We start from the raw sequence: 118,980 nt of genomic DNA, 5'->3' as shown, positions 1-118,980 counted from the left end.
CGGGTGAGATTGCTTTGAAACCAAAGAACTCTCTTTTCCTTTTTAATTTTGGACCTTGGCAGAAGCCTTCAGAGAAAGGTTCTTGCAGAGAAAACACTTTTCCTTTCCACAGGCGCTGTGGTCTGGGCGTGGGCGCTGGCACAACGACACATACGCAGATGAGATAACGCAAGTCCCTTTATTTCAAAAGCCCAGAATTCCCACTGGGTGTTTGGGGACATTTTGTACATGCACTCGGTTTGCTCAGGGCTTTAGGGCTTGTGCCCTAAATGTGAACAGAGTCGGTTGAAGGAAAGAATCATGTTGGAGGCAAAGCAAAAGTTCTGTCTTTGGTGTCAGGTCTCTCCAGGACCTATCAGACATGCAGGGCATCTCTTCACAAAGTTACAGGTGGGCATGTGTGAATGGGCTCACCCTCACAACTAATAACGTGTTAGTATGGAGAACGTAGCAAAATTTCCGAGTGCTGCCATGAAGCTACGTCATTAAAAGTCCTGAGAAGGGCCTTTTAACTTTATTGTATCTGTATAGTTTTATCTTAAAGTATCTCCTTTTATGAACAAGTGCCAATATTATGCTTTGACCCATGTATTTTTGTATTCTCTGCATGCCAATAAAGGAGATTGATCGACTGACAATAGCTTGTATGCAATATGCTTGCAATCGCATGCATGCCACATTTTTCTTAAGGGCTCAAAGCCCTTCTCACAACCCTTTCCCCAATAATTCAAAAACATCCTTGTATGACAGGCCAGTAGCCTTATGCCCATAATACAGACTGGAGCGGAATGAAGACTGAGGCTGAGAGAAACTGGGAGCCTGTGGACTTGGTGGCTGATGAGGATGGCAGAGCATTAAAAAATGCAGGATGAGTTGTGCAGGCCCAGAAAGAGTTCTCAATGTCGTCGTCCCCCACCCCCAAATGTCCTATTGCAGAGGTGGGGAATCTTTTCTAGCCTGAAGATTACATTCCTTTCTGGGCAACTTTTCAGGGGCCGCATGCAAGTAGTAGGCAGGGCCATATGCAAAATTGGGCTCCATGATGTTGGGGTGATGCTGCCCAATCCACCACAAACAGCATGTACCGGTATGGTATGCTCTTTGAGTGTTCGTGAATGTTATCTCAGCAATCTTTACTACACCAGTGTAGGTTAGGCAAATATCTATCTATCTATCTATCTATCTATCTATCTATCTATCTATCTATCTATCTATCTCTCACACACATATCTATCTATCTATCTATCTATCTATCTATCTATCTATCATCTATCATCTATATATCTAGTATCTGTGTGTCTAGTATCTGTGTGTCTATCTACACAAAAGTGGGATATAAGTTTGCAAAATCCCCAGAGCACCAAACAGGTAAAAACAGAGCAATTAGAAAATAAAGCCAACAGGCACTTTCAGACTGTTGCTATTTTCAGGTGCGATTCAATCACAGACTGGCAAATTCAGGTTCATTGGGTGGTCTTGCTTGACAAATCAACTTCCACAAATGAACAGACTATTTGCAATAAGGAAAGTTAGGGAGAAATGCCGTGGAAAGTGTGGAATAAGACTTTGAGGCAACGTCTAACCTAACCTCCCTGTAAAGCAAATCAGAGTGAACGCTCACTTAATAGCCAATGGCTTCTGGTCTCCGTGCAAAGAAATTTAATAAATAATAATAAACAAATGAAGATGAACGCTCAGTAAACAAATTATCTGGAAGCGCCAAATGATAGGTTAAATCAGAGGAACAATTAAAACAAACAAACAAACAAACAAACAAAGGTAGTTGAAACAGTGAAACTCACAAAATTGTTAGATTAAAACCAGCTTTGGTTACACAATAGTTGTGTCATCCTGGGACATTTGCCTGGCACCAGAAAGATGCCAAGGTCAGTGCCAGTCCCAGGGCAGGAATGCTAGAGTTGTGGGGCCACCAATGAGAAGGCCATCTTATTGGTCACCACTCACCTGACCTCAGGTGGCAGGAGACATAGAGGAGACATTGCCCTTTGGGTACCCAGTCTCTAAACTGTTTTAAGTCTTTAAGGTACATTGTATTCTGCTTGGAAACAGACCAGCAGCCAGTGCGGTTCTTTGAGTCCTGGCAATACAATACTGTTATGTATTCAGTGGTCTGTGTTTGCCTGATCTTGAGTCTGGATTAAGGATTCTGAGCTCATGTGTTCTGATTCGAAATATGATGTCCAATCACAGAACATTTTAGGATTTGGGCCTCTGCCATTGGCTCTGAGCTGTGATTTGCAGCTTGGAAGTTTAGATAGCCAATCACGTTGGGAGTGGGAGTGGCCCCGATTTTCAGGAATGTATATAAGCAGTTCCTTTGCCCTTGTTTCCCAGTTATGTAGTTCAATAAAGGTTCTTGCTGTTATCACTGTGTCTTGCCTCGTGGGAACCCACCTACACTTCACTGGCTGCCAGTAGGGTTGCCTGACTCAATAGAGGACAGGACTTCTGTGCCTTTAATTGCCCTGCTCTCTTTTGAGTCTGGAAACCTTAAAGAGAAACCAGCAGAGCCTTTGCTTGGAAATTAAACAAAGATGATGGGAGCTGTAGTCCAACAACATCTAGAGGGCACCAGGTTGGGGATCATAGAATTGTAGAAGGGACCCTGAGGATTGTCTAGTCCAACCCCCTGCAATGCAGGAATATGCAGCCGTCCCATGTGGAGCTTGAACCTGCAACCTTGGCATTATCAGCACCGCACTCTAGCCAACTGAGATGTTTGGTGTAGAGTCAGTAACTGCACTAGGTGGACTTAGGTGTGAGACTGTGTTCCTGGATTTTCATGACCTGGTGCAAAGTCTATGGGATTCACAATGGAAGTGGAGAAATGTGCCCATCATCTGTAGTTGAAGATCTTCAGTGCTGGTTGTTTGGTTTTTTAAAAAAGGAGAAAAATAAATAAATGTAAAGCCCAACTCCCTGCCCTCTGGACCTGGGATATGCTAGAGGTGAAGGAATAAAGTCCTGAGAGCTTATCTGATGGAGCGTGAGCCTTGCCAAAGCTGCTTGCTATCAGCTGGAGACACATGTGCAATTGGCAAGGCTTCTGGGAAGGAACAATACAAACAGTCTTCATTGTCGAGTCAACAATGATGGGAGAAGGAGCCCGTGAGCTGTGGGCGGTCTGCGAGGTACACCGCAGGCGATTCCAAGCCAGGAAGATGCTGTCAAAATCAAAAACGGGATGGCAGATTTCTGGAGCGTGGCTTTTTTTCCTTTTGGTGTGTGTGTGTGTGTGTGTGTGTGTGTGTGTGTGTGTGGTTTGTTCCCAAAGGAAAAAAGTCGTACTTTGGGAATGGTTCAGAGTCAATAGTACAAAAGCATCAGGCTTTTGTCTACATTAAAAAGAGTTTATAGCTGCTATCATTTGTGCGCTAAAAATAAACCTCTGTTGCTAGCCAGCTTTGGCAAGTAGCAGGACTAGCCAAGGTGCTAGTTCTCATTCAAATTGGCTTTGTGCATGTGGGTGTTAAAGAAGGAAAAGAAGGGTTTCTTGAAAGGGTACTGTAAATAATTGCAACTGAATTGGAATTCCTATGTTAGGAATCCATTCAATCTCCAAAATTTCTGGTACTTTGAAAATGTAATTTGATTCCAAACCAGCATTTGGGGACAGACGCTCAAGCTTTCCTAAACACATGCAGACTTCAAAGGATGAAATCTACCACAGACAATAAAAATCGACTCCAAACTCTAATAAATGTCAAGATGAACAAATATATAGATACACTCCCTACAGCAGATTCAGAATAATCATATTGTATGGCCATGGTAGAACTGCACTTCAGATAGTTGGGGGGATTACGGTATATTGTTGGACAGGAGAGGTTTAGTAGAGCCCAGAAGGGCTTCTTAAACTTAAAGTGGTTCAAGCTTGACTGCCGGGTCCGATTGCAGACGAAATGGCTCCTGGGTGCTTTCTGAATGGCTAGGAAAAACAAGCATTTGTCCTGATTTGTTTGCATGGTGTTTATAAGTTTTCCCGTTGATCAATTGTTTGCTCCCACTGGAGATAGTAATGGCCACCAATGTGGATGAAAAATAAAGAGATTCACAAAGGTTGGGTCTATCAATGGCTAATAACCATGATAGCTATGTTTTTCCTCCACTGTTGGAGGTGGTAATGAGTACCAATGGTTAGAGGAGTCGCAAGTTGGGAGAGCACAGTGGGTGTGGGCAAAATCATGCACCAGATCATATACTTATCAACTTCCCAGCTAGAAGGCCAACAGTCGCTCTTCCCATCATTCTTACCAAACGCCCTCCCCGCCCACCATCCCTCCAGACTCCCCGTTTTGCGGCTGCTGTGAGAAACCCCCAAAGGCCTCCCTTGTTCAGGACCACTGCAGGTTTCCTTTGCCATTCGGTGGAAGGGAGTTTTCTTTTGCAATGGTGCCGGCAAGGCCAGCTGGCTGGCATGCGCCTCCCAAGGGAGATGTTAGCAGGAGGCTGTGCATTTCTGGGAATTGTGTGGGTCAGGGAAGGAGGCCGTCATTGTTCAAGCTACAAGCGTGCATCAGGCTTCTTGAGATCCCTCCTTGGCTAGGAGCAGAGACGGAGATGTCTGGGCAGTCAGAGGGGGAAAACCTCTGACAGTTATAATAACAGTGGTCACAACTGGGTCTTCAGTGCTGGTTCAGTTTCAGATTTTTTGCTTCTAATGTGTTAAACAGCATGTGTGAATGCTATCGTCCCCCTTGGGATGAAAAAGGTTAGCCCCCCGCCAGTGCTTAGCCTGACCGGCCTCAGGGAACGTAAGGGCTTTTCACTAGCTTAATTTTCCTCCCATTCATAGTCTCTCCCTCAGGTGTTCAGTTGCTTGGCCGATCCAATATGTTTTGGCACCTGAGACAGACCCCAAAATTGTGTCCTCCTCCCCGCCAGGGAAGATCTACATCAGGAACAAAGGGGAAAGATAGATCTACATCGGAATCTCTTGCCATCTGAGGCAGTCGCCTCACCTTGCCTTGTGGGTCAGTCAGTCCTAAATAAAGATCCACGTTGCAAATCTAATCATGCCTACTCATTCATTGGGACTTACTCCCAGGTAAACGACATTAGGATTACAGCCACTCTTACTAGCTTGATTTCACAATTCAGTATGAAATTGTCATCTCATTTCCCTCACTTGAGCATCAGAGAGGGCAATTTAGTTATGTCAAGAAAGCTGGGGTTGGGGAGGAATTTTAAATTCATTGTTTCCTGTAAAACACATATATGTAGAGAGGTCAAAATGGGCACTCAAATCCAGATGGTTCTTCCCACTTTCACACAGAGGTTGAGATTTTAATGGAGTAGCACAGATAAAATCCATAGGTAACAAGTAGCACAGATAAAATCCTATGGTCCATGGGGTCACGAAGAGTCGGACACGACTAAACGACTAAACAACAACAACAAGAGAGATTATTATATTTCCATGTGAAAAGAACAATAATTAGTAATTATTTCCTTTTTTATATATATAATTCAGAATAGGAAGTACAGTAGATTAAGGCTGAAAATCTAAACCCACTTGTCTGTGAGTTAGCCTCATTGAATTCAATGTGATTTACTTCTGAGTAGACAAAGCTGGGATTGCAGTTTTAGTGCATATATGCTGCCTCTGGTAACAAGCAGCACTTCAGAAATAAGAAAAGAAAAAGAGGCACCTGATAGCCAAAAGCAAATACCTTATTTTTTTCACTTCTCTATGTGTTAGCTTTCCTGGTATATGAAGCAGCGAATGGCCCATCAATTAGCCATTTCCCCAGAGGTTCTAAACCTCTTTGCACTTCATGATAACAACATTAGGAAATGTCAAACAAAGGGATGCATCAAAAATATATAATTAAATACTGTACATATTTTTTGCAGTCTTAAAACAACTAACTGTGAATGAATGCAGATTGCATTCACTTCAAGGACACGCACAAAAAGGGAATTTCAGTATCTGCATCCACTTAGAGCTGAATTCTCCCACATCTAAAACTGTGGATTCTAATGAAGGTTTCTTTGTGAGCTGATTTCTTTTTAGTCTAAGCGATGCTTTGTCAAAATTTTCACATCAAACTCCTGTATGCCCATCACAACTTCCCTAGCATGACTCTGACAATGGATTCTGGGAATTAAGTGTTCATGCAACTCACACCTATGGGCTTCAAGAGGTTTAAAGTAGAGGTCCAGGATCTTAGAGAGGAGTGGAATAGAGAATCAGAATGTGTTATACAACCTAAACAATGGAAAATCACTATATAATCTATAAGGAACATTTTCTTAGACTTAAATTTTAGATTGATCAAGAAAAAAAAGGTTTCAAGTATATTGAACTCCAAAATGCCTTTACATAGATATGTGCAATGGGTGTAATCATAGAATTGAAGAGCTGGAAGGGACCCCCAAAGGTTCTCTAGTCCAACCCCCTGCAATGTAGGAATCTCAGCTAAAGCATCCATGACAGATGGCCTTCCAAACTCTGCTGGAAAACCTCCAAGGAAGAAGAGTCCACAACCTCCCGAGGGAGACCATTCCACTGTCAAACAGCTCTTACTGTCAGAAACTTTTTCCTGATTTGTAGTCAGAATCTCCTTTCTTGTAACTTGAAGCCATTGGCCTGAGCATAAGGGAAAAAAACTTGTTCCCTCTTCCATATGACAGACCTTGAGATATTTGAAGATGGCTATCATATCTCCTTTCACTTTCCTCTTTTCCAGGCTAAACATACCCAGCTCCTTCAACCATTCCTCATAAGACTTGACTTCTAGATGATTGATAATCTTAGCTGCCCACCTCTGTACACATGCCAGCTTGTCAACATCCTTCATAAATTGTGGCGTCCAGAACTGGACACAATATTCCAGGTGTGGTCTGACCAAGGCAGAATAGAGTGATACTATTACTTCCCTTGATCTGGACACTACATTTCTGTGGATGCAGCCTAGAATAGCATTAGTTCCCAAAGATGTCTCAGAGCCAATTTAGTGGTGGTGTGATGGTCAGGGGCAGAAGAGGGGAGGAAAGCCACATTGCCATTGCAGAAGTCCCACTAGCAGAAGGCTTTTGCTAGTCAGGTGATGCCTGGCATCTAAAAATTGATGAAGACTGCTTGTTCCACCACCAGAACCCTTGTGTTGGGTTTGGCGAATATATCTTAAGAAGTGTTCAAATACAGACAAAAGGATGGAGAGACAGATAGAGAGACAGATAAGCCATCTCCCAAAATGTATAGTAGATATATGCACACAGGTAAAAAATAAAGTCTCCCATGTTTACAGTTTCAAAAACCTGAAAGCCAAGGGCTTAGATGAATCTGAGACCACACTGACTGCCCGCTTCCTACTACTCTATTCCTGCTTTGCTGATGTCTCTGGGAAGTGTGTGTGTGTGTGTGTGTGTGTGTGTGTGTGTGTGTGGTGGTATAGGAAGCATTAAATGGGAAAGCCCTTTGTGAGAGTTCAGGAGCCCCCACCTTCCCACAGCCAGCTTTGCAGTGGCGCCGATGAAAGGAGGGTTTCGGCAGAGGCCCAAAGGGAAGTATATGAACGCCGGGCTTCTCTGGGTCAAGGACGCCAAACGGAGAGAGAAGAGAAAGGCTGCAGGGAGGGGAAGGGAGGGGCACAACCGATGAGGAACACAAATAGCAATGGCACGACCCACACTTTCTATGGGTGCAGCTAGGCAAAAGGAAGACGTCAGCTTTGCACAAAATAATAGCTGGGCTGATGCATAAATGTGGGGAGATGTTTTGTGCATGTACAGCCCTCTGCTGTGGGCCACAAGTTTGCAACCCACCCACTTCACCGAAAGTGTAGGGGGTGGTGGATAAATTTGATTCCGTTTGCACTTCAAGGCAATTTATCTAATTCATACCTTCCAAAACACAACCCTTGAAAATTCACACTTCTCTGAATTTTGCTGTGCAGTACTCCTAGCAAGTAATGTCTACAAATATGCATATTACTGGGGTATTAAGTGTGCATATATTAGTGATATTAACATACAAAAAAACCACAATAGCTTTGCAAAACTGTGAATATTAGGTAAAATTCCACAGAAAAATATGCATATTAGGAGAAATTAGCTCTAAAATGCTGGTGAATTTCCATGATATTTTTCAAAAATTGCTAACCAATCTGGAAATGTGGAGAACAGCACTTCAGTCTGGAAAAATGAGAAACTGAGGTTCCAATCAGGTTTAATGTGTTAGTTTTACTGCTTCCAATGCTAGTGGGGAAACCCAGCCAGAGGGATGGGCTATGTATGTATGTATGTATGTATGTATGTATGTATGTATGTATGTATGTATGTATGTGCTTCTGTTCCTATTTCTGATATTCCTTTTACATTGCAGTAGCCATTGCATTATGGAACTGGGGCTTTTTGATCAATATATCACCATGTTGTTTTAGACTGTAGGAAAGAAAAGTATACCAAGATACCACCCCAAATTTCGTCACGTGGCTGGCGGTGGTGTGATTGGGAAAACCACAGGCAAATTGCAACACCAAACTCCTGTGAATGCCATCTTCAGTGGCATAACATGGGTTGCCAGCACCCAGGGATGGGAGGGAGGGAAATGAATGGAGTATGCCTGCACATTCAATATCCTAATAGCATTCACGTCACCCAGGCGATCGCAGCCACAGAGGTAAGAAGAGAAGAGTTGTTCCATTGTCGGGAGAGGTCGCTTCCTGGTTGGCATGGAGAAGCCATTTTCAAAGGAGCCCAGCAACGGAAGCATGCGGCTGTATTGAGGCAGCACCAGGTGTTGAAATTTTGCTCTGCTAACAACTTTGCACCCAGGGCAATCACCCCTGTGCGCCCCCCCCCACGCTCTGCCACTGGACGTCTTTACCCTATAGAAAAGTGTTCACACCTTAGCTAAAGCTGAATTAAGAAGGGCTCAAGAACCCCAATTGGTATGAAGTTGGTTGAAGAGTAGAAGAAAAAGTTTGGATTTGATACCCCGCTATAATAATAATAATAATAATAATAATAATAATAATAATAATAATAATAATAATATATTTATACCCCGCCCATCTGGCTGGGTTTCCCCAGCCACTCTGGGTGGCTTCCAACAGAAATATTAAAATACACTAATTTCTAAAAGATTAAAAGCTTCCCTAAACAGGGCTGCCTTCAGATGTCCTCTAAAGGTCTGGTAGTTATTTTTCTTTTTGACATCTGGTGGGAGGCCGTTCCACAGGGCGGGTGCCACTAACTGAGAAGGCCCTCTGCCTGGTTCCCTGTAACTTGGCTTCTTGCAGCGAGGGAATCGCCAGAAGGCCCTCGGCACTGGACCTCTGAGCAATGGAGGTGGAGACGCTCCTTCAGGTATACTGGACCGAGACCATTTAGGGCTTTAAAGGTCAGCACCAACACTTTGAATTGTGCTCGGAAACGTAGTGGGAGCCAATGCAGGTCTTTCAAGACCGGTGTTATGTGGTTTCGGCGGCTGCTCCCAGTCACCAGTCTAGCTGCCGCATTCTGGATTAGTTGTAGTTTCCGGGTCACCTTCAAAGGTAGCCCCACGTAGAGCGCATTGCAGTAGTCCAAGTGAGAGATAACTAGAGCACGCACCACTCTAGCGAGACAGTCTATGGGCAGGTAGGGTCTCAGCCTGCGTACCAGATGGAGATGATAAACAGCTGCCCTGGATACAGAATTAACCTGTGCCTCCATGGACAGCTGTGAGTCCAAAATGACTCCCAGGCTGCGCACCTGGTCCTTCAGGGGCACAGTTACCCCATTCAGGACCAGGGAGTCCCCCACACCTGCCCGCCTCCTGTCCCCCACAAACAGTACTTCTGTCTTGTCAGGATTCAACCTCAATCTGTTAGCCGCCATCCATCCTCCAACTGCCTCCAGACACTCACACAGGACCTTCACCGCCTTCACTGGTTTTGATTTGAAAGAGAGGTAGAGCTGGGTATCATCCGCATACTGATGAACATCCAGCCCAAACCCCCTGATGATCTCTCCCAGCGGCTGCATATAGATGTTAAAAAGCATGGGGGAGAGGACAGAACCCTGAGGCACCCCACAAGTGAGAGCCCATCACTACCCGAAGGAGTCTCAGAGCAGCTAACAATCTCCTTTCCCTTTCTCCCCCACAACAGACACCCTGTGAGGTGGGTGGGGCTGAGAGACTTCAGAGAAGTGTGACTAGCCCAAGGTCACCCAGCAGCTGCATGTGGAGGAGCGGAGACACGAACCCAGTTCCCCAGATTACGAGTCTACCACTCTTAAACACTACACCACACTGGCTCTCAGTAGTATTTTATAGCAAAGTACAGTACAGGATACATACCCATTTCGGACATTGCTATGTGAATAAAGATTAAAAACTGAGCACTGAAAATGCAGTGTGTGCACAGTAAACAGGACTGTAAACACAGCTGTAATTCAAAACATCTGAGGGATACCAAGCTGAGGAAGGCCTGTTTAGACAAAACTGAACTAGACATCTTCCCGTGATCTAAGGGCTCTTTCAGATGATGTTTATTCATCATTCATCCTGCTTTACTTGCACAAAGCTTACACAGTAGTTAGACTATGTCCAGCCTTCACTGAGCATTTGTTCTGATTTGATTATGGGGCAGTTATATGACAATGAAACATTCTGATTTATTGGTGGGGTGTTTACACATCTTCCTCTTCTTTGTTACTTTTCAAACAGCAAAAGGTCCTTTTAAGTTAATTTGTTGCATTAGACTTCAACCCAATTGTGCAAAACCTTAACTTCCAGCAACATAAGAACATAATAAATTCCTGCTGGATCAGGCCGATGGTCCATCCAATCCTGCATCCTGTCGTCACAGTGGCCAACCAGTTGCCTTTGGGAAATGCAAGCTGGGACAGACCACAAGACCAATCTTTCCTCCTGTGGTTTCCAGCAACTGGTATTGTGAAGCATTATTGCCTCTGGCCCTGGAGGCAGTTACTATCATGGCTAGTAACCATTGTCCTTGAATAGCTCCCAGAAAATACTGACAGTGGGGAGGGACCCTAACATGGTCTGGGCTACACATCAGTCCTAAAGAGCCAATGCGGTGTAGTGGTGTTTGACTATGACCTGGGAGACCAGGATCCAAACTGCCACTGGACAATGAAGGTCGCTAGGTGAGCCTGGGCCAGTTACTGCCTCTCAGCCTAACCTACCTCGCAGAGTTGGTGTGAGGATAAAATGGGGAGCGGGAAACCATGCACACAACCTTAAGCTCCTTGGAGGAAGAGGTGGGATATAAACAAATGGATAAAGTAACATGTTCTAGCTCTAGCTCTTTCCCATGCACACATAGGATGCCAGGTTTGATAGAAGACAAAAGGTCCTTCCTGTCAAATGAGCGGGAACCTCTCTCTCATCTTCCTGGAAATAGCTGCTCCTCCTGCAACAGGTCAGCTCTTGTGGAGGTGGGGTTTCCTCTCCCTCTGCCTCCACCCAGATTTGCTGGCAGGGACCTTCTGTATTCAGGGGGCAGAGCCGGACGACGCCACGGCAGCTGATTCATGGTTGAGGGCATCCAAATGTTGCTGAACCTTCCAGACAGTCCTGGGTGAAGCTGACTCTCCCTAGCCTGGGAAGTCATTCTGTGTTGAAGGTCGGAAGGAAGGACCGTTTGGGGGGAACCTGGCAGCATGGAGTGGGGCAAGAGTATGAGCTGGGAGCTGGGAGATCTCTAGCCCATAGCTCCCCCTCCCCCTCGTCCAGCCATTGTCTCTTAGCCTTCCATGTGCAATATGTGGGAAAGAATATTATCACACTGCACAGGGCTGTTGTAAAGATTGCTGAGATCATTATGAAAAATCCTTTGAACCCTTGCAATACCTTATATATACGATGTAATATTAATTTTGAGGCGCAGCTTAGCTAGGGCTTGGACCAAGAGTTTGTTCAAAGTATCAGAACTACGTCATAAGAACTTAAGAAAAGCCCAAAAGCCCATTTGGCCTAGCATCCTGTTCTCACAGGGATCTACTAGATGCCTCTGGGAAGCCCACAACCAGGTCATGTGTGCAACAGCACTCTTCCCATTTGTGATTCCCAGCAGCTGGTTATTCAGAACCATGGTTTCTTTGACAGAAGAGGGAGAACACAGCCACCATGGTTAGCAGTCACTAATAGCCTTATCTTTCACGAATCTTTCTAACCCCCATTCAAAGCCATCTAAGTTGGAGGTTATAGCTACTGCCCATAGGAGCGAATTTCATAGCTCAACTAGGTGCTCCTTAAAGATATGTTCGGTCATTGGGGGGGGGGGGGTAGCTACACCTTGGAAGATGCACCAAGTTCCTATCCCTCATTGAGTAACTGCAGGCAGCTCCTGGTTTCTAGCTGCCTAGACTCTTGATCCTCGAAGTTGATGGCATCAAGAGACACATGCATAAGTGTTGCATTCAACATTCCAATGTCTTTTTATCATCCCCAAGAGCAGATAAATTATTTACTTTGCATTAACATTTTAATGTTTTGCTTATATGGGGTTTTTTTTTTTTTTGTTTTTTTACATTTTTATGCAAGATGCCCCAGGCAACACTCAAAATTAAAAGCACAAAACATTTCCTAAGAATGCTCAACACACAAAAATAAAGCCATTAAAATAGTGCATAGCAAGTAACCATCAGCAAGCCACAGCAGCATACATAAATCTCAAAATATCCAAGAGAAGACCAGGATTGGTTACAGCGGTCAAAGTCTTAAACAACTGCTTTAAATCTTATGGGCACAACTTAGCAAAAGTGAAGCAATGTTTATGGCTGCAGTTTGATGCAAGCTTCTTTGGAATGTAAGAACATAAGAAGAGCCTGCTGGATCAGGCCAGTTGCCCATCTAGTCCAGAATCCTGTTCTCACAGTGGTCAACTAGATACCTGTGGGAAACCCACAAGCAGGATCCAAGCACAAGAGCCCTCTCCCCTCCAGTGGTTTCCAGCAACAGGTATTAAGAAGCATTACCAACTCCAACCATGGTGGCTTTCTCCTCCAGATCGGATTACTGCAACTTTCTTTATCAGGAGCTGCCCTTACTACTAGTTTGGAAGCTGCAGGGAGTGCAGAATGTGGTGGTCTGGCTGACTTTGCAGGGCTTCATATAACACACATATAACAGCAGTGCTAAAAGAGCTATAGCAGTTGCGAGTTAGCTATTGAGCAGCCTTTGTTTATTTATTTAGTGGATTTATATCCTGCCTTCAGATAGAATCTTGACTGGATCAGGCTAGGGATGGGGGAGATGTTGGATTGAGTTGGTATTTATAGGCAGACCTACCCAACTGGCCATTTTTTTAAAAAAACAATACACGTATCAAAACACAACCATCCTTCGAAACAGTACTGCATTTCTCAGAATTTTGCAGTACAGTTCTCCAGCCAAATAGCATGTACTGAAATGCATATACTAGGGTAAAGTGTGCATTAAAAAGCATTATATAACAGAAACCTAGGCAAAGTTGCATACAAAGATGGATATATTTGGAGAAATTCACAATTAATTTACAGGCCGGCATGGAAATGTGGAGCCTGTCGGCTTGTTATGTGAACTGCTTTGATAGTTATTTACAAAAGGGAAAAGCATTACAGTATACCAATTTTACAATAAATGAAAGTTCCGGTATTTGGTTTCAATTGAGCAGTTCAGCAGATGCTCCCAATGCAATCCATGGGACCTCAATGAGTTTGACTTTGCTTGGGGATTTTTTTTGTTATTTCCCTACATTTTCTAACTCTGGGCAGGAGTAAGCCTTGTGATTTAAGAGAGACACTGCACATCAGAAAAACAGAAGCCTATTCCACAGGGGAAGAAGACTTTTAGGAAACTAGAGGACAGCTTTTGACATACCACTAGTTATCCCGGGTAAATATATACAGCAGTGTAGTCTAGTCTTACTGAACAAGTTTTAAATTAGGGACCCCTTACCATATACTCTTAACCCCACACTAGACATGGCACATGGGGGGGGGAAGGAATCCCAAACCCTAAAAGCAGTGAGCTTGAGTGAGGGGGTTGCAATTATCAGCTCAGATTAAAGTCCACATTTCTAAAAGATGGAGTGTGGATCGTAAGTCCTCAGAGTGAATGAGCACCCTGGAATGTGGGGAACATCCCAGGCCGTGTCTGTGGTTACAAGCCATGTTGGAGCTCAGATGATACAAAGCACATTTTACAGCCCCTGCGGCAGTAGAACATCCTTTGTGTAGACAAGGGCTTCTGTGGGGTGGCCGTGAAGTGCCTTGAACTCAATCGGCTCACACCTATTCTCAATCTGCTCTCTTGCTTAGAGGCCTTTGGCTCCCCGTGCTCTAAAGTGTGGCTTTCTATAGAGCCTGGATTTTGCCATGGGGTGGAATGTTGCCAAGTACTGTACTGTTTCCAGATTCTGGTCTGGATCATTGCCTAATCCGTACTACACTGAAGCTCATTGTTCTGGTATCCCTGGAAGAATCTCATGCCCGTGTGCGCACACACATCCTCTAATGAGAATGTATGCAGCTACGGTTTCAAGGTTGACCTTTAATTCTATTCTTTAAAAAACTGATGTATCTTGAAATCCACATATTACGTGGTCAAAATTGGGGAGGAAAGTTAAAACTCTCATCACCCCATACCACGATTCTGGCTGATGCAGGGTGAACACGTATTGATGTGGCCACACAGCCATCATTTTCTGTTCTCTGTCTAGAAGAAGTGTTTGGGGGGTGGGGAGGGGACAGATTTGCTCAGAGAAGCTGTCCTGATCTGGCCACCAGTCCTGCAGAAAGAGCCCAGAATCCTGAGCCAGTTGGACAAGGAGCAGAGTCTCATCTCTTTTGTCTTTTTGCCTTTTGTGCATTTTTCGAAACCCTGATTGGCTTCCAAGCCCAGCTTCCAGATTGGCCAGGAGCCCTACATAAACTTCCTGCCTCTGAACAGCCCACACCGGCTGAATGTTCTGCTGGTGACCTGTTTTGCCAATTGCTGGGGATGTGCCTTATTCAGCAACTCAGTACCTGATCCCAGGGACTGTGGTGTTCTTGCCTGCTTCCTGTTCTGCTCTCTTCAAGGATTGCTGCCTTGCATACAGGCCTAATTTGCTCTGCTTCTGCATCCCATTAATCCATCCATGAGGACCACACTCATTTTAATCACAGATGCACTGAGAAGGGGAAACATGCTATAATAAATAATAATAATAATAATAATAATAATAATAATAATAATTTATACCCTGCCCATCTGGCTGGGTTTCCCCAGCCACTCTGGGCGGCTTCCAACAGAAAATAAAACACAGTAATCTATTACTGCCTTCAGATGTCTTCTAAAAGTCTGGTAGTTGTTTTCCTCTTTGACATCTGTTGGGAGGGCGTTCCACAGGGCAGGTGCCACCACCGAGAAGGCCCTCTGCCTAGTTCCCTGCAACTTGGCTTCTCGCAATGAGGGAACCGCCAGAAGGCCCTCAGTGCTGGACCTCAGTGTCCGGGCAGAATGATGGAGGTGGAGACGCTCCTTCAGTTAGCTAGAGGATGCTAGAGGATTCCAATTCCCAATACCCTTATGCTTCAGTTTCTGCCTTCAGTTTCTGCCTATAGGGGAAGCAAGCAAGGGGATGGCAAGTAATCAATTTGCTATGAAAACTAAACATCACCTTTTCTGTACTAGAAGCAGGACTTTGTGTGTGAGAGAGAGACAGACAGTGTTCACCAGTATGGAGCAACAGCACTCTGCTTTTTGGGATGCCCATGTGAAATATACTCAGAGCTGAGAGTGAATTTCATGCTCTTTATTCGGCTTGTAGTAGTAATAGAAGAAGAAGAGAAGAATGGCTCCTTTCCCAAAATGTCTGCTTATATACATTATTTACACAATGGGCCTTGCGTGATTGGCTACTTCAGGGCTGCACCTGTGGGCCAATCAAGTTGCGGATTGACTTCTGCCAGCAGCCTGATTGGCTGCTCCTGCAGGCCAATCAGGTTGCTGATTCACTTCCACCTGGAGCTGGATTGGGTGGCTCCTGCGAACCAATCAGCAGTACATAACACCATGGCAGCCATTTTGTGCTGGCACCCACAACACCTGGATGCCACTTTTACATGAGTACCAGCATCTTGTGATTTTTATTTATTTATCTGTAGCAAAAAGGCACCACTTAGAAGAGGCATATAACCAGATATTTTTTATTTTCCTGATTAAGGACAGGGGCAAACAGGAGCATAGCTAATCCCCAACTGTCACAACTATTTGTTCTGCAAGGCCAATATATTGCAAGACTGAAATTGAAAAGTGTAGTATCAGAAAAGCTTCTCCTGCAAGATCAAAAGTGACCACACCAGTTGACTGTACCCAAATGCTCATCACAAAGCTCGACATTGCCACCTGCAGAGACTTCTTAAGTACTGTTGCTCTTGGAGCGAAACAGGAGAATTGACAGCTTTATTTCTTTGATTATACATACATTTAAGGATTTAACATGGCAAGCTTAAGTATGTTTATTGAGAAGCCAGTTCTACTGAGTTCAGTGGGACTTATTCCTTAGAAAACAGGTTTAGGATTGCAACCTTGGTGTTGAACTGTCTTAGAGATGCTACTGTTACAGAGGCGCTCAATTCAGTTAACACATTGTAGATACGGTAGAACTCCTTTACCTTTGCTTGACTGGTGGGGGTGTAAACTGATGAGTGTGTGGTATAAATTTAGGAATGGGGGAGAAATTCATTTCAGTTTGCATTTTAATATAAATCCACCCAATTCACTCTGTCCAGCTCAATATGTAAATCCAAAATTACAGCAAACCTTCAAAATTCACACCTCTCTGAATTTTGTGATGGAATTCACCAACCAATAAATTTGCACAACAGTGCATATATTAGGGAAAGTTATGAAGAAGAAAAAAGTATATTGGGAATAGGAATGTACAAAAATGCATTGTATTAAGGAACATGGCTATGAAAATGCATACTGATTTTCATGTGGTTTTTTAAAATTAGAAACTGATGCCGAAATGGGGTGAACTGAATTTAAGATTGGAAAAATGAGAAACTGGAACCAAAATTGGCACATTCTTCCATCCCTACCCTTATTGGCAGGAGATTGCTCATGGGATTGAGAAGTGCAAGAACTCGAGATGTCGGCAAATGCCTAATAATGTACCGTATATGCACTAATTTCTGACTGCTAACACAAACAAGCATCCCTGTTTGTTTCAATAACATTGATTTGATGTAATAAACAAAATAGGAAACATATAGAACTCAAGTAAACATAATATATAAGTGAGGCCCAGGCAAGGATAGGCACTGCTCATCATTTTTCTGCTTTCCGCACTTCCACAGGCGCCAAAGCACATTATGCCAGCAAGTGAACAAGTGCCACACTTCTGTATATCAACAAAATCATTAGTGAATAAGGACAAAATCATAGGGAGTCCACCAAAAGACTTCCATCAGGTGGGCAAATAACAAAAGCTCTGTCAGATTTGACTGCAGCATGTAAAAGGCTCTTTTGTAAAAGCTTCTTGAGATGTATAGTTTCAAAGGATACTAAACTGTATAAAATGAGTCTGGTTCATCCTGACCTTCAGTTATTTTCTCAGGCACTGCTATCTTCCATGGAGAGTGAATCCTGTTTTCCAGTGATGAGCTTCAGGGAGACAGGCAGCTAAAACCATAGATAAAGGTCTGTTATTTCATTTGAATACTTGCATTGCCCTCATCAAATATCTTCAATATGGCACTAGTGACACATTTTCACATATGTTTAAAATTTCAGTTAAATGATTTCCCAAAACCTAGCAACAAATTCACGTTCCCATAAAAGATAAATCTATGTCTCCCATAAGTCTATGAAGAACCCGTGGCCCTTCAGAGGCTGTTAGACTCCAACTTCCATCAGTCCCAGCCAGCATAGTCAGGGATGATGGGATTTGTAGTACAGGCTCCTGCTTCTGGCCGTAGACCTACAATCCCAGTAGCTAACAGGACTAACACTCTGGAACATGTGGGATAACTGTGGGTGGCTTCCAAGAAATTTTCTTTAACATATCCTGAGACTGTGTCCCAAACAGTATTCCAGCTCTTAACCAATCTCTCTCTCCTGATATCTGCCTCCCAGGTTATTTTAAGAGTAGGCGGGGGACATCTGGCAATGCAGCATAAATTGTAGACACTAATCCCATGGCACCTTTTTCTGGATTTCAAACCAGGATTTCAAAATTGGTTGTGGTATGAAGTACTTTCAACAAATTCCTGGTTTATTAAGTTAAGCATCTGATTGTGCTGTAACCAATTTGTTCTGATTTCTGTTTAAGTTGGTCATTAGTGACGGGTCTAGTTCCACGAAAGAAATTCAATATAGCACCATCTTCTTCCATAGCCTAAACTTTTCTTCCTTATCCCTATTGTACAGGGGTCAGCAAACTTTTTCAGCAGGGGGCCAGTCCACTATCCCTTAGACCTTGTGGAGGGCCAGACTATATTTTGAAAAAACATATGAATGAATTCCTATGCCCCACAAATAACCCAGAGATGCTTTTTAAATAAAAGCACACATTCTACTCATGTAAAAACACCAGGCAGGCCCCACAAATAACCCAGAGATGCATTTCATATATAAGAACACATTGTACTCATGTAAAAACATGCTGATTCCCGGGCCGTCCATGGGCCGGATTTAGAAAGCGATTGGGTCGCATCCGGCTCCTAGGCCTTAGTTTGGGGACCCTGCTATTGTAGATGGCAGGGTCATATACACTGGGAATCACTGGGGAGATACATAAATAGGGCTGATTTTTCCTGCCACCATTTCCAAATACGAAGTGCACGGTGCAAAAGGATGAGACTTGTTTAAGAGTACAGGGCTGTCCAAAAGGTAAGGCTGTCAGGGAACATATTGTGCACGCCACCCCAATCTCTGAGTGGTGCGATATTCCAGGGTTTCCAGGCATGCTTAACCAGGAGATTGGGGTGTCTTTATGATATATGGTTTATTCACACACATATACAACCTGAGCTTATGATGGAGAGGCTCACAGCATTAACACTCAAAGAGGATCTTGCTTCTTCCATAGAGGCAGCTCTGGATTTAAACAGAAATCAGCCATGACCCTCTCTTTAGTTTGCTGACTCTTTAGCCTGCCACTCCGCCCCACCACAGGTCATGTCAACAGGATATCAAAAGGGTAATATTGTCTGCTTCCCTCTAACAAACTGAAACCATCACAGTAGTGGACAATGTCGCCAGATTTTAGCCTCTTACAATATGGTTTTCTTACTGTAAATAAAAAGTGTGGGAGGCAAAAATATCCCATAAATGATTAATATCCTCCTCCTCCTCCTTCTCCCACGAGTCATCTGGTTTTGCAAACAAAAACAAAAAATGCCCCAAGAAAGCAGAGAAGTGCCCATCTTCTAATACAACGTACATGGTTTTAGGACAGTGATGGCGAACCTGTGACACGCAGAGCCCTCACTGCTGGCACATCAGCCCATTCGTGCTGTTGTTGTTGTTCCACCCCCATTTGTTCTCTCGCTCCTCCTACAGCTTGTCTCCGCTGTTAAAACCCGGGTCCTCTTTTTTTTGTTGCTGTTGTTGCTGTTAGCCAGAGATTGGTTTTTAACCCTTTCTGAGCTGTTTTTTCTGGCGCTTTGGCAGACTATGTTTGGGTGTAACAGCGTTCATTTTTTAACCCGTTCTGTGCTGGTTTTTTGGCGCTTTGGCAGACTATGTTGGTGCTGCGTGTCAGTTCCAGCGAAGGTATTATTCATTATTTATTTCTGTTCTCCCCCCCCCAAAAGCGCAGCAGCTTTGGGGCACCCCCTCAAAAAAAGCAAAGCAACTTTTGCACCCCCCAAAAAACCTCCAAAACTTTGGTCAGCAGCTCCCCCCCAAAAGCTCAACAACTCTGGGCACTTTGTGATAAATAAATGAGGGTTTTTTTGTTTGGTTAGGTTAAATAATTAGTTTTTGGTTTATGAAATACAGTTATATATTACAATTGTATACATTTTTGTTATTTAAACTATAAATATTGTAGCATTATGGGTTTTTTTTTTCTCGAAGTGACACACCACCCGAGTTATGCTCGTTTTTTTGGCGAATTTTGACACACCAAGCTCAAAAGGTTGCCCATCACTGTTTTAGGACATTTTGTTATTCCAACACATATTGGGATTTGGCTTGTGGTAGCAAAATGTCCACAAGAGTCGGACACAACTCACGAAGAGTCGGACACGACTAAACAACAAGCAAAATGTCCCCCCCAAACTGCCCATGTCAGTTTCTGAAATATTTGGTAGGGGAATAAACATCCCATTAGGTTATTCAAGAAAAACGTGATGTAGGGAACTTCATGGACGAAGATATTTCCCCCCTCTTGCATAATACAAGGAGCCGAACGTTGGAAGATTCAGGATGGGAGGTGATAGTCACCAGCTGGGATTAGGCAAATTCATGGATGGGGTGATGGCTACTAGCTGCAATGGGTACATTCTATCTCAGGGCCGGCCCAAAGCATTTGGACACTTGAGGCGGACCCCAAAATGGCATCCCTCCCCTCGCTTGGGAAGAAGGGATGAGGGAAGACCTACATGAGGAACGAGAGGGGAAGAAAGATTGACATGGTGATCCGCTGTCCTGGTGATCCTGCCGCCTGAGGCTGTTGCCTCACTTCACCTCATGGGTGGGCCGGCCCTGGTATTCCACCTGAACACCACATGCTGGAATCCACGAGCGTGGAATAGTGCTGTGGGCTCCCCACAGGCATCTGGTTGGCCACTGAGAGGACAGGATGGTGGCCTGATCCTGTAGCCAGGGCTCCTCCGGTGCCTCTCAAAAGGGCTCCTCTTCCAACACAGCTTCGCCGGGAGTAGGACCCGGCTCTGGCTGCCAACAGGCACCTCACTGTTGTTGCGTCTTCACAATGTTCTGAATTTCCCGAGTGCTCAAAATGCTTTTCAGGCCACACAGCCGGGCCTATTCGTGATCCCTCCACAACTGGCATGCCTGAGAATGGAGGATATATGCCAGGGGTCCCCAAACTACGGCCCCCGGGCCGGATGCGGCCCAATCGGCCTTCCAATCCGGCCCGCGACGACCCCCGCCGCCCGCTGCCGCCGCCCGCTCTCACGGCGCGCGGCGCAGCGGCGATCTGAAAAATCGGCAAAAAATCGCCGAAAATCCTTTGTGCGCATGCGTACGGGCCTCTCCCGACCCGGAAGAGGTCATTTCTGGTGCACTTCCGGGTCGGGGGAGGCCCATACGCATGCGCACAAGCGATTTTCGCCGATTTTTTTTCTGCCCGTGTGCGTGTGCGCATGCGCACGGGCGAGCACTCCCCCGCCCTCCGGCCCGCTGCGCGCGCACTCCCCTGCAGTCCGGCCCACCGCGCGGTCGGCGCGGCGGGCACCGGCCCGCCGCTCCGTAAGTCTGGGGACCCCTGATATATGCCTTCTTGGCTTACAGCCGATTTTAATTTTCTGCATGTCTTAATGGGTTTTTACTAATCATTTTGTGTTTTTTAACAATATACAAGCGGTAGCTACATTTTACGAAACGAAATAAAAAAAAAACCGTCAGGTTGAGCGGCCCTCGACCACCTTTTCCTTAGTGCTATTGTTTTATAGCCGTGCTTTTCTTTCATGCCTTTTCGTGTTTTCTTTGTGGGCTGAGTTTCACGTTTTTATCTCACGGACGTTTCGTTCCCATACCCCTCTCCCTGTGCTTCTTCTCCCCCCCCCCTTTCTCCTTAAAAATAATAATAATTTTATTGGTCGTATAACATATCGCAGAAATCCACACAAAATAAATTAAGCACAGCAACGTCGTCTTCGCCCGAAATATTTCCATCTACTATTCCCCTCAGTCTCGCACAACCCGCTCGGAGCTGCCGCTGCGCCGGGGAGCTTGATGGGGCTTGTAGTCCTCCTCTCACCGGCCGACCACGGGGGACCGCCAAGCGCCCAACTACACCTCCCACAATGCTTGACGGACCAAAACAGTGCCGCGCGCGCTGCCTTCTGGGAGCAGTAGTGCAGCCGGCCCGCGCCGAGCAATGTTCTTAAAGCGGCCCCAGGGGGGCGCCGGGACTACGTCTCCCGTCGTGCCTCGGGCCGGCGCGCACGGCGGAATCAGGCAGCGGCGGCGTGCGAGCTCGTCGGCTCCTCACCACGGCCCGCCGGACTGCGGCACGGCTCCCTCAGCCGCATCGCGACGCGCCCTAGGCGAGCCGAGCAACCGGCGGCCATGGGCGGGGAGGAGGAGGTCGTGCGCATCGCCAAGCGGCTGGACAAGATGGTCGCCAAGAAAAGCGCGGTGAGTGAGCCTCTTCTGCCACTTGGCGCTGACTGAAAGATTCCCCCCAAACACACACGGCATCGTGGCCCCGCCCCTCGGTGGGTCGCGCGCGCTCCCCTTGCCTTTTTCAAAAAAGCCCCGCCTTTCGCCTCCTCAGGTAACGTCTCTCTCCCCCCCTCCGTTTTTTTTTTTGCCGTAGACCAGCGAGCGGGCGCCCTGCCCCCCCCTTTGGTCTCCTTGACGACCGTCCACTCGCGTCTCGTGAAGGATTGGCTCCGTCCACCAATGCCTCCGCGCTCTGCATTCCCCTCCCCCGCGGCTTTCCCCATCCCTCAGCTTTTTAACCCCGCCCACAACGTTCCCTTCGCAGCCCTGAGGGAGTTAGCCCCGCCCATGTCGCCTCCCCGACGCTCCCTCGCTTTCTTCTTCCCAGCCTTTAGCTCCGCCCCGCCGCCCGAAGCCCGCATCGCCATTTGTCCCTCTTCAGGTACTGAAGGCTCCGCCCACTGCTGCTCGCGCTCTTCGGCAGTTGGCTCCGCCCATGCGGTCCTCGCGCCCGCCTCCTGCTCTGCATGCTGCTTTTAGCCACGCCCCCTTTTCCTTCGTAATAGCCTGTGCAGTGCTCATTGGCATATGCTCATTTCATTTTATGCTGGCTTGTTACATTTGTATCCTGCCCATCCTTGGCTGTTGTGCAACTTTTCCACCTTGTGATAACCCTGCAAGGTAGGTCAGGCTAAAGAGAGAGGTCAAGCGGTGTGGGCTGTACCACTTCAGGTTTTGTGGGGGGGGGGGGCTCCTGAGATGGAACACTCTACCCTTACAAAAATAAATTAATTTGTATAGGCAGTGCTAGGATTTGCTTATGTGTAGGTGTTAAGCAGAGGGAGTTTTTATAGGTGAGCTTTCACTGAGGTGAGCGCCCCCCCCCCCAGCTGAAGTGGTACAACTCTGCTCAGCTGTAAGCGCCACCTAGAAAATCCCACCCCCTTTCTCTTTTCAAGGTTTCTGATGTTGGGAGAGTGCATGAGGCCCCTATGCACTACTTTTAAAAAAGGAGACAGTGGTATCCTCTGGTGCTCATGGACTACAACTCCCATCATCCCTGGCCACTGACCGTGCTGGTTGGGCAGATGCGAACTGTAGTCTCACGACATGTCAAGGGGCCACAGGCGGCTCCTGTTGATTTAAAGCAGTACATACAGGGTGAGGGCTACTGTGCCTGCTCTCACCACCTCAGCAATCCCACTTCTTCACCCTGTAGTGCACAATCCTGCTTGTAAAGAGAGAGGAAATACACAGATCTCTTTCAGCCCTTTATTGCATGCCTTGAAGCAGAGACTGACTTTCAGGTACAGACTGAAAAAGATTCGTGCATATGATGCGCTTTCTGAAATAAGACCTGTACGTCTTCATAGATGAGTAATGGCAGATGGAGCTACCTGAGGTAAGTTACCTTAATCCATACATGCCCATCTCTGGACACCAACATTTCTCTGTTCTCAGCAGTCGTTTTCCACTTGAACCCATTCTTCAAGTAATAAGGCATACTTTTTAGCAGGTTTGGCAAAGAGCTGTTTCTAGATGTAAGGGGCTACATCTGGGTGTCTCCACTCCAGGCTATGGCATTGATTGGACAGCACTGCTCATTCCAAAGTTGGTTGATTTATACAATTGGCAGTCATTTATGAATGAGAAAAGAACGTGAGTAACTGTATAGATTTGGCGGTGGGTCAAATGTGCGCTAGCTTTTTCTTAAAACAGCCAGCCTACGGCTGCGGAGCCTTCTTTCTGTTGAGAGCCCTAGACCCTCAAGGTAACAAGTGGCGGGCTAGGCAGGAAAGTACTGAAGTCAGGATCCAGAACTAAAAGTGGACAGACACCCCATTTTCTCTTGTCATAGTCTTCTGGGTGCCCCACTTTTTAGAATTTCCTTCCTTTCCATGCAGAGAGCAGAAGGCAGATTCCCCCCCTCCCAGACAACTGCTTTATACAAGGAATGCATACTGTTCCAGCACTAATTGTTCCCAGTCTTTCCTGCCTCCTTGAGAGCAGCAGAGAGTCCTCCTGCTGGCTTGGTAGCAATCAGACTGAGTTGTTTTTGTTTGACTTGGTTTATTTAAATGATTTTCATATACCACTCTTCATCAGGCTTGATTCAAGGGCAGTGTACAAAACAAACATTTTAAACTATTAAATACAAACAGTCACAATAAGTTTTCATTTTCTTGCAATACATGTTGTATTTCACAAAGATGATTAAAATAGCATATGAGCTCCAATATATCGTTCGCTGGCCTAATTTCTGGGGCCAAAAAAAGCCTTTGTCTTTCAGAATGGCCCATGGTGAATGGATAAAGCCAATTCTTGGATATTACTGTTATCTTGGCCATACTGCTATTCAAAAAAGCGATTAAAAACCCTTCAGTGAAAGCAGAAATTGGCCCTCCCTGTGTTTTTTCTGGGAGGCCTGGCTCGAATGGATTTTCAGAAAGCTGAAAAGGGACTGAGCTTTGTTAAAGAGCAGATTGTTTATTCTGGATATTGCTGTAGTTCCTGGTCCTTGCAGCTTTGCTCAGATCGAGCGCTCTATGGCTTGTTTCCTTGTCAGATTGTTCTGGCAATTGCAACCCTTTCAGAGATGAAACAGACCCTCTTTATGGAGAGTAAGAGATCAAAAGCCAGTGAGTCTGTCAGGTTAGGCCTCTTTCTCTGCCTCTGCAGTTGGTCACTAGAGAGCTTGCTTTTTCCAGGAGTACAGAATATTTACTCTTTGAACTGAGCAAGTGAGCCCCTGTCTGATGGAATGGGGAGAGGAGCTGCTGACCAGTCTTGATAGATTCCAGCCTGATGTGTGTCTGGTTAGCACTGCAAAAAAAAAAAAATCAGCCTGTGCAGATTCCTTCATCAATTGAGAGGCGGAGGAACAGATTCAAGGGTACCAGGTTGCAGTGCTTTATTAAAGAACATTTACAATCTCTGGTTTTATTTAACTTCAGTTTCTAAATTTCTATAAATCATTTCAGAGCTTTTTTAAAAAATTCCCCACAGCCCCACCAGCTCATTAAATCTGTTTTGTTTGGTACTTGTGAGCCTCCACCCTGCACTTTTTGTGGATCCAGCCTTCTATTTAGCTGGCATTGGTGATTCTCTCCTCATCCAGACAGATGCAAAAGTCTTTGGGTTTGGAAACTCCAGGTTGTTTTGCTGGTGCGGAAGTATTTTCTAAATTACATACATGTAATGAATATCTGAACCATGCTTTTCTCCTACGCTGCAATGGCTGCATTTGCAGCCACATACTGATCCATGCCAGAGTGAAAATCCCCTCACAGTGGAAAAAGTTGGAATCTATCTTGATTTGTGAAATGTTACACAGTTTACAGCTGCAGACATCCGCAGCAAAAATTGCTGCTTCGGCTGGGGATCTTTCTTTTCGAGAAAGGATTTTAGACGCAACTGACCTCTTTGAGGAATTCCGTTCTTAATTTGCTGTGCCTGTTTTCTGATGATCACATTTGGACTTAATTCGCTTGTCAGTTTCTGTTCATTTGTTGAATTCTTTTTCCTTCCAGGAAGGGGCAATGGATTTGCTGAAGGAGCTGAAAAGTATGCCAATAACTCTGGATTTGCTGCAGGTAATACATGCTGATGGATGCCATTTGGCTTTTACCCTGCTGCCAGCGTGAATTCTCCCTCTACACCTGCTAGTCTGTTTCGTGTAGGTTGCACGGTCACATACTGGAATACCATAGCTTAGGTTTAAGCACTCCCATCTCCAGGTGTGTGACCCAGGGGCCTAATTTGGTCCCTCCCCCCCCCCCAAGATCCTCTCCCAATTTTGGTAGATTCAACAAAAAGAAAGAAAAAACGTAGTTGGCAAGGTGCTCAGCTGCTCCCTACCTAGACATTGGATTTAATGAGTTAGGAGGAGACCATGACACCCCACCCCCTGGCCCAGTCCGCTCAACAAAGGTCAGCTGAGGAGGAGCGGGAGGCTCTGACATGATATCCCTGGATGGTTGGCTACTGGCGACTGCATCCCTTGGGCCAAAAGAAGGGTGACAATCTCTGTCTTTGGTAGCTGATAATACAACCTGCCTTTGTGGATCAGACCAGGCCCATCAAGTCCACCCACGGGGCATGAGAGTGACTGCCACCCCCAACAGCAGCAGTCCCTCAGAATCCTACCTCTGATCATGGAGACTATCCTTGTGTCTGCTATGCCTAGAAGCCAATACTAGACTTCTCTTTTTCCCCTGAGCTGTATAGAAAAAAAGTCCCATCTCCTAGTTTTCATCCTGTGGCCATGAATTCCTTAACTGAACTAGAAATTGCATGAAGGAGTGCTTATTTTCTTTTGTCCTGACCCTGCTGCTTATCAGTTCAATTGCATGACTCTCTCGGCTCCAGTGTTTGGACTATGCTGTACAGTGTTCTGTCTCTAGTTGTAAGAAGTCCTTGATGTCCCAGAGTCGTGGAGAAAAAAATCAAGGTCCTATGCGGTAAGGAGGGGAGGGGAGAAATCTTGCTGTGATGAATGATATAAGGGTTATAAAGCACACAGCATTACAACTACTGTTTCGTGGAGTAAAGCTAGTGTAACCTGTCTGAGATTTGGCCTTAGCCTTTCATTATTGCTGCTTCGGCTTTTGGGGGGGCACTAGTTTCCTTGTGGAGATTTCTGTCTAGCTGGTCATATGATGAACTGGTGATTTCTTCCTTCACGATCTGCAGTCCACTCGCATAGGGATGTCTGTGAATGCACTCCGGAAGCAAAGCACAGACGAAGATGTGATCGCACTTGCCAAATCGCTTATCAAGGCCTGGAAGAAACTCCTTGGTGAGGGAATAAGCGTGTTTGGATAGATTCACAAGAATGTAAGATAAGCCCTCCTAGACTGGAGCAAGGATTCGTCTACCCCAGTTATCTGTGGCCATTAGTGGTCAATCACCTACCGGGGGGGGGGGGGGAAGCAACAGCCCACTCCTCTCTCTCTCTCCTTTTTTTTGCTTGAACCCATAAAGGCTCATGGGTTGCTGAAATGAGCATGTAGTTGGCAATGGGGCATGGGGCTCACAAAACTACCTTTGTCACTAACTTCCCCTGTTTAGGGAAGTTTTTAATGTTTGATGTTTTATTGTGTTCTTAATATACTGTTGGAAGCCGCCCAGAGTGGCTGGGGAGGCCTGGCCAAATGGGCGGGGTATAAGCAATATATTATTATTATTATTATTATTATTATTATTATTATTATTATTATTATTATTATTATGCCTGCAGCAAAAGCAGTGGGAAAGCTGATAGAACATAATTGCGCTAGTTGAGTGTAAGCTGAGTCACAGCATTTGCCCTGCTCCTAAAATTTAAAGCTGTTTTCTGAGTGTGCCATCTCGGGAGGAAACATGGGAGGAGAGGTCGGAGGTCTTAGCAGCTGCTTTGTGTAGCAGGGTCATGTGACAGATGACTGGTCCTGGAACAGAAGGGGAAGGGCGATCTGATTTGCGGCCACATCAAGTAGTCACACTGTCCTAGGATCAGTTGCTTTAGGGCCAGGCCACTAGAGAAGCTCACTTAAGGGTGATCAAACGCCAGGCAGCCTTGGGCATATGCCATGCAGAGAAGATTGCAGTTCCTCTTGATTTAACTTTTTCTACTTCTTGCTTCCTTTGCCATTGCTCCATTCAGATGCCTCAGAGGATAAGAGTGACGAGAAGAAAAAGAATTCCTCCTTGCCAACTTCCTCCTCAAAGGAGAGTGGCGACTCGAGAGACCAAAGGTAATAATGCTTCCCGTTGGCCAGAGGTGGCACTTTTGCGCCTCGTATTCCCCTTCCCGCCCCCAACGTTCCATTTTGGGTATTAATTTTGATTCCTTTACTTTGCCTGTTGGAATGGGAAACTTTTTTGCTCTTGGTATAGTCAAATTAAGGCTGCTCTTAATTCATGATGGTGAGAAATAGAAAATAGTGGTTGCAGATAGAACTATCAGTGTGGTATCATGTTGTGCGTGTTTTTTTTAATGCTATAGTTGTAAACGGAAAAAAATAAATGTCTACAAAACACAGTGGCTTTTGTGAGTTTATTTTGATTACCATTGTTTATTATTTGATTCACCTTCATTCCTCCTTTATTCTCTCTCATGCTCATTCTTTATTAATAAAAACATCACTTCCGTTTTTGTTGATTATTTTGTTTGGGTTCTGCCCCCCTCCCCCATGTATTAACCTGTACTCTCCTCCCTCCCCCAAGTGCACTTCTTCAGAGGGGTGGCTGTGTTAGGCTGTTGCAGCTTAAGCAACAGAGTGCTTTTTGGCACTGTAAAGTCTTAATAAATTTTATTATGGCATGAGCTTTCATGGACTACCATTCATTTCAGCAGATGTGTGCGTATAATATATACAAGTAATAAAATAAAAAATATGCATGAATATTTGTTAAGTCTTTAAGGTGCCACAAGACTCTTTCCTGTTTTGACTTTCCGCTTAGTTTTGACACCAAAAGAGAAGTAGTCCTTTTTTCCTCAGCTGCAGCAGAGCAACAGGACAAAATTCTATTTAAATAGAAAGTGTGTGTCATGCAACAATCCCTCAGCTTCTCAGCTCCAGGTTATGTTGATACCATTCTTCTCCAGACTGTTAATAGCAATCTGCCCTGTGGCCCCTGGATCAGGGTGATTTGCCCTGCCTCAGGAGCCCCCCCCCCGAATCATCCCCAAGCAGTTTGGGGGTGGGGGCGGGACTATGGGCTTTTAATCCCATAAGAAACCTTTTAAAAATGGTGGCGCACGGCACCGTACAGGACTGGATCTGGGAGGATGAGATCCTACCCTTAACAGCTGGTAAGCGGGAGGATCTGATTCTGTGTGGTGCTGCTGCATTCCCACAGGAAAGTCTCTTGCTAAGTAGCACCTGAACCCCACAGGATCTATGCCTCCACCCAACAACTGTTGAACAGAGGCATTGACCTTGCATAGGTGGGGGTGGGGTCATGTCAGGTAGGAAGGAGAGCTGTGGTGCTGGGCCCACCTTAACCAGTGTAGGTCCTGGCCTCTTTCATGTGGCTTTGTGCCCAACCTGCCTGTTCCTCCTGCCTGAGGTCTTCTCCCCTGCCAACCACAGATCACACTGGGCCAGTCCAACCTGACCTCTGGAAATTGTGGCTGTCTTTACATGACTTTTCCAGCGCCTAAGGACTGACACCTATGCCTGATTTGACTCTGGCCTCGTTCAAATCCAGCACACAGCCCTAATAGCCAGGGGTCGGAAATGACCAGCCCTCCATATGTGGCCCATTCTCAAGTGACTCTTTTGCAGTAAGGGGTGATGTGTTTCTTCCTGGACACGAGACGTGCAGCCTTCAGAGCTACTGGCGGTTGCTTCCTCATTGGGTGCCTTCTGTAAACCTCTCTGGATTTTGACCCTTTATCTGACACTGATTTTATAGCTTAAAGACTGTACTCCACAGTGACAGGGGGTAGAACCTTAATTTTCTTTAACCAGGAAGGAAAGAAGATTTTTCCATTATTTTGCTCCATTTCCTAGTTTGTCGGGTTGGGAAATATGAAGAGGATGTCTAGGCTAGGTTCATACTGGTAGACATCAGTTGTAGAAGGACATGACTCTCATGAGGTTTGAGCATGCCCAACTATCTTAGTGTAAGTAACCCTTTTCTGTTTTGTGTTGGTGAGGAACCATAGGGGGAGCCACTTCACTGAACTAGCCTCATTGAATTACGTTCCCATGTTGGTCTGTAGGGTAGCAGCACTCTCAGTACAGTCATACCTCGGGTTACAGACGCTTCAGGTTGTGTGATTTCAGGTTGCACACTGCGCCAAACCCAGAAGTACCAGAACGGGTTACTTCCGGGTTTCGGCGCATGCGCGGAAGTGCTGAATTGCAACCCGCGCGTGCGCAGACGCGGCGCTGCGGGTTGTGAACGTGCCTCCCGCACGGATCACGTTTGCAAACCAAGCGTCGACTGTACTTGCACCTATCATTCGGGCTTTAGCTTTACTTACTTGCCTTCTTCAGGGGAATAGTGTCACCGGGCTTTCTTGAGACAAAATGCAGCTGTGTGTTTTGAGTTTTCCTCTGTCCCAGTTACTTTAATTAAAAACAATAGCTCCTCTGAACGCCAGTGAACGCCGATTCCCATGTGCCTTGAAGTGTTAGGAAATGTTTGTTTAAAACAGGCATCCCCAAACTGCGGCCCTCCAGATGTTTTGGCCTACAATTCCCATGATGCCTAGCTAACAGGACCAGTGGTCAGGGATGATGGGAATTGTAGTCTAAAACATCTGGAGGGCTGAAGTTTGGGGATGCCTGGTTTAAAACTTGCATGCTGTAAAACCAAGGGGAAAAAGACATTGATTCTGTTGGCTGTGATGGAACCATGGGGCTTAAAGCTCCATCTGCTACTCTGTATAGTTGCCACCTTCCAATCAAATGAGGATCAGGGTGCCATAAATGGCGAGTAGGCCTGGGCGATGTATTGGACTGGTTTGAGGACCAGAGTGCAATGGCGCTGGTGAAACCACCGTCGCTCCCAAGTCCCTCCGCTGCCAGCGCCTGGAGGTGAAACTGCCGCCACTCTTGCCATGGGAGTTGAGGTGGTTTCACCCTGGTGCCTCACAGGCTCTGGGGCTGACGCAGCTTGTTCTTCCCTTTGCTTTTCAACATTGTGATGTGTCACTATATCATGATGCTTGGCTGATGATAATCACAGTGTCGAAAAGCCAAAACGCCCAGTCCTGGTGGAGAGGAAGTGCAAATTACGAGACCTATAAAAGGTAAAGGGACCCGTGACTGTTAAGTCCAGTTGCGGATGACTCTGGGGTTGTGGCGCTCATCTCGCTTTACTGCTGAGGGAGCCGGCGTTTGTCCGCAGACAGTTTTTCCGGGTCATGCGGCCAGCATGACTAAGCCGCTTCTGGCAAACCAGAGCAGCGCACAGAAACACAGTTTACCTTCCCGCTGGAGTGGTACCTATTTATCTACTTGCACTTTGACCTGCTTTCAAACTGCTAGGTTGACAGGAGCAATGGGAGCTCACTTATAGAGCAGCTTAATTGAGCAGCGTTAGAGGAAGGCCAAAACAAAAGAGGTTGGTGGAAAAACCCAGGGTCATTCGCTGGTCTGATCAAGCCCTGACTGCGACTAGCAAATAAACTGAAGAGCCACACCCATCTACTGCGTTTCTGCATAAAGTGTAGTGAGACATTTTAAACTGCGATGTAGGCAGATGGATTCTGCATCCTGCCCAGATCATTATGGACGGTCCAGCCTAACTACACTGGTCTTCAATGCAGCAGTGTTCTTCTGACCAGGTCGGAACGCTGGCTTTATGAGTAGGCCGGCTGTCCTTGAGAAGCAACAAAAGTTTTCATGCTCGGAGCTGGAGTACTAGTCCTTGTTGTTTAGTCGTGTCCGACTCTTCATGACCCCATGGGCCATAGCACGCCAGGCACTCCTGTCTTGCACTGCCTCCCGCAGTTTGGTCAAACTCATGTTCGTAGCTTCGAGAACACTGTCTAACCATCTCGTCCTCTGTCGTCCCCTTCTCCTTGTGCCCTCAATCTTTCCCAACATCAGGGTCTTTTCCAAGGATTCTTCTCTTCTCATGAGGTGGCCAAAGTATTGGAGCCTCAGCTTCACGATCTGTCCTTCCAGTGAGCACTCAGGGCTGATTTCCTTAAGAATGGATAGGTTTGATCTTCTTGCAGTCCATGGGACTCTCAAGAGTCTCCTCCAGCACCATAATTCAAAAGCATCAACCACTCCTACACTGGCCTAACACTCAAATCCAGTGGCAGCCATTCTTGTGTTGCTTCCTTGAGCATATCATTTTACGGACATTCAAATAGCAGTGCTGACTTGAGTTAGCAGAAGGTGGCAAGATGTTATAATAAGAATTTATAGGTTCCAGCCAAGTTATTGGAACGGCACCAGGGAAAGCGATGTGAAAACTACTGCCTTCGGGTGGCCGTAATCTGGGACCTGACATTCCCATTGGGAGATCTCTTGCAGCCTTTCCTTACAGCTGCCCGGCAATTGCTTTCAAAGCACATGGATTGTGGTTCAGCCATCGAAACAATCTCTGTATAACTTTGTTATCTCAGCATGGGGCCATGGATTACGGAGAGATTACAGTGGGACATAGGGGAGAGTGGAGGCTTTTTTTTTGTATATGGGGAGGTCGTAGTGATGTCCCCTGTGCATTTTATTTAGAAAGTTACCGTACATATTTCTTAACATTTCCGGCAAACATTCCTAAGCAGTTTATGGAAATCAGAAGATCAAAATACCGTGAATAAAACTGGAAACACTGCAAATATAGGTCAGAATAAAGGTAAAGGGACCCCTGACCATTAGGTCCAGTCATGACCGACTCGGGTTGTGGCGCTCATCTCGCGTTATTGGCCGAGGGAGCCGGCGTACAGCTTCCAGGTCATGTGGCCAGCATGACAAAGCCGCTTCTGGCGAATACCATGGATATATTGTAAAAGTGCCATCTTTTAAAACTGCTAGTCAACAGACAGAGGAGGATAACTCTCTCAAGTATCCAAATAGGTCTCTGTAACTTTTTAAAAAAAAATTTTGGTTTGTGTGAGATACCCAACAGATGGATTTTCGAAAATATCTATTGAGAGATTATTGCAGAGGGTTGGTGCTGTGACTGAGAAGGCCTGGTTTCTAGAGATGGCAGTCCCACTAGTCACAGTATGTTGACTGTTCCTCTAAATTACCCATTCACTGGGAAGAAAGTGCTGTCCAAGAGCTTAGTTTGCCCAGTGCAGATGCACCATATTTCAGTGGTGTAGCCTATGGGCAAGGGACCCAGGTGGCGCTGTGGTTAAACCACTGAGCCTAGGGCTTGCTGATCAGAAGGTCGGCGGTTCGAATCCCTGTGACGGGGTGAGCTCCTGTTGCTTGGTCCCAGCTCCTGCCAACCTCGGTCCAGTATACCTGAAGGAGCGTCTCCTCCCCCATCGTTCTGCCCGGACACTGAGATCTAGCGCTGAGGGCCTTCTGGCGGTTCCCTCGCTACGAGAAGCCAAGTTACAGGGAACCGGGCAGAGGGCCTTCTCGGTAGTGGCGCCCACCCTGTGGAATGCCCTCCCACCAGAGGTCAAAGAGAATAACAATTACCAGACCTTTAGAAGGCATCTTAAGGCAGCCCTGTTTAGGGAAGCTTTTAATGTTTGATGGATTTCTGTATTTTAATGTTTTTGTTGGAAGCCGCCCAGAGTGGCTGGGGGAACCCGGCCAGATGGGCGGGGTATAAATAATAAATTATTATTATTATTATTATTATTAACCTAGCAGTTCGAAAGCACGTCAAAATGCAAGTAGATAAATAGGAACCGCTACAGCGGGAAGGTAAACGGCGTTTCCATGTGCTGCTCTGGTTTGCCAGAAGCGGCTTTGTCATGCTGGCCACATAACTTGGAAGCTATACGCCGGCTCCCTCGGCCAATAATGCGAGATGAGCGCGCAACCCCAGAGTCGGTCACGACTGGACCTAATGGTCAGGGGTCCTTTTACCTTTAGCCTATGGGCAGCAGTTACTAGAGGCCTCTGTATAGAGACATTACCCTCTACAACAGGCATCCCCAAACGGCGGCCCTCCAGATGTTTTGGCCTACAACTCCCATGAGCCCTAGCTAACAGGACTAGTGATCAGTGATGATGGGAATTGTAGTCCAAAATATCTGGAGGGCTGAAGTTTGGGGATACCTGCTCTACAACAACAGTGGGAAGCCTTGCCCACAGGCCAAATTAGGCCTGGCAGGGTTAAATTTCCGAATCTGTTATTGCCCAAACCACACCGACCTGGCCCACACCTGACGTGTGACGGCAGGTATAGTACAGGTAAAGATGCGGCTGCTAAGCAACAAGCAAGGCTTCTGCCATTGCTGATCGGTGGTGGTAGCAAGCCCTGCAATGATGAGTTTCTCTGTCTCTCATCGCAGTGCAAATTTCTGGGGGCTAAAGAGTCAAAACCTCCCCACAGGCAATGATCCTGATCAGGATTAGGCCTTTGCGCCTGCAATTTGCTGCATTTCTGTGTTGGCTGGCGGGGTTGGGAGAGAAATTCCTCTGCAACCAGCAGGAAACAGTGGAGGGGGGGTGTTCAAGGTGTGGGGAGTGAGGATAAACTCTGAAGGCTACATCTGGCCTGCAAGCCAAAGCGTCCCTACACTAACTGACAACAGCTCTCTGCAGTTTCAGACGGGAGACTGAAACCTGTCTGGAGATTTCAGAGACAGAACCTGTTGTGCTTGTTTCACTGCCAAAGGTGGAACTATACGACACCCGATGAATGGAAAGATTAACGCGACTGGGTAGCTCAGCTGGTTAGAACATGGTGCTGATAATGTCAAGGTTGCCGTTTCGATCCCTGTAAGGGATAGCTTGCATTTTCCTGCATTGCAGTGGGTTGGACTGGGTGACCCTCAGGGTCCCTTCCAACTCTCATGTTTCTAGGATTGGAGCTAATGTTGATACCACGAGGAAATAAGCATATCAGGGGTGTTCTAAATCTCATCCCAGGTGCCGTGAAAGTGTGGGAGGGGGTCCCCAGATTGGGAGCTCTTGACATGGTTTGGCAAGAGGGATAAATGCATACAGACCTTTATTCACGTTCTTGCCTTCTGTAGGAATGAAACAAAGCAAAAATGGCTATAGCAGAAGTGGGGGAGGGAATCGCAGAGCACACCTGCCAAGGAGACTGCTTTGGTTTCATACTGGGAATTGGTTTGATGAGCATGGAGAGGATTCTGCAATCGCTTCCATAGACCTGCTCAGTTCTCCACTTCCCAGGACTCCCTGGGACAAAGTAATGCTCATTAAGTCACTTAGAAATCTGTGGTGCAGATATACCCAGAGGGCAGAATCCAGCGTTGCACAAGCAGACTTCTGCTCTTGCAACAGGAACTCGCTTCCCTCCTACAGTCCCCCTCCACACACACACACACACCCCGTGCACCACCAAAATTGCTTGATGGGAGTCTCTGAATTCTCCAGATCAAATTTAAGGGCACAGGAGGAACTGCATGGGGAAGGTGATGTTCTGTTGTGCAGCCGGAAAGTTGTTCGGTTTGTGCACGGAAAGCTTCAGTGCAAGTCATACAGTTGGCTGGAGGGTACCTCTGAGCCCCTTGTCATTTTTAGCAGCATGCCATGAACCTGGCCATCCCCCAAGAATTCCTGGGAATAGTTTGAAGAGGGTGCAGAAACTCAGCAATCCCATCCCTAGCCCTGGGGTACCCCCCCACATGGCCACCCATGCTCTTCTTAAAAAACTGTGTGTGTGTGTGTGTGTGTGTGTGTAATATTTATTGTTGGGAGCTGCCCAGAGTGGCTGGGACAACCCAGTCAGATGGGTGGCATATAAATAATAAAATTATTTTTAGAAATATGCTTCACGCTGTTTCCAGAACACCTGTTCATGATTGAAAATGCTCAATTGCGTGTGTAAGCTCTAGGGGGAAAGATTCCTCACTCCTGATCTAGATAAAATCATTGAAAGCTATTATTAGGAGATTTGGGGTGAGACGCCATCAGCAATATTTTTTTCTGCAATGTCTGAATCAGGAGAGGCTGTGCATGTTCTGAACTGGTTCCAGTTCCAGAAATGCGGGTGTTGGTTACCTTGTAATATTGTGCTATAATAAGGCTACGCTTGTGCTGTGTCTGGAAGTACAGTTAGTGCAGCACAAATTAAGAGGCTAGAATGGACATCGCAACCATAAAGGAACTCGGCAGTTGTTTGACCAGTGGATGCGGACAAAAGCTTAGCAGCTAAGAAACTCTACATCTATTTGCACTGGTTTCTCAAGGTTTTGGATTGCTCGAAGCTTGTGTGAACTGATATATGGAACTCAAAATCAGCCTTTGCCAAACCAGTGCTTTAACTCTCATCAGCCCCAGTCAGGGAGATGCAATCAAGGACGTCAAAGGCTGGTCTGAATTCTCACTCAGAGCCCCCCCTCCAACCGGGACGCAGGTGTCACTGTGGTCTAAACCACTGAGCCTCTTGGTGGTTCGAATCTCTGTTGCTCTGTCCCAGCTCCTGCCAACCTAGCACTCCAGTGCAAGTAGATAAATAGGTACCGCTGTGGCGGGAAGGTAAACAGTGTTTCCGTGTGCTCTGGTTTCCGTCACGGTGTCCTGTTGCGCCAGAAGCAGTTTAGTCATGCTGGCCACATGAACCAGAAAAAGCTGTCTGTGGACAAACGCCGGGTCCCTCGACCTGTAAGCGAGATGAGCGGCGTAACCCCATATTCGCCTTTGACTGGGCTTAACCGTCCAGGGGTCCTTTACCTTTTACCTTTACCAGCTGCAAGCCCACCTTTCTCCTGGACTTTCACGATTTGATTTCTGCAAAGTGAGCGGAGACCTTTTGACCAGCTTCATTTCTCTTCCAGCTCCGCCAAAAGGCAGGACCTGCCGAAGACCCCCACCACACCCAAGATCACCACCTTCCCACCAGTGCCTGTCACATGCGACACGGTGCGCAACAAATGCAGAGAAATGCTGACTTCCGCTCTGCAGACAGACAGTAAGGAGCAAAGGAGCGAGTCCTCCCCTCCCCTCTTCTCCTTTCCATCAGCGTTGTCTTCCTTGCATTCCTGAGTCTGTGCCCTTTTCCAAACAGCCCATGTTTGCTGGTGTTTATACCAAGAACTAGTAAATTCTGAGCTTTCACAGAATCATAGAATTGGAAGGTACCCACGGGAGTCATCTAGTCCAACCCTATAACTTTGTATGTAGACAAATGGCGCAGATGGGCACTCTGCTTTAAATGTGAGTCTCTGGTTCAGTACAGCGGGAACCTGGTGCCGAAGTGTGACGGCAACTGCTTGCTTAGGGAATGCAGTCTTGGTCCTTAACCCACTAGGCTACCTTTTTGTTTTCTTCTTTCTTCACAGATGACTATGTGGCCATCGGTGCCGACTGTGAGCAGCTTGCAGGCCAGATCGAAGAATATATCCTTGCTTTGTTTGTAGCATTGGAAAGGAGGCGTAGGGGATTTCTGGGCAGCCATTATTTCAAAGGCAAACTCCCAATCCTCACACTTTAAACTCTCTCCATGCAATGATACCCTTAAAAGCAGTTTAGTAGGGCTTTCTCTCAAAGAATCCTGGATAGTTTTTGAGGTTACCAAGAATCCTCGCATTTAAGAAAATGGCAAGACTGCAGAACGGCAGTGGAGCACCACAAGCCGGACACTCTGGGTGCCAGAGATAAGAATAAGTTAAGCAGGAGAGCTTAACTTGAGAGGCCGGTCAACTACAATGTAATAATAATAATAATTTGGCCCACCAAGCCATTTTGACCATGCCACACCCACCAGCCAATCACCTGGTGTCATGTGGGCAGCTCAAAAACTACCTGGGCTGGGGCTCTGGAAGTGCTGCAGATCCCAAGTTCAGATCCCAGACCAGCTGATCCCAAGTTCAGTGCTTCCGAAGTCTTGATGATCAGTCGGTTGGTGGCACTGCAGAAGCATCACACACCTTCCTTCTGAAGCACAGACTGTCAGCTGATTGTTGGGACTTCATGAGGCAGTGCAGGGCTTTTAGTAAGGGGCTTGCACAGAGGTGTGCATGACTCTTTCAAGTAACAATCAGCTGATTGTCAGGCCTCCAAAGTGCTGCGTCACCTGCCATCATTGTAATATCAGCCGATTGACAGATGGGTAGTCAAATTTGGCCCATGGGGGTTAGCGGAAATAAGGGTCTGAGCTGCAGGCTGGATCCTGCTCCCAGTCCCTGGGCTATGGGTTCTCTATTGTCCTGTGAAGGGTGTTGTAGTAAAGGTGCTGAGAGAGCTCCCGGAGAGGAGAATGTGGGCTAGGAAACCTCAGGAGCAGGGAATGAAGGTTTCATGGTCACTTGGCAGTCTTCCTCCTCTTAATCTTTGAAGGTGCCTGGCAGAGGGGCTTCCAAGGTGATCCCTTCCATCGTCAGGGTTCTAGGACTCCTCTGCTGATGCAGAGCTCTCCCTGATACCCAAACCTTGGTTTAGACTGTCGGGCTAACATGTTTGGGGCTGGGGCAAAGGCAACCTGATGGTGGTGCTCCTTAATGGCTTTTGAACTTATATACCAAGATGTCAAGAACACAGACTTGAAGTACAAGAACCGGGTCAGGAGCCGCCTCTCCAACCTCAAGGACTCCAAGAATCCTGACCTCCGAAAGAATGTCCTGTGTGGAGTGATCACTGCAGAGCAAATTGCGGTGATGACCTCGGAGGTGAGATGGACGGTTGCCTAGCAAAACCCAGTGAGACTTGCTCCAGTCTACTAAATAGCCTGATCTTTCAAAGATGTAGTTCTGTTACCAAAATTCTAAACAGCTGCCGTTGACAAGGAGGAATATCCAGTGTAGGGTTAAAATTACTGTCTGTAAACAGAGGGGAAAGGCCTTTGCAGAGGGGGTCAAATGCTTTGGGCCAGCTCTGACATGCATCCTCCGGAGAAAACCTTAAAAGGATAAAGTATGTATTTTAAGGTGTGGGGCTCACAGTAGAGGCTCGGGCCTGGATTCTACTTACTGGTCCCACTAGTGGAAGCCCTTGCAAGGACTTCTGCTAGCCTAGTCGGCCTTTCCGCCTCCCTCCCTCTGCACGCCCCCCCCCCCCAGCTCTGGGGTGGGAGGATCCCCAGAGCTGCATGCAGGGGGAGGAGAAGAGAGGGCTCCATATGACAAGCGGAGAGGCTTGTACTGATGGGATGTTTGTAGCAGCACATTGAATTTCTCGCTCTGTGTTTTATTCTCCTTGGGTTGTCTCTATACTGTATTTGCCTGGGTCCAGCGTCGTTCTGTTTTCATTGTCCATTTCTAAAGGTTCTAAAGGCAGGCAGGGGACAGAGGAAGGGGCAGGAAGGAGGAAGCTCACATCTGCTGTAAGTGTGGGGAGGGGGTTTAAGGGAAGGCCTTGGTGGCAAGGAAGAAGGGTCCCTCTGTGTGTGACCATTTCCCCACTGAGAGGAAGAGTGGTTCTAAACAGCAGCAGAAGCTTGAGTAAAGCAGGGAAGGAGAGACACTGATTGGTTGTGCGTGTGCATCTTAAACAATTTTAACAAGAAGAAATAGCAGTGATGGTAACAATGCAGAATTAAACACAACAGTCTTTCCTGATCCCCTTGTGCCATACTCAAAACTTGTTTTAATCTGCCTCTTCCCAACATAGAATCATAGAGTTGGAAGAGACCACAAGGGCCATCCAGTCCAACCCCCTGCCAAGCAGGAAACACCATCAAAGCATTCTTGACATATACCTGTCAAGCCTCTGCTTAAAGTCCTCCAAAGAAGGAGACTCCACCACACTCCTTGGCAGCAAATTCCACTGCTGAACAGCTCTTACTGTCAGGAAGCTCTTCCTAATGTTTAGGTGGAATCTTCTTTCTTGTAGTTTGAATCTATTGCTCCGTGTCCGCTTCTCTGGAGCAGCAGAAAACAATCTTTCTCCCTCCTCCATATGACATCCTTTCATATATTTGAACATGGCTATCATATCACCCCTTAACCTTCTCTTTTCCAGGCTAAACATATCCAGCTCCCTAAGCCGTTCCTCATAAGGCATCGTTTCCAGGCCTTTGACCATTTTGGTTGCCCTCTTCTGGACACGTTCCAGCTTGTCAGTATCCTTCTTGAACTGTGGTGCCCAGAACTGGACACAGTACTCCAGGTGAGGTCTGACCAGAGCGGAATACAGTGGTACTATTGCTTCCCTTGATCTAGATGCTATACTCCTATTGATGCAGCCCAGAATTGCATTGGCTTTTTTAGCTGCTGCATCACACTGTTGACTCATGTCAAATTTGTGGTCTACCAAGACTCCTAGATCCTTTTCACATGTACTGCTCTCAAGCCAGGTGTCACCCAATCCTGTATTTGTGCCTTTCATTTTTTTTGCCTAAGTGTAGTGCCTTACATTTCTCCTTGTTAAAATTAAATTCACCGCCAGTGTCTTCCCGACTCTGCTTTATTCAAGCTTCTGTTGTTGTTTAAAACTGCCGCTTCCCCCCTCTCAGTCCCCGTCTCTTCCTGCTGTATTTAAACTGGCCCGTGAAACCAAAAAAGGTTAAGATCATAGCTCTTTCAGGGGGGAGCTCATTTGCTCCACGGTTTCCGATGACCGTGCGGGACAAAAGTTCATTATAGAGTGCCTTTGAACACGTTTAGTGGAAATGCAGCTCGCTAGTGTGCAAATTGAGAAAGCCAAACTTGAGCGGGTGCCCTTATCTTATTTCCCTGAAAGGAAATGGCCAGCAACGAGCTGAAAGAAATCCGGAAAGCCATGACCAAGGAGGCCATCCGGGAGCATCAGATGGCGAAGACGGGAGGGACCCAGACTGACCTCTTCACCTGCGGGAAGTGCAAGAAAAAGAACTGCACCTACACCCAGGTGAGACTCCAGGTGTGCACAGGGCACCCTCCTCGAGGTCCTGAACACCCTCTCATTCCACAAAGATGTGAGGGTCTTCAACTTCTCCTTGGAAGGATCGGTTCCGTCAGGATTGAGTCCAGATTTGTACCAGGCCAGTTGAGGGAAAGGACAATACAGCCGTCCACTTCTACTGATGGAAATGAAAGAGGATTATTTGGGTCTTCTTCCATCTCTGGCAACATCAGGACGGGTTGTAATTGGTAGCTTTGCTAAGGCCAATAGCGGGGGAGCTTTCTCACCCCCCCAAATCCTCAGAACAAGTTTCTGTGGAGCTGCTACTGGCTTGAGCACCAGTTTTCCATTCTAAAATGAGTGGCGGGCAAACAAGCAAGTGCAGATAATAATAATAATAATAATAATAATAATAATAATAATAATAATATAATATATTATTTATACCCCGCCCATCTGGCCAGGTTCCCCCAGCTACTCTGGGCGGCTTCCAACAAAACATTAAAATAAAGAAATCAAACATTAAAAGCTTCCCTAAACAGGGCTGCCTTGAGATGCCTTCTAAAGGTCTGGTAATTGTTGTTCTCTTTGACCTCTGGTGGGAGGGCATTCCACAGGGTGGGTGCCACTACCGAGAAGGCCTTCTGCCTGGTTCCCTGTAACTTGGCTTCTCGTAGCGAGGGAACTGCCAGAAGGCCCTCGGCGCTGGACCTCAGTGTCCGGGCAGACTGATGGGGGTGGAGAGGCTCCTTCAGGTATACTGGACTGAGGCTGTTTAGGGCTTTAAAGGTCAACACCAACACTTTGAATTGTGCTCGGAAACGTACTGGGAGCCAATGTAGGTCTTTCAGGACCGGTGTTATGTGATCTCGGCGGCCGCTCCCAGTCACCAGTCTAGCTGCCGCATTCTGGGTTAATTGTAGTTTCCGGGTCACCTTCTAAGGTAGCCCCACGTAGATCGCATTGCAGTAGTCCAAGCGAGAGATAACCAGAGCATGCACCACTCTGGCGAGACAGTCCGCAGGCAGGTAGGGACTCAGCCTGCATACCAGATGGAGCTGATAGACAGCTGCCCTGGACACAGAATTGACCTGCGCCTCCATGGACAGCTGTGAGTCCAAAATGACTCCCAGGCTGTGCCCCTGGTCCTTCAGGGGCACAGTTACCCCATTCAGGACCAGGGAGTCCTCCACACCCGCATGATGGGAGGCAATGTGGAAAGACAGGCAGTACAGGCCTCACTCCTCCTCAGGTGTTTCCTTCCTTCCCACAGGTGCAAACCCGCAGTTCAGATGAGCCAATGACCACTTTTGTTGTGTGCAATGAGTGTGGGAACCGCTGGAAGGTAAGCACGCCTGACTCCCTTTATTGATTTGACCTAAGGGCAAAACCTGCAGTTCCATTACGCCGTCTTCCACCAACCTCTTCTCCAGATGAAATGGCACATGTGAAGAATAAAACAATTCTCCAAACAACGTAGGTTGAGCTCTCCCGTCTTGCTTTGCACTCCTTCAGACACTTGGAGAATAGGCATAGATCATATAATCAGGCATCCCCAAACTTTGGGACTACAGTGGTACCTCGGTTTATGAACACAATTGGTTCCGGAAGTCTGTTCATAAACTGAAGCGTTCATAAACTGAAGCGAACTTTCCCATTGAAAGTAATGGAAAGTGGATTAATCTGTTCCAGATGGTCTGCGGAGTACTCAACCTGAAGCGTACTTAACCCGAAGCATGGGTGTAATTGGTTCCGGAAGTCTGTTCATAAACTGAAGCGAACTTTCCCATTGAAAGTAATGGAAAGTGAATTAATCTGTTCCAGATGGGTCCGCGGTGTTCATAAACCGAAAATTCGTAAACCGAGGTGTTCATAAACCGAGGTTCCACTGTACAATTCCCATCATCCCTGACCACTGGTCCTGTTAGCTAGAGATGATAGGAGTTGTAGTCACAAAACAGCTGGAGGGCCGAGTTTGGGGGTGCCCGATATAGATCTTGTCCCGTGCTTTTTGCATAATTGTTTTATACTTCACACGCACTCTATCATCTGAATTGGATTGTTGTTTACCCATTGGCCCGTGTTTGCTGCTACACCATGTCTCCAACTTGTATTTTCAGTAATGTTCATATCGAGACCACTTTTAATGGAGCTCCTGTGGCCTGGTCTCTTTGTTATCTTTAATGGAGGACTCTCTGCCTCTCTTTCTGTCTGTCTACAGCAGGCTAGCCAATGCCTTGCCCTGCAGACATTGATGGACTGTTAACTCCCATCAGCCCCAGGTCAGCACGGCCAGTGCTCAGGGATGATGGGAGTTGTAGTCCAACATATGGAAGGCATCACATTGGCAGATAGAAGTACTGTGTTCAGTTTGACCTCCGCATGCAGCCAAAAAGGTTTGTAGTCAATGACATGTAATGGCTGCAGTGGGATTCTAGCAGGCAGGGTGTGGCTTTGTTATTTAAAAAAAATCACAACTCTCAGGCCAGTCTCCCTGCCCTGTCAGCCCTCTTTGTCTTCCCGAGTCCCTTCCCTTCCTTGCCAATACTGCACAGCAGCAAGAAAATCAAATCTGGTCATTCTGCAAAGAGTCTTTGCTGCTTCTGTGTTTTTGGGGTAAAATCAGAGGTGTCTTGGTTGAGTCTTTCCAATCCTACCAACTTCTTGCAGTTCTGCTGAGATGTCCCGGACCAGAGCATCAGCTGCAGCCGCCAGCGCTGGGCCGGATCTCTGCCATACATTCCCCCACCACCGCCAGCAACTTTTGTACTGTTTTTGTCGCCGAGTTTGCTTTGTGCTCTCTACATCATCCAGAGGAGAGGAGGTCCCAGCTGCCTGCACACCTCTGGAAAGAGCAGCAGCCGGGGTTGGAGGCTGGGAGGGGGCCAGATGGAGAATTTGTGTGGACTTGACCACCTTTGGAGTTTCTCATCCTGAATCAGTATTTTGTGAGGGTCTGGAGCAGTATTAAACGTTTTTTTTTTGGTTTTGGTTTTTTTAAAAAGAAATTTGGCCAGGTGTCTCGTCTTGAGCATACGGTAGCTTCTTCTGACACCCCTTTCTTGTGCCCTCTCTCAAAAGCTCAAACGAATGTCTGCCTCACTCTGTTAGCACAGAGGCAGGAGAAGGGGAGACGTAGGAAGCCACATTTGCAGCCGCTGCAACCGAGGCTTATGTCTATGGAATAAAATTCTATGGGCAATTCTTAGTTGAGACCCCTCCGCACGCTTGCCAGACCACAACCCATAAGGAGTTCCTTTTGGGGTGGGGGTGACAATGAAACCAGTTTCAAAGCAGATCTTCTCCCAGAACCAGGCAGTACGACAAGACGCCTCAGAAAAGGTGTCGCAAAAGAAAGGTATGTGAGGGGGATGGATTCAGAGCAACGAAGCATACCGAATAAGAACCTCATGAGGACTACCTCCATTAGGAAGTGCTTGACACCGGAGAGGGGGTAAAGTCAGGCTTCGTTCTCGTGCTTTGCCCTCCAACTTCCTGGTTGTCCACTTGATGCTGTGCACTGAACCTTTTGGGGTTTATCTCCACTACACATTTATAATAGTTTACCTGTCGTGGCAAAGAAATCTGGGAATTGACATTTGTCAGGGGTGCTGAGAACTCGTGCCTCGAGATTCCCTTGCCTTCCTTAGCGGGTAGCAACATTGCTGGCCTCGTGAGTAGCAGAAACCACAGGAGGATCTTGGAAGCGGTGGGGCCCATCTCCCAGTTGGGCTCTTGTGGGGGTGTCTGTGCTGGTCCACTGGGTGCACGACAGAAAGGAGAGCAAGACCGCTACAGCATGGAGCGAATGACCTGGCCAGCAGATGCAAACGCGGAAGGGTCAAGAAAAGAAGAATCTGCTGGCGAACGTGAGATTGGGCACGCAACAGCCGCCGAGGGAAAGGCCCGGTGGGTCCCTGGCAAGGGGAAGGTGTTGTGCTCAAGACATTTCAAGTGGGTGGAAGGAGTGGGGAAGGCCATGGCTGGCTTGGGCTTTTAGATGGCGGAAAAGCCAGCACCCACTTCGATCCCAGGGAAAGGCTTTTGAATCCGGACTTTGCACCATCACTCCCAGGCCGCCAATGTAGCTCGAAGGTAGGGCAGCACCTGTGAGCATGAAAATGCAGAGAAGTGGAGGGGAGATGGCACAGCTTTTGGCAAAGGCAGATTGGCTTGCACCTCCTGCCCTTTGCTGCACCTCCCCACCTGCTTTTTTTGGTATGTTCCAGGCACAGTTGCGAAGGAACAAAGTAATAAAAATTCCTAACAGAAAGATGAGGCCATGAGCTCTTCATGCACTGCACCCGGGTAGCAATTCTAAAACATCAAAGTCCCTCTTTAGAAATCAGTGCCACAGGGCCAAATGACTGCATAATTTTCATAGATTTAGGTCGAGCAGGATTTCCTTCTAAAGAGGGCAGAGGTGAGAGCGAAATCCCACTGGTTGCCTTTGGTTTTTTTAAAAAAATAAATAAATAAAATAGCCATCCACTTACAACAGCCAGGCACGTTTGCTTCCTTGAATTGGTTTAGTAGAATCTTTCTAGCCTGCCGGCACAGGAAGATCTTGGGATATCCATGGATGTGAACATTCATTCTCCCTTTCCAAGCAGTGGAACAACAAAGGTCGTTTAAATAAAATAAAATAAAAAACATGTTCATTGTTGTCCTTTCCTTCTAAAATACCATCACTTAAAGACACCAGGAACTCACTGCCGTAATCGGTTCGGGTGGGGGAGACTTATTTAAAAAAATAAAAAAATAAAGGGTTTTTTGGTAGAGGGATGGGTCAGATAGACAGAAAGGATTTGACAAGATCTGAAAAGGCAGCCTGCCACGTGTGCTGGGATTCCATAGCTGTTTTGTACCTTTGCCAGTTGGAGAACAGACTAAATATGACAAATATTGCAGCAAGCCTGCCGATCCGCTTCCAAGCTCCACCTTTTATGTTTTGCAAAAATAAACATAATTTTCTTTCCTCCCCCAACATATTTCCATTCCTGCTGGAGTTGCTTGATATGGAGAAACAACTGTTGTGCATTCAGCTAGGTATTTGCTGCTGTTTCCATGGCATCCATAGAATAAGGATTTTCTTGGGGGGGGGGACAGACCCCCCCCTCCCCCCCAAAAAATCCAAAATGAGTGCAATATAAGATCCACTGTAAAATAGCATTTCATGATCGTTTATTTTACCTAAAAGTAAACTAAAAACCTAATTTTAGGGAAACGGTGCTGCAATTTTAAAATGCAGATACTATATAAAGGAATCATTTTGATTGGCCGCATCTTTCCTGCTCTCATCTTCATAGCAAGCTGAAGCGTAAAAAGAGCTAGGTGAATCTGAAGGTCATAAGAGTCCTACTCCCTGCCCTGCAAATAGGATTCTCTATGCATTGCATCATGGGCACACTATACAGAAAATCCCCTTGCAGATACGTTACAGCAATTGAAAGTTGCACAAGAGAACATGAGGACTAGAAACCAAGGTGCTCTGCATAGCCAAGCAACCAAATTCCAAGAGTTGCCAGCCAAGGTGCCTCTGGGAAATTCACAAACCAACATGACCCACAAACACGTGTTGGGGTTGAGGCTGCCTGAAAACACGGAGATTCCACTTCACCAGCATGGCTAAGTAGCTTTGCACAGAGCTGCCCTCCACACATTTTCTTTTTATAAAACCAGATAAGACAGTGGCAGTGATCTACTGCTAGGATAGCTTAGTTGGTAGAGCACGAGACTTTTAATCTCAGGGTTGTGGGTTCGAGCCCCACATTGGATTCCAGCATTGCAGGGGGGTGGATTAAATGAACCCTGGTGATCCCTTCCAAATCTACAAAAATTACATACTGCTTTGTTAGCAGTACTTTGGTCTGTCCTGAATCCACTCCCAGTAAAATCCATTGGGATACCCAGAGTTCTAGTGCTCTGGACAGAATCATCCATCTGCTTTGCCTACCATGCATTTGATAAACTTCCCCCACGTCCCAAAGATTGCATGTACCTTTTGATCATATTCTCCCGCCCTTTGTGCCACATTGGAGAAATGTTGGAGGATATCAAGTTGGACAGTGTTCTCAAAGCTACCAACATGAGTTTGACCAAACTGCGGGAGGCAGTGGAAGACAGGAGTGCCTGGCGTGCTCTGGTCCATGGGGTCACAAAGAGTTGGACAAGACTAAACAACAATTAAATTGGAAGCCCAGAGAAAAAGGCTCTCTCAGTTGTAGCTATTGGCCAGATCTCACTGACGTTTGCTACAAGGTGCTGTATTTTAACAACTTGGGAGTCGGGACCAAAGAACTCACTGGGAGCTACTCTCCATTACTTGCCAGGCTGGGCCTTGTTGCTTTGCTTCCACTGGTGGCTGCACCTGATGCTGCGGCCAGGTCTGTGTCATACAATAGGGCTTTTTCTGCAGCAGACCCTCCCATTGGTAAAACTCCACAAAAGGGGCTGCCCCCCCACCTCCCGCTCACTGGCAATTTGGGAGAGATTTTCACGTGTGCATTTGAAGGTCTGTGAAAGGGCATGAATATTTGGGTGCTTGAACCACTTTACCTGCTTAATGTGATGTTTTAAGTACAGTGGTACCTTGGTTTTCAAACGCTTTGGTTCCCAAATGCCAAAAACCGGAAGTAAGTGTTCCGCTTTTAAAACTTTTTTTGGAAGCCAGACATCTGATGTGGCTGTCGGCTATAATTTCCGGGGCACCTGCACCAATCAGAAGCTGCGTCTTGGTTTTCGAACATTTCGGAAGTCAAACGGGCTTCCGGAACGGATTAAGTTTGGTGCTTTTGTTTTTACTATTCTGCATTTTTGAGGCCTTTTCTGTTAATTTGTTCTTGTGGCTGTGTGGATGATATTTTTTTATCATCTGTAATACTGCCTTATTTATTTTACAGTACTGTACATTGATTATTGCTTTCATTTTATGGATCAATAGTCTCACTAGATAGTAAAATTCATGTTAAAATGCTGTTTTAGGGGTTGTTTTTAAAAGTCTGGAATGGATTAATCCATTTTGCATTACTTTCTATGGGAAAGTGTGCCTTGGTTTTGGAATGGGCTTCCGGAACGGATTAAGTTTGAGAACCAAGGTACCACTGTAGACTGTTTCATCTTCTATGTTCACCTGGGGATCCTTTGGGATGAATGGCAGTCTCTTAAACCCAAATCAATATCCCAGGAGGGAGACGTTGTTGTTAAGCGCCCAGTCAGAACTGACAGGGCTCAGTTACATGCAGCTCCATACATTACCTAACTTTGCCCAGCTCACAGTCGGAATAATCCGTATGGGTCCTTCCCCAGAGTGGCAGAGATGTGCAAAAGTGCATGTGGAAGCTTTGCTTAAAGTTAAAAAAATTAAAATCCTTGCAGCTTCCCTCAAAATTCTTGCAGACATTTCAGCTCAGGCAGAGGCTTTGAAAGCTCTTAAAATTTAGCCCGTATCTCTCATCCTGAGAAAATGCACTTATCCCACTCAGCTAACTGGAAAATATCTGTCATGCAATGCAGGCTTGTTCCTTTTTGAAGCCATTTGCCCCAATTGTTGTGATGCATCTCAAGTTTTCAGTCCTACGGAGCTGTGTAGGAAGCACATTTGATTCTAAAAGGTTGGGGACAATATTTTGTCCATGCCCCAGGCAGGACTCTTTACCCATTCACCCCAGTGAATAACACCCATCCTTAATACTGGAGAAATCACATAGGGAGATTTCCTGTGGCAAAACCTGCTCTCCATGCTGAGCACTGGATAGTCTAGCCCAGGGGTCAGCAACCTTTTTCAGCCACGGGCCGGTCCACCGTCCCTCAGACCATGTGGTGGGCCGGACTATATTTTTTTGGGGGGGGGGAGAACGAATTCCTATGCCCCACAAATAACCCAGAGATGCATTTTAAATAAAAGCACACATTCTACTCATGTCAAAACACCAGGCTGGCCCCACAAATAACCCAGAGATGCATTTTAAATAAAAGGACACATTCTACCCATGTAAAAACATGCTGATTCCCGGATGATCCGTGGACTGGATTGAGAAGGCGATTGGGCCGCATCTGGTTGCCCACCCCTGGTCTAGCATTACATTAGAGTGCTATGCTTCTTTTTAAATTGAAAATGGCCCAATTGGAAGGTTGGGTGGGGAGAGGCAACTTAACCCTTTCTCCTCCAGCTTTTTTCCTACTCAGATCCGCCCATCCCAACATCTTTCCAGCAGGAACAATTAGCTGGGCGATCTCTTGACCATTCCCCCCAAACATTTATTTCTCTCATACACAAACCAGATCCCTTATATCCAGACCTTGCACCTGACCCACGCTTGCAGGAAAAGCTTTGGTCAAAAAAGTGCTGGAACCCAGATGCATTTCTGCTGCTTTTAGACAACCACAAAACAGCATTAAGAAGCAAGGTGTGTGTGGTTGTATCTTCGTTCCTTGGTGGAGCACTCAGATAATCACCACCTCCACGTTCAAAGCAGCATAACAGCCACCCCAGAACATGGAACATAACCCCACATTTTGTTGCCTGTTCTCCAAAATGAGTGTGGCAGGTGGGCCCCCCCTTTTTTTTTTTTGCATGGATCTGGCAGGTGGCTGCCAAGGTAAATTCTCTATATATTGAGTCAACATCACCCACAGGGGAATTTTATTTGCCCCTATAGTTACTGTGACACAAGTTTGCCTTGGCTTTCCCACTCAATGCACAGCACAAACACTAGCCATATTCCTTAACCCAAAGGGACAAGACCCACAGAAGCACCACGACTGTTGCTGCCCGTTAAGAGAGTTGGGTGCTGGTGAGGCATTTGCTGCGTTGTTTTGAGTTTTCAATTTATGAAATGGAAATAAGAATGATCTACATCCCAGGGTTGTTGTGAATAGAAGACAAAGCACCTTGTAATTATGCTGCACAAGAGGAATATATAATGTTGCAGTATGGAATCCTTCTGTCTAGTGTTCCAGCTACCCAGCCACACTTCCTCCCTGGATATTCAATTGCATCCACTCTGCTTTCAGTCCCCCACCCATTGAACATGGTCAGCCCTCCTTGAGCTGTTTTGGAGTTGTCCCTCAATTTTTCCCCTAAGTTTTTTTTGGGGGGGGGGCATTTCTGCAAACCTCTGCGTTCCACAAACACACCAGTATGTAAGAACTGGCACTCAAGAGAAAGATTTTGTCGTCACTACGTCTATATCAATGCAAGAGTCAGCACTGATCTCTCCAGTCTGAATCAGGAAAGATGTATCCAGGGCCGTCTTAAGCCCATCCAGCGCCCTGGCGCTAGGTCCCTCCAGCGCCCCCCTCCAGAGCCTCTCCAAGGGCCCGGGAGTGCCAAGCGGACCACAGCAGCAGCGGGAGGCCACCTCCAAGGACTCCGCGCTGCACCTCCTTTTCGTTTCCCCAGCGCTGGGTTCTGCTCAGTCAAGCTTCACCACCAGCGCGCGCACCACAGGACCAGCAAGAGCTGCTTGGGCGCTGTGCATGCGCTGGTGGCGAAGCTCGACTGAGCGGAACCCAGCGCTGGGGAAACGAGGAGGCGCAGCGTGGAGTCCTCGGAGAAGGAGCGCAGTCCTGGCCAGATCGCCGGAACCCTGCGGTCACTTGGCGCTCTTCCAGCGCCCGGCGCCGTGGTTCTCCGCGCCACTAGCCTCTATGGCTAGGACGGGCCTAGATGTATCCTAACAGAGCTACAGTACTCTCTCACAAAGTGGCGCTTCCTTTCTTTCCAGAATTAAGGACACTCAGCCTATTCACACTGTTGTAATTACTGGAGGTCACTTGCTGCTACTCTCACATTTCTCACACCTGTAAAAAAAAGAATAATCCTCAATTGACACAATTGGCCTTTATTACTTCTGGTGGAAGGGAATTCCACAGGTCAAAAAAGGGTTTGTTTGTTGTGTGTGTATGTGTGAGAAGCCTGCCATGATGTGAATGTGTGCCCTCTGTGTGGAAACCCAACCGGTCCTTTTAAGACTCTCCAAGGCCAGTTTCGCGAAGTGCAGGTGTCACTAGGCAGAAACGAGAGAACTGCAAATAAAAGACGGTCGAGAAGGAGCTCGAGTCTTACTGGACACCCAACTAGCTCTCCAACATTGGTGTGGGGTGGCGGTGACACAGATACAGAGGCCTCAACATCCTTGCATATTGTGGCTTGATGAAAGCATGATTTCAACAGACACCCACACCCATCTTTCGGAAGAGGCTGTGGTTCATGACACTAGCTACAACTTTGGCACCCAGCATCAAACAATATAAGCTTTTGAGATCATGAAAGGGGGGGGTGGGAGAACAAAAGGACGATGCCCCGTCTTTGATGGAAGAAGACACAAAAGCAGCTGCGCATCTAGTGTGAGGAAGAGCCCACAAACTGGCATTGCCCCAGGCAGATGCCCTCTGCGACTTGGCATAGTTCACGTGAGGGTTTTGCTTAGAGAAACTCTGCATGAACAGAACAAGAAGGGCAGCCGTCACACTCCATGCAAGGAGTTTCTGCCAAGGAGCTTCTGTCCCTTTTTGCAGATACAGCTTCTCCTGTCACTGCAACAGTATGGTGGGAGAAACTGAATCTGGGGGGATGCCTGTCTCCTCAAGAGCAGACTGAGAGGAGATATGATGGCCATCTTCAAATATCTCTTGAACTGCCACATGGAAGATGGAGCAAGCTAGTTTTCTCCTGCTCCAGAGGATAAGACCCAAACCAACAGCTTCAAGTTACAAGAACGGAGATTCTGACTAAACAGGAGGAAGGACTTTCTGACGGCGACTGCTGTTCAACAGTGGAATGGACTCCTTCTGGGAGCCTTTAAGCAATGTTGGATGGCCACCTGTCCTGGTAGCTTTAGTTGAGATTCTTGCATTGCAGGGGGTTGGACTAGATGATCCTCAGGGTCCCTTCCAACTCTGCAAATCTGAGAGGCGTGTGTGACACCCTTGACCTTTAGACTTCCTTATAGGTTGTTGCTAAGCAACCCAGCCTCTGAGACACACCACCCCATCCCATACCCCATAGTCCTATCTCACTCACTCACTCGGCCTACTTCTGCTGTTGAGTCGCTGGAGAGAGGAGGTGCTCTGTCTTCCTCCAACAGGCATGACTGAGCTACTCCATTCCGCTCTAGCATGTGCAGTGAGGAGAGACCAGCTGGATCAAACCAATGGTCCATCTATTCTAGCTTTCTGCTTAACCAGATGCTTCTAGGAAGCTCACAAGCAGGACATGAAAGCAACAGCCTTCAGAGGCTCAAGGCCTCATCTTGGCATGACTACTATGCCACGGAGTGCTGAGGAACTCTGCTGTGGCCCGGCGGAAAAGTTTCCTTCTCCATCCAAGTCTGCTCCCAAAAGAATAAGGTGGCCACCTGCCAAACACTTCCTTTACCTTTCGAAAACCACTTCTCCGTTCCAGAGCCTCACACCTCCCAGAATCTGATGGGCTCCAATAAGCATCTCCACCACCGAAGGCCTCCTGAATCTTTGTAGGACAAACACGTAATCGTACTATGAATTCCCCTGTGCTGATAACACGGGGGTCTATCACGTGGAAGTACACTTCTGGGATCTCAGGAAATTTGGAGTTTACTTCCGGGTTGCTTCTGGGAAGGGAAAAACCATGATTTGCACCAGGGAGGTCTGCTTTCAGTGGAACTCCTCAACAACCCTACCTATCCCCCCTCCAAGAGCTTTGAGGCCAAGCCCTGCTCAGTTTTTCCACATCCCTGAGATGACAGAAGCCTTCCCGAGGTCTGGCCCCAGCTGGAATAAATGCAACTTGGGGGGAAAGAGAAAGCCTTTGAGTTGCACGGGACTCTTCTCTGGCAAAAACCACCACCTACACCTGTGCAATTCAGAATATTCTTATGCTACACCCATATTGGTCTGACTGAAGTTTCCACCAGAACCATTTGAGATCTGCCACGGAAACAGCTCTTTTTTTTTTTAAACTGAACAAAACAGAAAAAAGACAGGAAGAACAATATTCAGAAGATGTGGATTTTGGCCTTTTTTTCTTTCTTTCGCCATGTTGCCCAGGATTCTCTTGCCCCCTCCCCACCCACCCCTCCCAGCACCAGTTGGCAGATTCCTTCCATACTTTAGTTCTTCTGCGTGGTCAGCATGTGCTAGCTTGCCAACACGGATTCAGTAGTAAAAGCAGAGGCCTGAGTTTTGAGGTTCACGTGACGGCAGACGCCACCATTCTGGCAGAAGAAGACAGGGCAGGTTTGCATGGAGCGAACTTCCTAGTAAGTTGGACCCAGCAGCTTGCTGTTCAGAACCGAGGCAGTGTTGTGGGATTTGGCCCGGAATGCCATTTCAGGTCCCTTGGTTCTGTAAGACCAAGTGGGAGGTCCATATATACCCAAAGTTAACACCTGCCGTATGAAAGGTGAACCGTCACTTCGTATTTTGCTTCTCTCCCCACCCTCTCCAGTGATGGCGGTGGTGGAAGGGGCTTAGGACTCCGAGGATGACCGAGAGACGCTCTGGAGCAGTGCTTTGTATACGCCTGAGTTCAGAAAACGGGGGTAGGAGTCTCTATGCATGAGCGTGTAGATCTGTAGCTGTGCATCGTCAAAGGTGTGTGAAGACGGTTCCTGCATCTTGCGGTTGATGCCTTCGCGGACGCGGGAGTCCAGGCTGACCTGAAGGACAGGTGGGCGAGAGAAGTGACACACCTTTTAGGGGAAAGACGGGAAGCAAATCTGCTGGAGAGAAGGGCTGAGCGATGTCTGGTTTTCACCAGCTAAACAGTGTGATATACAGATTTTTCATGATGTCTGCAATAAGGATGTTAACTACTGTATGTAGAAGCAAAGGGGGTAATGTCCCGGAAACTGCTCTTGCTTAGGGGTCTAAAAGCGACACATTTTTATTTATCTTTAACAAATTGTTACAACTGTTATTTTGTAGTGCAGAGCAACAGGGGCAGCAGGAATCACAAGAGAAGGGATGACTGTTTCCCCCCATATCTTGGTTTTTTTACATAGCACACACATATGATTCACGAAATATCGCCATGTCAAATATTATGAAACCGTTATCACGATGTGGACTTCAAACCAATTTTGGATGACGTATTGATATGAAGGGTTAATGGTTAAAAAGAAGTTATAATTTGGAAGAAAGATTGTGAGTTTAGAGTTGGAAACTGCAACAATTAGTGAATTATAAAGCAGTGTTTTTCAACCACTGTTCCGCGGCACACTAGTGTGCCGCGAGATGTTGCCTGGTGTGCCATGGGAAAAATTATTACTTTATATATAGTCAATATAGGCACAGAGTTAATTTTTTTAACATTTTCTAATGGTGGTGTGCCTCGTGATTTTTTTCATGAAACAAGTGTGCCTTTGCCCAAAAAAGGTTGAAAAACACTGTTATAAAGAACTGAAGAAGGGGGAATGAGGAAGTCCGAAATGTCTAGATTCAAATTTGAAAAGTATGGTAATATATATATATATATATATATATATATATATATATATATATATATATATATATATATTGTTGTTGTTTTTTATTTTTATTTTATAAGTGAAGAATATTGAAGAAATGAGATTTAATGATACGGTTTTATACTTTTGTATTTTTCTTTATGTAAAATCCAATAAAAATTATTTTTTTTAAAAAAAGATACATCACTCAGCCCTACTGGGGAGTACAGGGGAAATGGAAACATCAGCCGGGGGAGGGATAATAAAGTACATTATCAAATAACAGTTTTTAAGCATAGGTTGGGTAGCTATTTGTCATGTATGATCTAGTTGAGATTCCTGCACTGTAGGGGGTGGGATAGCTGACCCTCGGGACGGGACCCCTTCCAACTTTACAATTCTAGCTGCAAACGGACAGGTACCTCCTTGGGCGAAAGGATGGAGATGTAATCTTCGTAGATCATCCGAGCCTTCTCGTCGATGGCATGCTTGTTGCACTCGCTTTTGAGTTCCTCGCAAGCCAGCCAGAAGAGCATGTTCTCCTCGCTGTACTCAGTCCGTAAGAATTCCCGGAACACGTTCCTGCCAGCTGGGTTCTTCATCAACTTGTCAAAAGACTGGGACCAGCCCTTGACTTCCTCAGTTGTTGGCTTGGCGCTGAAAGGGGCAGCCCTCCCGCCAGGCAGAGGCAAAGGAAGCATAGGAGGAGCCACAGGGAACAAGATAGGGGAGAAAAGGAGTTACTTAAGACCCCTTGGCTTGCTCTCAAGAGTCTCCCCCAGTGTGCTTGCCGCCTGGGAAAACCCATAGCTCAGGTGGAGAGATTCTGCTTTGCATGCAGCAGGTCCCAGGCTGAATCCCTATCATCTCCAGGTAGGCAGAAAGGTCCTCTGCCTGGAACCCTGGCCTACAATATGGAGCTAGGTACTGAAACTGCTGACAGGCAGTGTGGAGCAGTAGTTAAAGTGTTCGACTAGGGCGTGGGAGGCCAGGGTTCAATTCCCCACTCGGCCATGAAGCTCACTGGGTGTTCTTGGGCCAGTCACTCACTCCCAGCCTAGCCTACCTCACAGGGTTGTTGTGGGGATATAACGGGTTGGGGAGAGAACTATGTACGTCATCTTGAGCTTCTTGGGGGAAAGGTGGGCTAAAGAGGTGAAGTTTCTGCTTTGCACGCAGAAGGCCTCATATTCAATCCTCTGCATCACCAGGTACCGCTGGTAGGAGCCATTGCCAGTCAGTATAGACAGCACTGAGGGTTTCCCAAACTTGGGTCTCCAGCTGTTTTTGGACTACAACTCCCATCATCCCTGACCACTGGCCCTTCTAGCTAGGGATGATGGGAGTTGTAGTCCCAAAACAGCTGGAGACCCAAGTTTGGGAAACCATTGGCAAAATGGACCAGGGGTCTAATTCAGTGTAAGGTAGCTTCCTATGCTTTAACTACAGTTCTGAAAAACAAGCTTGCAGGACTGCACTAGGCCCTGAGTTACGGCAAGCTCACACACGGCCATTGACTTTCTGAAGATCCATTTATGGCTTTTCAATGTGCAAAAGGGGCAGAGATATTCCACACACACAACCCACCCATGTCTCCTGTGCTTCTTTCCTCTCTCTCTTTATGTATTTCATAAAGAGAATTTGGATTGCTATTTTAACTGCAAGACAAAGCCTTGAAAATTAAAATGGAAAGAACAAAGGATCTAGAAACCTCACCCTCTCTGACCAGCTGAACTCTGGCCCTATCCCACCCCCCGACTCCAAACGTTGCTTTTTGGTTTCTGAGATTTCATCATGCACCCACCTTTGAGCTTATTAAGGACGAGAAACATGCTTTAAAAAGCAAAACAAAAAAACAAAACAAACATAGAATGCTTCACTCTGATTATTATTATTTTAAAAATTGAAGTGTATCTGAAGAAATGTGCATGCACCCGAAAGCTCATACCAAAATAAAAACTTAGTTGGTCTTTAAGGTGCTGCTGGAAGGAATTTTTTTATTTTGTTTTTAAAAATTGAGTCTGCATACAAGACTTAACATCTATACATGCATTTTTGCTTTAGTTTGATGCTTGGCAATTGTCCTTAAAAGATTCAATGACGTCTGTAATAAAAAAAAGAAGTTTGTTTTCCCTAACCTAGTGCCCTCCAGATGTTTGCAAGTACAGCTCACACCAGACCCAGCTGGCACCACTGGGGAACCAGCACCACATTGGGGGAGGCTGTGTTCCAAGCTAATGCCAATTTATTTGGGGGAAGGTTGTAGCTCAGCAGTACAGAATCTGCTTTGAATGCAAGGGTCTCAAAGGCAGGGATGGGACAGTTGCTTGCAATGAGTGTAGGCAATATTGAGCTAGATGGATAAATTGGTGTGAGGCACCTTCCTATGTTCCTTTGCTTCCAGAGGGACAAGTCAAGCACTTGTAAAAAAAACCCCTATTAGCCTATGCACGATAGCTCAGTCGTTAAGAGCATGAGACTCTTAATCTCAGGGTTGTGAGTTCGAGCTCCACATTGGGCAGGAATATTTCTGCATTGCAGGGGGTTGGACTAGATGACTCTCGTGGTCCCTTCCAGCTCTACGGTTCTTTGATGTCAGTGAACAGTACTTAACTCTCCCACTGAAAGTGATCAAATTTGGAAGGCACATCATCACTTTAGCTGGGTCATGCATCTTTTGTGTAGAGATTTACCTTCCCTCCCCATGGCTCCAAAGGAGCCCGGAATAAACCTAACAACAGATAAAAACCCATCACTAAAAACAGCCACTAAAATGCTTCCGTAAAAACCAGCAAACAGTGCCACAGCCACTAAAAACCCTATAAAAATCAGAATCTCAGAAAACTAGTTAGCTCCCCAAACGTTTGGCAGTGGATTCTTTCATATCTCCAGAAAAACAAACAAGCCGAAAAACAGACCTGTTGAACTTGCCTATCTGGGGAGTAAATTGTTTCAGTGAGGGTGCCACCACCAAAAAGGCCCTGCCCGTTGTCCTGGCAAGTCCTCAGCATGGCTTGCTACGGACAGGTTGATGGTGAAAATTCTGAGTAGACAAGAGCTGCAACCACGGCAAAGAGTGAACTCACCAGGCTTCACAGTTTGGAATGGGCTCCAGTTTGGTGTCTCGCGATGCCCTCCATGCCCGCTCACGATCTTCATTCCTAGTATCAAAATGAAAACACTGCAAATAGGGCAGGGTGTGTACAGCATCAAGAATGAAGTTATGGAGAAGCTTTAAGCATATGCTCATGCTCCCCACCACCCCACCTTATGAGTAAAGTTCAAACTACATGTTAATCAGAGTTGATTCTATGCATTGCCTCCTCCCCAAAACCCAGACCTAACTGGGAAAAGCTGCTTAACCTCTTTCCACTCCTACAGATTTCCTGTTCAAGAGCACATCTAGCTTTCTCCCCAACAAGTGCATAAGCACCCAGGGGAGGTCCGTTCTGAGCTGAAAAATGACGAGGGAGGGAAGGGTTAAGCACTTTGCACCCTTCTGCACAGATGCAGCTCACGTCCGGGCTGCTGTGTTTTGAGAATGAAACAGAGAGAGAGTGAAGAATGGATAAACTCCACATCAGAGGCAGACTGAGACTCAAGAGCTTGTAGGAAACTTAGGGAAGGAAATGTGCAGCAGTCTTTACCAAAGCTGACAAGTAGAGGTCAGTGTTCTCTCAAAGTTAAAGCAGGCAACAGTTTCACTAGCAAATATAAGAAGTTTAAACCCTGCTTCAGGAAGTGAAACTTTTAACCGCTATGTTGGCTTGGAGGTGATGCCCAGAGCCAAAGGAAGACAAGCAAGAACCATAACTCTGTTAGAAGTCGGTGGATGAGACAAGTGTCTGAAATCTTGGAGTGCAGCTGCCAGTCAGTGTGGACAATACTGAGCTGGGTGGACCAACAGTCCAGATTCCTATATTTCATTATATTTATATCCCAAGCTTAGTCCAAAAGAGCCCCTTTTCCTGCTGTCTAGTCCTACTCTCAGCCGTTCGCCTACGATGTTCACGTGCCTTGGCAGCTATGTCCAAGGCAGAATTTTCAAAAGCAGGGGTAGGAAAACCTTCAATTGTCAAAATTCCCTCTCCTACCTACACAATGAGCCCTGCTCTCTTCTGCATCACCTCAAGCTCAACTCCAGTGTTAAAGTCTCAGCACAATCCTCTCTGCGCTGACCAGGGGACAGCTGAGAGTGGGGTTGCACTGCAGAAAAGGGGACTCTTTTGGAAGAAGCATGGGACATGAAGTTAATGAAAAATTATCTGGACCACCCCCTCCTGCTTGGCTCATCAGGGGGAGGGTATGCTGTGGGGCATGTAAGATTAGGCAGTGGGCTAGAAGCAGCCTAGGGAGCACAGGTTGCATACTTCTGAACAAGAAATAGAGGGGGGAAAGTATGTTCTTTGGAGTTTATGCATAGTGGCTGGAGAATGTGCATATTGCCCAGACAATGCACAAGACGCAGCCGATATTATGCACATTCCCCAAGGCCTGTTGGGGATTGTGCATAATGGCCAGGAAATGCACATAATATCCTCTCCACGGACAGATTCTCTGCACCTTCTCCATGAGGCTCAGTGAATGTGCATAATGGCCAGGTGTTATGCACATTAGCTGCTCAACTTACATTCCCCTTAGCACACACTCAAAAACATATACTGCCTGATTAATCTGAGCATCTTTCTAGTCAGTCTTCTTTTATATAAAAAATTACACTCTAGACATTTCACCTATTAAAGTTTGCATCCTTGATTCAAACATAAAAGATCAATGTTAGCAGCCTCCTCTGTGCCCGAGGCAAGCAACTGTAGGCCTGAGTTGCTTCAACTTCCTTTTTTTTAAAGAAAAGAAAAGAAAAAGAACTTTCGCTCGAAGCCCCACAGGAACAGCAGTTCCGATGCGCAAATTTCATTTTTTTTCTCCATCTTCTGCCTGGCGGTCTGAGGGCATCAACTATACAGGAAAAGAATTAGCACGAAGATATGCCGCTGCCAAAGGAAGCCACTCTGAGTCCAAATGCCACCACAGGCTTATCTTGCTGGGACTTGGGGGAGAGGCAGACAGAGTGGCAGATCCTAGTCCGACTGCACTGGCTAACAATTAGTTTCCGGGCCCAATTCAAAGTGCTGGTTTTGACCTATAAAGCCTTAAATGTCTCAGGACCACCATACCTCAAAGACTGCCTCTTTCCAAATGAACCTTGAGATCATCTTCTGCGGCCCTCCATGTTCCCTTTCCTCGAGAGGTCCGGAGGTTGGCAACATGAGAACGGGCCTTTTCTGCAGTGACTCCCTATCTGTGGAATGCTCTCTCCAGGGAAGTTTGCCTGGCGCCTTCGTTATAAACCTTTAGGTGCCAGGCAAAAAACGTTCCTTTTTAACCAGGCCTTTGGTTGATCTGTTTTACATCCTTAAACCCTTTTCAAATGTGGCTCTTTTCCCCGCGGGGGGGGGGGGGTGTTAACTGAGTTGTTGTTTTTATTCTGATTGTATATGTTGTTTTCCCAGTAGTGATGTATGGAAGTGAGAGCTGGACCATAAAGAAGGCTGATCGCCGAAGAATTGATGCTTTTGAATTATGGTGCTGGAGGAGACTCTTAAGAGTCCCATGGACTGCAAGAAGATCAAACCTATCCATCCTGAGGAAATCAGCCCTGTGTGCTCACTGGAAGGACAGATCGTGAAGCTGAGGCTCCAATACTTTGGCCACCTCATGAGAAGAGAAGAATCCTTGGAAAAGACCCTGATGTTGGGAAAGATGGAGGGCACAAGGAGAAAGGGACGACAGAGGATGAGATGGTTGGACAGTGTTCTCGAAGCGATGGACATGAGTTTGACCAAACTGCGGGAGGCAGTGGAAGACAGGAGTGCCTGATGTGCTCTGGTCCATGGGGTCACGAAGAGTTGGACACAACTAAATGACTAAACAACAGCAACAACAAAATATGTTGTTATTTTTTCTGTGAACTGCCCTGAGACCTCCATGTATAGGGTGGTATATGAACTCAATCAATCAATCAATCAATCAATAAAAATAACAATAATGCAGCCTGGAGGTGAAGGGCTTTGTTGCAGCAATGGCTGAGAAGGTCCCAAGTTCAATTTCCAGTATTTCCAGTTCGGGCTTGGAGTGTCCCCAGTCTGAAACCCTGGAGAGCGGCTGCCAATCTGGGCAGGAAGCACTGAGTTATGTGGATCAACGGTATAACTCTGTGTAAGGAAGTGTTCCCTGTTCCTAGCCTAAGATGTGGTGAACAGGTCTTTCTCTGCATCCTACTCAAAATGGGAGTATGGCCAGTGGTGGATGGAGACAGGGTCTTCTCTGTGGTGGTACCCAAGTTATAGAACACTTTGCCCCATGGGATTTGGGCGGCTCCCTCTCTTGCTGCTTCCATGTTCTCAGCATGTTTGCACTCCTGTCTCAGCGACGTCTACGCTGGCTAGGTCATGTCCACGGAATGGAAGATGGCAGGATTCCCAAGGATGTGCTCCCTGATGATCTGGCTTCCGGCACCAGGTGTGTTGGCAGGCCAACTCTGTGTTACAAAGATGCCTGCAAACGGGAAACGACGGCTGGCAACACCAACCCCACCATGTGGGAATCCCTTGCAGATGACTGCAGTGCCTGGAGACAGTCAGGTTGTGCATCTGTCGCAGTGACCAGAGGAGGAATAACCGCTGGGAGGAGCGCAGAGAAAAGAAAGGTCATGGTGCAAAACCAGACACCTTCTTCTGCCCCAGCTGCAACAGAACATGGCTCTCCCGTATTGGTCTCTACAGCCACAGCAGGCACTGAAACGCTCCAACGGTTTGACTTCACCTGCAAAGGCGCACTCCTCCATTGTCTCCCGAGACAGAAGTATGCCAACAACAGTACAGTACAGACTTCCCTATTCTGGCAGAGATTTGCCTTGACAGGTAAATAATCTTGTGAATTGAAGATGTGTTTTTAATCTGCTGTGCCTGTCTCTGTTCTATTCTGCTGCTGCGGTTTTATTGCAAGATTGCAATTTTAAGTGATGCAAGCTGCTTTGAGTAATCCATATGCATCAGAAGGGCATGGTAAAACAACAACAACAATTGTCTTATCAAATAAATAAATTCCTGGGGACAAATTCCCAAGGAAGGGTCCAGCTGCTCCACACTGGGAGAAGAGGGAGAAATTCTGGGTAGGCCTCATGTTTGTGAACCGGTGAACACGGATAGAATGTGGTTTAACCAAAGGGTTTAAAAATAGGGAACCATTTGAATTTTAAAAGCTCACATAAAGAGCCACTCCCCACTGAGGAAAAGTTGCAGCATTTGGGCCTCTTTAATTCTGAGATGGGAGACATCATAGAATTGTGGAGTTGGAAGAGATCCCAGGGGTCATCTAGTCCAACCCCCTGCAATGCAGGAATCTCAACTCAAGCATCCCTGACTCATGGCCACCCAACCTTTGCTTAAAAACCTCCAAGGAAGGAGAGTCCACAACCTCTTGTGGGAGACTGTTCCACTGTCAAACAGCTCTTACTGTCAGAGAGTTTTTCCTGCCGTTTTGTCGGCATTTCCTTTCTTGTAACTTGAAGCTACTGGTTTGAGTCCTACCCTCTAGAGCAGGAGAAAACAAGCTTGTTCCCTCTTCCCGGTGAAAGCCGTTGAGATATTTGAAGATGGATATCATATCTCCTCTGTCTCCTTTTTTCCAGCCGAAACATACCCAACTCCTTCTGGTTTCTAGACCCTTGATCATCTTAGTTGACCTCTGCATACATTCCAGCTTGTCAACATCCTTCTTAAATTGTGGCGCCCAGAACTGGACACCGTATTCCAAGTGTGTTCTGACCAAGGCAGAATAGAGTCGTACTATGACTTCCCTTGATCTGGACACTAGACTTCTGTTGATGCAGCCTAGAATAGCATCAGCTTCTTTTTGCTGCTGCATCACACTGTATGGAGGCAAAATACAGTCCTCCGGGCCATGGGTATAGCCAGGATTTTTGCTGAGGGGGCGGCAGGACCTTTGTGAAGGCGGGGGCAGAACCAACAATCTGCGACTTGATTGGTATTTTTTATTAATTTACTTGATTTACTTAGGGCAGCAGCCCCCCCCCGGCTATGCCTATGCTCCAGGCTTTTCTATCTGGCCCTTGGGATTTTCTCCAAGCCACACTCCTCTCCCCAGGCCACACACTTCACCAGCCCTGCTTTGCACCCTTCCTTGAGTGTTTTCACCTGGCTGAAATGTGCCCCTGAACTCTGACAATACCTCTTGCTCACCTGGAACAGAGGACAGAAGTGTGCAAATGTCTGTAGGAAGCAGCCAACTACAGAAAGCTAAATTTCACATTCGGCGCTATGCTCCCCCCTTTTGCTTCTGGCCCTGCCCATTATTGGCATGTGGCCCCCAGAAGACTGCACGGAAGGGAATGTGGCCCTTGTACTGCATGTGAATCTAACAATGATAAACACAATGCAAATGGGAGACGGGGCTCAGTTTTGAGCACAGACTAGGAAATAGCAGCATTTCCTAGAACAGATTGTGGGGAAAATCAGCCGTGCAGAATATCCTAAATCCAAAACACAAACACGCATCCGAACCCAAACAAAACTGAACATCCGATGCTTCCAAGGGCCTCCACACTCTGTGAGGCACAAATACCAGACCATCTGCTCAAGATGGTGTTTACCCTTGCTTTGTTAAATACTCCTCCAATTAGCCACCAGCTATAAACAAAGCTTAAGCACATGGCTCCTCCGAAACACGGCAGCTGAACATCAGGCAGCGGAAGGAGAGGGAACCTCCAAAACTTGCCTATAAGAAGAGACCAATGGCCCATCTAGTTCGGCAACCTGTGCTCACAGTGGCCAGCAAGATGCCTGTGAGGAACCCAAAAGTAGGATTTGAACACAAGAGCACTCTCCCCTCCTGTGGTTTCCAGCAGCTGCTTTTCAAAAGCATTACTGCGTCAGACCATGGAGGCAGAACAGAGCCACCACAGCTAATAGTGATCAACATCCCTCCCTTCTACGAATTTGTCTCCCCAAGTTCTAGCGTTCTAGAGGAGTTAACCTTCCGTATTTTGCTTTTTGTGAGTACTCTGCATTAGACTGCATTGACACTGTTCTAAGTATCCAAGCAGGTTTGCTAGGTAAGACGTTTGAAAAATGTAATTTCAAATATGTAATATAAGAATGCATTCTGAAGGCTGCAATTTTTATTTTATTTTTTGCTGTGTGTTTGGGTTGTTAAAAGCAGTGGGGCATCACTGCTGGAACAGAATGTCACTGCATGACTTGACAAAATAGGATGGGTTCAGTTAAAAGCTGTCTTTGAAGAAGCTTTTAAAAATATGCTGTATGGGATGTTAAATGTTTATTTCCCCCCTGTTGTGTTTCAGAATGTATTTATGTATATAAGTTCTTCAGTGTAAGATCTGCTGGGTGACAAGTGACTAATAAGTCAAATACTGTAAATGAATAGTGTTATGAGGGAGAAAATGACTTCTCTATCCACCTTCTCTGTGCCATGAATTATTTCATAAACTGTTGTTGATTTTACTCGCCTTTTCTCTTAACGAAAGACTGGATGGCCCTTGTGGTCTCTTCCAACTCTATGATTCTAACCTATCGTCTTCATCTTCCATAGTTTCAAACCAAAATTAGCTGACCCTGCCCATCATTGGTTCGGTCACCACCTATGCTATGATTAGACTCCTGCTAACCACAATGGGCAGCAGCTTCCACCGGCCCAGGCCCTAAGACACAGGCACAGGCAGGCAGCGTCCAACCCCCCCAACCCGCCCCAGTTTGTTCCACGTACCACGAGCAGCTGCAGCAGCAGCACCAGCAGAAGCAGCAGGGGTTGTTGCGTCGGTGGTTGCTGGCGCGTCGCAGTACTGTCGGAGAGGTCTCATGCTGGGACATTGGAAGGGGTCTCCCCGCGTACTCTGGCTCCGGGTACTAGGGAAGGAAGCAGAAGGAGGAGCGTGAGATGTCACATGGAGCAAGCCTGTTTTCTCCTGCTCCGGAGGGTAGGGCTCGAACCGATGGATTCAAGTTACAAGTTACATCGAGAAGAACCTTCCGACAGTAAGAGCCGTTTAAAGGTGGAATGGACTCCCTAATCTACTGGGAAGGGTTGTGGGAGCCCCCAGAGCTGATTTTTTTGGGGGGGAGGGGGGATTTGTGGGGTAAACATGGGAGTAGGATAAGAAGGGGAAGTGCCACTGTGCAAGCAGAAATTGTCCTGCTCCCACAGACACTTAGATCATATTCACACCATATGTTTAAAGCGCTTTGTGGGAAGCCACAACTGTTTAAAGTGGCTTAAAGTTTAAATACTGCTTTAAATGTATTCTTAGGGCCTATTTGTCATAGGCAGTATGAGCCTAGATGAATCATTGGTCTGACTCCTGTAAATCTAGGTGGTAACAATTCTTGCCAAAACTTCACCAGCGCTGAATAGAATGGTACGTATGATAGCACTCATATTCCACCCTCTGGGGCTTTCTAAACTTACCATTCATAGTGGCACAACCGCCGTTTGATCCAATGTTTTTGAGGGTGAATTTGTAGCTGACTGCCTGCACATTTGGGCATAGGTTACTGCTATTAGGGGGCAAAGGGTTTTCCTTTGTACGGTAATGATGGGTTGTGCCCAAATTGGAAAAAATAAATATATCTGTGGCTGTACTCACATCACATCCTTATTATTATTATTATTATTATTATTATTATTATTATTATTATTATTATTATTATTATTTATTAGTACCCCGCCCATCCGGCTGGGTTTCCCCAGCCACTCTGGGTGGCTTCCAGCAAAGATTAAAATACATTAAAATATCACACATTAAAAACTTCCCTAAAAACAGGGCTGCCTTCAGATGTTTTCTAAATGTCAGGTAGTTGTTTATCTCTTTGACATCTGGTGGGAGGGCATTCTACAGGGTAGGTGCCACTACCGAGAAGGCCTTGTGCCTAGTTCCCTGTAGCTTTGCTTCTCGCAGTGAGGGAACCACCAGAAGGCCCTCGGAGTTGGACCTCAGTGTCCGGGCAGAATGATGGGGGTGGAGACGCTCCTTCAGGTATACTGGGCCAAGGCCATTTAGGGCATTAAAGGTCAGCACCAACACTTTGAATTGTGTTCCTTCAGTCCGCAGAAGTCAAGAGTTTTTAACATGCATGTGGCAATAGCCCTTCTGCAGCCTTTCAAAATTTTATTCAATGCTGAGTATTCCGGAATTCTAATCTTGTGGGAGCACAGGAGATTAGAAGAGGAACTATGTGTCTGTCTGACAAACCTGGCGATTGTGATGAAATGTTGTCTCCAGCTAATGTTTGCTGTCATGGGCAGCACTCTTGACTCAGGACTCTCAGCTTGATCTGCCACATCTCTCCTCTGAACTGAGCCACAAACTTGCAGCTCGCACCAGTGAGAGGGAAAGTGGTAGGAAACACATGCCTTCCAAACCAGATCCACCAATCCCAACCCCCACTCCACACAGGAAGTGGGAAGATGCTTATACACATGCCATAAAAAATACTGAGCATCCATTCCTGTTCTTTCACAAAAGTCAGATTTTTCAAATGGAAGAAGAAAAAGCTCCCCCTCGTTATACTGTTCTGGAGTACTAGCTGAATAATGACGTCATGTGGCAACATGCTAAACATTTCCCCCAAAACCGAGTCAGTGGCATGAATGCTCCCACTCAAATCAAGTTATGACGTCAAGGTGCTACTTAGCCAATCAGATTTGACTGTGCTCTGATGTCACCCGAGACCGTGTGACCAATTCAGGAAGCGTTGTCTCACTCTTGAATACCCCCTTTCGATGCAACGAAGGGGTGAAAGAAACCTCTAGAAGGGCAGCACTTCCCAAGGTTCTCAGATTAACCCCAAGCCTGACCTTCCTGTAAGACAAAACCAGAAGCTCACCTGCTTCCCCACTTCATAAACCGCCGGCATGGGCAGTTCTGCTCTGCCGTTCTGGCCCACCGTGGCTGTTTTTTCTGGCCAAGGGCTGGCCACACGTCCCGTTGACACTTGCCCTTCCTAGGGCCCCTGCAGTTTATGGGATGGCACCTGTCGGAAGACAAAGGCAATAGCCCTTCAGTGTCATCACAATGCAGTTTCTTTGCCGAGGGAGTTGAACCTCGCATACCAGAAAAGGAAGTACAGTAGCGTATTATCGTTTTTTAGTATCTCAACTTATCTCTAATGCCTGGGGGCGGGGGGTTAATTTTAAAACCACAACACACACACACACAAAATGAACCTCTGAACCAAAGAAACTGATGATCCTGCTCATCACATGTAAAGAAGAGAAGAGAAGAGAAGAGAAGAGAAAAAAAAGGTGCTAGCATGTTGTCTGGTGTGCAATAACATGGATTCGGATGCTCATTGGAATGAACATCCTATTCAAAGTCACACTGCTAAACTACATCCTCACTTGGATATGCTCCCAATTCGCAATCTACTTCCCAATCCAAAATGACACACACCCACTATGTCTGCTCACGAATATAGGTCTCCTTAGCTGAATTGGTGGGAAAGAATGTACATAGCACAGTATTATTATAACATTCTGCTTATGTGTCATATCACAAATATTGGTTCCCTAAAGGTGTAAAGGGGACGCAGGTGGCACTGTGGGTTAAACCACTGAGCCTAGGGCTTGCTGATCAGAAGGTCGGCAGTTTGAATCCCTGCGACAGGGTGAGCTCCCGTTGCTCGGTCCCAGCTCCTGCCAACATAGCAGTTCGAAAGCATGGCAAAGTGCAAGTAGATAAATAGGAACTGCTCCAAGCGGGAAGGTAAACGGCGTTTCCATGCGCTGCTCTGGTTCGCCAGAAGCAGCTTTGTCATGCTGCCCACACGACCTAGAAGCTGTACGCCGGCTCCCTCAGCCAATAATGCGAGATGAGCGCAGCAACCCCAGAGTCGGTCACGACTGGACCTAATGGTCAGGGGTCCCTTTACCTTTAAATGTCCATCAGTTTGACTATATTCACCCTCAACATCAACCCCCCCCCCCGGGCAACAAGCAGCCTCTGTTCCTGGGCACACATGGCTTAATCTTTCAGGTGTCTACAGACTTGTCCACAGAAGCTCTCTTTTAAATTTAAACCTACGATTGGTACGATGTACCAAAGAAAGCACCTGCATTTCATCACAGAGGCAGGGGACCTGTGGCTACTCCAGATGTTGTTGGACTCCAACGCCAAACTGACTTTTGGCCAAGCTGGTTGGGGCGGACAAGAGTTCCAATCCAACCACACCCGGAAGGCCACAGGTGCCTCCATGATCCCTGGCTGACCATGTTCACCACAGATAGTGTTCTTCTACCCTCCGGCGAACATGATGAGCTTTCCTTCAAGTCTTGGTCCTACAGAAGTGTGGGTATGTGAGTGTGGTGGCCCCCCTCCAAACATTTTAGGTTGGAAAGAGGACGCCATGACTGGCTTGGCACACTCCATGTCTTTCCTGGAAGAAAGGGAGGTGGGGCATTTCAGTGGCTGATGCTCTGCAGAGGAACTTAGGACCGTAGCAAGTTACCTTACACGGAGACAGACCATTGGCCCACCTAGCTCTGCATCATGTAAACCAAGTGGCAGAGGCTCTCCAGGGTATCAGACAGGGGTCCTTGTTAGCTTTGCCTGGAGAGATCGAACCTGTGACTTGCCTCTGCCCAGCCTTGGCCAAGTGGCAGCGGAAGGGAGGCGGAAGGAACCTGGCAAGGCAACTGCGGTTGGCCAAGGCTGTTGGCCAACTCGGTACACAAGTTTCCCACGCCTGCCTATGCGCAAAGAGAAATAAAGCCACATCCGTGGCCTCTGCTCCATAAGTGGGGAAGCTCAAAACTTGATGGCAGACCCATGTAAAGCACATTGCAGTAATAGAGCTAGGTAAATGCTCGCAGGCCCTTCATGCACAACACTGGCACAAACGGAAAAGTGTGACAGCCTTACAGCAATGGAAGGGGACTCTTTCCCCTGCAAACATTCTTCACCATCAAATAACTGATGACCTGCAGGTGTGGAAGTCATCACAGAGAGATGTTTCTCAAAGCCTCAGATACGAAGCATTTTAACAGAAGCAAGCTGTCATGTTCTTTGCTGATTCAGACCAACACAGAACTGGAATAATAAGCAAGACGGTGTTTGGAGAAGTCACAAAGCTACATGACAGAATCAGGCTCCTACAAATTTAGGCATCTGGAAATCTGGGAGTTTCCCACTCCTGTGTTAATGGGGCAAGGCTGATTAGAGAGATAAGACTTCTGGGTTGCACACACAAATGAGGTAGTTGCAATGATGGTCTTCCATAAAGAACCTCCCATTAAAGGGTAATTGGGGGGGGGGGAAGAGGGGCACTGCAGAAAACTACTCGGGGCAGGATGTTTCACTAACCATTTCAGCTGCCTCCTCCCCAGGAGCACAAATCTGTGGGCCTAAGCACCAATCGCGCAACCTGATCAGCTCCGTGGGCCGTTTGCACATCCGACGCCCTCTGCTGCAACTTCGCTGCATGACCTTGTGCCACAGAGAGTGGCGCAATCACTGGATTGTGCATGCCGGAGCAGAATCTGCATGGGACTAGGGAACCGTGTTAGCAGCGGGGCAAGCCAGCCCCTGCGACTGCTGATTAAAAGAAGATAAAGAACGAAAACTTCAAGTGGCTTGCTGCAGCTGCACACCACACAAGACAAGGCGAATCAGTCAGCCACCAAAGAAGCTGGGGTCAATGTCGGTCCCTTTAACTCCTTCCCTGCCTCTGTGATACTGACAGATGGAGGCTCCACGGTTGCTGAGCCAGACTAAAAGGCATTTCATATATGAGATATTTTATAAATATGCCTAAAGTTTTTGAGCACGGGTCTAAAAATGCAATGTGGGAAAGAAACAGGTTTGTCTGGAAACATGGGTTTGTGCACCAGTGTCCGATTTAGCAGAATCATAGAATTGTAGAGTTGGTAAGGACCTCCAAGGGTCATCTAGCCCAACCCCCTGCAATGAAGCTTCCTGTGAAGTGTGTAGGGCCCTGGCAAGTAAAGCAACGTACAGAAAAGCCCTGAACTAGGGGTGGGGAATCTGTGGTCCTCCAGATGTACGTGGGCTACAACTACCATAATCTCTGACCATTGGCCATGCTGGCTGGGGATGGTGGGAACTAGAGTCCAGCAGAACCTGGAGGGCTAGAGGTTCTCTAACCTGGATGTAGCACTGGGAATAGGGAATGTGCAGCGCTCAAGATGTGGCCAGACTCCATCCAGAATGGCCATTATGGGCAGGGATGACAGGAGATGGAATCCAGCAACCTCTGGAAGGTCACAGATTCCTTGCCCTAAATGGTCATAAAATCATAGAATCGAAGAGTTGGAATGGATCCCGAGGGTCACCTAGTCCAACCCCCTGCAATACATGACTCTCAGCTAAAGCATCCATGGCACATGGCGACCCAACCTCTGTTTAAAAAACCACCAAGGAAGGAGAGAGACCACCATGTCCCGAGGGAGATTGTTCCGCTGTCAGAAAGCTCTTCCTGTCGTTTAATCGGAATCTCCTTTCTTGTAACTTGAAGCCATTGGGAAGAAGAAGAAGAAGAAGAAGAAGAAGAAGAAGAAGAAGAAGAAGAAGAAGAAGAAGAAGAAGAAGAAGAAGAAGAAGAAGAAGAAGAGGAGGAGGAGGAGGAGGAGGAGGAGGAGGAGGAGGAGGAGGAGGAGGAGGAGGAGGAGGAGGAGGAGGAGGAGGAGGAGGAGGAGGAGGAGGAGTTTGGATTTGATATCCTGCTTTATCACTACCCGAAGGAGTCTCAAAGCGGCTAACATTCTCCTTTCCCTTCCTCCCCCACAACAAACACTCTGTGAGGTGAGTGGGGCTGAGAGACTTCAGAGAAGTGTGACTAGCCCAAGGTCACCCAGCAGCTGCATGTGGAGGAGCGGAGACGCGAACCCGGTTCCCCAGATTAGGAGTCTACCGCTCTTTACCACCACACCACACTGAGTGCTAGCCTCTGGAGCAGGAGAAAACCAGCTTGCTCCATCCTCCATGGGACAGACCTTGAGATCTGAAGATGGCTATCATATCTCCCCTCAGCCTAAACATGCCCAGCTCCCTCAACTGTTCCTCATAAGGATTGGTTTCCAAACCTTTCATTGTCTTGAAATTGGACTCGCCTTTACTGGAAGTTTTTAAGCAGAAGTTGGATGGCCATCTGCCAGGGATTCCTCAGCTGGAGTTCCTGGATTGGAAGGGGGTTGGACTAGATGATCCTCGGGGTCCCTTACAACTCTACAATTCTTTGATACTCTGACCAAAATCTCCCCCCAAGCATTTCACTTGGGGCACCTGCTAGCCAATACCTTAGAGCTGGATACACTAGGCGCTCTATTTGAGATTTTAAGAGACAGGGACATGTCCTGCCAGAGAGCCATGGCCCTGGTATGAACAGCTGGCTGTGGAGCATTTCCCAGCTCTACTGCATTTGCACATGGGGCGGGGAGAGAGAAACTAACTGCTTTCCTCCTATTTCAATGCTAGCCTTCTTGCCACTGCCTCTCCCTTTCATGCAAACAATCTGTAAAACAGCCAGAGCCACCGCGACACAGAAACTCCAAAGCTGAGTCTAGACTCTCTTACTTACACAATGCAGCACAGGCTGAGGGCGTCAAACACGGGACCTGCCTGGTGTTCTGCATCTTCCTCAACATCCTGCCAGTAACCTCAGCACGGAGGGGAGAGCATGGAAGTCAACTGCCACCTTCATATTTGAAGGTTCTGTCCAGGCCTTGCCAGCACCTCGGAAGGTGGTGGACTCTCCTTCCTTGGAGGTTTTCAAGCAGAGGTTGGGTGGCCATCTGCCAGGGATTCCTGAGCTGACGTTCCTGCACTGCAGGGGGTTGGACTGTGTGACCCTCAGGGTCCCTTCCAACTCTACAGTTCTATGATCCACCCCCCCTCCCCACCAAATCTTTGCCAAGAAATTCCAAATTCCTCTGTTGACATTTGTTAAAACTGAGCCACTCTTTGTCATTTTGCACCATCTGCAGTGAGCATGCAAGGAGTTGGGAGATGCACAAGGGAACAAGGCAGAGCACTGAAGCCCCGCCCCCTCCCCAAAAGAACCATCGCTCAGGATGCACCCCTTGTCTTCCGAAAATTATTATTGATTTATTAAAGTTATTCTATCCTGCTGTTCTTCCCAAACGAGCCCATGGCAGCATCAAGGGCTGAAACCGCATCAAAGATCGCTCACATGCTTTTGTGTTAATGCCCTCCTTATTCTGTAAACTGTTACCAAAGAACTTTTCCATTGCTCCCAGAATCGGTGGCTAAGGTGCTCAGTTTATACCTATGAATTCCACCACCACCCCATCAAAAAATTGTTGTATCCTCACCAAAACATCTCCTCTAGGCACCCTGGCCCTGCAGCTCAGGGCATCAGACAAATGCCTCTTTCCCAAAATTTGCACTATGTGTCAATGATACTGGCCCCGCCTCGCAGGGCTGTCGCATGAGATAATAACATTGCCAAAGCACTGAAGGGTGCTTGATAAAACTACAATGACAAATGCAAAACGGCTGTTGGCAAAGACAAGACACGCTTCCGCTTGGATCCCAAACAAACAGGATGTCAAGATCACCTAACTCAGGCACCTTATGGTAAACCTTATCTATTCACGGCATCGGCTTCTGAGAACGGGGCTGTTTCAGGGGACGACTCTCAGCTGGATGAGAAAACTTCAATCTGCAGAATAAATGAAGAAGAAGGAAAAAAGAAGACCCGTGCCACCAAATGTTAGGATAAAAAGGCTTAGCTCAGAATCCTGTTATGCAATTCTGTTAACATCTGCCAAGCGGATGACAAACTTTGTGGATTCCCTCTGCGACTACGTTAATATCAAAACCAGACACACGCTCCCATGAATCCCAGGTGCTTCCCTCACAGAATATATTAACACCACACAGCGAGAAGCTGGAAACCAGGCCAATTCGGCAAGCACAAGGATGTGAGCTGGGAGAAAATGGGGGGGGGATTAGCCAGACCACACCCGAAGAAACAGATGATGGCAATTAGAAATCATATTGGGATTTGGGGGGGGGGGAACAAAAAACTAGCAGAGCTGTAAAAGTCTGGGATCATCTCCCTGGAACAGCTGTGGAATAAAGAACCTCAATGCACCCAAGACAGCAATAGGAGCCGTTACGGAGGAAAACTTGCCATTTCTATTCCAAAGATGCCCATTCCAGTTACAAGGAAACCCTTGCCAGGATGCAACAGGATTTTCTGGGATTTTTCCAGCCCTGGAAAATGGAACAATGCTCTGGAACAGCCATTCCCAGCTTGTAGCTAGTGTCATGCTGCGTATGGGCTCTGCCGACGCAGCTTGCGGCTTCTACGTGAAACCTTATTTCCTGTGCTTGTGTTGCCCTGCGAGAAAGCAAAGAGGGTAAGAGAAAGCCCCGAACGATGCCTCTGCACCTTCCGACTTGCCAACCGCTTTCCCAGCCTGTTGCAACCAGCAAGAACCGCAAGAGGCCACCTGAGATTCTCTCCTGTGTGAGGGTTTGCTGAGGGAGCGAAAGCCCTTTGTGCCGCAACGCAGGAAGAGGCAAGGATAAGACACAAGGGGGAGGAAATGGAGCTGAGAGAGAAAGACAGGGAGAGGAGGCTGGAGGGAGAGAAAAAAAGGAGGATGGGGAGGATTGCGCAATGGCATCACAGAAACTTGTTGCATGGAGGAAATGCTGAAACTGCATTGGAGGCTGGTGCCTCTGCATGGGAGAGAGGAACCTCCTGTCCTTCCTGGCCTAACCTGTGTTGACCTTCCCTCAGGTGCAAGACTGACTGATATACTCCTGGGTGGCTAGCATCATTTCCTACCTCCTCCTTTTTCATCCTCACCTTGGGAGAGGAGACATCTTTGTGTCTCTCTCCTGAAGAGATGCATAGCTCAAGGCGACTCCACCTTAGGGAACTTTCCCAACCAACATGCATTTCCTGTAATAAACATGGCTTTCTCATTCTCCTAAACCAGGCATGTCCAAAGTCTGTTTCGGGGGCCTAATCTGGCCTGCCGGTTGGTTTAATCTGGTCCCTGTGGAAGTTTATTTCCTGGGGTAAAATCCTAAAGAAACCTCAACAACTCCAACCCGAAAAAAAGCTCAACAACTTTGGTTGGCCCCCACGGCCCTTCACTTCATCAAATCTGGCCCTTTTTGAAAAAAGTTTGGACACCACTGTCCTAAACTCAAAAGTCTCTGTGTGATTGCACAGTGTGCCCCTCGAGCAGTGATTTAAGTTCCAACTTATGCCACGCATTTAAACACCAACTCCCCAAAATGGGGTGGGGATGAAACTCAGATGGGCTGTAGAAAGAGGACAGAGTCAGTGCTACAGAAAGGGGGTAAAGAGAGAACGGAAACGAAAAGTACACACTGAATAAAAAAATGGCAGCAAAAATGCTTTAGTGTAGCAGTGCAGCCCGGTTGAACTAAAGCATGGGTAGGCAAACTAAGGCCCGGATCCGGCCCAATCGCCTTCTAAATCTGGCCCGTGGATGGTCCAGGGATCAGTGCATCTTTACATGAGTAGAATGTGCCCTTTTATTTAAAATGCATCTCTGGGTTATTTATGGGGCATAGGAATTTGTTCACCCCCCCCAAAAAAAATAGTCCGCCCCCCACAAAGTCTGAGGGAGAATGGACTGGCCCCCTGCTGAAAAAGTTTGCTGACCCCTGAACTAAAGCGTAAAATGAAAGAATGGCCCTTAGAGTCATTCATTCTCCAGTCCTGGCTTTTTCCATTCGATGGGCATCCAGTGGCACAGGCGGGGATAATTTATTGCAGGCTTGGAGAGGAGATGGACGCCCTGGGACCATAACAGGGAGGGAGGCGTAATACTGCCTGGGTCAGCAGTCGAGACAGAAATAAAATACAGTGGTGCCTCGCAAGACGAATTTAATTTGTTCCACGAGTCAATTCGTTTTGCGAAAAATTCGTCTTGCGAATTGCGGTTTCCCATAGGAATGCATTGAAATTTCTTTTTTTGCTCATAGGAACGCATTAATTAAATTTCAATGCATTCCTATGGGAAACCGCAATTCGCAAGATGAATTTTTCGCAAAACGAATTCGTCTTGCGAGGCATTCGTCTTGCGAGGTACCACTGTACAGTAGCTGATCTCCTCCTCCTCCTCAAGTGTTCTAGGGGCTCACTCAGTGCTCTTATCTGATCTGCCACTTCTGACTCTGTTCATTGAAGATTGCAGGGTGGGGAGGGGGGAAATGGAACAGAGGACCTTCTGGATGCAGAGCATGTGCACCATGGCTTGAGTGACAGCTTCTTCCCAAAAATAAATGTCTGGAAAGACAGATGTCTTTCTAGGAGGCCCTAGAAAGCTTTACAGAGTTAAGGAGTGCAGACATATGCAACCTTCCGTAATTCATAGAATTGTAGCGTTGGAAGGGACCACGAGGGTCATCTATAGTCCACCTCCCTGCAATGCAGGAATATTTGCCCAACATGGGGCTCGAACCCCCGGCCCTGAGATTAAGATGCTTGTGAGCTATCCATCATGAGTCTTCATCCACCCATCTTCCCCACAAGTCTTTACCCAACCCATTCTGGAAGCAGAAGGCATTGGGGAAGATGGAATGTACAGAGCGATGTGGAAAGGTAGAAACTAGGAAGGAGGGAGCCTCCACTGTTGTTGCCTCGGTTGGAGAAGTGATGCTGCTTTGGTTGGGAAAGCTGCATGTGTCCTGCTGCAAACCAAGACTGGCCCTGCCTCTTCCAACCAAAATTTCTAAAGTGCATTGGAATGGCAAATGAAAATGCTGGACTATATGGAATTGGCAGAACTGACAGGAAGACTCCGGGACCAGACAAATGACAAAGTTTTAAAGGACTGGAAGAAATTTAAAATGTATATAGGGAATGTATTCGATAAATAGAGTTTGAATATCCAGGAAAGTAAAGAGGTAAAGGCATTAGGGAAACAATAGAAGATTAGAAGTTTGAAATTAGGGTAAATGATATGAAGATGAATTAATTTGGAAATTTTAAAGGGACTATATGATGGGATAGAGGATGATTTAGAAACTGCTATAGAAGTTTATAAAAATGAAAATCAGATAGTAGGGAATTGGGGAAGCCTGAAGACAATGAATATTAAATTGGATAAGAAATGATATATTTTTCTGTTATATGTTGTTTGATTTTTGTATTTTTGTATTTTGATGTTTTTGATGTGTTTTGTATTTTGTATGTTTGTTGAAAAAATGTTCAATAAAAAACATTATAAAAAAAATTTCTAAAGTGCATTTGAAGTAGGGATGGGGGCGGAATCTGATTCAGTTTGCACTGAAAGGCGAATCTACCGGTAGCTATTCTGCACTGTCCAATGTGTGAACCAAAACACAGGCATCCCTTTGAAATGTGCACTTCTCTGAATATCACAATGGAGTTCTCCACACAAGCAATGTGTCCAAAAAATGCATATACTAAAGTGTGCATAAAAAACCACCCATCCCTAACTTGAGGCCAGAACTAGTGATTCATCATAAAACATGGAACAGGGTTACTAAACCTGTGTTTGCCTTTGAAGAGAGAGAGAGAAAAAACGGGGGGCTGGTCATTTGCAGGGAAGAACCAGTATGTGTGTGCAGGAGGGCCAGGGAATTAACTATTCCCTCTGTCATTACTGGTCTTCTGAAACGGTTCCTCACTCTAGCTGAGCTCTAAGGCCATGTTTCCCAGGGAAATGGGGAAAGTTGCTGCAGGGGAAGGGTTAAGCACACATAACACAAAAGATTCCACTTCCTTCACTTCCACAGGACGCTTTAGAGGCAAATGCAGGATTGGGAACTCTACATTTGTTGATGAGCATCTGGTCTCACCATTTGGGCAACTCCTTCCTGTCATTCAGGAGCCTCTCTATGCAACTTTGGGCTTCGTTGGCCAGAGATGAGGCTCACACGAGCATTTCATGGAATCATAGAATCATAGAGTTGGAAGAGACCACAAAGGCCATCCAGTCCAACCCCCTGCCAAGCAGGAAACACCATCAAAGCATTCTTGACATATGGCTGTCAAGCCTCTGCTTAAAGACCTCCAGAGAAGGAGACTCCACCACACTCCTTGGTAGCAAATTCCACTGCCGAACAGCTCTTACTGTCAGGAAGTTCTTTTGCACAATCACCTTTCCCAGAATGCAAACAGAGGGGAAAGAGAGGGGAAAGAAGCTAGCCAGGTTCGCTGCATTGCTTTCAATTGAGTTGTTTTTTTAAAAAATACACATAGGAATTTATTTAATCTCAACTCTAAATATTCAATACAAATAAGAAACAAATAATGGATTGAACAAAGTCATCCTCTTTGCAAAAAGGACTTCAGCTTGTGCAGCAGAACTTCCCCTCTTGCTCTGCCCCCCCCCCAGGATCTGGGGGCAACATGGGAAGGCGAGGGGACGTTGCCTTGCACAAATGTAAGTCCAGGAGCAAATGGGAGGGCTTCGTTCGATACAACCCCAAGATCTACATTCATACACATACACCAAGAATATTGTAACTCACGCTAAACTCCGAGAGCCAGGCTGCAAGGCTGCAAGATACAGTGCTTGAGTGTGCAAGCAATTTTGATCCGCTTGTGTTGAACACAGACGACTCCTGGCCACATGCTGCCCCTACCAGCATAGAAGGAAGGCCGGAAAGGCTTCAGCGCTGCCTTGCCCCTTGACTTCCCCAGTGCTCACAGGAGGAGGAAGCTGTGCCGGACTTGCACTCAGCAAGCACAGCAGCTCTTTGCTGGAGGAGGGAGCTGTCAGTTGGCGAGGGCTTCTCCCCGCTGATCTCTTTTGGTGGCTAATCTTCCTTCCCAGCTGCTGGGATATCTTATGCCTAATAAACATGCACTGGCAGATGCTTTCAGTGGAAATCCCAAAGGAAGGAGGCTCTGCATGAACATGGAAACAGACAAAGCTGCTGCTTTATCCCAGGTCAATTAGCCCATCTTGCCCCTCAATACGGTTTATTCCAGCCTTTCCCAACCTGGTGCCCTCCAGATAGTTTGGATTACAGCTCCCAGCCAGCACATCTGATGGTGGTTAGTTTGTAGTGCAAAAACACCAGAGGTTGAGGAAGGATGGTTTATTCGGACTGGCATCTGCTGACCAAGTGGAAATCCCAGAAGTGATTTATTAGTGGACACAAACAAACAAAGTACGAGAGACCCTTCGATGCGATTAATCACACCATCTCTGAAACTTACAACATTGCTCAACCAGTGTTTGGGGCTGCAATTCAAGGCGCTGTGGTTTTAAGCAACTTCTAATGCCGAAGACAAGCTGCTTTTGAAGCTCAGCAGTAACGTCTTGTCTCTTCGGGATCAACTTAAGCAAACAAATGGGGGGGGGATGCCTGGCTGCAAGGGCAGTTAGCAAGTTATTTCGGTTATCAGCCGGGTCCCTTTAGTTCAAACCCATTGGCCGCAGTCTGAAAAAGGTCACACCCCTTGGCTCTTCTTTTGGGGTTTCCAGAGAATGGAGAATCTCCAGATTTTAGAGAGGAGAAAGTGTGAGACAGCGAGAGTTGGGAGGAGAAGGGCGCTTGGTGAGATTCCTGCATTGCAGGGGGTTGGAGAAGGTGGCCCGCAAGGTCCCTTCCAATTCTACAATTCTATGATTACAAAAAATTGCCGGGCCCTAATTCTGTTCCCTAGGAGGCTTCTGAAGGCCACCATCCACTTTCAGTGGGGTGAATGTGGCTTTGCAGATTGCAAGCTCTGCAGACCTGGCCTATCGAGGGCACATGAAAATCTGCAGAGGCTCTGCCCAGCAGCAGAGCAAAGGAGGAAGTTCATTTTGGGTAGCTAAAATACCAGCAGTTTATCTCAAAACGCCCTTTAAAAAGAGGAAGGAGAGAGAGTGTGTTAATTGCGAAGAGGAACAATTTGAAAATGCGGAAATTTCCCAAGACAACAAAATAAGGACCCGTCTCTTTGCTTTGAAAAGGGGGTGGCTCCCCCCTTTTGTTCTGGGGAACCTGGACTCGTACGCAACAGATTTAACAACAGCGCAGTTCAAGAGTCATTGCCGCCCGGTTTCCAAATTGTGGCTTGGTGATGAGGCAGTGTGATGTTCAAAGGGGTCACTAGGAGCCAGCCCTATGCCAGACAAATTAAGTTTTAAAAACTGGAATTCCAAGGGGAACGGCGACTATAGTATATTCCACTGGAACGGCCAAAAGTCATGCAAAAAACCAAACAAACAAACGGTTTACAATTTATTTCTACAAGCTTTCCCTGGAGTGTGACCCAGTGATAGATTATTTGTTATTGTGTCTTTTAATTATTATTATTTTTAAAAAGAGAATTTGGCATTGTTTGCTGCTTCGGTATTTTACTATTAAGCAGTATATGAATTTGCAATATATATATATATATACAAAAACACCCACATTGCTCAGTCGGTAGAGCATGAGATTCTTAATCTCAGGGTCGTGGGTTTGAGCCCCACAATGGGCAAAAAGATTCCCAGGAAAGTTGCCTCACATCCAGAGACGGCCCAAAACATTTTGGCGATGGCATATCCAAATGGCATTCACCTCTCCTACCACAAAACTGTGGTAAAAATACATGTTGGTTAACTAATTGTCAATTTTTGCCATTCTTTCCTGGCCCCACAAGAAACTTCCAGCTGAGGTAGGCCGCCTCTTCCGGCCTAACGTTAGGACCGGGCCTAGTTCTCATCGAATTTCCTGGGCATGTTTGCCCACTATGTACTTGGGATATTTTCACCACCTGGAAACCAGAGACTAATTCTCACACAGAAAACCACAGGGTTTGAATCCAGCCCAAAGGCCACAATCACGCCATATATTCAAAGCACAATGATGCCACGTTAAACCGTCATGGTTTCCCCCAGAGAATCCTGGGAAATGTCATCTGTTCAGGGTGCTGAGAGTGGCCAGGATGATTATAAAACGACTCTGGGAACTGTAGTCCTGTGAAGGGGAATAGGGGGTTTCCCTGAACAAACTATACTTCCCAGGATTTTTTTTTGGGGGGGGGAGGAATGTTTATAACAGTGATCAGCAAGCTTGGCCCTCCAGCTGCTTAGGGACTACGATTCCCATCATCCCTGACCACTGGTCCTGCTAGCTAGGGATGATGGGAGTTGTAGTCCCAAAACAGCTGGAGGGCCAAGTTTGGCCATCACTGGTTTATCGTATATGGCACAAAGTTGCGAATGACTTCTGCCAGTGCTGTGGAAATTCCCCTCGCTCTCCTCACACACCCATCTGCTGTGGCAATCCCCCCATTTTGGGGGGGGGAAGCAATAATAATTTTGTTATTTAATATGCCACCCCCACCTGACTGGGTTGCCCAACAAAATATTAAAACACATAATAAAACATCAACCATTAAAAACTTCCTTCTTGGAGTAGATTTGGGAGCTGGGGGGGCACATGGTGGGATTTTAGGGGAAGTTTTGATATGTAGGTGGAAATCATTCTGCTGGGATGGCAACTCCTGTCAGATCTTGTAACCACCTGGGGGGTCTTCTTAAAATAAAAATAAAATAAAAGCAGGCAACGAAAAGGAAGCCCCTCCATCACAACACAAAACAATGACTAATCCAAGCAGAAAGGAAACTCGCTTACCGCCTTTAATATACTATTAAGCTAGAGGGACAATTGGAATAAAATAGCCTCAGGAAACTCACAAACTATAAATATTTTTTAATTTGTATCTATACCTGCGAGTCTCAGGGCGGTTACAACATAAAATCACAATACAGAAACACAAAATACATAATAATAATAATAATAATAATAATAATAATAATAAAAAACAAACTACTTGGATGTTGAAGTTATGTAGCCGAATCCTGGTCAGAAAATATAATAAAATACAATTGTAACCTGACAGTATGATGTGTTCTGCCACTACCCCATCTTGAAATAGAGTTAACGTGAACAGGGAAATGAAAATAATCTGGAGCAGGAATCCTAAAATGTGAAACGGCGTATGGATATTTAAATGAAACAGATTAAAGCAGATTAATATGTTCTGGGAGAAGTTTATGGGCTTAGAAAACAAACAGAGAGTTGCCAGTTACTGGAAAGAGGGCAATGTGGGATTCGGACAAAAGTTCCTGGGAGAACGTGGCATAACTGGGTGTCTCCCAGTTCATCTACGCACCCACAACGGCTGTTGGAAGAGGTGCGAAACCTCTCAGGGTGACCTCATTGCCAACATGAAGGAAGGAGATGGCAAACTGGGTGGTTGCCTTTGCACCCGAGGAACGCATTGTGGTGAAATGACACCCAAATGACTCGAGCGCCATCTTTGGCCCCAGCCCCGAAGCCCCCCTGCAAAAAGAGCGAGGTTTGCAGTAACACCGCACACAGGAACCGCTTCGTGCAAACAGCTTCCCACGCAGGAGAGGCACCCACACGATTGTTGTCTTCCGAGGAGCGATGGAGGCATGAGCACGGCGCTTCAAAGAGGGCTTATTTCTATGCGCCGACCAAGATGCGGCGCATAAGCTTGAACCGAAGCATCAATAGGATAATCCACTTAAACATCTATGCATTTATGATCCCCGAAAGAGGAGGTTGGCGGCCGGCGGGGGGAGAGAAGCAGAGGTGACAGAAGCAGCTAAAAAGTAGTGAGCGGAACAAAGGCATGGGATGAAAAAGAGGTGGGGAGGATATGAAGAGGAAAATGGAAGAGAACGAGCAGAAAGCATTGAGACAAGGACAGGTCACACCAGCGTGAAACAGGATATGAAATATTTTTTCCAGCTCTGAGCACAAATATTCCCGAAACACCAAGCTTCTGAGTAAGCAGAAATCCCCCTAGTTTTGAATACATCGGAATACAAATGTCTATTAAGGGAAATTATCTGGGAATGAACTACAGCATAGCACTGAAGTTTTTAGAATATGGCTTTGACAGGCAGACCCTTAAATGAGGCAGACAGGTAGATATTCATTTGCACACAGTTCGTAATAAAAGCAGGGAATCTTTTGCAAACAGGGGGGGGGGGAGCTGGTTCTTTTCCCCCTCTGGCAACAGACACATGAAGTTGTGGGCAGGTGGTTAAAAACAAAAAAAGCCCAAACATTGTGGACAAGTGGATTCTGTTTGCAAAAGCTGCTGGGGCTGGGCAGCTGCAGACACACCAGCCCATTGCAAAAGGCTATCTTGCCCCAAATCAGAAGAAGTCAACCTTGAGAGCATGGTAAAAAAAAGGTTCCAGGTTAGTACAGGTTCCCTACCTGTTCCGTGGCTGGCAGGATTCCATCTAGCCATCCTGAGGTCTCTCCAAGCAGACTGATGTCTACTTGCAGGGCACGAAACAACACATTTTGCAAAAAAGGAAGGGGTGAAAAAAGGCAGATAGACTCGAGGGGTGATAGAACACAAAAAAAGGAGGAGAGGGGAAGTGAATGTTTTGTTACTTCACAGGAAAGGGAGTGGCAAAGGAAATGGCATAATCTAATGCAACGCTAAAGCCCTTTTTTGGGAAAGCCCCGGCCAGCGAAGATCTCTTGTGAAGGCTTCCTAGAGACAGGAAAAGCTGGTGGCCGTGCAGAGAATGAAGAGAGGAAGCGGTTGAGAAAACCAGAAAAAGTGTGGAGGAGGCACAGAACGGCAGGGTTTGGAACGAGAGAGAGAGTGTGTGTGTTCCATGTTATGTTCTCTTGCTGCGCCGCAAAACTCTTCAACAAAAATATTGCAAAAAATAAGCATTTTATTATTATTTTTGCAAATATGGAGGTGCATTCATCTAATTACCAACATTGGTTTTAAAATATTGCAAAAATATTGCAGAAAATAAGCACATATTTTTTTTGCAATTATGGAAGTGCTTTAACCTAACTGCCAAAGCTGGTTAAAAAAATATATATTGCAAAAGATCTGGATCTGCTGGCCCAAGCAATGCGGTTGAGCTCTTGGAATCCCAGGTGGCAGCTTATGGCATTTTATCAGTGTTGGCTGACATGCCTGCTTTCAGTGCCACAGGAAGACAGAGACCAGGCTGTTCTCATTCAGAACATGCAACTTCCAGATCTGCCGACTGAGAGGCATTCTATGCAGAGCCTGCCTTTGGGGCGAAATGTCTGGAACTTGCAGCTGGTGCAGAATGAGACAAAGGGCTTGCTAAGTGATGTGAACACAGGAAACAGGGAGCTGCTTATACAGAGTCAGACCACTGGTCCAGATGGCCCAGTATTGCTGACACTGGTTAGCTGCATCTCTCCAGTTTTTCAAGGAGGGGATATTTCCATTTCTACCAGGAAATGCCGGGGAATGAACCAGACACCTTCTGCATGCTAATGACATCCCTTGCCTATGTCTGACCTCTAAATCCTGAAACAACTTGGGTCCTAATTACGGTATCTGTAGTCCGATTATGAACCTGCCCTCCCTTCCAGCCCTTGAAACCTTCTGGGGAGGTTCACCTACAGACCCCATCCAACAAAAAAGTATGGCTTAGCCTCCGTGGGGCAAGGGGGTCTTCTCCTGGGCAGCCCCCAAGCTCTGGAACACTCTTCCAATGAAGGTTTGAGTAGTCTCCTTCCAGGTGTCTAGTTCTCTTTCCCCCAGAAGGCTTTCATTCACCTGCACAGCATGCCTACCAGTGGGTACCAGGCTAGTAGCTAAATGCAAGCCTGCATTATAGCACTCACCATCTTGCACAATATTTTTTTTTCAGAATGGGATTGACAAACTCCAACGCTATGAACTAAGCACTATGTATGTCCCAGCCGTTATCTGAATGTATCTGAAACTGCTTTATGAACTCTTTTCATTTATGCTAATTGTTCAAACTATTTATATATATATGCAATGTATGTGGTTTGTATTGTATTGTATTGTGACAACTGCCTTGAGATGCTTTAAAGAAGGCACCCCCAAACTGCGGCCCTCGAGATGTTTTGGCCTACAACTCCCATGATCCCTAGCTAACAGGACCAGTGGTCGGGGAAGATGGGAAATGTAGTCCAAAACATCTGGAGGGCCGAAGTTTGGGGGTGCCTGCTTTAAAGGAAGGGATTCATAAATGAAATTAAGAATAATTTCAATGTAGCCAAGTGACACAGCAAGGGTACTTCAACAAAAGCAAGTAACACCAAATAGTTTTCTATAAATGTGTTGCTGATTTTAACCTCAATCCAACAGAGTTTCAGGGCAATTCTGTGAACAGGTTCTTTCAAGTAAGCCCCACCGGGCCCACACACTTCTGCACAGGATCAAGGCTACACAGCCCCCACAACATTCCAACAAAACACAGACAATATGGGCAGATGCTGTGCAGAATATGTTTTCCACTAGCAAAAGATATGAGCTTTTACAGTTTGGGGCCTTTATTCTGCATCCCTTGAATTGCAGAAGGAGCAAATAAGTTGAGAGAATTGCTTTATATTTAGTCTTGGCTGTGATTAAATATGAAAATCAGGTGAAACCCACTAACTAATTATACATTTTCACTGCAGCTCTCATTGCCAAATAAGCTATGTCCCTAACGGAGTCAAACGACTGCCATGATTAAAAAAACAACCCTTTTTTTTGGTTGGTTTTCAAAATGCAAGTTGCTTCAGAACTGGCTTCTCTCTGCTTTCCAAATCACAACTTCTATGTGGCTCCTTTGCTGTCTCTAAAGCCCCTTTGAAACCCAGTTTAAATCCAAAGCATTTTCATGCACTGCATACTGCCATCAGCAGGGGTGTACAGTATATCCCAACTTGGATTCTGCATGGTATTTCTCTGGGCAGGAGCTTTGACAGCCCTGGACAATATGGGACTAGGGAGGAATCTAGGTAAAGGTAAAGGGACCGCTGACCATTAGGTCCAGTTGTGAACAACTCTGGGGTAGCAGCGCTCATCTCGCTTTATTGGCCGAGGGAGCCGGCGTACAGCTTCCGGATCATGTGGCCATCATGTCTAAGCCGCTTCTGGTCCTGTACCTTTGCCTTTAGCTGCATCCTAGGTTATCTCCAAGGATCCAAAACCATGTACCCCTGCCTGGTCACTTCATTCCCTCCGGAGCAGGCATAGGCAAACTCCGGCTCTCCAGATGTTTGGGACTACAATTCCCATCATCCCTAGCTGACAGGACCAGTGGTCAGGGATGATGGGAATTGTAGTCCCAAACATCTGGAGGGCCGGAGTTTGTCTATGCCTGCTCTGGAGGTTCATCTTTTGTCCAACAAAGCCAGGGCCTTTGGTGTGGTAGCACCTGCCCTATGGAATGTACTGTACTTCCAACATGCCAGCATTAAGTTCATGTCTTCTGCCAGGCGTTGACAGAGAGGCGACCCAGTTATGTTGATGCATCAAACTGCTCTACAGAGGCAGAAGAGCCAGTGGCCCAACTGACCGATTGACTGACCGCCCAGTCTAACCGGAGTTCCTCACTGACCTTTGCACCGTTGAAACCTTGAAGCAGAGCTCACTTACTCACATGCATCCTGATCTGGGAGTCACCGCCACATGAGAGAAGCCCAGCCCCACAGGGAAAAAGGCGGGTGTCAGAAATGGGTCAATTGTGGAGAAAAGAATTTCGAAGATCTCTTTGAAAGCACCCCTGTTGCCGCCGCCAAGGTGGATCTTATTGCTGTCTGTTAAGAGTGCCCAAGGTTACTTCTGAACAACAAATTCTCAGAAGCTCCAGATCACTTTGCCCCTTTGAAAAGCTGGTATCACAGCATCAAGAGCATCAGTTTTGCCAAATTCATTAAACTAAATAGCTTTAATTGGATTTGAAATAAATGTGCAATTAATGGTTCCTGCTTTGAATTTCATTGTGCCATTATCTTCCTGAGTGGCCAGTGCAAGCCACTATTTTGAATAAAGCTATTTATAGGGTAGGGGGCACTGGGAAGGAGTTTAAGGAACCCAAAGGCGCAAAAAAAGATTTGGGAACCACTGCTCTAGGTTAGGAAGGTTCAGGAAAAGAAACACGGCAGTAGAATCGTGCTCCAGTTCACTTTCGAAGCAGCGGGTAGATCAGCCAAGCCACGAAGAAATGCATGCAGAAATCTGTTACGACGAATGTTTTACTACAGGAAGCAGCAGTGACATTTGTGCATATTACCCTCCCCTGGAATATTAAGAAAAGGGGCCGCCTCGGTTGCCTTCTTAGCGCATGCGGAGGAATTTCCTTTCTCAACAAGCCTTTTAAGCCGTGCAAATTCCCCAGGAATTGTCTTTAAGGACGCAATTATGGAAATAAACATGCAGCTCAAAGCAGGGCTGCCTTTCGAGAGTGCTGGGTTCAGCGGGTGCAGAATGCAGGTTAACCGGTGCAGGTTACAGAGACGGCATGAGGCAAAATCCTTCCTACATCCCTGAGCCAGATCATAGCTCAACATTGCCTGCATCTGGGATTTTTGTTGGGGGGAGGGGGCTTCTGCCAGTGGTTTTCAACCTTTTCGAGTCCACAGCTCCCTTGACTTAACCACAATCTTTCTGTGGCTTCCCTCTGGGAGCCACTCAGACCAGGGTTCCGTTACAGGATGTGTTTAAATGGGGATTCCCCCCATTCAGTCCCCACCCTGACCGGTTCTGCCCCCTCTCCCGACTCCCCTGAATGTTCCTCACCGAGAGGTAACGCAGGCTGCAAGTTAATGAAGTGACGCCCCCCCCCCTGGGATTCCCTAGTCATTCCTCAAGTCTCCCCAGGGTGCCCCAGCACACTGGATGACAACCAACGCCCTACTAAAGGATTCCCCTCCAGCCTCCAGGGCCTCTCTCCTCAGTCCTCTTCCCTCCAGGGGGATTAAACACATCCCAGAGCAGGGGTAGGCAACCTAAGGCCCGTGGGCTGGATGCGGCCCAATCGTCTTCTAAATCTGGCCCGCGGATGGTCCGGGAACCAGTGTGTTTTTACATGAGTAGAATGTGTCCTTTTATTTAAAATGCACCTCTGGGTTATTTGTGGGGCATAGGAATTCGTTCATTTTTTCTCCTTCAATATATACTATCGGTGGCTACCAGCCACAATGGCTGAGTTCTCCTCTCAGTTTGCTTGGCATCTGTCTGTGAAGTGAAGTGAAGTCAAACCGTTGGAGAGTTACACAGCGCCTGCTGTGGCTGTAGAAACCAATACAGGAGAGACATGTTTTGTTGCAGCTGGGGTGCTCCTCCCGGCAGTCATCCCTCCTCCGGTCACTGCGATGGATGCACAACCTGACTGTCCCATCTTCTAGCACTGCGGTCGTCTGCAAGGGATTCCCGCAGGGCAGGGTTGACGTTGCCAGCCTTCGTGTCTCGTTTGCAGACGTCTTTGTAATGCAGAATTGGTCCGCCTATGGGCCTGGTGCCTGAAGACAGTTCCCCACAGAGCACGCCCTTAGGGAACCTACCATCTTCCATTCTGTGGCCATGACCAAGCCAGCATAGGCATCGCCAAGCAGAAGCGCAAATGTGCTGGGATTGTGGAAACACATAAATGTAATAGGCCCTATAGTAACAATTGCAAAGTTATTTACTAGAAACTACTTCTCAAAAATTAGATACAGCTTCTCACAATGTCGAAATCAAGTTTGTGACATAAAATATATTTTTTAGAAAAGAATGTAGGATTTGTATTTTGTACATACTGTACTGGACTTGGTGATCAACTGAAAAGCTACTTTGTAATATCTTATGTCAGGAAGTTGATTTTGACATTATGAGAAGCTGTATCTAATTTTTGAGAAGTAGTTTCTAGTAAATAACTTTGCAATTGTTACCATACGGCCTATTGCGTTTATGTGTTTTTTTCCAATTGGATTTGCGTAATATAGGCATTCTGGTGGTTTTGGGATTGTGGAAACAGCAAAGTGTTCTATTACTTGGGTACCACCACAGAGAAGACCCTGTCTCCAGCCACCACTGGCCACACTCCCATTTTGAGTGGGATGCAGAGAAAGACCTGTCCACCACATCTTAGGCTAGGAACAAAGAACACTTCCGGACACAGAGTTAGGCCATTGGTCAACATAGCTCAGGACTTTCTACACTGCGGTTGTCTGTCTGCAAGGGATTCCCATATGAGGGGGTTGACGGTGCTTTCCTTCATGTCATGTTCGCAGCAGAATGGATAAAAATAAATGCTTTTTAAAGAAAAAAAATCAAAAAAATCAGATTTTTCTCATTTAAATTGATTTTTTTATTTAAATCAGATTTTTTTAAAAAAATAAAATGCTTTTGGAGGAAAAACCTTTCTAAAGATAGTTTTCTATTTAAGTTACAGTATAGTCCAGTATATTGGCCACTTCATGAGAAGAGAAGACTCCCTGGAAAAGACCCTGATGTTGGGAAAGATTGAGGGCACAAGGAGAAGGGGACAACAGAGGACGAGATGGTTGGACAGTGTTCTCGAAGCTACGAACATGAGTCTGACCAAACTGCGGGAGGCAGTGGAAGACAGGAGTGCCTGGCGTGCTCTGGTCCATGGGGTCACAAAGAATCAGACACAACTAAACGACTAAACAACAACAACAGTCCAAAGGCTATTCATCAGGAAATAAGGATTTGTTTTAAGTTTTTCATGTGTGCCAAAACTCAGTCTAAGTTGTTGCTGTTAAAAAAAAATTGTTTAACCACATCAGTTAATAAACATGGATACATATGCTATAATGTTACTGTTTTAGTTAAATAAATTGTTTAAATTGTTATTAAGGAAATGATTATTTTTCTCCTTCCAATAAAGTACAGCATAAAGGTTGTCCAAATATAAACGATAATTTCATAATTACCTGTCTTTGTATTTCTAGCAGTATAACCAAATCAGTAATTGTTGATATAACTGTAAAAACTACTCTGAAAATTTATTATTCCAAAAATGAAACCTTCATCTGGTTGTAAATATTAAGATTATACCAGCAAGAATGAGTCTTTCTGTTAAAAAATGATTTAAATCAAGTCTTACTGACTAGTGATTTAAATCAATTTGATTTAAATCAATTCCACCCTGATTTGCAGACATCTTTGAAATGCAGAGTCGGTTTGCCAACAGGCCTAGTGCCTCAAACCACCTCCCCATAGAGCAGGCATCCCCAAACTCAGCCCTCCAGATGTTTTGGGACTACAATTCCCATCATCTCTGACCACTGGTCCCGTTAGCTAGGGATGATGGGAGTTGTAGTCCCAAAACATCTGGAGGGCCGAGATTGGGGGGTGCTTGCCATAGAGCACATCCTTGCGGATGAGATGCAGGATGCCTCCGGATCCCAGCTGCTGAGACTCACTAGTGAGGAGTCATTTGCAAGAACAGGATGTTAAACTAAATGGGATCTTTGACCTGATCCAGCAGGTCTAGTCTCTAGGGATAGGGATCCCACCAGGACTTCTTGCAACACACGAGGCCTGACTCCGTACATCATATCGGCAACCACTGTGCTTATTGGTTGGATTTTCACCCTGCCCTTATTCCGAAGTTGTTCTTGTACCCCACCTGCTCCCAGCGTTGCCTTCACAGCAACCTTCCGAGGTAGGCTAGGTCATGAGATTTTAGTTGGTCCAAGATCACCTACTGAGTCTCATGGTTGAAGGGCGAGCCCCTTCCAAACACAAAAGGTTCGCAAAACACACGGTTTGCCCCAGTAAACGAAAGCCCTGAGATTCAGTTGCAACCAAAGCGAGTCCTACTCAGAGTAGACCGACTGAAATTAATGGACAGGACTTGCAAGTCGCTTGGCATCATTTCTGTAACGAAAGCAACTAATAAAAATAACAGTTCCAATAATTTCAATGGGACTTCTCCAATTAGGGCTGAGTTAGGTTAAAACGCCATTAAGTCTGAGAAAATCTGCATCATTTATTGCATTTCTCCAAGACGTTCAAGATGGCATTCATGGTTCTTCTCTCCCTCCTCAAGGAATCTGCACGACAACCCTGTGTTGTAGGTTAGGCTGAGAGGCAGAGACTGGACTAAGATCACCCAATGAGTGTCACATGGCTGAGTTGGGATTTGAACCCTGGTCTCCCAGATCCTAGCCCAGGGGTCAGCAAACTGTTTCACCAGGGAGCCGGTCCACTCAGACCATGTGGTGGGCCGGACTATTTTTTGGGGGGGGGGATGAACAAATTCCTATGCCCCACAAATAACCCAGAGATGCATTTTAAATAAAAGGACACATTCTACTCATGTAAAAACACACTGATTCCTGGACTGTCCGCGGGCCGGATTTAGAAGGCAATTGGGTCAGATCCGGCCTCCGGGCCTTAGTTTGCCTACCCATGTCCTAGGCTGACACTCTAACCAGTAAACCACACTGGCTCTAGGTGACATCACCGGTTTTGTCACCAATCAAGATGACACCTTTTCACTAACTGAAGCGGATTATTTTTCTACTGAATCATAATGGGGTTGGTTCATTCCCACCCACCCCCCAGCCCTTTTTTTAAGCAGTGAGATTCGTTTGCATTTACAAAGATGCCATCTGTGTGTTTCCTTGTTAAGCGGTAGTTCTTCCTGTTTAGCAAACTCAGCTTTGCAAATAAGTCTGCAAGGTATGGATCAGCCTACAAAAAAAAAATGTGTTACTGGCTGCCTGCCCACAAATAGTCATTTGTGACTTTCAAAGCAGCAGGGAGAGAATGAAGCTTTTGTAACGATTTATATTTTTTTATCAACGAATGCTTAGAGGGCATGGCCACTGGGCCAGCAGCTGTTTGCAAGCCTGGGCAAACCTGTGATTGACAAGAAAGGTAGGCTATGTAAAATTTAGGGAGGAAATGCACTGCATTTAAACAGAAATATATATCTTTTTAAAGACTACTTATATGGCTCTTATCTCCTTCCAAATCACAATGTCCCGTCCAGCAGACACGTTGAGAAACAGAAGCCACCATAACACAGTGACGTAGGAGCTAGAAAGTTGGGATAGGCTCTGGGAACCCGGGGGGGGGGGTCAAATCCACACTTGAGCATGAAGCTCGCTGGGCCAGCAATCATGTTATAGGTCACATATATATATATATATGACCTTCCAGGGGTGAAGTCCAACCGCTGTATTTGTTTTGTTGTTGTTTAGTCGTGTCCGACTCTTCGTGGACCAGAGCACGCCAGGCACTCCTGTCTTGCACTGCCTCCTGCAGTTTGGTCAAACTCATGTTCGTAGCTTCGAGAACACTGTCCAACCATCTCGTCCTCTGTCGTCCCCTTCTCCTAGTGCCCTCAATCTTTCCCAACATCAGGGTCTTTTCCAAGGATTCTTCTCTTCTCATGAGGTGGCCAAAGTATTGGATCCTCAGCTTCAGGATCAGTCCTTCCAGTGAGCACTCAGGGCTGATTTCCTTCAGAATGGATAGGTTTGATCTTCTTGCAATCCATGGGACTCTCAAGAGTATCCTCCAGCACAATTCATAATTCATAACCGCTGTATTAGCAGCCCCCAAGCGACCTCCCTTGGTTGCAAGCCTGGGCAGGGTGCAGGGAGGTCCTGGGCTGCCCAGACGACAAGACCCCCCCTCTCAGCCTCACTGACGAGGTCCAAAGGAAAGCAGAGCAAGATGTTTGGAACCAGCTTGGCTGCAGGAGTCGCCGGAAGATGGACAAGACGCTATCCAACCGTCTTAGGGACTTGACTCCAGATTTGTGTAGGGTTTACTCCTTAGCCTTTTCTTCTCCTGAAGATATCCCGCAAGGCAGTGGATGTTTAGGATCAGAGTTTCCCTTCTCTGCATCCTGGAAGCATAGCTGCCAAGTACCCCGTTTTCCCCGGGAAACCCCGTATTTATTTACCGTTTCCCGCTGGTCTCCCAAATGGATTTATATCCCGTAAATCCCCCGGAAAGCAGCTCCTGCTGGCGGCCAGGTTTCTGGTGCCACTCTGCCCATGTATGGGCACTGGAAATTGGGCGGCGGCGGCATCGGAAGTCACTTCTACGCATGTCCGGAAGTGCGTAGAAGCAACTTCTGGTGCCACTCTGCCCATTTCCAAAATGGCCGCAGCGCCAGAAGTCGCTTCTACACATGTCCGGAAGTGCGTAGAAGTGACTTCTGGCGCCGCGGACATTTTGGAAATGGGCAGCGCGGCACCAGAAGTTGCTTCTACGCATGTCCGGAAGTCGCGTAGAAGCGACTTCTGGTGCCATGCCACTGCTGGACCCGGATTTTTCAATCCAGAACTTGGCAGCTATGCCCAGAAGACACCAAACAGATACAGGAGGGATCTGAGCAGGGTGGATAAAAAAAAAAATCAAAGATTTTTTTAAAATAAATAAATCTAAAAATCAGATATTTTTGATTTAAATCGGATTTTTAAAATAAAATGCTTTTGGAGGAAAAATCTTTCTAAAGATTGTTTTCTATTTAGGCTACATTATAGTCCAAAGGCTATCCATCAGGAAATAAGGATTTGTTTTAAGTTTTTCATGTGTGCTAAAACAGTCTAAGTTTTTTTTTTTAAAAAAAGTTTAACCACATCAGTTAACAAACATGGATACATAACAATGTTATCGCTTTAGTTAAATAAATTGTTTAAATTGTTATTAAGGAAATGATTATTTTTCTCCTTCCAATAAAGTACTGCAGAAAAGTTTTCCAAATATAAACAGTTAACTTATTAAACCTCAGAATAATTTTGTCATTATCTGTCTATGTATTTCTAATAGTACAACCAAATCGGTAATTTTTGATATAACTGTAAAAACTACTCTGAAAATTTATTATTCCAAAAATGAAACCTTCATCTGGTTGTAAATATTAAGATTATACCAGCAAGAATGAGACTTTCTGTAAAAATAAAATAAAATGATTTAAATCAAGTCTTACTGACTAGTGATTTAAATCACGTCTTACTGACTAGTGATTTAAATCCTGATTTAAATCAAATCCACCCTAGATCTGAGTGTCACAGAACTCTTCCTAGTGGTGATTCTCAGCAGCTGGTATTCAAAGGCATATCGCCTCCGACACTGGAGGCAGAAAGTACCTACCAACAGCCTTCACTTCCACGAATTTGTCCGATCTGCCTTTAACGCCATCTAGGTTGGTTGCCACCACTGCCTCCTGTGGGAGGGAGTTCCACAGTCTAACTAGGCATGGCCAAAGCCCTTTCTTTTATCTGTCCTGAATCTTCCATCATTCAGCTTCATTGGACGTCCCCGAGTATTATAAGACAGGGAGAAAATGTCTTTATTCCTCTGCTAAAAATTGTTTTCAGCTTGTTTAAACCTCTGTGCTGGGTTTTTTGTCTTATTTCTGTTTGTATCGTTCACAACTGTTTTTTTCAGTTTCGGTTTCTTACTGTACTCAAGGAGGTTTCTAACCTCCTTAAGATGCCAGTGTGGTGTAGTGGTAAAGAGCGGTAGACTCATAATCTGGTGAACCGGGTTTGCTTCCCCACTCCTCCACATGCAGCTGCTGGGTGACCTTGAGCTAGTCACACTTCTTTGAAGTCTCTCAGCCTCACTAACCCCACAGAGTGTTTGTTGTGGGGGAGGAAGGGAAAGGAGAATGTTTGCCGCTTTGAGGCTCCTTCGGGTAGTGATAAAGTGGGATATCAAATCCAAACTCTTCTTCTTCTTCCTATGGTGGATGCACATAAATACGTACCCTTTCCACAACACCCAAAATCAGTTTTTTCACCACAAAAGAATACAAGGGCTCCCTTTAGTGTTATATCTCTATAATCCTTCCAAGCCTTAAGATTTACATCGGCCAAGTGCTGTTGCACAAATAGCGAATTTATAGAGGGACGGACAACCCAGGGGCAGATAAGCACCTATTAATCACTAGTTAAAGCTCTATCAAAGACAGCTTAAGAAGACTCAATAGCTATTTAATCAGCATTTCCCTTAGACAAAATGGAATGTATTTCCTAACCCCCCTTTTGGAAAGCATTCCTGAGCAGTGCAGTGGAAAGGCTTTGCAGGAAAGGAGACAGGAAAGGAGGTGGGAGGCAAAGGGTATTTATCTGTTGCAAGGAGAAGGTTGCTCATAGCACTTTCTGCCAAGGTGCCCTAACGTGCCAGAAAGAAGTCTAAATTCAGCATGCAATATAAATTATGCAAAGCACTAAAAATAATGCTCCATCGACATGCTTGGAGATTTTTTTTAATTTTTAAGTTGTTCCCAATTCTACACCAGCAATGGACTGTTGAGGCTGGAAGTGTTTGATGGCAGCTCCAAAAATTTGGCATCTAATAATTTTAATATAATCATCAGCTGGTAGAGCATGAGACTCTTAACCTCAGCGTTGGTTGTGGGTTCGAGTCCCATGTTGGGCAAAAGATTCCTGCCTTGCATGGGGTTGGACTAGATGACCCTCGTGGTCCCTTTCCAATTCTAGGATATTATAAGCACAGGAATTGCTTTCAGAAAAACAAAGAATTTTAATTTTACCTTCTGAAAATGTCAGGCAATGCTTAATAACAATAAAAAATAAAAACAAAAGCAATACATAATTTAACTGCAAGTACTTGGCAATCATTTCTAATGATTTCTATCCCACTTTGCACACATTTTACCGTATTGACGCGAATCTAATGCAACATCGAATCCAATGCACACCTCAATTTTCAAAACCAAATTTTTTTTTTGCTGGTGAATGTAAATGCACAATCAAATCTAATGTGCACCCTAATTTTTGTGATGTAATTTGGCCAAAAAAAGGTGCACATTACATTTGAGTGTATATCTTTTGAATTCCCAGGTCATGTCACAACTTTTTAGCACACCTCGTTTTTGGAAGCTGAAAGTTGGAGAATTCAACACGTCCTACCCTCCATCACTCCACACCTTCCTAAGGTACTGATTAAATAGCACTGCACAAATTTCCTCTTTGGCTCTCACAAATGCAGTGCTGTATGTACACAGTGCCACACTTTGGCTCCCCATGTTTTCCACATGCATAATCGTGAAAATTGCCTTGCTGACCATTTCTGTTTTGACCAGGGCTCCCTGCTTCCAGGGAGGCGAGAAACCACACAACCTGCCTTGCCCCCAAATTTTGTGCCATTGAATGATACACTACCCCTGTGCATGGAATTTCCACTTTGGTTATGAAGGAGGAGACAAGATTTCAAGATTGCAGTCTTGCCTGTTCCCATTTTGCAAAGGCATGCCTTTGGACATCTCCTAGTTTTGCACCTGAAAATGCCTTGAGACCACAAGTAAGGAAAAGCAGCAGACAGAGTTGAGAGTGGGACAGCAAATCCATTTCAAGTCACTGGTTACAACCTCTTTTTTATTTTTATTATATATTTTTTCGACAGTCTGGAGGCCGAAAAGTTGACCAAGACAAGAGGGTGGTCTCTCCTTATATACTAGGCGGATCACTTTCACAGGCAGACAAAACCATCTGAGAGAGACAAATATTTCCTTATATCCTTTGCAAGCAGTCTAAGTGTGTGTGTGTGTGTGTGTGTGTGTGTGTGTGTGTGTGTGTGTGTAATATTTGTATATATATATAAATGAGAAAAATTACAAGATCATAAAATACAGAACAAATGACAAACAATCAAATTAATTCTCCAAAAACGCTGGCAAAGCAAATTTTCTGCAGATGGCGACAAACAACCAGAATTGTAGGTGCCTGTCTGATTTTAATAGGAACACTAAATAAATAAATAAATAAATAATATATTTATACCCCACCCATCTGGTTGGGTTTCCACAGCCACTCTGGGTGGCTCCCAACGGAATATTAAAAACATGATAAAACATCAAATATTAACAACTTCCCTAAACAGGGCTGCCTTCAGATGTCTTCTAAAAGTCAGATAGTTGTTTATTTCCTTGACATCTGAAGGGCTCCACTACTGAGAAGGACCTCGGCCTGGTTCCCTGTAACCCCACTTCTCGCAATGAGGGAACCGCCAGAAGGCGCTCAGAGCTGGACCTCAAATTACTATGATAAAAGCCTCACGTCACAAAGAAATTATACGAAAGTGAATTAACTGTGGAACAACCAGGAAGGCTTCTTCAGGTGATCAGACAGGTGTATATGGAACAGGGTGGACCTTGTTACAAGCATCATGGCAGTGAGACTGTGGCATAGCGGTTAGTGTCAGACTGGGACCTGGGTTCAAATCCCTACTTGGCCACGAAGGTGACTTCGGTTCGGTTGCTGCCTCTCAGCCTAACCTACCTCACAGGGGTCATTGTGGAGATTAAATGAAGAAAGGGAGAACCATGTGTGCTCCTTGGAGGAAACAAAAGTGGAATATAAATGCAATAAATATAAAAGAAAAACCATGGTGCCTCCGCAGCAGCCCAGCAGGACACCTTCATCTGCCCCAGCTGCAACGAAATGTGTCTCTCCCATATCGGTCTCTACAGCCACAGCAGGCGCTGCAACTCTCCAACGGTTGGACTTCAGCCCCAAAGGCACGCTCTTCCACTGTCTCTCCCGAGACAAACAGTTGCCAACAAACAAATACAGTGGTACCCCGGTTTCAGAATGGACTTCCAGAACGGATTAAGTTTGAGAACCAAGGTACCACTGTAAAATAAACGCAACAATTTTTCAAGCGCAAGGGGAACTCCAGACCTATGCCATCTGGCCAGCGGAGTTCAAGGAACTCCAGGTGTCTGGAAAACAAGGAGATTTGGTCTGTTTTGGGATGTGTGGATACGGTACTTAGTCTGGAGGGGAGATGAAGAGCAGCCAAACGTCAGACTCTGCCAGTGGCCTCTTTAAAGAACCTGATGTCTGCCAAGGTCTCTTGGAAGGCTCTACAGAGCTGCTTAAGGAGAACTGTTGGCTTTCCAGACAGCTTCATGGATCCCTAGAGGAGGCTCACCTTCACCCCCAATCATACATTTATAGGCTGCAGCAACTGTGACAGGAGCCACCGTGGCACATTTCGGAGACTGTGCTTCTTCCGTCACCATATGCACTGAAAAATGCTTTCCAGTATTTCTGCAAGGTTTTAGCTAGTCGTTATTATCCAGCAGGAGCCAATTCACCTCTTCTACCTAGAAGTCTGTGAGCCGAGGAAACTGGAGGGAGGGGGGAAGAAGATCTGACCCACCCCTAAGGACTTTCTCCCTCAATTTTCCCAATTAAGGAAAGTAGGGAAATTTGGGTGAGCACTGGCAGGGGCAGAACGGCTACTTTTACGTTCTTTGAATGAATGGAATGCTTTTTAAGGCAAGACTTTACTGAAGTGTAGTATGAAGATTCAACCACCCATGTCTTTTGTGCTCTATAGGTACACTTGCAGATTTGGAAGGGACCCCAAGGTTCATCTAGTCCAACCCCCTGGAATGCAGGAATCTTTTGCCCAACATGGGACTGGAACCCATGACCCTGTGATTAAGAGTCTCTTGCTCTACCGACTGAGCTATCCTGGGTTTTCATTTCGTACTGCCCAGTGATCTTTGAATGGAGGGGGTAAACAAATTAAATTGATGATGATAATATTGATGATGATGGAAGCAGCAATGCTTCTGAATACCAGTTGCGTTAACCACTGCGCTGCAGCGCAGTTCAGTCACAGAAAGGCTGCACCCCTGCATCTCACTGAACCCCTACACTGGCCTCGGTCCAGTATACCTGAAGGAGCGTCTCTACTCCCATCGTTCTGCCCGGACACTGAGGTCCTCCTCCGAGGGTCTTCTGGCGGTTCCCTCGCTGTGAGAAGCCAAGTTACAGAGAACCAGGCAGAGGGCCTTCTCAGTGGTGGCACCCGCCCTGTGGAACGCCCTCCCACCAGATGTCAACGAGAAAAACAACTACCAGACTTTTAGGAGACATCTGAAGGCAGCCCTGTTTAGGGAAGCTTTTAATGTTTACTAGATTATTGTATTTTAATGTTCCGTTGGAAGCTGCCCAGAGTGGCTGGGGAATAAATAATAAGTCATTATTATTATTATTATTATTATTATTATTATTATTATTATTATCTCCCCTCATCCTTAATTCTAGGGCCTTGTCCTCCGTTTCTCTCTCCATCCATACAACCCAGAGCCATTCTTCCTATAAAGCTTTTGGCACAGCCTCTTAGTCCTCACTAGGGATGCCACGTTGGAGAATTCGAACAGAAATGGAAACAGGGGTGCAATCTGCCGTAGTCGGCATACCCGTCTATTGTCCGGAACGGAAATCCACCTGGCCAATACGATGAGGATTTGCTATTGTCCCGGTTGCTTTCAGTCTGCAAACAATCACGTTCCCTTCCCACCTGCTTTTGCAAATGAATGGGGTGGAATAACATAACTGATCCGAATTACGTACTTTTGCCGCAGCAGACAAAATGAGACAAAAAGTGTTGTTTATGGCAGAAGGCGAATCGCAGCAGAATGGGAACAGTGCTGCATGTGACGAGTACAGGGCTGAATGGAAAACGCTCCATCTCTTCGCTATGGAAACAAAGCCCGAGTACGTGTAACTGAACAGGGTACATATCCTTCCCATTCACCCTTCTCTCCTCCGTCCCCCTTAGGCTTCCCACAGTCAGATCTTCAATTGTAGGCTCTCTGGGGCAGGGACCTTTAAAGAGAGACATGCGTGCTGACGGTGATATGCAACACACTTCCTAATAGAAAGCTCAGCTTGTGAATGTCACCAGGATATTCACCTAACACGAGGTAACAAGATCAAAGCATCAGTACAGTTGGAAAAGCCCCAGGCTTTACTGACGCACAGAAACAACTTTTCTATCAAAAGAAAAGAAGGGAATCCTCTCTCTCTCTCTAAAACAAAATTAGCTAATCTCTCAAAATAATCCATCGCACTGTTGACTCATGTTCAGCTTGTGGTCCACCAAGACCCCTAGATCCTTTTCACATGTACTTCTCTCAAGCCAGGTGTCTCCCATCCTGTATTTGTGCCTTTCATTTTTTTTGCCCAAGTGTAGTACTTTACATTTCTCATTGTCAAAATTCATCTTGTTTGCTTTGGCCCAGTTGTCTAATCTGTTAAGGTCATTTTGAAGTGTGATCCTGTCCTCTGGGGTATTAGCCACCCCTCCCAATTTGGTGTCATCTGCAAACTTGCTCAGGATGCCCATCATCCAAGTCATTGATAAATATATTGAATCAGACTGGGCCCAAGACAGAACCCTGTGGCACCCCACTAGTCACTACTCTCCAGGATGAGGAGGAGCCATTGATGAGCACCCTTTGGGTTCGGTCAGTAAGCCAGTTACAAATCCACTGAATGGTAGCATTGTCTAGCCCACATTTTATCAGCTTCTTTACAAGAATATCATGGGGCACCTTGTCAAAGGCCTTGCTGAAATCAAGATAGGCTACATCCACAGCGTTCCCTTCATCTACCAGGCTTGTAATTCTGTCAAAAAATGAGATCAGATTAGTCTGACATCACTTATCTATCAAAAGAAAAGAAGGGAATCCTCTCTCTCTCTCTCTCAAACAAAATTAGCTAATCTCTCAAAATAATCCATCGCACTGTTGACTCATGTTCAGTTTGTGGTCCACCAAGACCCCTAGATCCTTTTCACGTGTACTGCCAGCAAGCCAGGTTGCCCCCCCCCCCCCAATCTTATATTTGTGCAGCTGGTTCTTCCTGCCTAAGTGCCGAACCTGACATTTGTCCCTGTTGAAATTCATTTTCTTAGCTGCTACAATCCTGCAGAGTCACAGCCAGCCAGTGGAGTGTGGACCATACTTAGCTAAATCGGTCAGCATCAAGCAGCTCATCCTAATCGATTTATTTTTATTTATTTCGTAACACTGATTGACTGCCTGGTTGCAAACAAACAAACAAAACCTCAAAGCAGTTTGCGGGGGAAAAGATAAAATGAATAAAATCACCAATAAGGAGAATCGGCAACATTTAAGACTTTTGCAACATTAAAATAACAGTAAACTAAAAAACAGATTAAAACTCGCAACAACTTTCTAAATTCCCAGAGAGGCTTCACACGCAAAAATGTTTGTAGCAGCTGCCGAGAAAAGTACTGTACAGCAAAGGCGCCCTTGCCTGAGATCAAGAGACAGGGAGTTCCAAAGTTCTGGCACACTAAAATACTTAATTCATGCGAATGCAAAACGACACACACACACACACACACAGGTGTTTTGGCGTGCAACTGGGAGCTGTAGTACAAAATATCTGGGTGCTGCCACATTGAGGAAACTGCTTTGGAGAATGAGAGGGTGGGCTGGATAGGTGCAGTATTTGTTTCTCAAGGGGTATTGCCATCCCCTCTGGGGATCCCTTCCACATTTGGGTGCTGGGCATGCACAGAGGCTCCTGCATGTTGCTCAGGTTCCCTCCTGGGGGGAACACGCCACCTGCCCGCCCCCACCTGGCTGGCAAATTGTGCCGCCGCCTTCGTTGGCGCTAGCTGAGAGCAGCTTAGGCTCCAAGCAGCGAGTGTGGGAGTCCTTTTTAATAAATAAATAAATAAATAAATAAATGTGGTTTTATAAATGATCTTTTAATTGACTCTCGCATCATTCCCATTTTGACGTTTCTCCGTTTTGCAAAACCGCAGCTGCGCGTCGCCCGTGCCAGGAAAGCAAAACAAACGGAGGGAGCAGCCGTTTGTTTTTGCAATCTGAACGGTCCCCCGTCCAGATCGATAGGTACAGCCACTGGGCTTAAGATACCCCCAAATGCTGGACGAGACAAATTGCAATTCACACAGGCGTAGCCGAATGCTACACCCATTTTCACCAATTCCTCCTGAATTCAACAAAAAAAGTTACAGAAAAGCAGAAGGATGCCTTAGGCAGACTCCACTGGTCTGCCCGACCTCTCTGATTGGCAGAAAAAGATGTTTCCTCATCTTTAACGGGATATATTTGTTACTTGCATTTGCATCTCACATTCCCCGCCCCCACGAAGCTCATGGTGGCAAACGTGCTTCTATCCCTACTCATTTAATCCATACAACAGCCCTGCGAGGTAGGTTAGGCTGAGAGGCAGCGAGTTCAAAATTTGCCAGGCGCATTTTGCACCCGGATACCGGCCACTTGTGACCAAGTGAAGATGCCCAGGTGCTAGGAATGGTGTCTGACATCTCCACCATCTGGAGGCACATGCCCAGGTGTCTTCGGACTGTGACTGTTTTCACACACTAACAACACACCCTGTAGAATTCCACCCATTGTACTTTATCTGCACAATCGGAACGAATTTCAGGAACCAAAAACTCACGTTGAAACGTATGACTTTTGAGCTGCCCGGCCCCAAAATGGCAACAAGGCGTTCTGTTTCGGCGACTATAACCCTGGTTTAAGGAGCTATTTAGCACCTAAGCTTATACATCTGAGTTTCTAACGAGGAGTGACCGACTCCCAAGGTCAACCAGTGAGTTTCCTGACCAAGTGAGGATTCGAACCCTGACTTCCCAAGGTCCTAGTCCGACACTCTAACCCAGGGGTCAGCAAGGTTTATCTTGCCTGGGCCGGATGGGTCCTGCAGAGATCCCTCTGTGGGCCGGATCACGCACTCCCCCTGCAATTTTCAGCGTCTGCACACGCGCAGACACAATTTCCAGTGCCACAGAAGCGAGTCCCCGCACCGTGCTGGTTTAGCGCCACACACGAGCAGGCAGCTCGGTTCAGGACGACTTCCGTGGGCCGCTTCTGGCCTATGAGCCTTAGGTTGCTGACCCCTGCTCTAACCACTACCCCACGCTGGCTCTCAAAGACAGAGAAGAGGCGGTATCTACAAAGACTGGACATTCTGCAGGCAACTCAGGGTTCTACCAGGAGGACAGCAAAACCGAACCGGGACCTGGGTTCAAATCCTGGCTCATTCACAAAGCTCAATGGGTAACCTTGGGTCAGCCACTGCCTCTCATCCTTAACCACCTCACAGGATTGAATGAGGAAAGGGAGAACCATGTAAGATAAAAAAGCAATAAAATGAATATAAAAATCCAAGCCACCCAGGGTTCAGATCCCTCCCTAGCCTGAAGCTCTTTTGCACCCTTTGCTTTTTCTTTTTTTTCTTTCCAAAATCTGCAACGCGGGAGCTAGCAATGACCTCCATCACAGGGTTGTCATGAGATCGAATCCGAGCAAGGCCAAAACTACGTATATCGCCACGGTACTTTTAGCAGGCAGTCGTTAAAAAACAAACAAACAAGGTCCCTTGTAACTGAAGCAGATCTGTCTGGCTCCTCCTGTCCAGTGGCTCGTCTATTCTGACTGGCAGCTGTCCTTCACCAAGGCAGAGATTTCCTGCCCCCAAGGATTCCACCGTGGGGATTTCTGCATGCAAAGAGAGCATGGATGCCGGAGAAGAGCCACTACTAAACTGGGCTTTCGGAGGTAATGCGGTGGGGTGCCAGGCAATTCGCAGCTCTTCCTTCGGCAAGGCCGGGTTTTCTCTCCGCTGGGAAGCCCCGGAATTAAAAGACAGGGAAATCCCACAGCCGAATACTCCCCCCCCACACACACACATTTCCTTGCTCTAGAAAAGGGGGAGATTTCTGCTGCGGGCTGTCTCTCCCTGTGCAAAAGCAGGGGTTCCCTGCTCCGGCAGAGGATGCCAGCTCTCCAGGGTGGGGCTGAAAAGTGGGGAGGGGGAAAGAGGAATTGGAGAGAGAGAGAGACAGACAGAATATTTGCAGGGAGGAAGAGGAGGAGGAGGAGGGGAAACCCCCACCGCAGACTCTGGAAAGGGAAAGCCCCTGCACCTCCCTTCCCTCCACCGTCCAGGGGAGGGCGAGGATGCAGCAGAGCGGGCGGGGTGGGGGAAACACTCTTGCAATGCAGGCAGGCAGGCATGGATGCCAGCTAGGAAGGGACTGCAGCCCAGCCGGGGGAGGGGGGGCGAGGAAGGCTGCTGGGAGCGCCCTCTTGAAGGAGCTTTCCAACGCATCCTTGATTTATTTATTTTTTAAGTGCATGTTATATATATTTTTACACACACACACACACAGAGAGAGAGAGAGAGAGAGAGAGAGAGAGAGAGAGAGAGAGAGAGAGAGAGAGAGAGAGAGAGAGAGACATTTGCTCCGAGCAACTCGTGCAAGGGCTGGCGGGCATCACTCGCCACGCGACACGCCCGGCAAATCCTCGGGTCAAGGAGGAGGAAGCGAGAGGGCGCGCGCCAGCCTCCTGCCCTGGCTGCACCTTCAAAAAGGGAAGAACCCCCCACCCCACCCGAGCTGGCAACCGGCTGCGTTGCAAGCGATGCAAACTCCCATTCAGGATCCCCTTCTCCAGTCCCCTTCCGAGCAAAAGCCACGCATAGAGAAGGCTTCCTCTCTCTCTCTCAAATCGGATGCAAACCACCGCACATGGCTTTGATTTCAAAAGGGCCATACGGCGGGTGTGTGTGTTTTTTTAATGCAATGCCCCCCCCCGCCTCAGCACAGGGGGTGTGGAGAGAGACCCTCGCTCAGCTGGCAAAACGGGACGCGGCCACCCCCCCTCCAAACGCACCCGCTTTGCCTCCTTCCCCTCCAAGTCCAGAAATTTGCAGGCACTAAGCAGCTGGGGTGTGTGTGTGTGTGTGTGTTGGCTTATTTCTTTCCTTCCACCTCCACCCTTGGCTGCCCATCTCCTCCCAGTCCATTGCAAGTGGATCTCTCTCTCCCTGCCCCCACCCCCCCACCCCAGTGGCACACTTGATGCATTTATGAAGACGGGAGGGAGAGAGAAAGAGGCTCGCTCGCTTCCCCGCGCGGCAGTTTCAGGAAAGCCGTTTTTCGTCTCTCTCTCTCTCTCTCTCTCTTTTGCAACGCGATGCAAAGACAGGAAGAGGACCGGGGAGGGGCGGAGGGGCTTTTCCTCTCTCTCTCTTGCAAGGTCTGCTCCGATTCTGCTCTTTCCCTTCCCTCCTCCAAGGAAACACCCCCTCCTCTGCCCCCCACCCCCACCCCCGGCCCGATCGCTTCTCTTTTGCACCCGCGCCGAGGACCATGGAGAGTGGCTGCTGTCTGTCTTTCCGTAGATAAGAGAATATATATATTTTTGCAAAAGAAAAAGAGTGGGGGTTACTCACGTTCTCTGCATCCGAGGCCCCTGCAGCCTCCCCCCGCCGGCTGGAGCACATCCGTGCCTGCCTGCCTTGCTTGCCTTCCTCCCCCCGGACTGCTTCTTCCTCGCCTCTTATTTTAAAGCTCCAGAATCGACACCCTTTGAGGAAAGGGAGGGGGGAAGGAAGGAGGCGAAGAGAGAATTGGAAAGCAAGCTTTGAAGAAGAAGAAAAAAAATACTGGCTGGCAGGGTCTCCACTGCGCACGCGTCCCCCAGCCCCAGCGATTGACTTCCTAAAGCAACTGCTGTTTTGCACTTCCTCGCGTCAAGAGCTAACCAACCAGCCCCCTTCCCGCTCCTCTCTCTCTCTCTCTCTCCCCACCCCCCTCTTCCCGGGACCGGGCAGTAGGGGTTGCCAAACCACCCGCAGCTCATGCACACCCATGCATGCGCACATACACACCTTTTCCCGGGTGCATGCATGCATTGCAAACCCAGCGCCTGCTGCTGCACCGTGCAAAGGAACCGCTCAAGCAGCAGGGAGAGAGAGGCTTGCAAATGGGAGAAAGAAAATCGAACCTGCTCGTCATCTGCATTGCATCCGCCGACGGCGCAAGTTGCAGAGCGGAGTAGTATTTTGGGGGGTGGGTGGGGTTTTTGAGGTGGGTGGGGGTTTTTTTTAGGGGCTCCGCGCGTGAGAAAGTTCAGGCGCTTCGCCACGCGCTTTTCTTTGAACTGCTTTGATTATTGTTAGCATTATTTTTGTTGGAAGTTTAATCTGAGATGGGATTCGGATTCAGGGCAGAACGCTGCCGAAAGGAACGGGCAGGTGTGGAGTGCCAGGAGTGCCTCTGAGCACGTGCAAAGCGCCCTTCCTTCGCAAGTTTGGATAGCGCGGAAGCCGGGTCGTTGCCACCCCACTTCCTGACGCTCCCAGTGGGTCATGTCCGAAGGGGAACTCGAAGACCCTGCGGCAGAGGTGGCTCCCCAGGTCTCTCACCTGCCGCCCAGTGGACGCGTGGTCACTGCGCATATCCTACCGCTTCTTCGAGGAAATGCTGGAGAGGTCTTTATTACATTTATAGCTCACCCTTTTCTCCAAGAAGCAAATGTGACTTGCAGGATTCTCCCCTGCCCATTTAATCCCACAACAGCCCTGTGAGGTAGACAAGGCTGAGAGACAGTGACTGACCCAAGGTCACCCAATGAGCTTCATGGCAGAGTGGGGATTTGAACCCTGGTGTCCCAGGTCCTAGTCCATTACAACCATAGTTCAAATCTCATTGCAGCCACAAGCTGCTAAGGAACCTTAAGGCAGGGGACTATTCTGTTTAGCCCAGGCATCCCCAAACTTCTCCCTCCAGATGTTTTGGGACTACAATTCCCTTCATCCCTCACCACTGGTCCTGTTAGCTAGGGATGATGGGAATTGTAGTCCCAAAACATCTGGAGGACCGAGTTTGGGGGTGCCTGGCTTAGCCTCAACACAAACACACACAGCCTCAACCACTTGCAGGAAGGGGTTAATTATACTGGCCTGCCTTACAGGGCTGGTTTGTCAGGATTAAGGTGATCGAGTATGTTTCGAGCTTTGAACATTTGCAATTGGCTGTATGTGCTAAGACTTAGAATCATAGAATCATAGAGTTGGGAGAGACCAAGAGGGCCATCCAGTCCAACCCCCTGGCGAGCAAGAAACACCATCAAAGCATTCTTGACATATGCCTGTCAAGCCTCTGCTTAAAGACCTCCAAAGAAGGAGACTCCACCACACTCCTTGGTAGCAAATTCCACTGCCGAACAGCTCTTACTGTCAGGAAGTTCTTCCTAATGGGAGTTCATTATGAATAAGAGGGGGAATGTATTCACATAATAACCTTGGAAGTGTCGTGCTGGATTGGACCGAAGGCCTATCTAGTCTCACCGTGGACAGTCAGCTTTCTCAATGGGAATCCCACAAGCAGGGCTTGAGTGCAATAGCTTTGTTCCCAAGCGACTGATATCCAAGAGGAATACTATAGAGCTCTGATCCTGGAGACAACATATAGCCCAGGGGTAGGCAACCTAAGGACTGGGGGCTGGATCCGGCCCAATCACCTTCTCAATCCAGCCCTCGTACGGTCTGGGAATCAGCGTGTTTTGACATGAGTAGAATGTGTGCTTTTATTTAAAATGCATCTCTGGGTTATTTGTGGGGCATAGGAGTTCGTTCATTTTTTTTTTTCAAAATACGGTATAGTCTGGCGCACCACATGGTCTGAGGGACGGTGGACTGGCCCACGGCTGAAAAAGGTTGCTGACCCCTGGTATAGCCCATCATAACTAGTAGCCTTTGAGAGCCTTCTCCTCCATGAATTTCTTTAACGCTCCTTTCATGTAAAAGTTGGAATCCATCGAGAGAAAAAACTGGTGTAGAAATTGCACGAGCTCGGCAACCGCTTTCGTTTTCCCCAAAACCTTCCCGTTTCTTTGCCTTCAGGGTTGAAAATGTGAAAATCTCTCGCATGCCTTTTCCAGTGCCAAAGTGAAAATCCAGTTTGCCCTGAAAGGAGCCCTATGCTCAACATCATATGCACCTTAAATTCCGAAGGCTTGTCTCAGTAAACTTGGAGGAAGGATAAAAAGAGGGAGCCCATCACATCCTCACTTAGGAAGGAAACCCGCAAAATAGGGGCAACCTTTTTTCGGCTCTCCCTCGTGTCCCCCGCCCCCAGCTGGGCTTCTGATGTTGATGAGACCCAGAGAACGTGCTCACCTGGAGATTTTAACACCCGGATCTTTCAGGTCTGGGCCCAAACCTTAACTTGTCATGTCCTCCAATCTTGGACTCGTAGTTTGCTCACCCCACGCCAAGCAAACCTTGGTTGTCGGAGGGGGGGGGAAGGGAACCACTGACCCAGATGTAAAGGGCACTGCAATCTAACACCTGTGGTTTGCAACTTGTGGCACAGCAGTGGGAAGGAAAGTGGCAGAGACTTCTGAGTGATGTTCTCCAATATGCTGTCTGTTTGTGTTTAGCAACAATTAACACAGGAGCAGGGAACAAACAGCCATCCAGATGTAGTTACATTTCCAGCTTCCATCAGCCCGGCCAGAGTGACCAATGATCGAGGATGGTTTTGAAATGAATTTAAAAAATTAAAGAAGTGTCCAGTAGCACCTTAGAGACCAGCTAAGTTTGTACTGGGTATAAGCTTTCATGTGCATGCACACTTCTTCAGATATACTGAAGACCCAGAACAAACTTAGTTGGTCTCTAAGGTGCTACTGGACAATTTTTAATTTTTTAAAATTTTATTTCAACTGCATCAGACTACGGTACCTGAATCCGGGATGGTTGTCTTATTTATTTATTTATTTATTTATTTATTTATTTATTTATTTATTTATTTTATATGCCACCCTTTATCCGAGGACCACAGGGCAGTTTATGAACACAAAAATATGTAACGCGGTAACAAACAAATACAACAAACCCTCTATGGGTAGTTTAATTAGCCAGAGGCCGGCAGGGGGGAGAGAAAAGGAATGTTTTTGCCTGACACCTAAAGATATGGAACAATTGCGCCAGGCGAGCCTCCCTGGGGAGAGCATCCCAAAGATGAGGAGCCACCACAGAAAAGGCCCTGTTCTCATGTTGCCGCCCTCCGTACCTCTTACGGAGGAGGCGCGTGAAGAAGGGCCTCAGGTGATGATCTCAGGGTCTGGGGCGGTTCATATGGGGGGAGACGGTCCTTGAGGTATTATAGTCCAATTTCCAGATGGGAACAACATCTGGAATGCCACTCATTCCCCACCCCTGCCTTAATGTGTTGTGGCTTACCTGTACCCTTCTCATATTGGGCTCCCATCACCTCCCAGCCGGAATGGGCAATGGTCATGGCTGATGGGAGCTGTAGTTGGTACCTAACCATGGTCTCTATACCAGGCATGGCCAAACTTGGCCCTCCAGGTGCTTTGGGACTACAACTCCCATCATCCCTAGCTAACAGGACAAGTGGTCAGGGATGATGGGAATTGTAGTCCCAAAACACCTGGAGGGACAAGTTTGGCCATGCCTGGTCTACACTGATTGGCAAAGACTCAATGGTTTCAGTGACAGAACCTTTTCCATCTCTACCGGGGATTAAGCATGAGACTTGTTGGACACAAAGCATCATTGGTCGGTGGCTCTTCCTGGTTTTGAGCTCTATCATGGGGGAAAATATTTGTCAGTTGTTTGGGGTTTCTTCTTCTCGGTAGTGGCACCCACCCTGTGGAATGCCCTCCCGCCAGAGGTCAAAGAGAACAACAATGACCAGACCTTTAGAAGGCATCTTAAGGCAGCCCTGTTTAGGGATGCTTTTAATGTCTGATGGATTTCTGTATTTTAATGTTTTGTTGGAAGCTGCCCAGAGTGGCTGGGGGAACCCGGCCAGATGGGCGGGGTATAAATAAATTATTATTATTATTATTATTATTATTATTATTATTATTATTATTATTATTATAGGGATGGAAGGAACTGTCGATTTTGTTCTGCTCAGTTTCTATTTCCCCCCCAATGTCAAATTCATTTTTCTACAGATCTGCAGCAATTTACGTTTTTGTTTTAAACCCAACTGTCATGTACATTCATCAGCATTTTTGTGCCATTTTCTCCCAATAAGCACATTTTTGTACGCAGATTTGACTCCTGCACACCATTTTCAAGCAATTTCCTTACATGCAATATGTGTGTGTGTGTGTGTGTGTGTGTGTGTGTGTGTGTGTGTGTGTGTGTGTGTATGTATATATATATTGTTGTTTTCACTAGTATATTCCTTTTTACACATGCTTTTCCCCATTAAGGGCATTTTGGTCAAATCGTTTGGTTGGAGAACTGCACCGCAAAGGTCAGGTAAGTGTGAATTTCATAGAATGGCTGTGTTTTGGTACTCGAGAAAGTGTGAATTGGATAAATTCATCTTTAAATAGGAACTCTGCACATATGTAAAAACCCGGGGGGGCACTCTCTGGAAGATTTTCAGCAGATGTGGTTAATGCAGTTTATCTGTATGAATTTATTATTATTATTATTATTATCCAGCAATTGCCATAGGCAACGGCAGTGACCTTTACTCTTTTTTCACACTGTCAGATCTGGAAGGAGCGACTGCAATATTGTTTGGGTTTTGTTCCTGTATTTGAGCAGAGTTTTCTAAGGACCCATCTCGACTTTTGCCCTGACTTTTCTTTAGGTAGGGGCAGCAAAAGTTGCGCTACGATGCAACCCCCTCAAGTGCCCTGGTAAAAATCAGGATATCCCATTGTTTCGCACGAGAGCATGGTGGCCAATTTGGGCACCGCAATCTCACACTAGACACTTTTGGGGGAGCCGTGATCTCGCATGGTGCCGCCCCAAGCCTGTCTTTTGGGGCCATGATCACGTCATGTGATTCACACGGGAGCCCAGCCCTGGAAGATGCAAATCCCGTTTTTTTTTGTGCCCTGGTTGGAGGGTATGAAAGCACCCACCCACCTCCCATGGAACATCTATGGCAGGCATCCCCAAACTGTGGCCCTCCAGATGTTTTGGCCTACAACTCCCATGATCCCTAGCTAACAGGACCAGTGATCGGGGAAGATGGGAATTGTAGTCCAAAACATCTGGAGGGCCGAAGTTTGGGGATGCCTGATCTATGGCATTAAAAGTTAAAAGATTTCAGCCACCAGGAAATGCCCCAATTGGAACCGGAGTAGTATTTATTCTGAAACCTTTGCAGGTTCTAACAATATTGAAAGCTAATTGTGTACAACTACCGCAATACCTATCGCAAGGGCAAATTCTCCCGAAGGCACAATAAAAATTATTTCTGTGGGTCGGAGACAAGTTGGTAGAATGCTGCTATTTGGACTGGATTTGAAAATCTAAAGGCTTAAAAAGAGAAAACAGCACGATACAAAACAAGGCGAAACTTTGATTCCAGGAGAAAGTGGTGCAGAACAGATATTAAGGGACGTATTGGATCTAATCATAACAGTGTAGAATGCAGATGAATGCAAAGCAGTTTGGAGATGAAGCTCTGCTCCCTGAAAACCGTAGGAAGCTGCCTTCTATTTTTTTTTAAAAAAAGTTTTTATTAAAGATATTATTGAGCTACAAGAGTCCATACAGTCAACTTTCAGTTCATGAGAGCCCTTTCTACAGATCAGTTATATTCTATGTGAGACACTATTGTTGTAGACCAAGGGTCAGCAACCTTTTTCAGCTGCGGGCTGGTCCACCGTCCCTCAGACCATGTGGTGGGCCAGACTTTTTGAAAAAAAACAAAAATCCACACTGGCTTGGCGAATCCACACCCTGATCAACTCCCGCCTGGAAACCAATGTCCTCACTGTGGAAGGATGTGTGGATCCAGAATTGGCCTCCACAATCCACTTACGGACTCATTGTTAAAACCGTGTTTATGGAACACAATAATTACTCGGCTACGAGGAATCTCCGGAGAAGAAGAAGAAGAAGAAGAAGGAGGAGGAGGAGGAGGAGGAGGAGGAGGAGGAGGAGGAGGGGGGGGGTTGGGTGAAGAAGAGAGGGGGAGAGACAGATGGGGGGGAGAGAGATCGGGGGTAGTGAACTTTCATTCATTTCCATAGTGTTTGTGTGAAGTTTTTGCGGGAAGGTTCTCTTCCTATTCATTTCCTAGTTTTCATTGGTGGTGAGAGCGATTGAGTTAGACCAGGGGCCAGGAAACCTTTTCAGCAGGGGGCTGGTCCACTGTCCCTCAGACCTTGTGGGGGGCTGGACTATATTTTTTTGGGGGGGGGGAATATGAACAAATTCCTATGCCCCACAAATAACCCAGAGATGCATTTTCCATAAAAGCACACATTCTACTCATGTCAAAACACTGGGTAGGCCCCACAAATAACCCAGAGATGCATTTTAAATAAAAGAACAAATTCTAATCATGTAAAAACACACTGATTCCCGGACCGTCCACGGGCCGGATTTAGAAGGCGATTGGGCTGGATCCGGCCCGCAGGGCTTCGTTTGCCTACCCATGAGTTAGACCCATGGCCCATCTATCTCAGTGGCTCTCCAGGAATTTCTGGGAGCCTCTTGCCAACCTTCCTTGCCTGGAGTTTTTGGGGATTGAACCCGAGACCTTTTTTTTTTTGCAGACCAACGAATTTTGCAGAGCGAATTTTGCTATTTGCAAGAGCAGCGCTCCACCTTGAATTACATTTTATATCAAGAATCTCATGCATGTGTGAGAGGGAGGGAGCCTTTGAGAAGTGGGGTGGGGGTGGGGCTATAAAAGTATACCTAGTTTGGAAAGAATGTGGCTTATTCTCACTTGCCTTTCCTCTGCACCTTAAACCTCCATGTTTGAGTGCTCTTTTATCTTGCCCCCCCCCCCAGGTTAATGGGCATTGCCATTCAAATGGTGCACATGTGTCGCGATACGGTGGTACCTTGGTTCTCAAACTTACGGTAATCCATTCCGGAAGTCCGTTCCAAAACCAAAGCGTTCCAAAACCAAGGCATGCTTTCCCATAGAAAGCAATGCAAAATGGATTAATCCATTCCAGACTTTTAAAAACAACCCCTAAAACAGCAATTTAACATGAATTTTACTATCTAATGAGAACATTGAACCATAAAATGAAAGCAATAAACAATGTACTGCAGTCACACAATCAATCCATCAGTAGCTGGACTGGGTTCCACACAGTCGCACAAACAAAACAAAAAAGAGCCACATAAACAAAAAGGTAAAATAAATGGAGAAAACAGACAGACCTCAGTGTAACACTCAAAACGAAGCACGTTCGGCTTCTGAAAAAAAGTTCGCAAACCGGAACACTTACTTCCAAGTTTGCAGTATTTGGGTTCCAAGTTGTTTGAGTACCAAGGCGTTTGAGAACCAAGGTACCACTGTATGTGATATTTATTCAAAATATTGAATATTTTATTCAAGTTGGTACCTCTGGGTGGCAAGGAGCTGCAGAGCTACGTGGACCTGTGAGCTGATCCTGGAAAGCTATCTTTCTGTTTGTAGGAATGAGTTAAACTGTTCTATCCTCCCGGTCACAAATCCTACAGCTTTTGACCCAGAAAAAAGCCCTTTCGCATAGATAACAGCTGGCAAATGTTTTAGATTGTACAGTCTAAGGACAAGCTAATCATGGTTTTTTTTTGGGGGGGGGGAAGTTTTGGACTTGATGACATCTAATCACTCCCCCACCCATTGGGCTGTACCAATGCTAGCCTTACTCGCAGAAGATCCATTTAAATTATGAACGTGGGTAACTTAGGCCCATTCATTTCATTTCAGATGGGGAGGGGTGTGTGTGTGTGTAGGTGGTATACAGAACTACAACAGGAAAACAATAAAGCAGTGTTTCTTCTCAATTAATATTATGAGAATTTCAGTTATAGAGAAAAATGAGAAAGTGCAAATAAATAAGAAAAAAATAATAAGTAAAAAGATATAACATAGTACACTAAGTATAGTCAGTTTCACTTCTATACATTATTATATAGATATTTAAGTAATATTATTGTCCCAATATATATATGATTATAAATAACCTATGTATTCTGTATAAACTCGTTCCAATGTATAAACATATTTATCCAAACAAAGTCTGCAGCTATCAGCAATCCATTCATATGTTGCAGCTGTTGTCATGCCATCAATCCATTGATTAAAGGGTTTATTATTGCTTAAAAGGGACCCAGGTGGCGCTGTGGGTTAAATAACTGAGCCTAGGGCTTGCTGATCAGAAGGTCGGCGGTTCGAATCCATGCAATGGGGTGAGTTCCCGTTGCTCGGTCCCAGCTCCTGCCCACCTAGCAGTTCGAAAGCACGTCAAAGTGCAAGTAGATAAATAGGGACCGCTCCGGCGGGAAGGTAAACAGCGTTTCCGTGCGCTGCTCTGGTTCGCCAGAAGCAGCTTTGTCATGCTGGCCACATGACCCGGAAGCTGTCTGCGGACAAATGCTGGCTCCCTCGGCCTATAGAGCGAGATGAGCACCGCAACCCCAGAGTCGGACACGACTGGACCTGATGGTCAGGGGCCCCTTTACCTTTACCTTTTATTGCTTAATAAACTCAGTCTTTTTATATTTAAAGATTGAAAAAAACCCAGAGTTTATAAAATGCAGGAATTCAGTAATAAGAGAGTCCATTCTTATGGGTCAGGGAAAGCCTGGGCAAAAATATACACCTTTATTAGATTTATTTATTTATTTTTACATTTATATAAACCACCCTTCATCTGAAACTGGGCAGTTCATGCTAGAAACAAATTAGACACATTAATGTAAAGTAGGTTGCCGGATTATTGTCTATTTGCAATGACTGCTAACATTAAGGGGCAGCGTCTGTTTGATTGCCAGATGTTGTTCCTCCCTGTTAGAGCTGACGCTTCACGAGAACCAATCTTTGATCTGTTCCGGCAAACTAGTTCGAAGACGGCGAGACATCCAGCCAGGGAACTCCAGCACATCATGAAGCAGAATATTATGTGGGCATTGCCGGTGAATATTATTCCAGTGGCAAATGCGGATACCTTTGCCACAGCTCAATGGCAGAGCACCTGCTTTGCATGCAGAACATCTCGGGTTCGATCCCTGGCATCTCCAGGTAGGACTGGGAGACTGGAGGGTTGCTGCCAGTCAGTGCAGACAGTACTAAACTAGATGGACCAGTGGTCTGACTCGGCTTAAGGCAGTTTCCTATGATTCTAAATGTTTAAGATTTAAGTCTCCCTTTTATTTGCGTTTTAAAAAAATTCCTACAGTAAAGAGGGAGCCATTTTTTAAAACCACTTAGGCTGCACTTAAGGCCTGGAAACGATGCCTTATGAGGAACGGCTTAGGGAGCTGGGTATGTTTAGCCTGGAGAAGAGAAGGTTAAGGGGTGATATGATAGCCATGTTCAAATATATAAAAGGATGTCATATAGAGGAGGGAGAAAGGTTGTTTTCTGCTGCTCCAGAGAAGCGGACACGGAGCAATGGATTCAAACTACAAGAAAGAAGATTCCACCTAAACATTAGAAAGAACTTCCTGACAGTAAGAGCTGTTCGGCAGTTGAATTTGCTACCAAGGAGTGTGGTGGAGTCTCCTCCTTTGGAGGTTTTTAGGCAGAGGCTTGACAGGCATATGTCAAGAATGCTTTGATGGTGTTTCCTGCTCGCCAGGGGGTTGGACTGAATGGCCCTTGTGGTCTCTTCCAACTCTACGATTCTATGATTCTATGCACCCCTAACTCCACTCACCTGGGGGGTAGCCCCATTGAATTCAAAGGACTCACTTCTGGGTAGGCTCTTAGCCTGCAATCCTATACCCACTTACCTGGGCGTAAGTCCTATTGAACTTTGGGGGGGGGGACTTTTATGCATAGGGTAGGGCAGAAAATGTTCAAAAGTGAACTTTATTGTCATAAGTTCATTATTTAAATGCTTTAGAGAAGTGGTTGCTAAACAGAGGCTGCGGAGAAACAGCTTTCGGGCTGGTTGCCAAGGCGACCAGGAAAGTGACCGAAGAAACTGCTGATAATCTGTGATGAAAGTTTCTGTGATGTATCTTCCTTGTGCTGAAGAGGCAAGCCACTTCATAGAAATACTGCTTGCCTCTTCATGAATATATAGTTTGTTTTTATCTTGTATTTTTATGCTGTGAACCCGCTCTAAGATCTACGGATAAAGGGTGGTACACAAATTTAATGAATACAATAAACAAACAAACCTGACAGTATATTGTAATATCCCCCCCCCCATGCATACATATAACATTGCTGGTCACAGCCACAAAGGGCAAATTAATGTATGAGTTTGAATGTTTAGTCTTTATCCTCTCCCGTAGTTGCCAAAAGATAAAACAACACAAGGAATTTCTGCAAAGAATAAACACAACAGAATAGCAGTTCTCAGTGCAAGAAAGTGTTATGAGAATTATAAGGTCTAAGATATAAAGTAAATGTTCATAAATGTACCAGGCAAACATATATGTAAGTATGTAACCCTACTCGCTGGATCATCACCTTGTGGTGGTGAGTGGGCTTGCGTGTTCTTATGACCCTTGTGAGCGAAGCCGTCGGGAATCTCGTACTCCCAGCGGGGTCACCCAAGGCGGTAAGGTCAAAGGGAAGGAGCTAGACAAAGAATGATCCTAGAAGTCCTCAATGGCAGAACAGGCAGATGAAAACAAGCGGTATGTTACAACGGCTGTGACATGCTGGTCATGTTGTGCGGATGCCTGATGATCGTCTTCCAAAGCAACTACTTTATTCCAAACTTAAAAATGGAAAGTGTAATGCTTTTGTGGTCAACAAAAGAGGTTCAAAGACTGTCTCAAGGCAAATCTTTTAAAATGTAGTATAAACACTGACAACTGGGAAACACTGGCCTGTGAGCGCTCCAGTTGAAGAACAGCCTTTACCAAAGGTGTCATGGGCTTTGAAGAAACTCGATCTCAGGACGCAAGGGAGAAACGTGCTAAGAGGAAGGCATGCTTGGCAAATCCACACCGTGATCAACTCCTGCCTGGAAACCAATGTCTCCACTGTGGAAGGACGTGTGGATCCAGAATTGGCCTCCACAGTCACTTACGGACCCATTGTTAAAACCGTGTTTATGGAAGACAATCTTACTTGGCTACGATTGATTGCCAAAGAAGAAGTATATAAACCATGTGCCTGAAATAGTACAAATATTTCTCTGTAAGGAGGAAGGAAATGGGAAAAGCTTTCTAGTTGTATTTGAACTGTAGGGGCTTATAAAGGGACCCCTGACCATTAGGTCCAGTCGTGACCGACTCTGGGGTTGCACGCTCATCTCGCATTATTGGCCGAGGAAGCTGGCGTATAGCTTCCAGGTCATGTGGCCAGCATGACAAAGCCGCTTCTGGCAAACCAGAGCAGCACATGGAAACGCTGTTTACCTTCCCGCTGTAGCGGTTCCTATTTATCTACTTGCATTTTGATGTGCTTTCGAACTGCTAGGTTGGCAGGAGCTGGGACCAAGCAACGGGAGCTCACCCCGTCACAGGGATTCGAACCGCCGACCTTCTGATCAGCAAGCCCTAGGCTCAGTGGTTTAACCACAGCGCCACCTGGGTCCCTTATGCGCCACCTGGGTCACCTAGGGGCTTATACCTCCCTGTAAATACAGTCTGACAAGTATCTGTTAAGCTGAGCACATTATCAGTATGCATAAGAGATTCAGGAACTAAGTATTTACCATCTCAAAGGAATGGCCAGGCTACCCAGAAAAGGGAAACAGATAAGGCATTATCAGGTACAGTATCCTGGCAGACAGGAGAGAAGCAACACACTCAAATTTCTGCTGGGGACCACCTCTTCCTGTGATGTATGTATGATGTTTTGGGGGGTGGTCTTGAGCTACAGGGTAGGCAATTTCAAAAGTCTATATAAGAGCTTGCGCACCAATGTTCTGAGTTCCCCTCCTCCTTCCTGCATGTGTGTGTGGGGGGGGGGTGAGCACCCTGTTGCAACAGTTTAATAAAGATCATGCTTACTAGCTGTTTTGATTCTCAATATTCTCTGGTTGGCCTCTGTTATTTTCTCCTACCCATAGAGAACCTGCATAAGGACTCTAGTATACGGGCTCTTGGGTAACCCATGAGGGAAAATGAGCAGTTTTTTCTTTTAACAAAAGTTTGAGAGTTACTGCGGAGGGAGTTTCTGAGATCTTCGGGACTTGCAAGAGAAACAAAGATGTCATGGGCTGGAATCAATTGAAATTGTCCTGCATTAGCCCTGTGGGGTTCTTACCAGGGGTTCCATTTCAGGATTGATGGGATAAGATACAGTGATTGCCTCTGGATTAGACAGGCTAGCGAGGAGGTCAGATAAATTCATAGAGGAGGGTAGGCCTATCAGAGCGGCATGACCTTTGGGGCTTGCGAAACACGTTGCAGTGTGTCCTCCCCTCCTGCAGGGGCGCTCTTTTTCAGGATTCCGACTTTCCACCCATGTCTCCCTCCAAGGCACTATAAGCTGCAAGGAGCTCGACTGGAGCATTTCGCTACCCCTTCCCCAGCTTTCTGTTTTGCTTTTCCGGCTGTTCCATACATACCCATCACAAAGTATGTTTTTATGTAATGTAATGTAATGATATAAAACAGCTACTTAGTCTAAAAAAAGAACAAAGGCAGAAAGGAGAAAAGAATTTGAAAAAGGAAAACCTAAAGAGAGAGAAACAGAGAGGCGAGAAAGAGATTAGAGAGAGATAAATAAGGATAACAGGACTTGCAGCTCTCTGTCCTGCAGCTATGATTTTAAGATCCAATCATTCTCTCTTCTATAAACCAGTATTTTTTTCAATCTTCAGCTATGACAAGTTCATTTTCTACTTCGCGCAAAAACTCCACAAGAAATTTCCAAGCCTTAATAAGTGTCAGGAATGATTTTTCTCTAATTAAACACGTTAACTTGGCCATCTCACCCAATAGTATTATCAGCCAATTCTCCTATAGCTGGGAAGGCTCTGTATCTTTCCCTCGAGAGACACCTCCCTCCCTCTCTCTGAGAACTGTAGCTCTGCGAGGGGAACAGGCGCCTCCTAAAAGCTCTCAGCACCCTTTTAACAGACTACAGCTCCCAGAATTCTTGAAGGGTGGTGTTGGATGCAGATAAGTTTTTTCTCCCGTTCTCACCACACTCTAATTGAGGAGGGACAATGCAAGGAAGCGGAGCGTTGGGAGGTTCAGGACAGAAAAAAGAAAGGCAGCGCATAGTTGAAGCTATGGAACTCACTCCCACTGGAGGCAGGGATGGCCACAGACTTGGATGCCTTTAAAAGACAGATCCAGCAGCTTTGCTTACGCTCTGGCTCTCAGTCAGGCCCTGAGCTATGCCTGAGTTTCCACTTTTGCCAGGGAGGGCCATAGATCGATGGTGTTTTGCACTTAGAAGCTCCCAGCTTTAATCCTCAGCGTTTCCAGGCAAGGCTGGGAGAGATCGCATGCCTGAAACCCTGAAGAGCCTCTGCCAGTCAGTGTAGGCAGCACTGAGCTATATGGACCAGTCAATCTGGCTCGGTAGAAGGCAGTTTCCGCCGTCCACTCCCCCCTCCCCAGCGCTTCTGCAAGCAAAGAGTTTGGGCTTCTGTGGTTGTTCTGAAAATCCCATCTGGCTCTCTGCCTCCTCAGCTTCTGTTGCTCTGGGGGGGGGGGGAGAGAGAGAGAGAGAGAGAGAGAGAGAGGAGAGAGAGAGAGAGAGAGAGAGAGAGAGAGAGAGAGAAGGGTTGTGTCTCTGAGAGCTGGCCAGCAAGCCATGTGACTGGTGTGGGAACCTTCAGTCCTGGGGCAAGCAAGACCTGAGTTCAAGAACAGTCTCTTCCTCTGTGGTTTGCAGCAACCGGTACCCAGAAGCATACTGTCTCCGACAGGGGAGGTAGGGCATAGCTGTCAAGCTCAGTAGTCATTGAAATCAAAACCATTGTAACGTTAAAATATAAGCACCCATAATTAAAGCACACAATAAAATAACCCCCGTAAAGCAGTTAAAGCAGGGAATGTGAGCTTACTGTATTATTACTGTATTATTTATTAATTTCTCCCCGTTCCTCGGCGTTTCCTTCTGAGCTGTGTTCTTCTGCTCATCCAGTAGGTGCCACCCAACTCCAGCAATCGGGAACTCGATTTCCTGGGCCCACACCAGAGGACAGACCCATCTCTCTCTCTCTCTCTCTCTCTCTCTCTCTCTCTCTCTCTCCTCTCTCTCTCTCTCTGGCCGTCTCACCCTCCCACAACACCGTTTGTTTCCTGCTAGCCACACGCTCACTCCTGCAGCCAAAGATTGAGATCAAAACTGACATGTGAAAGATGACACACAAATATGTCAAATCTTCCCCCTCTGCCTCTGTGACCTTGCCGCATGCTTCGTCCTGGATCTCACCAGTCTGATAAACACACAAAGCTCCCTAGTCGTGTTTCCTAGGGGTAGAATGATAGAACACTCGTAAAACAAATTCGCGCACAGGCGACATTCGCAGGGAAAGCAAAATGCTTGTTTACAAAGCTATTGTACTACCAACCTTACTGTATGCTTGTGAAACATGGAGCACTTATCCACACCATCTCCAACTCCTCAAAAGATTCCATCAACGGTGTCTCCGGAAATTTTTACACATCATTCAGAGGACAGGCGAACTAATGTCAGCGTACTGGAAGAAGCAAAGATCACCAGTGTTGAAGCAATGACTCTTCAACATCAACTTTGTTGGACTGGTCATGTTGTGCAGATGCCTGATTGTCGTCTTCCAAACCAACTGGTCTATTCCGAACTTAAAAATGGAAAGCGTAGTGCTGGTGGTCAACAAAAGAGGTTTAAATAAACAAATGGGGTTGGAGAAAGCTGTCTTTGGGTAAAGTTTGCTTCTCTTTCCTGCTCGTTGGGGAATTCTGGGTAATCTTCTAAGGCAGGCTTCCTCAACCTCGGCCCTCCAGATGTTTTGAGACTACAGTTCCCATCATCCCTGACCACTGGTCCTGCTAGCTAGGGATAATGGGAGTTGTAGGCCAAAAACATTTGGAGGGCCGAGGTTGAGGAAGCCTGTTCTAAGGGACCTCAGGGGTTCCCGTAACACCCTTTGAAAACCACAACATTAAATTATGGTTACCAGATTTTTTTCAAGGAATCCAGGGACACTTTAATTTTTTTTTAATTTAATGCTTTATTTTAGGAAAGGGTTGCCCAGAGTTCTTGACCTTTTTTTGGGGGGGGGATGCCCCAAAGTTGTCGAGCGCACACCTTGACACAAGGCAAGCAGAGAAGCCTATCTACAAAAACACCAAAAGAGAGAAAGAGAGAGAGAGGTTGGTGGGGGTGGGGGAGAGAGATCAAGTAAAGGCGCTCGCTGGTCTTGGGAAAACACGCATTAAAACACACACACAAGACACCAGCTTCCCATAACAGGGAGACCACTGGAGAGCGAGTGCATGTATGCAAATGAGGTGCCGCGGAGCATTGTGGGGCAGCACTTTCTGTGCTGTGCTCGCTGTGACTTGAAGGAGTGTGGGCTGAAGTTAGCC

At 46.5% G+C, this 118,980-nt stretch overlaps 2 protein-coding genes and 1 non-coding gene across 4 annotated transcripts; 2 read left to right on the top strand and 1 right to left on the bottom strand.

The window, feature by feature from the left end:
* The first annotated feature begins 22,080 nt into the window (after nucleotides 1–22,080).
* On the top strand, nucleotides 22,081–45,022 carry TCEA2 (transcription elongation factor A2). 2 transcript variants are annotated; one of them, XM_060277351.1, is made up of 11 exons: nucleotides 22,081–22,282; nucleotides 25,840–25,902; nucleotides 27,002–27,107; nucleotides 27,954–28,044; nucleotides 36,696–36,829; nucleotides 37,200–37,256; nucleotides 38,371–38,525; nucleotides 39,817–39,963; nucleotides 40,537–40,683; nucleotides 41,951–42,022; nucleotides 43,348–45,022. In XM_060277351.1, exons 1-11 carry the CDS (start codon nucleotides 22,214–22,216, stop codon nucleotides 43,354–43,356), a joined length of 1,050 nt encoding a protein of 349 aa, XP_060133334.1. In that variant the 5' UTR covers nucleotides 22,081–22,213; the 3' UTR covers nucleotides 43,357–45,022. The 2 variants fall into 2 exon arrangements, with proteins under 2 accessions (XP_060133334.1, XP_034979589.2); XM_035123698.2 differs by lacking the exon at nucleotides 39,817–39,963.
* A 1,361-nt stretch (nucleotides 45,023–46,383) lies between these two features.
* On the top strand, nucleotides 46,384–46,462 carry TRNAK-UUU (transfer RNA lysine (anticodon UUU)). The gene has a single exon. It is a non-coding gene; the product is annotated as a tRNA-Lys (tRNA).
* Nucleotides 46,463–52,742: 6,280 nt separating this feature from the next.
* Nucleotides 52,743–81,856, bottom strand: RGS19 (regulator of G protein signaling 19). Its single transcript, XM_035123758.2, has 6 exons — nucleotides 81,379–81,856; nucleotides 66,029–66,175; nucleotides 63,912–64,051; nucleotides 57,194–57,268; nucleotides 54,530–54,764; nucleotides 52,743–53,318 (listed from the first exon to the last, which is right to left on the bottom strand). The coding sequence occupies exons 2-6, from the start codon at nucleotides 66,056–66,058 to the stop codon at nucleotides 53,130–53,132; spliced, it is 669 nt and encodes a 222-aa protein (XP_034979649.1). The 5' UTR covers nucleotides 66,059–66,175; nucleotides 81,379–81,856; the 3' UTR covers nucleotides 52,743–53,129.
* Between the last annotated feature and the right edge of the window lie 37,124 nt (nucleotides 81,857–118,980).

The sequence above is a fragment of the Zootoca vivipara genome, chromosome 7 (assembly GCF_963506605.1).
Source record: "Zootoca vivipara chromosome 7, rZooViv1.1, whole genome shotgun sequence".
In the NCBI taxonomy this organism is placed as follows: Eukaryota; Metazoa; Chordata; class Lepidosauria; order Squamata; family Lacertidae; genus Zootoca; species Zootoca vivipara.
Note: the sequence above shows the minus strand (reverse complement) of the source record. Positions and strands in the feature narration are given on the sequence as shown.

What these genes read in the sequence shown, in the direction of transcription:
- RGS19 (XM_035123758.2), bottom strand. Translation starts at nt 66,058, where the DNA reads ATGCCGGCGGTTTATGAAGTGGGGAAGCAG. An exon ending in TTTATGAAGTGGGGAAGCAG is followed by an intron (nt 64,052 to 66,028) that starts GTGAGCTTCTGG and finishes TTCCTTCCCTAG; the next exon opens with TACCCGGAGCCAGAGTACGC. An exon ending in ATTCCAAACTGTGAAGCCTG is followed by an intron (nt 54,765 to 57,193) that starts GTGAGTTCACTC and finishes TGCCCCTTTCAG; the next exon opens with CGCCAAGCCAACAACTGAGG.
- TCEA2 (XM_060277351.1), top strand. Translation starts at nt 22,214, where the DNA reads ATGGGCGGGGAGGAGGAGGTCGTGCGCATCGCCAAGCGGCTGGACAAG. An exon ending in TGGTCGCCAAGAAAAGCGCG is followed by an intron (nt 22,283 to 25,839) that starts GTGAGTGAGCCT and finishes TTTTCCTTCCAG; the next exon opens with GAAGGGGCAATGGATTTGCT. An exon ending in GGCGACTCGAGAGACCAAAG is followed by an intron (nt 28,045 to 36,695) that starts GTAATAATGCTT and finishes TTTCTCTTCCAG; the next exon opens with CTCCGCCAAAAGGCAGGACC.